The 141686-nt window shown below is 45.8% G+C and overlaps 6 protein-coding genes and 1 pseudogene across 8 annotated transcripts; 5 read left to right on the top strand and 2 right to left on the bottom strand.

The window, feature by feature from the left end:
- The first annotated feature begins 34993 nt into the window (after positions 1-34993).
- Positions 34994-53938, top strand: GHITM (growth hormone inducible transmembrane protein). Its single transcript, XM_030334576.2, has 9 exons — positions 34994-35125; positions 36525-36689; positions 37910-38009; positions 39260-39371; positions 40012-40153; positions 43584-43692; positions 49989-50177; positions 51050-51221; positions 52498-53938. The coding sequence occupies exons 2-9, from the start codon at positions 36561-36563 to the stop codon at positions 52580-52582; spliced, it is 1038 nt and encodes a 345-aa protein (XP_030190436.1). The 5' UTR covers positions 34994-35125; positions 36525-36560; the 3' UTR covers positions 52583-53938.
- A 7480-nt stretch (positions 53939-61418) lies between these two features.
- LOC115527879 lies at positions 61419-61543 on the top strand (annotated as a pseudogene).
- Positions 61544-62006: 463 nt separating this feature from the next.
- On the top strand, positions 62007-71433 carry CD2H10orf99 (chromosome D2 C10orf99 homolog). Its single transcript, XM_030335110.1, has 3 exons — positions 62007-63206; positions 65056-65145; positions 70402-71433. Exons 1-3 carry the CDS (start codon positions 63137-63139, stop codon positions 70485-70487), a joined length of 246 nt encoding a protein of 81 aa, XP_030190970.1. The 5' UTR covers positions 62007-63136; the 3' UTR covers positions 70488-71433.
- An 8000-nt stretch (positions 71434-79433) lies between these two features.
- On the top strand, positions 79434-101914 carry CDHR1 (cadherin related family member 1). Its single transcript, XM_030335109.1, has 17 exons — positions 79434-79510; positions 80112-80207; positions 81165-81310; positions 82298-82348; positions 83536-83625; positions 85052-85138; positions 86369-86485; positions 87566-87709; positions 89539-89617; positions 90950-91050; positions 93633-93836; positions 94334-94486; positions 95999-96163; positions 96657-96724; positions 97193-97421; positions 98555-98812; positions 99496-101914. The coding sequence occupies exons 1-17, from the start codon at positions 79456-79458 to the stop codon at positions 100030-100032; spliced, it is 2580 nt and encodes an 859-aa protein (XP_030190969.1). The 5' UTR covers positions 79434-79455; the 3' UTR covers positions 100033-101914.
- Positions 101915-106543: 4629 nt separating this feature from the next.
- On the bottom strand, positions 106544-110202 carry LRIT2 (leucine rich repeat, Ig-like and transmembrane domains 2). The gene is made up of 3 exons (XM_030334118.1): positions 110093-110202; positions 109035-109816; positions 106544-107304 (listed from the first exon to the last, which is right to left on the bottom strand). Exons 1-3 carry the CDS (start codon positions 110200-110202, stop codon positions 106544-106546), a joined length of 1653 nt encoding a protein of 550 aa, XP_030189978.1.
- A 5898-nt stretch (positions 110203-116100) lies between these two features.
- LRIT1 (leucine rich repeat, Ig-like and transmembrane domains 1) lies at positions 116101-126951 on the bottom strand. Its single transcript, XM_030335630.1, has 4 exons — positions 126830-126951; positions 122896-123362; positions 118281-118586; positions 116101-117065 (listed from the first exon to the last, which is right to left on the bottom strand). Exons 1-4 carry the CDS (start codon positions 126949-126951, stop codon positions 116101-116103), a joined length of 1860 nt encoding a protein of 619 aa, XP_030191490.1.
- Positions 126952-129480: 2529 nt separating this feature from the next.
- Positions 129481-141091, top strand: RGR (retinal G protein coupled receptor). 3 transcript variants are annotated; one of them, XM_030335194.1, is made up of 7 exons: positions 129481-129559; positions 131148-131304; positions 133410-133531; positions 136228-136381; positions 137793-137910; positions 139885-139998; positions 140448-141091. In XM_030335194.1, exons 1-7 carry the CDS (start codon positions 129481-129483, stop codon positions 140577-140579), a joined length of 876 nt encoding a protein of 291 aa, XP_030191054.1. In that variant the 3' UTR covers positions 140580-141091. The 3 variants fall into 3 exon arrangements, with proteins under 3 accessions (XP_030191054.1, XP_032451159.1, XP_032451160.1); XM_032595268.1 differs by having other exon boundaries at positions 133398-133531; XM_032595269.1 differs by lacking the exon at positions 139885-139998.
- The last annotated feature ends 595 nt before the right edge of the window (positions 141092-141686 follow it).

The following is a 141686-nucleotide window of genomic DNA, read 5'->3' as shown; positions in this document are numbered from 1 at the left end:
CAGCCACATAGTGAACACCTACCCGTCCTTCTTTAAGCCTCTGCTCTTCTTCCAACTTTCTAACTCAATCTTCAACCCCTAGTTGGCCATTGGCGGCTAAGCTACCCACAGGAGACGCTAGCCCTCCGTGCACCACGTGCTTCTTTTCTCCACTGGGTACTTTACCCAGCTCAACAGAGCGCCTTAAGTCGGCGTTTACAGAGCGTCCCTCTGTTCACACAACGGTCCGCAAGCACCGGGGGTACGGGCCACCCCTCCCCCCAGAGAGACGCGGCACCTACCTGGGATTCTCCCCATATCCCCATGGCTGCCTCTCTGCCAATGCCGGTTTTTTTAGTCTCCGGGTAGCTCACCAATTGCCAGGTCACAGCTCTGGGAGCTCCCCTAGGGAAACCTGAAACTGGCGCGAGGACACAGAAAGCGAGGAGAGATCCGAAAAAAAAAAAAGCCACTCCAGGTAGGTAAGTAACACGTTTAACAGCAAGGATAACTTACCAACCAGACTTGCAGAAACCTGAAACTGGCCCAGGGACGCGGAGAACGAGGAAAGATCCAAGAAAGAGACCACTCCAGATGAATAAGTGGCAGGTTTAACAGCAAGGTAAACTTACCGACCAAGCTCTTCCCTGCGCCCATGAGCGAAACAAACCTCCATATCTACCGGCCCCAACCTTACGGTCTTTATAGAAGTCTCGCGTGGGTTCAGTCACGTGTCCCATCCAGGTGGTCTCAAGGCTGTGCGCTTGAAACAGGTTGCAGCTGGGGAAGGCGAGCAGAAAGCACGTGCCAAGCACAGGGGAGGGGGTGGGAAGCCCCTGAGGGGGTCTGATTGCCCCAGGCAGCTGGCAGGTAAACCCAGGGTCATGTCCTCTCCGTGACCTCCTCCTGCATTTGCCACAACCACAAACCCTACCGCACACACACACACACACACACACACACACACACACACACCACACCCCCCCCCCCCATGCACGTTTCATAGTAGGGCTTTTTAAGCCCTCTAAAGAACAGAAGGGCACAAGATCTGGCATTTCCCAGCACCAGGGGATGTGCTAAATTGAATACTACTAATTCTGGCTTCTGGAATTTTCCTCCAGTAGAGACAAAAACGGGTAAACAGGATCAAGGCTAACCCACCCAGGCCATGAAATTCAAGGAAGCCCCCGTGAACAGAAAATTTCTCATTTCTTTTTCTATTTGAGCTAAAAGTCTAATTTGTTTAAATAAAAAAAAAATCACTTTTCCTCAAAAGTTCAAGAAGGAACCCTAGCTTCCCGACCCCCTCACTCACCCCTAGAAGCTCCACACCCCGTGTTGGGTTGGGCGATGTATCCATCAACTAAGTCCCGCCCCAGTGGTTGTTGGTTATTGGGGGGACACTAACTCCCTCCCACTTCCAGGCCTGAGCCTGTGTACTGAGCAAGCTCCTTGCACTTTGGAGAAGCACCTAAAACAGAAAGCTGAAAATCTTGGGTGCTGGAGGTGGGAGGTGGTCACCCGAGAGCTCCCAACACACGGCGGCTGAACGCAGAGGTAAGCTGAGGGCATGGCACATGAAACACCGACAGCATCTGCTTCAAGCCTCCTAAATAATCAAGTGTTAACAGGTGTTAACTATTTATGATGTTCCATGAATGCCTCAGGAGACAACCATGATATCTAATCACAGAACAATTTTATAATTTAAAAGGGATTTGAGTCTCTTCTCTGTCTAGACAGAAAATAAGCTGGGAGAATGACTCAGACCCTGTATATTTAAACAGAACACTTCATGTGCACCTTAAGTTAAGATATGTTAGTCTCTAGTGTGGAAAGTCAGATTAATACACATTACTTTGCAGGGAAACTAATTAAATTTTTCTATCTTCCTTCTTGGCCTCTATCAATTAACTGTAATTTAAACTTTACCTGGGTCTTTCCGTGGAGGAAATAAAGCACACAACCAAAGTCCTAGAAAGCAAATACAGTGTTCTTAGGGGGAAACTCATAAAGTGTGAGATAAAAGCTGAGAAACGTGGGTAGTTTGCAGCTCAACCAATTTCAGACTCTATTATTCAAAGAGGATAAGGCCTAAATGGTACAAAGAATTTCACAAATATGCTGGCCCACATCATCCATTGCAAGGAGATATTAATGAAATTTATATTTCCCAAAATAAAGAAAATCCCGCACAGGGCAAAGGAACTATCGCACATAATATTGCTCCCTAGGCTTTTTCTTACAGGAGTTCTGGATGTTTCTGCAGGCAAGGAACCATTGTTTCTTGAAGGAACGATCTGAATGAGAGAAAACAGAAAACTGTTCTTGAGAGTTAGTGCGACTTTAGCCAGCCCTGCACAGCCTGTGGGAGCCAATGGGGTGACATCAGCAGAAATCACTCATTTTTCTGTGGGCCATGCCCCTACAGGGTGCTTTAAGTATTTCTTCGAGTTCCCAGGTATATCTCAGGTGTATTTATGGACATGTCCACCCCGTGTGAGTGCTTCTGCTGTCCCTCTGTCTCCTGCCAGATGTCCCCTTTCCCATTACAGCTGAACTCCTGGAACCCCAGGAATTCAATGCTGCACAGTGGTCCCTCTCCCTTTATTATATGCTCTGTTGCAGGAGTGTCAAAGCTGTGTAGCTCATGCCCTAAATCTTAGAGAAACAAGCCTTGTCACTCCTGAAATCAGCGTTGCACTATATGCTAACTAATTTGGATGTAAATTTTAAAAAATAAAAAATAAAAATTAAAAAAAAGCAAGCCTTGTCAGGTTTTATGTAAGGCACAGCTGTTTTCCAAGGGGCTCCCCTCTTCTGTGAAACCTAAAGGAGTAAGGACAAGGACAAGAACTGAAATAGCAAATGCTTCTAAGTCCACATCCAACCACATCCCCATGGCTCTGGATGGTTCAGGACATCTTCGTGGTCGCTTCTTCCTTTAGGTATCTTTCTTTCCAGGAGGCACCATATTCCCACCAGATATAACCAGGTAGTCCTAAATCTCAGTCTAGGACCCCCTTGATAAAAATACAAAAATGGTGGTTTTTATTTTCTTTACTCAATTTGTAATACATGTTTTCCTTAATAAGCACTTTCTCTACGCAATTGCTCAATGAATTTTCACTTAACATTCTCAGGGGATGGTGTTAAATTGCAGATTCAAGGCACCTCAGGTCATGATCTCACGATTCAGGGTCCAAGCCCCATGTCAGGCTCTGTGCTGAAATCTCAGAGCCTAGAGCCTGCTTCGGGTTGTGTCTCCCTCTCTCTCTGCACCGCCCCCACCACCACTCTCTCTCAAAAAACAAGTAAACATTAAAAAAAATGTTTGTTTGTTTGTTTGCTTTTAAATACAGATTCAGTAGATCTAGGATAGGGCTCAAGAGTCTACCTTGTTAACAAGCTTCCAGGTGATGCTTATGCATCCTTCAGGAGCAAGGCATAAAGTATTTACAGATAAATGTGACACACCCTGGCCTTCAGGAGGTTACGGCTTGGCTAGAAAAATAAATTTATCCCTATACAGTCATCAGTACAAGAAAGCATATGTCTGAGAATGAGTACCTGTTCTTGATGATGCCCAGATAGTGATCCATGACCAAACTCATATAAACAGGTGCCACAGCAGAGGTTCTCAAACTTGAATGGACATCAAAAAACCCTGGAGGGCTTGTTGAACACAGATTACTGGGCCCCACCCCCAGAGCTCTGTTTTAGCAGATCTGGGTTGGAGCTCAAGACTCTGCATCTCTAACAGGTTCCTAGGTGATGGTGATGCTGCTGGCTCAGGTCCCACACCTTGAGAGCATCTACCCTAGAAACCCCAGGACCAAAAAGCCTCCTGCTGAAGGGAAAAGATGCCTTTCAATCATCAGTGTGAGGATAAATTACCCCTGTATCCCTGCCCACCCCCAACCCCGAAAAAACTTTTAAATACAGTCCAGACCTCCCTACACATGCTTCCCTGCAAACATATTCACAAGAGCCTTTCAATATTAATCTCCATCCTTTTATCTTTTTTAAATTTTTTTAAATATTTATTCATTTTTGAGAGACAGACAGAGAGAGACAGAGCACGAACAGGGGAGGGGCAGAGAGAGAGGGAGACACAGAATCTGAAGCAGGCTCCAGGCTCTGAGCTGTCAGCACAAAGCCTGAACTGTGAAATCATGACATGAGCTGAAGTCGACGCTTAACCAACTGAGCCACCAAGTCACTCCTCCAATCTTTTAAGTGGAGCTTTGTGTTTACAGATTTTTGTGTGTGTGGATCACTTATAGACAACATACTGTTAGATCTTTTGTTTTCTAATACACTCCACTCCAACAACCTCTGTCTTTTGATTGGTGTACTGAGACCAACTAAATTTATTTTTTTATTATTATTATGAAATTTATTGTCAAGTTGGTTTCCATACAACACCCAGTGCTCATCCCAAAAGGTGCCCTTCTCAATACCCATCGCCCACCCTACCCTCCCTCCCACCCCCCATCAACCCTCAGCTTGTTCTCAGTTTTTAGAAGTCTCTAACATTTTGGCTCCCTCCCTCTCTAACCATTTTTTTTTCCTTCCCCTCCCCCATGGTCTTCTGTTAAGTTTCTCAGGATCCACATAGGAGTGAAAACATATGGAATCTGTCCTTCTCTGTATGACTTATTTCACTTAGCATAACACTCTCCAGGTCCATCCACATTGCTGCAAATGGCCATATTTCATTCTTTCTCATTGCCAGGTAGTATTCCATTGTGTATATGAACCACAATTTCTTTATCCATTTGTCAGTTGATGGACATTTAGGCTCTTTCCATAATTTGGCTATTGTTGAGAGTGCTGCTATAAACATTGGGGTACAAGTGCCCCTACGCATCAGTACTCCTGTATCCCTTGGGTAAATTCCTAGCAGTGCTATTGCTGGGTTATACAGTAGGTCTATTTTTAATTTTTTGAGGAACCTCCACACTGTTTTCCAGAGTGGCTGCACCAGTTTGCATTCCCAACAGTGCAAGAGGGCTCTTGTTTCTCCACATCCTCTCCAGCATCTATAGTCTCCTGATTTGTTCATTTTAGCCACTCTGACTGGCGTGAGGTGATATCTGAGTGTGGTTTTGATTTGTATTTCCCTGATGAGGAGCGACAGTGAGCATCTTTTCATGTGCCTGTTGGCCATCTGAATGTCTTCTTTAGAGAAGTATCTATTCACGTTTTCTGCCCATTTCTTCACTGGATTATTTGTTTTTCGGTTGTGGAGTTTGGTGAGCTCTTTATAGATTTTGGATACTAGCCCTTTATCTGATATGTCATTTGCAAATATCTTTTCCCATTCCGTTGGTTGCCTTTTAGTTTTGTTGATTGTTTCCTTTGCTGTGCAGAAGCTTTTTATCTTCATGAGGTGAGACCAACTAATTTTCAAGTGACCATTGGTATATTTGGATTAATTTCCACCATGTTTGTAACTGTTATCTATTGTTGCATTTGTTCTTTGTTTCTTTTTTGGTCCCTCTTTTCCTTCCTTCTCTGGTTCTAATTGGTGTTTCAGGTTACTCAATTTTATCTTCTCAGTGTATCAGTTATATGCTTTAAGAAAAGCATTTAGTGATTGCCCAAGAATACACAATACATATATTTAACTAATCTAAATCTATGCTGAAACAACACCATACCTCTTCATGCGTAGCACAGGCACCTGATAACACAGTGTTCCCAGTTTTTCTCTTCTGTCCCTTGAGACATTGCTGTCATTCATTTCAATTATCCATATGCAAATAATCACCTGATCATTATTATTGCCTCAGATATCTTTTAGATCGATCAAGAATAAGAAAATAAAGTATTTTCTTTCATATTTTTTATTCTTTTGCCAATGCTCTTCCTTTCTTTATGTAGCTCCAAGATTTTGAACTATATCATTTTTCTTCTGCCTAATGAACACATTTTAACATTTCTTGAAGGACAGGCATGGTAGTGATGAGTTTCCTCAATTTTTGCTATCCTGAAAAAGGATTTCTTCTTCACTTATGAAGTAACATTTTACTGGATATAGAATTCTTAGTGGGAGGGTGTTTTGATCAACACTTTAAGTATTTCATTCCATCCTTTTCTTACTTGAATAGTTTCTGATTAGGAATGTAGCAAAATTCTTATCCTTATCTCTCTGGAGGTTTATGATTTCCCACAATCACTGCCCACTCACTAGTTTCTTTCAAGATTTTCTTATTGTCTTTTTTTTTTTTTTTTTTGTCTAGAACTTAAGATATGCCTAGATGAAAGTTGTTTTGTTTTTTTTTTTTGTTGTTGTTGTTGTTGTTTGGGGAAGGTTTTTTTTTGTTTGGGGTCCGGAGGAAATTGCTCATTTACCTGCTTGATGTTCTCTGTTCCTGAATCTGTGGTTTGGAGTCTTTTATTTTGGAACATTAAATGGAATCTTATCAGCCATTAGTACCTCAAATATTTATTCTGTTCCATTCTCTTTCTTTCCTTCTGATATTCCAATTTTGCCTGCATTCAACCTTTTGAAATTGTCCCTTAGTTCTTCAGTGTTCCGTTCTGTTTGGATTTTTTGTTTTGTCGTGTTTTGTTTTCATACTTTTTCTCTGCATTTCAGTTGGGGAAGTTGCTATTGACCCATGTTTAAGCCCATTGATTCTTCCTTTGGCTATTTCTAGCCTGCCGATGAGCCTGTCAGAGGCATTCCTCCTCTCTATTACAGTGCTTTTGGTTTTCTAGCATTTCCTTTTAATTCTTTCTTAGAGTTTCCAACCCTCTGCTTACATTACTTCTCTGTTCTTGAATGTTGTCCACTTTTTATATTGGAGCGCTTAGCATAGTAATCATAACTACTTTAAATTCCATGTCTTGGGGCACCTGGGTGGCTCAGTCAGTTAAGCATCCGACTTCGGCGCAGGTCATGATCTCGCGGCCCGTGAGTTCGAGCCCCGCATCGGGCTCTGTGCTGACAGCTCAGAGCCTGGAGCCTGTTTCAGATTCTGTGTCTCCCTCTCTCTGACCCTCCCCCATTCATGCTCTGCTTCTCTCTGTCTCAAAAATAAATAAACGTTAAAAAAATTTTTTTTTAAAAATTCCATGTCTGTAACTCCAAAATTTGTATCATATTTGAGTCTGGTTCTGAGAATGGCATTTTCTCTTCAGTGTATGTGTTTTGACTTTCAGTAAGCCTTGTAATTTTCTGTTGAAAGCTAGACTTGCTGTATCAGATCCTAAGAACAGAGGTAAGTAGGCTGTTAGCGTGAAGATTTATGGTCACTGCGTAGGAGTCAGGTTATGTTTAATGGTTGCTGTAGCTATAGGTGCCAGAGGCCTCAAATTCCTCTCACATCCTTATTGTTGTCTCCCTTCTTGACTTTAGCCCAATGTGGCCAGCACACTGCAATAATAAGTCATCGCCGTGTTCCCTTTAATTTGTAAGGAAGGAATATCTACAATAAATAATAGCCACATCTAAAGAGATTTAGTGTTAGACAAACATTCTTAAATTTAAAAATTGAGGGGCACCTGGGTGGCTCAGTCAGTTAAGCATCTGACTTTGGCTCACATCATGATCTCACAGGTCATGAGTTCGAGCCCTGTGTCGGGCTCTGTGCTGACATCTCAGAGCCTGGAGCCTGCTTCAGATTCTGTGTCTCCTTCTCTGTCTGCCCACCCCACCCCACCCCCGCCCCCAACTCACACTCTGTCTCTCTCTTTCTCAAATAAATAAATAAATAAATAAATAAATAAATAGGTGAACATTAAAAACAATTTTAATTGGGGGCGCCTGGGTGGCTCAGTCAGTTGAGCAGCCGACTTTGGCTCAGGTCATGATCTCGCGGTCCGTGGGGTTGAGCCCCGCGTCGGGCTCTGTGCTGACAGCTCAGAGCCTGGAGCCTGTTTCGGATTCTGTCTCTCCCTCTCTCTCTGACCCTCTCCCGTTCATGCTCTGTCTCTCTCTGTCTCAAAAATAAATAAATGTTAAAAAAATTTTTTTAATTGAATGCCTTCACTTAGTTTTGTGCTGACTCAGTACTAATATGGAATATGCTCACCTCCTTGTCTATGGGCACATTTTTCAAATCTGTAAATGATCCTGTTGTCCACTTCCCTGTTCTTATATTAAGTGTCTTAATCAAATACTAAACATGATTAGAAACTAGAAGCAGAAATTAAATAAAGAGTATGGCATATTTGTGCTCACACTGTGTTCACAAAATTAGAAGCCAGTGGAGTGGAGAGCATGGCAAGGCAGAGCCCAAGCATCTGGTCACCTGACACAGCTGCCACTGTGTCATCTTAGGAAAGTCCCTCATCTTCTCTTCTCAAAGTTTTAGCATCCTTGCCTGAAATTGGGAGCAATAATATAGTACCTGTTAATGCAGATTCACCTGTTGTAATGGAGACTGAATCAAGGAGTCCGTGAAAAATGTAAGAGAGTATCCAACAGACAGTGAAAACTAAATCAGTTTTCATTATTGCCAAGTCCCGTGTCATTGTGCATGTCTGACACACTCCTAATGCGTCAATTCTGCACACGTACAGCCTCTAATACAGGCTCCAAACCTAAGTTCTCAAATTGCCTTGTACTTTATGCCCCTTTTGGCTTTTCCCACCCCACAACTTCTTTAGTCCTTGAACTGTCTACCAGATTTTGACCCTTTTTTTTTAAATTCCTGTTTTGTTTCTCCTACTTAGAATTCCACCTCCTGGGGCACCTGGGTGGCTCAGTTGGTTGGGCCTCTGACTTTGGCGCAGGTCATGATCTCACAGTTCATGAATTCGAGCCCCACATCAGGCTCTGTGCTGACAGTGTGGAGCCTGAAGCCTACTTCCAGTTCTGTGTCTCCCTCTCTGCCCCTCCCCTACTCATGTGCCCTCTCTCTCTCTCTCTCTCTGTCTCTACCAAAAGCAGATATTAGAATTCCACCTCCAGTTGGAACTTGACAAAAGAATGTCAGCTTCCCTAACGTTTATTATCAGCAGATCTCTAGACAGAATGTGTGTTGGCCTTCCACGTCTTTCCCAACGGGAAACCCAGTCCACCTGACCTGGCTCTGGCCTTTGGATCTCCCACCCATGTGGCAAACCTCAGTTGGTGACATGTAATCTGTAAGTTCTTTTAAAAAACAATATGAAAGTACATATGGAGAGCTTAAATATTCATCCCTCAGGCTTAGTAATCTTGGTTTAGAAAATCTATCTCAAGAAAATAATACAAAACATAGGGATAAAACCATGGCACACAACATTTTTCAATACAGCCTTATGTATTAAAGTGATAAATTAGAAACAAAATGTCCTGCAGAAGAGGAATGCTTAATTAACTTATGGCACAAACACTCCATGGAATATTATATGGTCATTAAAAAAGAATAATTAGAAAGAGTAAAAAGCGACTCAGAGTAACGCTATGAGTCAAGTGAAAAAGCCAGGCATAAAACTATATATTCTGTATGATTGCAATTATGTAAAAACTTTGGGTGCGTATAGAAAGAAATGAGGAAATACTCAAAAAGCAGAGTAACTATGTTAATGAGATTAGTAATGGTTCTCTTTTCTGTTTTTTCCCCTTCTGTAATATTATTACATTGTTTTTAGAATGAAAAGAAGTTCCTTATAAAATATAAATAAATAGTTACAAGGCCAAACTCAGCTTCCAGAATATCTTGTACTTTTAGCTCAAATGACTCATATTCCAGGCTTAATTTCTCATGCTCAAAGGATATTCTAGAGGCAAATATTATTCTTTCCAGACAGAGTAAAGGAAGTAATTTGGTTTACTGAGGAAAATTTGACCTCTATGTTGAATTAATGTTATACAAAGATAACGCTGTTGCTCCTCTGTGAGTAGGGCATGTGTTTTCAATTGTTTTTCCCTCATGGGGATAGATTTGAGCTGAACCATTCTGTCTCCTTTCACCTTGCTTTCCATTCAGCTGATGATGAAGCATTTGTAAGGCTGGGGACTGGGGACACTCGGGAACCTGGCCAAGCAAAGCAAATTGACATGTCCACTGAGCACACTGAGACCTTGGCCAGATACTCAATCCAAATGAGCTGAACTGAGATATAATAATGAAATGTTTTTAGATGATTCTGTTCTAGCCAGGTGAAGCACATTCTTTGACAATGGATTGATGCATTGTCTTGGATAACACCAGATAACATTTTCTGTGTGTGTGTGTGTGTGTGTGTGTGTGTGTGTGTGTGTGTTTTAATATAAAGCACTAGAGAAATAAGGGGAATTGCTCATGATAATGTACAAAGAATAAATATTATACTTAAAACCATAGTCTATGATTATGAGAAGGGGAGCATATCTAATAATAATCTAAATTAGTTCTCCCTCTCCTCCTACCATCCTGTCTCTTTCCCAGCTCCTTCAAACCCACGGATAGGATAGTCTATACACACAGTCTCTCCTTCTCCACTTCCCATAGGAATCTGGAGGGCCTGCTCTCATCACTATGGGGAAATTGCTCTGATTAAGGTTACAAATTAACTTGTAGCTGTCATACTGTTTCAGCCTTTTCCTTACTTAACTTTTCTATAACCTGCAAGCCAGTGAACATTCCCTCCTCCATGAGACCTTTACTCACTTTACCTAAGTTTTCCCACTGTGTGGATTTTCCTCCTACTGTTCCAGGTACACATTTTCATTCTCTATGTACGAGTTCCTTTTCCCCTTCCTGCCTTTATGTTGGTGTTCCTTAGCTCACCATGACTTCTGTGTCTTCACTTACTTCTCCTAGGCAGCTTCAGGCTGCAACGTCCAGGAATGCAACTCTGACCTACTTACTGAGGACTTAGAGATCGATGCTTCTATGGCAGACCTCTCTTCTAAGCTCCTGGCTTTTGTATGACTAACTTCTTAGACAATGCTCCATGGATGTTCCCTGAGGATACCTCAACTCTGCATGTCCATCCCTGAATTTGTCTTGGCTCTCTTCTTCCAAAACCATTTATCCCTCCAATATTCCTGATCTCCAGGACAGACGCCTGGTACAATGCTTGATGCCTTCCTTGCTGGTTCACATCTAAGAACTCACCATGCTCTCTCCATTCTGCCTCTTAAATATCCCTCATATCAATTGCTTATCTGCTTTGTCCTTGCCTAAGTTCAGGCCCTGGTCATTGCTCCTAAATTATTTCAACAGTCACCTAGTTTCTAGTCTCCCTTCCTCGAGTCTTGCTTTCCTCCCATCTCTTATCCGTATATTAATACCATGGTAATCCTGTCATTCCTGAAAATAATTCAGTGACTCTTCCTTACAAAAGAACTCAAATTAATAAGAGTAGAAGAAGTGATGGAAATAAAAAAATCACCATTTGAACACCACCGTAGTAATGGATCCAGGCACATCCATGGGTATATGCTAAAATTAGTGGGCAGAAAATTAAGGAGAAGAAGACATTTGTATAGTGTCAAAGAATGTCCCTCCAAAATACTTAATAATCACAAAGGGAAAATAATAACTTCCCAGTGGATAAGCCTGGCATATCCCCTCTTAGCCACATGAAAGAGGTTAACATCACCAATAATAAGCATGTCAGCACCAAGTACCACCTGATATAATACACTGAGAAGGTCAAATCACTTCTGTAGTGTTCTTGCCAAAACACCATAACCTCAATCTGATCGTGAGGAAACTTGAGACAAACCCAAATCGAGAGATATTCTACAAAATAACTGACCTGTACTTTTGAAACATGTGAAGGTCAGGAAAGACAAAGGCTGAAACTATCACAGATTATAAAATATTGGAGACATGACAGCTAGGCGCATGCAGTGTAGATAGAATCTTTGGGATCTTGGAAGAGATTTTTTTTTTCATTTACTGGGAAAACTGGTAAAAATCTGAATGAAGTCTATAATTATTGGGATTGTACCGATGTAAATTTCTTAGTTTTGATAAATATAGAAATTGTTGACATTAGAGGAAGCTTGGTAAATAGCATGTTGGACTTTACACTATTTTTGCAGCTCTTATATAAGTCTTAAATGAATTATAATTAGAAAGTTAGAAGAGTGTTTCCCAAGTACTCTTATAATAAACTTTAATTTCTTTAGCATGACATTTAATGTCCCTCATGGTCTGACCTACTTGTCACCTCTATTTCCCACCACTGTTCATAACACACCCAAGGTTTCAGCTCTACTACACTTCTTACCTTGTACCACTTTTAATAAGCACACACACATACACACATACTCATATATACTCTCTCAGCACACATGAAGCCCACAGGCAATTGTCCAATTTTGTCATTAATGGACATAGGGCTAAAATTCAGGTTCCCTGATTCCTAAACTGCTAGTCTTTATTAAATCAATATAATTCTAGTCCGCTCACTGGGACACCCAAGTTATGACATAGGACATGTCATAGCTCAGTCAAGATAGTCAACTTAAGGGGCGCCTGGGTGGCGCAGTCGGTTAAGCGTCCGACTTCAGCCAGGTCACGATCTCGCCGTCCGTGAGTTCGAGCCCCGCGTCAGGCTCTGGACTGATGGCTCAGAGCCTGGAGCCTGTTTCCGATTCTGTGTCTCCCTCTCTCTCTGCCCCTCCCCCATTCATGCTCTGTCTCTCTCTGTCCCAAAAATAAATAAAAACATTGAAAAAAAAATTAAAAAAAAAAAAAGATAGTCAACTTAATTTTTCTATCAGTTTAATTGAACCCTTTGATGGGGAGTAATTCCATGTATGTCATGCATGGAATTAAGGACTTTGAACTCATTCATCTCAAATGCAAACACTGCAATCAATTCCATGCAGACAAAAATGGGCACAATTACACACATTTACAAAGTGCGTAGTTCTGCTTTTATCAATCCCATCACAGTCCTGTCTAAACCCTAAAGTAAAAATGAACGTCGCAGTGAAAAAATTACCGGTGCATATAAAACAGCCTGATCTAACTTTTTAATATATTCATAAACAGGGATTTCATTCTTTTATTAGTAGTTAGGAAAGGTTGCATTAATATTCAGTAGTTAAAATGTGCCATTCTAAATTTTTCATAATTTCCCATGGGGGAATGAATTTTTTTGAAAATATTCCCCGTAGGTGAATGACTTTAATAACACAGTGTCTATAAAGATGGCAAATAAAATGGCTCGTAGATCTATGCTTAGGCAAACAGTTGAAATAGCTCTTCCTTTATAGACAATTGTTAGCCCTGCTCATCTAAGGTTGATTGAGATTGGTTAGATTGGTACATAAGTGTGCATTAACTTTTTGGGTCCCCAAATCCTTTCCTGAAATCTTTCAAAGCTGATGCTTTAATAGAAAGAGCAGAAAGTACAGGCAGATGGGCTTGAGGAAACTGAAGGATTCTGAAATAAAAAAAATGAAGACGCTAAATAAAACTCTGGGTTGCCAATCTCTCTCTTTTTTTCCTTTCTCTCTTGGTTATGGAGATAAAGACTGACCAACATCTTTTTTTTTTTTTTTTTTAAGAATAGCAACTTGATGTAGCAGAAGGGGAAATTTCTTACTCAAGTGAGGAAAAAAGCTACTAGAAGCCACAGGAATAGACAGGCAATCATAGCAGGACAAAAAAGGACCACAGTCATGTCAAAAGCTTTTCTTCATGGGGTGCTGGAGAGAGGCATGGAGCGCTCTGCAATTCACAGGCAAAACCAGATGCAGCATTGCCTGGCCAGAAAGAATCACAGCAACTACACACAAGGCTTGTGATGGACTCTTTTCTAGAATTTGCTCACAATCAGGTAAACAGCCGTTTCCTTGAGAGTCCCATGTCTGAGGATTCCAGCCTTTTGAAGTAGAGCTACTTTTCTGTCTCCCCAAGGTCTGAAGTCGATGTGTAGATCTGGATGCAAGGGGCTGGCAGTTCCCAGGTAGGCTCACATTCATGGACAAAAACATCAGAGATAGAGGAGTTGGTGTGAGCGGAAGATTTAAGGAAGCCCACCCCCAACAAATCCCCTCTCTGATGGAGAGGACAGCAAGAGTACATGAAAACAGCAACTGTCCTAAAAGTAGTAAAGTGAGATTATGGACACACACGTATTGGGGGAACATGAAGATAAATTAATGAAAGAGATAGATGTGGGCAGCTGGTGGCTCAGTTGATTAAGTGTCCAACTCTTGATTTGGGGCTCAAGTCATGATCTCACAATTTGTGAGATCGAGCCCCTCATCTGGGCTCTGCACTGACAGAGAGGAGCCTGCTTAGGATTCTCTCTTTCTCTCCCTCTCTCTCTGGCCCCTCCCCTGCTCTCTATGTGTGCTCTCTTTCTCTCTCTCTCTTTCTCAAAAATAAATAAATAAAACCTAAGGGGAAAAAAAGGCGACAGACGGAAAGACCAACTAATCTCATTCATAGGAAGGTTCTAGACTTCTATAACTATTGTATTAACAGTGCTCATCTCTGACCACTGGAATTACGGATTGCTTTGTTTTAATTATTTTTTATTCTGTCAAGCATTTTTTACATGTCTCTCAGATAACATTGGCCAGTCATTGGAAACTCTTGGAAGCATCTTTTCTAGGAAAAAGATGATACCACATGATGAAATGTTTCTCCTGCATCTAGGATTTTGTTACAGAGAACTAAAGAGGGAACAAAGAAAATCAAACAGGGATCTGGGTACCTTGCGAAGTACTTTTATTGAAAAGAATAAGCTTTGAGCATGTATTTCTATAGAAATACTAATTTTATTTGACAATTACCTTCCAAATATTTACATATGGACTTCCTTTATTATTTTAATCCCTCTTTTAAATGAGACTATAAAAATTACAAATGAATTGCTTTATTGTAAGAACAGTGTTATACCTTACATTAACGGAACTCTAAATAAGGAATAAGATATTAACCCTAGTTTTATTTTGGAGATATTTGTGAACTTACATCTGAAATAAAGTGAAACCAACTGTTGTTACAAAAAACGTATAATTAAGTACCATGATCTCTTGTAGAAAAGGTAAGATAAAGAATTGCTTTATGGTCAATTTATTCAGAGATCCGATTCCTCACAAACAGTGTGTGTCATTCCTCACAAATAGTACGTGTCACTTGAGATTCTGAACAAAAAGCCCATCTCTACCACCCAGAGGCAAAGGCTCATGAGTACCCATAACCTGGCAATGGGAAATGAAGGCTACATTCCCACGATCTTAAGAATTCAAATTTTGTGGCAAATGTGCTAACGGTTTGGCTCCCATCTGCTAGAAGGAACTTATATATAAGGAACCGATATCTATGATGACTTATTTCCTTGAAATTAGCCTCAAAGGAGGTTACATATTTCAAGTGGATACTAACAAACTGACAGCTTTGAAGAAATCCCTTCCTGTTTCTGGAACGGTCACATAACAGAATATTAAAGGTCTCTTGAGCTCGGGGACCCCAACATTAGAGTCTTTGCCCAGTGTAAACCTGGAAGTGACAAATTCCTATTCACTTCTAAAGCAAAACACAAAAATAAAATAGTAAATAGCGATAAATGTATGAATGAATGACAAACATAAGTGCTTCTATCTAACAAGGGTTTGTATCTAAATATCCTCTGGTTTCTCCTGAGAACAAGGCTCAGGAACCCCAGCATGCTAAATATCCAAGAGTATTCCCAGGAACTGTGCTCCCAAGTCCATGGTGATATGGATTCTGTCTCCATATGTCCCTGTTAAGAATTTATTGTAAAGACTGAAACAGAGAACTTTCTCTTCTTAAATAGATACAATAATGTAAACACAAATAGGTGTACTAGGTAAGCCCCCAAACCCTATAAACTGTACCAGGACAGTTATCTGGAATACACAGCAGGAGGCAAAGCCATGGCATGCTCAGGTTTTTATCCCAGATCTAAGTTTTAAAACTTCCAGTGCAAATTCACTCCAGGGAGAAATTGTATTAAGCACAGACTCTTATTTTCTGCTGATGAGCACAGCCATGTGAACAGCTGATAAAGCCATCTCTCCCTGCAAAAGGGTGCCCGCAATATAGTTATGAGTTTCAGCTCCAAAGTTGAAAACCACCCTGTTTGCTAATCCAATTGTAGGTCTGTTGCCATTGCACTAGGCTAAATATATAAGTGTCTTAGTTCTATCTTTTTTTGTCTTACTTAGCACGAATGGCAAGAAAACGTGCTCCGCCTACCAGAAAAAAAATGTTTCATAGGTCCATTCGGGAACCAAATGCAATGTGAGGTGATATGAGAATTTCTGGAGAAGTATCAAAAATCCTTAACAAACTCAACAAAAATCGTTAACAGTTCTCACCATGAGGATGCTGAGTGTGTGTTTTGAAATCTGGGTGAGTGAACACTGGCAGGCACCTACTGAGGCTCTACACAGAAGGCTCTTCCGTGGCCTGTTGGCAATGACCCTGGGCTGGGACCATTTTCAGGGATTTCTTATTGATTCTCCATTTCATTCAATCTCAAAGCTTTCAAGATAGTCATATAGGGTATGGCATTTATTAGCAAATTTCTGTACGTTAGCCCTGCAATGGGTTTTAAACATATTAAGCCTACAGGCAGGACAGCATACATGATTGGCCAGGTCCAATGCAAAATGAAATTCTAAATAACTTTTGAACATTTTTTATTTTTAAAAGTTTTTTTAAAATGTTTATTTATTTTTGAAAGAGAGAGAGACAGAGAGACAGAAACAGAGCATGAGCAGGGGAGGGGCAGAGAGAGAGGGAGACACAGAATCCTTAGCCAGCTCCAGGCTCTGAGCTGTCAGCACAGAGCCTGAGGCCAGGCTCGAACCCACAAGCTGCAAGATCATGACCTGAGCTGAAGTCGGAGGCTTAACTGACTGAGCCACCCAGGGGCCCCTCTTTTGAACATTTTTTTAACAGCAAAAGCAGAGCATTAAACCAAGCACTGGATTCTTCTAAGCAGAGGGCCCTATGTGACAGCTTACATCACACGCTCATGAAAATATCTCTGCCTTCTCCTGCAATCAGTACCAGTTACTGGCTATACTTCTGTCCAAGAATCCATTGTGATTTCTCTGATTTTACTCCCCTCTCAACTTCTCCTACATACAGACAAATGTGTGTTCACACAACGTGTGTATATGTTTGTGTGTGTGTCAAGAACCCCAGAAAAAGCGTTTTGAAAAAAGAAGCAGAAAACACTGACTCTCACTTACTCAGTCTCGTTGAGCTCACTGCTAGATTTCTTTAGGCCTTGGACTCCTAAGCCAAAGTACAAGATGCTCACCTTTAAGTCCTTGTGGTAAATTATTTTTCAAACGTAAAATATGGCCTTAAGCATAATAATATCAAATATTCACATTGATAATACAAAAACAATATTGAAAGGAGAAATGTCAGCATTTTTACTGAGAGGTATAATAAAAATACAGGGAGGTTAGGCATGAAATATTATAAAATATGAAACACTACAAATACTTTCATTAATATTAATAGTTAGCATTCTGCATTTAACCAGGTGTTATTAGTAATAGCATTTTTTAATTAATGCTTCAGCATAATAGATTCATAATCACTATAAATAATGTAAGTTTTTTTATTATTGATATTTTCTTTAAAACCTAAATTATTCAAAGATGTTGACAATGATCCCATGTTTACTGGACCTGGTTTTAATGAGGAGTATCTCCATAATATTGCTTAGGGAAATTCTCTAAGAGTAAATAAAATACAAAGAAGCAAAATGCCTGAGAGAAAGAATGAAAAGCAAATGGACATTCAATTATGTTTGAGCAAGGTTAATTTGTAGCCCAATTTGTGGCTTTAACACGCACAGCTAGCGCCACCTATAGAAACAACAATGAAAATCCGTGCCAACAGCAACTAGCCTGTTTCTGCAACAATTGAACTGGATCAAACATCAGCAAGGAATGAGTCAGCATTTTAGTGAAAAACTGTGGTCTTTGTTCCGTAAACAAAGAGCACTTCTCTAATGAGCCTCAGCACTGAGCTACTAAAGATTTATTGGAAATGTAAAACGTGGTGTATTACCAAGACTGCCTCTAAGTCTTATCCCAGCCTGTTATAGGAGAAAAACAAAAGTGAAACGAGCATAACAATTCTACTGGAGAGGGAAAGCATATTGAGCCTTTTATTGCAATTAAGATACCACATGGCTTGTCCTTTTCTTTTCGGACTCATTAATGTACACTAAAAAGTACTGGGGGGACGTCTACTTTCTGCCAAGCTCTTGAAAATAAAATACTCTGTCCTCAAGGTGCTTCCAACACCTAAATAGAAAAATATATGCATATGTACATCGATAATGGAATACAGGATAGGAAGTTTTAAGTGTCATAAGATGGCTCATATAAAAGTTGTAGTGCATGGCAGAACTACTTTCAACTGGAAGATCAGAGAAAGCAGCCTGGGAAGTGGTGCCTGAGCTGGACTTTGAAGGAGGAGTTTGATTGGGACAGAAGGGAAAGGTGGGAAGATACAATTTGTGTATGAAAGAAAGCGGGAGAGACACATTTGGAAGGGTACCATAGAGCCAGATCATAAAGAATCTTGAATAGCAAAGTAATAAAATCGTAAGCACTTGCATAGTATCTACAATGTGCTGGGTACCAGTCCAGAAGCTCTCTACAGATTAACTCATGTCATCCTCAGAACAGTCATAAACAGATCAGTACCATATTTCATATCTCAGTTTTACAGATAAGAAACTGAAATACAGCGAGGCTACCTAACTTGACAGAGATCACATAGCTAGCGAGTAAGGTTTGACCCACGTTCGTAACCCACTACTATCTCTTGCTAATAAGGACTTTGGACTCAATTCTGTGCAAGATGAAGAAAAAGGAAACAGTGTTCTTGTTCTTGTTTTTTTTTTAAGTAAATAAATGCTTTCATGAAAAAAGGAAATAAATGTCCACTATAGAGAACTCAAAAGGCAAAGAAAAAAGAAGGGGGGGCGGGGATACAGTTTTACTTCCCAGAGACAAACACTGTTAACATTTTATTCTATTTTATTCCCATGTGTTTTAAAACCTCCTGATAACAAATTTAAAAAATAAGAGAGTTTAGGCTGAAAAGAAACAGACTACCCCACCATCCCTGCTCCCCAGCCCCCACGCCCTTAGACAGCCTTTTTCTAGATATAACAATTGAAAGCAATATCTATGGAATTCAGATATGCTACTCCTCTTCTCCTAATGTTTGAAAATTACAATATTGCTTTTACATCTACTATTAGTTATCTTAATCATTTCATTTTTAATAATATAGTAGTCCTCTGCTTATTCTATCAGCTTGAGTTGGTTCATTCTTTGCAAAATGAGAATATTAATGCCTCGTTCATCCCTTCAACTTGCCTCCCTTGACCTTCGGCAACTGCACTTTCCAGTACAAGGCTGTTAACATTTATATTCTCTGCCGCAACCACAGTCAAGTCTTTTATTCTTTGTATTTAAGTTGGCTTTAAGAGCTAAAAAAAAAAACAAAACAATAAACAGCATTTACATTAATATGACTCTAAATATTTTTTACTGCAAGGCCGAGTGTAACGCTAAGATTGTGTTTTCTTTTTTACAAGCCCAATGTCACAACACCTGGGGCCATGGAGAGGAGAAAGATCCTTGCATCAAGGTGAAATGGGTTCTCTTACACTCTATCAATTGTGTTTAAAATCAATCCTTGCATATTGTATGTAAATTAGGACCACCACAGCTTGTGACCTTATTGTGATTTGGGTTTTTTTGGGGGGAGGCGGGAGGAGGGTCTTAAACTGCCTTTTTTTTGGAGCATTTCATAGCCTGTTTTCAGCTGAAATGTTTATCTCCAGGCCTGAGGCATAGCTCTTATCCTGGATTTGCCTTCACTCCCTTCTTGGATTGGAACCACTGCTCCCTCTTGCCCTCTCGAGGTAGATCCAGCCTTTCTCTTGAGTTCCTCCCTTGTTTTTCTAAACTGTATTATGGTGAAACTTCCTAAGAAATGAGATAGGAAAACTGAAGGATACCATAAAAATATGCTTTTTTGCTTCTTTTACTGATTCTATTTTTGCTAGAACAAGCACCTCCACTTTATATATACAAATAATAATGGGGCGCCTGGGTGGCGCAGTCGGTTGAGCGTCCGACTTCAGCCAGGTCACGATCTCACCGTCCGTGAGTTCGAGCCCCGCGTCGGGCTCTGGGCTGATGGCTCAGAGCCTGGAGCCTGCTTCCGATTCTGTGTCTCCCTCTCTCTCTGCGCCTCCCCCGTTCATGCTCTGTCTCTCTCTGTCCCAAAAATAAATAAACGAAAAAAAATAATAAAAATAAAAAAAATATATATATATATACAAATAATGTATGTCCTCCTTGTAAGGGACAAAGACTTAATGATTTCTTTGGAGTCTTCTAGCACAATAGATAACAACTAAGAAATGCCCAGGCAAAAATGACAGGTGAAGCAATCCCATGAGTATTCCAAACTGCCAACACTAGACATCTCAACACCAAGACCCCCTGGCTTTAAGGAATAAGTGACTTATGGATGACACCTAGACCCTTGCCCTTGTTCTGACCAATTCCTGGATGCCTGAGAGCATACATACACATACATCAGACCATAATTCTCATTAAAAACCCCAAACCCCAAGCAAAGACAAGACTCATTCTACTTTCCTTTCCAAGCCTCCCAGATGACCTATCTGTACCTGCACTCTTTTTATACTTTCAATAAACTCTGCTTTCACTTCCTCCCAGCTCAAGTTTGATTTCTATCCTATGGAAGCCAAGGACCCTCTTGACTAGTCCTTCAGGATCCTCCTCTGGGTCCTGGGACCCGGCCTGCCTACATCAGAAGGAAGGTGATAAGCTTTCTGATTCCATGAACTCCAAAAATGTCTTTATCTTATTATATATATTACTCAGATTCCTAACAGGAAAAATGAAACTACTATAAGCATTTAAACAGAGGGAACTTAATGGAGAAAATTGGTTACATAAATAAGGGAAGAACTGAGAAACCAAACAAGGGAAAAGGCAACCCAGATATTACAGATAGTAGAAATTCACAACCATCCTTAGGCTGGAGGGACAAAGCAAGAAGTGGTGTTAGCAGATCTCAGACCTCAGCCTGGTCACCCAGAAGAAACTGGAGCCACAGAGAAGACACAGCAAAGGTCAGATTTCACTAGAGGCATAAGGGCAGTAGGAATTATACACTGGTTTCTTCATTCCTTCTGTGCTCTCACTACTTGTACCCACCAGCAGCCAACGAAATAGGAGCTTGAGAAATCCAGCCCACAGAGCCAGTGCCTTGCAGTATAGAGCAGAGCAGAGCAAAGGCCAGGAATCCATCCCAAAACAAACTCCCTCACTCACACTTGATTTGTTTTCTTCCTTGGTATAAAATTCTAGGTCCTCAGTCCTATTCCTTCAGAGTTTTGAAAGCATTACTCCACTGCCATCCAGCATCCAGTGTTGTGGATAAGAAGTCTGATTCTTCCATTCTGTGTGGCTTGTCTTCTCTCCTTCCCATCAAGCCACCAGAGAAAGAAGTCTCAAGCTTCCTATTCAAAGTAAGATACTCCCATCAACATTTTTTCCTTCTCATCTCCCCTCAACCTTCCAGCATGCCATACTACTTTGCCTCCAGAACAAAGAAAGAGAGCTTTGGGAACAACTCAAATTCCTGGCATTAGTCCCTGGGATTCCCCAGGAGGATGCATTCACTTGCCCCTACACCACTAAACCACTTGTGACCTTGTCAGAGCTTCCTTATAGGTGTTCAATAAATAAATTAAACTCTCTGGAAATAAGAGACCCTCAGGAATCTCACTTCTCTTCCTTGTTTATCCAAGTACCACCAGAAACTGAAACTCCCCAGGTTCTCCATCAACATATCCCTGTAATCACCTGGGCCCACCCAAAAATGATCCTATTTCCTACCATTCCCAAACCTTCTACTATGACCACTGGAATTCATGACGCATAGCCTGTAAAATTCCTTCCTCCTTCTGAAACCCCAGCAACATTTGAATGTGGGCATCAGGCATTGCCTCCTTAGTTCTCTCATTTACCACCCTACCTCTTACCCACTACCACCACTCTCCTTAATTTGTTAATGACTCTAATATTTAGAGTTTTTTAGTGTTTTAGTGTCTTATTGCTGTTATAACAAATTACCACAAATCCATTGGCTTAAAACATCAGAAATTTCTTATCTTACAGTTCTGGAGTCTAAAATAATTTCAGCAGGACTATGTTCCTTCTAGAGGTACTACCTTCTAGAGGGGAAAATTTGTTTCCATGCCTTTTTCTAGCTTCTAGAAGCTACCCACATCCTTGGCCCATGACCTCACATCACTTGAAACCCTGCCTCCATCATCACATCTCCTGATCCTATTGCCTGACTCTTATAAGGACGCTTGTGATTAAATTGTCCCTCACCCTGTAATCCAAGATCCCCATCTGAAGATCTTTCACTTACTCATATATGCAAAGTCTCTTTTGGCACATATTGTGGCACATGTGCTCACAATTCCAGAGATTAGAGCATGGGTGTTTCAGGGAGCCATTATTGTGTTTACCACACCACCTTCCCTTCCACCCCTAGTCCTATCACCATTCTTGGGGCATCTTCATCCATTGGAAGATCCATCCAACATCTGGACCTTTCAGCTCCTTATCACTTTAATCATCTTTTTTTCTACCACACCTCAGTCACCTGTCCCATGCTCATACTCATGAACTTGCCATTACCAATAACCCACTTTCCTCCAGAATCTGAGTTTCTAATCTTTTTTACTACAATCTCATTTCAGTGAAATTGCCAACTCTAACCATTATTCAAATTCAAAAACTTCCAAGCCATTAACCATACCAGTTTCTTAGTGTCTCTCATTTTTCTCTCATATCTGTTCTGACCCAGCCTAGATCCCGTGGTCCATGATTACAATCTCTCACTTGAAAACTCTTAATTTGTTTGCCATTTTCACCCTAAACTCCCCTGTTTGCCATTTTCACTCCTACACACTCATCTGAAAAACTTCATCCCCTGGTTAAATCGAATCAAATGATTTAAATTCTTCTAGAGGTAGGATAACAGGGGAAAGGGCAGGGACAAGCCTCTGATAGCATCTTACAAGAGTACACAATAAAATAAATATATAAAAGGACCAGCAACTAGTAATGTCTGCCCACAGTAGAATTCAATAAGCCATAGCTGTTATTAAACTATTCTTGGGGCGCCTGGGTGGCTCAGTCAGTTAAGCATCCGACTTCAGCTCAGGTCATGATCTCAGAGTCTGTGAGTTCGAGCCCCACGTTGGGTTCTGTGCTGACAGCTCAGAGGCTGGAGCCTGCTTCAGATTCTGTGTCTCCTTCTCTCTCTGCCCCTCCCCTGCTCATGCTCTGTCTCAAAAATAAATAAAAACATTAAAAAAAATTTTAAACTATTCTTTTGGCCTACTTTCTGTATTATTGTTAAAAGAGTATAATCTTGGGGCACCTGGGTGACTCAGTCAGTTAAGGGTCCAACTCTTGATTTTGGCTCAGGTCATGATCCCACAAATGTGAGATTGAGCCCTGTGTAGGGTGGGATTCTCTCTCTCCCTGTCTCTCTGCCCCTCCCTCACTCCTCCACGCACTTGCTGTCTCTCAAAATAAATACATAAACATTTAAAAAACTTTAATATATATATGTATTATACATATATAATACATATATATTATACATATATACATAGACATGCATATATACATACATATATATATATATATATATGTATATATAATCTTAAGCTAACAAACTATCTCACCATAGTTATCCTTTTGTAAAAGATCTATGTGGGCATCACACATGTGGGTTTCTGATCATATAGCCCAGTACTGAAATATTTGGATTATAGTGCTTTATAACAAGTATTCCACCATTTCAGTAAACCTAAATAAGTCCTAAAATGGGATTTTTTTTTACCTGAAAGTCTTTTCATTGTTTTTTCAAAATTGTCAGTGTGTTTGATGCTTGAAACTGACATATAAAATGAGTGCTTTCTGCCCACAAGCATTTATGCACTAAAAAGACAAGCAAGGCAAAATGTAAAACACAGAAGGTAAAAATTAAAATATTGTTGGGTCTGCTATTTGACAAGAACAGTTTCAGACATGGCAGGTGAGCTTCATCAGGGACTAATACAAAGTAATTCACACAGAAAAAAATATATATATAATCTATATTTATAGAGTAATGAGCTCAGAACCATCTGTTATAAACCAGTAAAAAAGACATTATAAACTACTAAAATGAGACACTAATCCAACATGCTACAGAGGTGGGAGGAAGAGAGCAATACATTTTAAAAAGCAGATTGTAAATAGAATGTAAAAAGGTATCCTAAACCACATAGTATATGTAATGTATGAAGACCTATTTGGTTCACCTCAAGAAAGATAACTTAAGCTCAATAAAAACCATACAGAGTGGTATCTAAAAATCGTAAAGTGAGACTCTCAGTGTTTAACTCTTAATACCGATAATAAAAATAATAAAGAGCCATCATGCATCCATTCAGCTCAGAAACTTCATGTTACATCACTCAGTCCTCACAGGAACCCCATGAGACACATGTTACAATCTGCATCTTGTAGGTGATGTGTTTGGCTGATCGGGCTATGATTACAAACTACCACAGAGTGGAGGACATAAACAACAGACATTGACTTTCTTACAGTTCTGGAGGCTGGAAGTCCAAGATAAGGAGCCAGTAGGGCTGGTGTTAGGTGGGACCTCTCTTCCTGGCTTATAGACAGCTGCCTTCCCACCTTGGCTTCAGATGAGAATGAATAAAAGTGTCTATTCCTCTTCTTTTAAGGACGTTAGTGCTATCAGGTTAAGGCCACACACTTATGACCTCATTTAACTTAACCTCCATAAAGGCTCTATCTCTAAATACAGTCACATTCAGGGGTTAGAGCTTCAACATATGATTTTGGGGAGACACAAGTCAGCCTATAACAAATGAGAAAGTCAAGACCCATTCTCCACACATTTCCACCCCACCATGAGCCCTGGAAGGCTAACATTTGGGACTGCATTGTCCCAGCTCCCTCTGGCTTACAGCTGGGTTCAGCCATTGGGAGGCACCAGCAGGTGATAGAGGGTGGGAGGTTGGAGAATTTATCCCCCTGGCTCCTGCCCCACCACGCTATGGGTTTAATGGTAGTCACACCTCCTGTTTGGTGATCCCTCTCCTATAGCACCAATTCTTGCCCCATCCACTATGGCCATTTCCTCCCCCTTATCCCTCCAGACCCAAGGTGATAACAGCTTCCCATGCTGCTAATTCCAGCGTGCTTTACTATCCCCATGTGTATGTTATCCCAGTACACACATTTGCAAATAGTGACTTCATTAGACTCTCTTCAATTGTCTCTTTAATGTGCCATCTGTTTCCCACTGGATGCTAACACAATAAGTGGTACCCAGGAGACAGACTCTCAAAACATGATTCTGAAATGGCTCACATATTTGATGAAAGCACAGATAACCTCTTTTTCAGTCATAAGGTGACATCACAATTGTTCAAATTATCACTGGTAGTGGCAAGGGATGGAGTGTGAGTCCAGGGACAGGAGTTGAGAGATAGCTATGGCATTTAGTTGTTAAGACAAAAATTTGGCATTTATTTGTTAAGGTAAGTGAGGTCATTATAAATATTGTGGAGGCAGCTGGCTATTTCTGACCATCCTACACAGAAAAGGGGACACTGAAACTTTGAAATCCAAACTCAAGTAATAGATGTAAAATCAAAATACCACTATGAAAGGAATCTCCAATCTCCTATAACCACAGAACAGATGTAGTTGAGGATCAAGCCCAGGGACTGATTGGAAGGATTATGAAGTAGCAGCATGTATTAGTTGAAAAAATCTGCCAAGTAAGGGCATTGGTGCAGAGAGAATGGTGTGGCAACATTGGGCCAGATACTAATGAGACTGAGAATTTTGAACCCCAAGCGCCCCTTAATCTTTTTCACTGGTAGCAGTAGCCACAAACACACACACACACACACAAACACACACAAATACCTTGCCCTCATCTAAAACCAGCCTTTGCACCACTTAAAAAAAAAAAAATGAGATTCAACAACTATACCGAAAGCACTTGACTCACTAGAGATACAGAACCTCATCAACCATGCCATCCTTCGTTGGCTCTGGTCCTAAGAGTTAGAGTTAGTCCAGACAGAGCAGTATAAATCCTGCTCCTAGAGAGACATATTACATACCAAAGGAGTGATGGAATCTCACCAATGGTATCATCAGGAGTCCAGTTAGCATGCATGGAAGTAGTCATCACAGGTATTACACTATCGAAAATAAAATACATGATTTGATTTTCAATATGGATGCACTTACCTGGAATTCGGGGTTTAAATGTGTTAGTGTAAGCTTATGAAAGCGGCTGTATAGGCTTCTAGTTGGTTGACTGAAGCTTAGACTCAACAACAGCCTATAGTCTATAAGTATAAGTTGCCAAAATTTCTCTAGCATACTGTAGAACAGTGATTTTTAAATTTTAACATACATCAATATCCCATGGATATCTGGTTAAACAGTTTCCTGAAACTCAGACCTGGAAATTCTGATACAGTAGGTTGAGAGTGGCCTTGAATTTGCATTTTTAATGAACTCATGGTTGATGCCACGGCTACCAGCCCTGGGACCTGAGACTACACTTTGAGAAACACTACTATAAAGACTACTATAAACACTACTCTGAAGACTCAGGGGAAAAAGAACACTGGAGTATATCCATTTTGTGCAACTGCTGGACCACCCTTTAGCCATACTCACTGAGCGTGTATTGGTAACAGGATAACCAACATCCTTACAGTTTCCATGGTGGCTGACCTCTGTAGGTTGAAGATGACAATTTCGAGATGCCAACATGGAATTGTGCTCCCTGGTCTCAATGGGAATAATGAGATCCCAGTGCACTAGAGGGCAGATTTTGATCCTTAACAATAAATAAATAAAGATGGGAATGATTAATAAATCCCAAAGACAGAGTAGTACTCAGAGTATTTTGCCCCATGGGCAAATATGACTAACTAAATGGACCACCCAGTCCTTGGAAATGAGATAAATAAGTAGCCTAATGAAGTGCTGTTCCATAATATATAAATAGAAAATTTCTTGGTCTGATAAGCACACACTAGACTTGAAACATGGAAGTGTGGTTGGGGAGCCTGGGTGGCTCAGTTGGTTAAGTGTCCAACTCTTGACTTCAGCTCAGGTCATGATCCCAGAGTTCGTGAGTTTGAGCCCCACATTGGGCTCTGTGCTGACAGTGTGGAGCCTGCTTGGGATTCTTTCTCCCTCTCTCTCTGCCCTCCCCTGGTAGATCTCTATCTCTCTCTCTCAAAATAAATTAAAAAATAAAGCTTAAAAAGTAAATAAAATAGAAAGATGGAAATGTGGTAATTTCTTCACATTTCTATTTAACCTGCCAAGATGGCCGGTGTAACAGTATTCTGGGTCTTGGAGATGACTGTTAATTATCATAAATTTAATCAGGTGGTGATGTCAAGTGCAACTGAAGTTCCAAATATAGTATCTTTTCAAAAAATTTTAATCCCTATATAGCCAACATACAATGTTATATTAGTTTCATGAGTACAATATAGTGATTCAACAATTCTATATATCATCCAGGGTTCATCATGACAAGTGCACTCTTTAATCCCCATCACCTGTTTCCCTTAACCCCCCCCCATCCATCTCCCCTCTGGTAACCATTAGTTTGTTTTCTGTAGTTAAGAGTCTGTTTCTTGGTTTGCATCTCCCTTTTTTCCCCTTTGCTTATTTGTTGTTTCTTAAATTCCACACACAAGTGAAATCATATGGTATTTGTCTTTCTCTGATTTATTTCTTTTTATTATACTGTCTAGCTCCACCAAATATGATATCTTTACTAGAGCAAACACCAAACACGCTGGTATCTGGTATGTTACAGTTACTGTAGGAAATGTTTCCTTTTCTATTCCCATCAATAAAGATCATCAAACAAAATTTGCCTTTCATGGTAGAGTGATTAGTCCATCTCTGACTTAACTCAGTACTATGACAACTTGACTGCTTGGGTGTAATATACTCCAGAGCTGCACTGTCCAATATGGTAACTATTAGCCACTTATGGTTGAGCACTTGAAATGTGCTATTCTGAATGGAGATGTGCTATAAGTATAAAATACACACTAGATTTCAAAGACTTAGTACAAAAAAATGTAAAATATCTCATTAATAATTTTGCATTCTGTATGTTGAAATGATATTTTGGATATGTTTGGTTAAATAAGGTTATAAAAATTGATTTTACCTGTCTCTTTTTACTTTTTTAATGTGGCTACTAGAAAAATTACAATAACATGTGGTTCATAGTATATTTCTAGGGGTGCCTGGGTGGCTTAGTTGGTTGAACATCTGACTCTTGATTTGGGCTCAGGTCATGATCCCGGGGTCATGGGATCAAGCCCCATGTCAGGCTCCATGCTGAGTGTGAAGCTTGCTTGGGATTCTCTCTCTCCTCCTGCCCCTTTCCCTGGCTCACTCTCTCTCTCTCTCCCTCTCTGTCTCAAATAAAAAAAGAATTTTAAAAAACACAGTATATTTCTATTGGGCAGCACTAGGTCATTGAACCTGGTGAACAGAGAGGAGCAAGTACCCAAGATGCCTTAGTAAGATATGTGGATGTCAGAGAATAAGAAATAAAACCTGCCAAAGTACAGTGGCTGCCATATTGGTCATTTCTACGAGTCTCAGAGGTTGACTAGGACTTGTCAGATATCCACTCTAGAATGAAAGACAAGTTACTGCACCTTCTACTACTCATCACAAAGAAGCACAACACTTGGTGGGCCTCTGAAATTTGGAGGCAACATATCATATTTGGGTATGTTGCTCATGAAAATGCTTAGGCGTATGTTGTCTGTAGTTTTCCCTTATTATCTCTTTAACATCTTCATAATCCCCATTTTTATTTATGATATGGATAATTTGGGACTACTCTTTTTTCTTGTTTCTTGGACAGTCTGGATAATGCTTTATCAATTTTATTGATCTTTTTTAAAAATCAACTTCTTATTTTATCAATTTTCTCTATTCCTTTCTGGTTTCAATGTCACTGATTTCTGCTCTTTACAGTTGCCTTCTCTCTGTTTTGGGGGGAGTTTAATTAATCATCTCTTACTAATTTCTTAAAGTGGGAGCTTTGATTATGAATTTGAGACATTCTTCTCTTCTAATATAAGTACTCAGTGCTATAAAACTCTCTGAAGTATTGCTTTAGCTGCATCACACAAATTTTCTTTTTTTAAAGATTTTATTTATCTATTTATCTATCTATTTATTTATTTATTTTAAAGTAATCTCCACACCCAACTTGGGGCTCAAACTGAGAACCCCAACATCAAGAGTCGCATGTTCTTCTGACTGAGCCAGCCGGGCACCCCTGCATCACACAAATTTTGTATGTTGTATTTTTATTTTAATTCAGTTAAAAAATATTTTTTATAGTTCTTTGAGAACTATTCTTTGATTCCTGAGTTATTTAGAGATGTATTACTTAATTTTCAAATACTTGAATATTTTCCATATACACTTCTGTTCCTGGTTCCTCACTGAAGTCCATTATGGTCACAGAATATACTTTATATGATTGTAACTCATCTAACTTTGTTAGGGTTTGTTTTATGGCTTAGAACATGGTTCGTATCTTGGTGAATCTTCCTTGTACGCTTGAGAAGAATGTGTATTCTGCTATTCTTGGGTGGAGTGTTCTATCAGTATCAATTAGATTAAATTGATTTTAGAGTTGTGCGGGTCTCCTATAACTTCTCTTGATTCTCTGTCTGTGTCTTCTATCATTTACTGAAGGGGAAGACTTGATGTTTCTACGTATAACAGGATTTGTCTTTTCATATCACTTTTTGCTGCATGTGTTTTTGAATCTCTGTTTTGTAATGGGGCACACACATTGAGAACGCTTATGCCTTTTTGATGAATTTAACCTTTCATCATTATGTAATCTCTTTCTTTATCCCTGGTAATTTTCTTTATTCTGAAGTCTACTTTGTCTAAAATTAAAAGTTACTTCAGCTTTCTTTTGCTTAACGTTTGCAAGGTATTTCTTTTCCCATCATTTTATGTCTAATCTACATTATTTTATTCAAAATAGGTTCCTTCTACATGGCATGTAGTTATTTCTTTAAAATCCAATATAAAAATCTGTATATTCAATTACTGTATTTAGACCATTTATATCCAGGTTAATAATTGATATGGTTGTATTTAGATCTATCATTTTTTTTATTCGCTGTTTGTCCCTCTGTTTTTTTTTTTCCTGTTACCCCTTCCTTGACTTCATTTGAAATATTTGACTCTATTTTGGCATTCCATATTAATTTATTTCTTGTTTCTTCAGTTATATATCCTTGTATGATTTGTTGGTATTGTTTTGGTTTTATTTTTATTTTTGTTTTGGTGTGGTTGCTCTAGGGTTTACAATATATACATACCGAACTTTCACAGTTGACTCAAACTTAATATTTACCACCTCAAGCAAAATTAAGAAGACTTGCCACATTATAGATTTCTTGATACAACCCCTTTACGTTAGGATTGTTGTGAATTGTGATTTATAACAAGAAATATATATTTGGTGGCACACAGTTCCTAAAACCCTTGGAATTTCCTAAGTGATAAAAACAATAAAGGTGAAGGGGTGACTTTTGTTGTTCATAACAAGCCCCTTCCAACTACACCTGAGTTCATGTTAATGAGGTGGTTTTTGGAAAGCCCCTAGAGAACTAAGCATGTGGACTGGTTGCCAGGAGAATCATGTTGGTTTTAAGAAAGGGTTAAAATTTTCAGCCTAACCCTCCCACCCCTGTCCTCCAGGGGAGGGTACAGGGGCTGGAGGTTGAACCCACCAGCTATGGCCAATGATTTAATCAATTGTGCTATGTAATGAAGCTTGCATAAAAACCAAAAGGACAGAGTTTAGGAAGCTTCCCAGCTGGTGAACACGTGGACGTGCTGAAAGGGAAGTACATCCAGAGAAAGCATGGAAGTTCCATGCTCCTACTCTCATTCCTTGCCCTATGCATCTCTTCAGTCTAGCTGTCCCTGATTACATCCTTTTACAATAAGTCAGTAATACAGTAAGTAAACTGTTTTCCTGCGTTCCATAAGCCACTCTAGCAAATTAATCAAACTTGAGGAGGAGGTTATGGGAACCACCAGTTTACATGTTTTGTGACTTTCCAGTGTTTGACTTGAGTCACTGTGACACAGCTATACTTCTACCCTTGGATTCTGTGACATGTCCCCATTGAGTATGCTTGTTACCTTCCTATGTTTTCTTAAGCCACTCTCATTTGAGTCTTAGTGTCTTCTTTGCAATCTGACCAGAAAGTGTGAGATTATTCTCAAGAGTCCTCCAATGTGCCACCCCTTAACAGATACTATCCATTAACAAACTTGCTCTTTTGACATCCACCTACAGCATTTGGTTGCATCTCTGTTAGGGGTATACATTGAAAAATTCCCAGTAAAATAAGTACAAAAATGAACTACACTTTTTCCTTATTCTAGTATCAATGTTGCCTGTGAGCCCCCAGTCAGCCTAAAGTGCATAGCTTTGTTTATCCCATTCTGGCAAGCTCAGGACAGTCTGACAATTCATCAGTCAGATTTAGGACTTCTCACAATCAGTTGCCTTGTAGTTTAAAGCCCTTTCTCCTCTTCCAGGCCCCACCTGGCTTAGAAACATTATGTAAAACAAGAGGAAACAGGTGTGGCCTGCTTTCTATTCTTCCACTCTACTCTGGTCAATGTACCAGCTCCCAGGTAGTGCCTTCAGCAAGACCCAGAGGAGGGAGCAGTTTCTTCTTGGCTATAACTTCATTTTTCTTCAGTTGAGGTTGGCACTGTTTGGTCTCTCACTCAGACAGAGTCAGATGCTGTCTCTGTTGTGTAGCACACACCATGGTCTGTTGGTGCCCATCTGAGTATCTTGCTCACGCATATTTCTGGTGACTCCCTCACTACCTGGCAATGTCTTGAAGGGTGCAAACGAGCTAACTGACACTCACAGCTATATTCTTGGGTTTATCCAGGTCTCAGAGATTCCAGGAATCTCTGACACGGCAAATTTTAAATGCAAGGAAAAACAAGGAGGGGAGGAGCACCTTCCATTTGTTGGGAGAAACAGTGAGGACATAAGACCCCATTGGGGAGGACAGAAGGAAAGCCCTCACAAACTCCCCTTTCAACTCTCTTTCATCAATCCCATATCTCCTGATGGAAAAGCTTAGTGGGGCAAGGTAAGGGAATTTATTTTAACTAAACAGAAATAAAATAATTTTCTTTAGTCCTTGGTGCTGATTTTGCTCATCTATAACCCAGCACTTTCCACTTAGGCAGCAGGTGGAGGATAAGGAACGAGTCAGCAGCCTTTAATAAACATTGTGGTGGACATTCAGCATTAGGAGTCATGATTCATGTCTTTTTCTGTTTTCTGTCCTATGCTCCGAGGCCTTAGAAGCAGAGAACTTACAATTTAACACCTCATACTGATGCCAGCAGGCCATGTGCAGGGACCTAGAGGGAGAGGGGTCCTGCAGAACCAGCCAAGAAGATCCTTGGCTTTTCATAGGATGGAAATCAAATGTGAACCAGCAGGAAGTGAGAGCAGTGTTTATGGAAGATATAGAGAGCAGATATAGACAGAGTGTCTAAGAGACTCCGAAAGGAAAGGAATATGAGTCTCATCTTTGTTCCAGGTCTTGGGGATGATGGTCTGGTATACATGTCCCCTCAGGCATCCAGAAACCGGTTAGAACAAAGAAAAGGGCCCAGGTGTTATTACTTGGAGCCAGGGAGCCTTGGTGTCTGGATGTCTAGTGCCAACGGTCTGAAATATGCATACGATAGCTTTCTCCAGTCTTTCTCACCTGGTCCTTCCTTAGATATTATCTAAAGAAACCATTAACTCCTTGCCCCTTACAAGAAGGACATTATGAGGCATGTGTAAAGTGGGGTGAGGGTGCAGGTCCTAGCAAGAATAAAAGCAGGAAAAGGAGCAAAAACAGATTTTCATGGAGTCTTTCAGTGTCCCTGTCTCAATATTGACTTTTATTTACCTACTTCCTCCACATCTGTATCTCTTTATGTATCCTATCTCTAAATTAATGGTGTAATTATCCACCCAATTTCACTCAATTCAGAACACTGGGATTAACCTGGGTGCCTCCCTCATCCTTATCAGCTATATTCAATCAGTCATTAAATCCTCTAAAGTCCTCCTTAGTCATATATCTCTGTCATAAACCCCTTCTCTGTCCCTCTACTACCTTAATTGCAGCCTTCAACCCCTTTTGCTTAAACAATTGCAATAAATTCCTAATTAGTTTCCAGTCAATGAAATCTCTCCCCACCCTACACTGAGCATATCTTCCCAATGATGTGACAAAGTAACTCTCCTTTTTGAAAACATTTGACATCTGTGGAAACAATCCAAGTCCCATACTGGAGAGAAGAAAATATGCAATCAGAAATTTATTTTCCTTTATGAAGATCATAAGCTTTAATTAATAAGAATCTTATCAATCACTTAAAAAAAGGCATGTTGTTTATTTAGGTACTATGCTGTGAATCCCTTCTCTTTGCTGATAACAGAAGCTGTAGGGAGAAAAAATACATACTAAGGGAGCTAAACAAAGAATCCATTTGCTAGCTAATCGAATTGGGTGAAGATCTAAAGATTAAATTGATCTTGCCTGACCTGTTCACTGTCATAAGTGACACATTTCTCTACAGTTATTTTCCTGCCATTTCCAGAGTAAAGACAAATTGTGTGCTGCCAAACCGTTTTATTACCCACATAAAATGTAAACCTTTATGTTTGTCAAGATTTACATGCTTAGCGGATTATCATAAATCACAATTAACAACAGCATAGGAGATAAGGCTCATGACTTTTACATGTTGTTAATCATTTTATCTAAAACAGCACCCATCCAGGGCTTCAGTCAGCTTTATTTTTCTGCATAGTACTTACCACCAAACATTTTCTCTATTTTTTTGTCTCCACCAGAAAGTAAATGCTGTAAAGGCATTTTGTTTGTTTTGCCCAAACAACGGTATTAGTCGTGTTTCATTCATTTGTAAATATCCCTAGTTTAGTGCTTGGTACAAAGTGAGCCTCAGCAAATATTTGTGTAATGGATAAAAGGAAGTAAACGAAAAACAAAACCAAACCTCTGTCGTGTAGCTGAGAAATGGTTTTGCACTTCACAAATTACGAGTAATGAAAACATCTTCACAGTTCTCAGGACAAGGTAAGAGGTGGAGGCTGTCGTTATTCACCCTACTCTACATGTACATGTATGTATACAGTGAAGCTTGAAAATGTGCCGTGTGGAGGTCACAGAGCAGTGGTGGTACAAAATCTGCTAAAATCTGGCCCGATGACCTTGGGTGATTTAGACCCTTTCCTCGATTTCATTAGCCAATTTTAGGTGTCAGACCCAAGAAACCAATTTGCTCCCCTTCGAAACTACCACGTTTGGCACACTATTTATCTCGAAATACATTCTTGAGAAGGCGAAAAGGCGACATGAGGAAAGAACGGGCAAAGGAATAATTTTTAATTCTCACACTATTTTTCTTTTTTTTCAATATATGAAGTTTATTGCCAAATTGGTTTCCATACAACACCCAGTGCTCATTCCAAAAGGTGCCCTCCTCAATACCCATCACCCACCCTCCCCTCACACTATTCTTTTTCAATTTTTACGTAATTCTTGTGACTGCCGCTAGTGAAAGTGTTGAGACAAAAACGTAGACTAGCTCCGCTACCCACAGCTGACATGACCAAAATGCTTCCGCTGCCCACACCCAAAATGGACGCTGACTATGACGCTCCTGGCAATTCTCTACTGGCCCCGCCCCTCTAGCCCGGAACCCCTCCTCCCTACCGTGCCCGCCCTTCCGTCAGAAATCTGCTCATGATTGGGTGTCCCTAGTGTTTGGCGATTCTCCGGATGTTGCGTCACGCAGGGAGTAGGGGAGACTGCGCGCGCACAGACAGTAAAGAGCGGGCGGAGGGCCAGGGAGGTGTGCGCGTTTGCGTATCGCCGGCCCGGAAGGGTAACTGCGCGGTTGAGGTGACCGGGGACTGAGGTATGGCCACTCCGGGCCGATTGTGGCACCGCAGATCCACTGTCATGATGGCTAGCTTCGCGGGGCCGCTGGGTGCATCCGAGGAGAGCTGAAGGCTGCGTCACAGCCTGGCGGCGCGCTAGAGTCACCGTCCTGTGGGTGACCGGGTGAATGGGGGCGACGGCTGCAGGGCCTGAGATAGGCTGGCAGGGGCTCGCCCCCCTCTGCCCTCTTCTGCAGGGGCAGCGAGGTGCTGAATCACCCTGCGGCCGGGCCGCCGCACAGCCACCGCTCTCTCAGATAAGGGGGTGCTTGATAAGGATTGTGCATTGATTCTGGGAGACTGGAGGCTTGCTGCCGAGTCTAGTCTAGAGAGCTGGTTGAACTTCCTCAGGGGACCAGGCGCTTGATTGCATCAATGCTTACGGGAGCGTTTGGGGTTTGGAGTCGGTGATACCTTACCCATTTTATAGCTAACTCACAGGCGTCTCAGAGGGCAAACAGTGTTTCGAGGCCATTTCTAGCATGTGGCAGAAGCAAGATTTCTACGTTGTTCTGTTACGCGACGTGGTAGCCACTCGGTTGGGCCTCTTTCCCAGTCCATGTGTCGGTGACTGAGGAGATAAACAGCAGCAACGTACTGAGATGATGTAACGACGTGAAAGTATTAGAAGGACTCGGTATTTTCCCAGTGTTGTACACCCTCTTATAGATTCAGTGGTAGAGCTGGAAGTACACTCGGTTAAGTAAGTTTTAGCAAAGATTCTTAACTATTGGTGTGCTAGGTAAAACCTATTCCTGGGTCCCATTCCTAGAGATTGAATTATTAGGACCGGAGTTAAGACCCAGGATCTACGTTTTAAGACACATCCTAGGTGGTTTCAGCACCTTGGGTATTTTTATCACATTTTGAAAGTACTGTTTGGCGTGTTTAGCAAAAAATTCATAATGCGTCATTACTGTTGAGGTCTTGAAGCCTTACAGTGCAGTCTGACCTTGAAGAGTTATGCATCTCTTCCTTGGATGACGTTTTTGTTCTGCTCAAAAGTTGTACAGAGTCTTGTTTTAAATTTTCCCATCGAATTCTGGTGTAAATCTTAAAACCATATCTATAAAAGCCATCACACACCCTGTAATTGTCTTAAGAAATTAGCATTCACTTTGTATTACATACATAACTTCTACAGTTATACACCTTATTGTTCAACCTGGGATTTAATTCTGTTTTGGTGAACCATCCCATACTGGATTCTGGGATAGATTTCTTGAAATAACTGGGAATAAACAGAGAATTCATCTTTATCATTTAAAAAGGTCACTTCCATTTTTCTCCTAAAATAGGATTGGTCCTTTCGTATCTCTGTATCTTCTGTGTTAATTCCCTCAGTTAGTGGGTTATTTTTTGTCTGTGTCTAACTAGCATTTCAGATCTGCCTGGTAAACCTGGTGCACCACCATGCTGGCCGCAAGACTTGTGTGTCTCCGGACACTACCTTCCAGGGTTTTCCAACCAGCTTTCACCAAGGCCTCGCCTGTTGTGAAGAGTTCCATCACGAAGCATCAATGGCTCTTAACACCCAGCAGGGTAAAGATAATCTGAATGTTTTCATGTTGTGTCTCTGTGCACTAGGACCTTTTTTTTTTCTTTTTTTTGGACAGAGTATGAAGTTCCCTATTTTACCATTAGTGATGCGCTGAAACAGCCCTGATAATGCCCCAAATCAGTTCTTTCTCCCCATTAGTTTTGTATCATTTTGTTCCTCCTTACCATGTATGAAAGAGCGCTTATAACTTTCTCTTACAGCTTTTGGAATTTCATTCAGAGAATTTACAGTGATTTGTGAGAGATTGAGAGCTCTTAGGGCTCAGGAGATTGTGGAGCCTGTAGTAAAAAGCTGAAGAACCCAGGAATATTACCAGTTGGCCAGTAGCTAGAAATGTTACTAAAAATGTCATTTCAGCTTTTGATTAGAGAGTGGTAAAATCCATTAGGTTAGGGATGCCTGGGTGGCTCCATGGGTTAAGTGTCTGACTTTGGCTCAGGTCCTGATATCCTGGTTTGTGAGTTTGAGCCCTGCATCCAGCTCTGTGCTGACAGCTCAGAACCTGGAGCCTCTTCAGATTCTGTGTCCCTCTCTCTCTCTCTGCCCCTCCCCTGCTCGTGCTCTGTCTCTGTTTATCAATAATAAATAAACATTTTAAAAAAACCGTTAGGTTAGAGAGAAACCCGTTTTCTTTTATAATAGATTTATCGTTCATCGTTTACATTAGAAGTATAAGTTTTGAAATATGAGGTAGATAAGGAAATATATACAGGCTAAAAGAGACAGCTGTTTTCCTCTTGAGTTAACTGTTCCCTGTTGAAAACAGCTAAAATAGAGGTAGTAGTCATCCCGCCCTTTCTTTGGCTTTGTGTTCAGCAAAGATAACTTTCCTGAGCCCCATTCCCCAGATTTAAAAAAAATGCAGCTAATACATATTGAATGCAGATTTTTTAGCAGTTAGTCCTTGAAATGTAATTCTAGAGATATAAATCTGTGGTTTTTTAAATAAACAATTATTCCGAAACTTTAAGAAATAAAGTTGTGAACTAAGGAGTTAAGTGAATCACTTCAAAGATAGACCATAGGTAGGGTCTACATTGAATTTTTTAGATTGGCTAACATACCTTTGTAGTGAAAGTACATACATAGAAACGACCAAATTAGTATAGAGTTTTCTAATGCAATGAGATTTAATTTTATTTTACTGATAACATTCTGTTTTGGTATGTGTGCTGTGTGTCTTTGTTTTCGTGTATATCAGGAATATGCCACCAAGACGAGAGTTGGGATCCGGCGTGGGAAAACTGTCCAAGAACTTAAGGAGGCAGCAGTGGAACCATCAATGGAAAAAATATTCAAAAGTAGGCAGTAGTCTTTAGTTTTTGAGCTGGAATATGTGAATACATTTTACATGCATGAACAGCTTCCTAAACATACGTACAGACTTACGTATATGAGCATTTCCTTGGAAGAAAGGCAATCCATCATTCTTCAGGATCTTGTGGCCCAGAAAAGATTAATATTTCACGCTGGGTCCATTGGTTTCCATTCATATTTCTTCCAGAGAAAATGTTATTTTTACCATTTTTTAAAAAGGATTAGTAGTATGACATGATATAAAAACATATAATCTGTTAAGGAAGTTCATTTGAAGTTGCATAGAATCTTCAAGCATATCATGTTTGTGTATGTTTCAAGTCAAGAGAAAATCACTAAAACAGATACTAATAAAAACCTAAATGTTCAAGAAGAGTCCTCTTAACTGGTTGTTCATATAAGGCCTCCCTGGAAACGAGACCTAACAAAGTCAGTTTGGATTTCAGCTTTGCAAGTTTAACCAGATTGTTCATCTAGCCACGTATACTCAACACTATTGCTTGTTAACAACTTTATAGAATGTCAATATATTATAATGAGAAAGAGTTGTAATCAGTGTCCTTCAGGGCATTTCTTTCTGATAAGTAAGTTTGCCCTGAAAACCAAATTGTATGAATCCTACAGCTACAGCACAGTAATAATCTTAGCAAATTTATACTAAAGGGGGTAAGACGCTGTTTATGAATACTTCCAGCCAATTAGAGTTGATAAGCTGTTTGTTTCTCTTGCTCTTGTTTTAGAGCATCCTCTCCCTTGATTCCGCTGCATAAATATTGATTACACTTTTGGTTCCTTTTTCTTTCTCTTTGTAAAGCATCATCTTTGTTAATAGCACTTTAGACACAGCGTGATATGATTATTAACATTTCTTTTTCATCTTTTTAAGAATATCTTGAGAACGTACCCCCGATTCTTAGGAATAAAACACTATTACAGAAGTATTCCCATGTCCACAGATATACTGCCTCCTTAAAGTTCATTGGAGTGAAATTAAAGGCCAGTCAAGTCTGATCCTTTCTGTATTATTACACTTAGTTTAACATTGTCCTTTTTTACTGGTGCCCTAATTTTAAGACCCTATATATACCCCTATATATTCTAAGTATGGTTTTACAAAGGAGTATGGTATATAGTTTGATTTTCCTCGTATAAATATTAGAGAGAGCTTACCATCCCTTTTCAATTTAGTGAAGATATGACTGTATTAACGCGCATTTCCTTCTGTGCTCTGCAGTTGATCAGATGGGAAGATGGTTTATTGCTGGAGGGGCTGCTGTTGGTCTTGGAGCATTGTGCTACTATGGCTTGGGAATGTCTAATGAGATTGGAGCTATTGAAAAGGCTGTGTAAGTAAATTGTTCCCAAACATTTCTAATCTTAAAGATTCCAGTTTGGTTTTCATCCTTCCCTTTTGCCACTTTTGGAATATTTTATATCTAGTCTTCCAACTGTATAGAAATATACATGAATAAAAATGAAATCTTTTGGCATCTGTTCAAACTTAAGTAAAAATCTTTTACCAAGGTTATATGTGTTTAGGCAAGGAGAAAATGTGTTTTTTTTGTAGATGTGCCAAGTGCTTATGTTTTATGTTTTTATTTTTTAAACTTTATTTTGAGAGAGGGAGAGAGTACAAGCTGGAAAAGGGCAGAAAGAGAGGGACAGAGAATTCCAGCCAGGCTCTACGCTGTCATCACAGAGCCCAGTACTGGGCTGTATCTCACAAACCGTGAGATCATGACCTGAGCCGAAATCAAAAGTCAGATGCTTTTAACTGACTGAGCCACCCCAGTGTCCCAAAGTTCTTATGTTTTATATCATTTAATTTTTATGATAGCTCCAATGCATGCATCATTATTTCCATGATAAATGAAGTGAATACGATAGCAGTAAATTGATATTTCCTAAAGTTTCCCAGCAAATAAATAATTGAACCAAAATTTATATCCATGCTTTCATAAATGAACCATGTTGTGTTTCTTACAGAATTTGGCCTCAGTATGTGAAGGATAGAATTCATTCTACCTATATGTACTTAGCAGGAAGTATTGGTTTAACAGCTTTGTCCGCCCTGGCAGTGAGCAGAACTCCTGTGCTTATGAACTTCATGATGAGAGGCTCTTGGGTGGTAAGTCAGCTTGTTTTTGTTTTCCTTTTCCACTAAATACCAAAAGATTTGGCAAAAAATATTGGCCGGGAGTGGGGGGGAGTGGATTAAATGGAAAGAATCCCTTACTATATTGACAGGTTGTTCAAATCTGAATTAATAGTGCAGCTGAGACAAAGTAGGAAGTACATTCTGAGATAAATCAGCTATCATTCTTAGTTGAGTGTATATTTAAATACTGGTAAAGGGGTTGAAAACCAAACATACAGGAATATCCTACTTACCTAGAAGCAGCTATCAAATAGCTTGTATTTTATAGCAATTTTATTAAAAAAAAAAAAAAGACAGGGCAAATGCAAAGCCATCTTAGAAATCAGTGGAAAATATGTATTGCTAACATTCTGAACTTTCCTGACCCTGTGTAGGGTTTTACATTCAGTGAGTGTTTCTTGAGCATTTGTTAATTTTTCTGGATAAAAAAAATAGTGATTTCAAAAGTGGTAGCTATTTTTCTACTGTCTGGTTGAAGAGATGAACTTGAGTAAGTGGTAAAGGATGTGCAAGGAGAAGTAGAAAGTGTAAAATCAGTTGAAAGACTGTTTTTATCTTGGACTAGTAGGGAAGTTCCATGAAAGAGACGTTTATTTCACCAGAACTGTTGGAGGCTATCATTTTTTATTTTAGGAGAGAACAAAGGTAGTCTAGGTTTGCAGAACAGCTTGAGCAAAGGAGAAGAGGTAGTCATTAAAACCCGCAGAGTGCTCACTCACTCTCTCTCTCAAATAAACAAACATTGGGGTGGAGGGCAACGCCTGGATGGCTCAGTCGGTTAAGTGTCTGACTCTTGGTATTGGCTGAGCTCGTGATCTCCTGATCTTGGGATTGAGCCCCCATGTCAGAATCCCTTCTTGGAATTCTTTGTCTGCCCCTCACCCTCGTGCACTCGCGCGTGCTCGCTCTCTCTCTCTCTCTCCTCCAAATAACATTAGAAGGAAACATCAGAGTGGAGTTCGAGTATCTGAGGTCTAGAGTGTAAAGAAGACACAATCAGACAGTGTCTGGTTGCCACACTGAGGAGCGGGTCTAATCAGTGAGAAGCGGTTGCAGATACTGGAACAGCAGAAAATACGATTTGTCTTTGAGTTCTAAGAAGTCAAATGGAAGAGACAAGAAGCAACTATACCAGCTGGGGCTTTTCAAGATCTGAAGTGGAGGATTATAAGAATGTGAGCTATGAGTTTGAGACTGGAAGGGAATGGGAGATGGGACCGTTTATATCATACAGATTTCCAAATCTGTACTTTCCAAAGAAGAACCATTTAGGGTAGTGTGGCCATTTGGACACTTCAGTATTCTTAGAATCTTACTTCTCAGATGGGTGTCCTGAATCTCCTAGCCTAGAACTTCATGAAAGCACAGAATAAGCACGGTGCATTCTCACCAGGAATGTACATTTTAATCAGGCAAATAATTTAAAACAATGATTTTTAACAAAGCAACGTGGTTATAAGAGAAAAATTTAAGTATACAAAGAGTTTAGCCCCTAAAATAAGACTTCAAAGAAGTGTTTGTGCTTGGGCCATATTCTCAACTTACTTTCGGCATAAGATTACTCTTACCTGCTGTTAGAACTACTTAAATTAAAAAATTTGGAAAGCCAGGCAGGTGCTACAGAGAGGAAGATGAAGATTTTTGGGGGGGGACAGACATACACACAAATAATGTCAAAGTTGACACCAAGTGATTTTGGAACAGAGGAGAGGCTTCTGACACTGCTCATGGCAGTCAGGGTACCTCCCAGAATAACTTTCCAGGGGACGAGATAATCCTTGAATAACTCAAATGAATTAGGCAAAATAAATGGAATTAAAGAGGCACGAAATGGGGTCATATTCGCATCCCTACTATTTCATTGTAGCTGGAGTGTAGAGTATGGAACGGTGAAAGGCAAAGAATGGAACTGGGTCATGAACATGAAGGACCTTAAAAGAAAAAAATACCGTTGTGATAAATACCCTGAAAGTGCCTTGCATTTGTATGAAGAAATGCATGAAGTGGATTTTAGTAATTATTTCTTCATTGGAAAGTGATCTAGTAGAACTCTGTGCTTTTTTCTGTTAATGAGTAAAGGCTTTCCCATTCTCAGCAAAAATATCTGTTTTGTTTTTATCTGTACTTTGCATCTGAGGTTGAACATTCATGTGCCTGTGTTCAGATGGATAATGCAGAGGAGGGAGGCAGGCCTTAGGTCACACAAGGGATTAGTGACATCTAACCAAAAGCATTCACAATCTGTTGTTTTTTGAATAGTTGGGCTACCAGATATCTGCTGTTTTCTGTCCAAGAGTAGCAAATTTGCAGTTTCTGTTTCAGGTTTCCTAAAGGTTCATTACAGTCTTTCTCTATTATGTACATTTCTTTCTATATGCACAAGAAGTATTTAAGTGTCATAACAATGGAAATGTAAGATAAAAGGGACGGAGGACCAAGTCAGCTAGAAAACTAAGAGGATAGAGAAGTAGAATCTTATTCTCTTTTCCATGTGCTTCTGTTTTTTAGGTTTTTGTTAAGCAAATGATGGAGTTCAAGGCAGTGTGCTATGTATATATTCTAATTGGTGTATCATGATAAGTTTTTTTTAATGTAGTTTGCTATGCAAAAATAAATACAATTAATAATTATTTTGGGATTGTTAAAGAGGTTTTGTTAGGTCTCTGTCTAGGAAGAATACAATTTTTAAAAGGTCATGTTATCAATCAGAGCTCAACATACTCACTTGAAGAGTCTGCAAAACTTTGTGTGACAGTAGGGGACACTCTTGTCCCCTCCTAGATCAGTTTTCATTATCCTTAATTTTTTTTTTTAATTTTTTTTTTTTAATTTTTTTTAATTTTTTTTTCAACGTTTATTTATTTTTGGGACAGAGAGAGACAGAGCATGAACGGGGGAGGGGCAGAGAGAGAGGGAGACACAGAATCAGAAACAGGCTCCAGGCTTTGAGCCATCAGCCCAGAGCCTGACGCGGGGCTCGAACTCACGGACCGCGAGATCGTGACCTGGCTGAAGTCAGACGCTTAACCGACTGCGCCACCCAGGCGCCCCTTTTTTTTAATTTTTTAATGTTCATTTATTTTTGAGAGAGAGTGAGAGAGAGCACAAGTGGGGGAGGGGCAGAGAGCAAGGGAGACACAGAATCTGAAGCAGGCTCTAGGCTCTAAGCTGTCAGCACAGAGCCTGACATGGGGCTCGAACACACGAACTGCAAGATCATGACCTGAGCTGCAAGATCATGACCAAGTTGGATGGTTAGCCGACTGAGCCACTCAGGCGCCCTTATCCTTAATCTTCTTAAACAAAATTTATTGGAGGGACTAGCTTAACTTGGAACTTGAGGGTTTTTCCTTTGTTGTTGTATATAAGGATTGATTTTTCTCAGTAACGTGTGTTTCAGACAATTGGTGCAACCTTTGCAGCCATGATTGGAGCTGGAATGCTGGTACAGTCAATACCATATGACCAGAACCCAGGCCCAAAGCATCTTGCTTGGTTACTACATTCTGGTATGTTCTAACTTTAAATTTTTATTAAATAACCTTCATTACTGTCTTCTTTGGTGGTTCTTTACAATTGTGAATGACTTGTGCATAATTTAATAAAGACTCATGTTTAGAAAACACTTATAGTTTTTTGTACTTAATAGTGGTTGTATTATAGCCAGATCTCTACTCTGAAAAAATAATTATTCAGATACTAAGACCATGGACATCCCAGTATTATACTTGGCCTCCTGTGACAGTCTAATACACGTAGAGATTTCCTTTATGTATTTTGCCTAATACTAGAAGCATTTCAAACCTGATACACATTACTTGAGAATTATTCTTGTGTATCTTTAGAAAAATTTTAAAATGAGGGTGGAGAAGGAAAGGAGGAGGTAAGTCACAAGAAAGAATAGGAGTACAGGATCTTGCAATGGGGCATTGGAAGAAAGAAAACAATAAGAAAGACCTTTGGAAGTGTACTTTGTCTCTGATACAGTTAACTGGGTCATTATTTAGATGGGTCTTAGCGCAAAGTTACCATGGACAGGGCAAAGGCTGTCCACTCCCTGGTATTGCAGGACAGTTTTAATATCCTTTTAGGTATATGTTGTGATATCTCCCTTAATTATGGAGACACAAATATTTTAAAGTTTAGATAAAGTGTTGCCATTATCTGTGGGTTGAATAAAGAACCAACTAGACCTAGAAGCAAAAGTGTGTCTTAGATACATGTTCTCTACCTCAAAACAAGACAGATTTTTTTCTATATATTTTTTTGAGTATAGGTGATAAACAATGTTACAGCGGCAAGTGTACAACATAGTGTTTCCAGTTCTGTATACATTATGCTATACGCCTCACAGTGCAGCTACCATCTGTCACTTTATAGCACTATTACAGTGTCACTGACTATATTCCCTATGCTGTGCCTTTTACTCCTGTGATTTACTCTGTAACAGGAAGCCTGTATCTCCCACTCCTTTCACCCATCTTGCCCATCCTCCCACCTCCCCTCTGGCAACAATCCGTTCTCTGTTTTTATGGATCTGTTTCTTTTTATTTTTTTATTCTCTTAAGACAAGTTTTATGAGCATTTCCTTGAAACTTTCTTGGAAGCAGGCTCTGAAATGTTTCTTACGTGGGTTAGTAAATGGAAATTAGGTTTTTGGCACCCAGTGAGCCAGATTTCCAGTGCGAACTATGTCATTCATATTATTATGTGCTGTTTTTGTTTTGGTAAACATGAGACTTCACATGACTTCACAGTCTCAGTTTTCAACTCTCTACTATTAGGCCTGAGGTTATTCAACCATAGATTTTGTCTATGGAGTTTTACAGGACAAAGTCCTTGTGATGGAGGGAGGTGGTCCAGTATTTTCTAGTACCAATAACCTGCTTTAAAAAAAATTTTATCCAAAATATAATATGTGTACTTCTAAAAATGTAATATCTCTTGAGTGCTATCTGTAAATATTTAAGGATTACTCAGCTTCGGGACAACTGCATATCACAGTAGTATACAGAGCTTTTTGTTTTTAAGTATGAAGTGTATATCCTTTCATTAAAACACCAAAATCCTCACCATCTGAGTTTAGCATTTATGTTACAGTTACAATTCTCTGGATTATAGTATCTTGTCCAGTGAATGGACTTTTGCACCTGTTTCCATTTTAGACACTTGAGTTCCTTGAGAAAACTGGTTTAGTGTTTTTACCTCTGATAAGTAGTAAATATTTAGTGACTTATTGAATTAAAATAGTCATGTTGTTTCAATTTGAGCTTAGAATTAAGGGCTTTCTATCTGGGTTGCTTAGAAAACTCCTTTTAATCTGATACTGTAGTGTATAAATTACTTGAGGTATTTAATGTATTGGAGGGGACCCCCAACACTACCCATTTGTTCAGTATTTTTTTAGAAGGAGTCATAGGACTCAGCATATAGTTGTACTCAGAGCTAAGGACATCAAAAGGACACATGACAGAATCTGGAGAAATCCATCCACAGGCTTTCAGTGCGCTCCCTCCTTCTTTGAGGGGACATAGTAAGGATGTGTAAAGCGCAGTAACATGCAGTGTTACTGCCCAGGGAAGCCCGTTAGAGACTTGGTACCCACAGGCTTTAATAAGGGCTAATCATGTAGGCACCCTCCTAACAACTACCAAAATACAGATTCCAGAAGGAAAACAGACTTTCAGCATAACTCTTAACTGTTTGCACAAGTAGTCTAACCCTGCCAGAGAATGATTTAAGTGCCAAGTTCTTAAATCCCAGCCAAGGACCAGCCCTGCAAGCAAGTCTTTGTAAAGATAACCTTAGGCCTGCTATGCGAAACCTTCCCTGCACAGCATGAATGCCAATTTTTGCTTTATGCTTCATATATACCTACCTATTTTAAGCTATGCAGGCAGGCATTAGTATTCCTGTTTTGTGGATGAGGAAGCTAAGTTATGTGAGGTCAGTATGCCAGGAAGTGCTGTATTCTTTCTTCAAGTCTAGCCCTGTATCCACTTTTTTTTTTTTTTAAGTGTATTTCTTTTGCAAGAGAGAGCATGAGCTGAGGAAGGCTAGAGAGAGGGGGAGAGAGAAAGGATCTGAAGCGGGCTCAGTGCTGATAGCAGAGAGCCCAATGTGGGGCTTGAACTCATGAACCATGAGATGTTGACCTGAGCTGAAGTCAGATGCTTAACCAACTGAGCCACTCAGGCACCCATGTCCACTCTTTCATTCACTGGAATGATTGAGCTGAGAACTGAAGGAAGCTTAGGTGACCCAAGGGCACCCCCTCACAGTATTAAAGGGACATCAGAGTTGGCTTTTGACCAATATTAACATCCCAGTGCATTCCATTTTCATTTTTCATCCAGATGTTTAGCACTATGCAGATACAGCTGTGGTCTTCATCAGGACTAAGTGATACTATGCAGGAATTACTGAAATGATCATTGGAAAACTATTCTAATTCTGTTTTTCCCCCAGCTTTATCAGGATGTAATTACCACGTGATACTGTAAGTTTTCAGATGTACAACTGGTTGATTTATACATTTATATATTGCGTAATGACTACCACCATAGCTTTAGCTAACACCTCCATTCCGTATTTACCATTTCTTTTTTGTGGTGAGAGTACATTTAAGATCTGGTCTCTTAGCAACATTCAAGTAGATGATACAGTGATAGCTGTAATCACCATGTGTGTATTAGGTCCTCAGATTTGTTAATCTTACAACTGGAAGTTTGTACTTTTACCAGTATCACCCCATTTCCCCTACCCCATTACCCCTGGTAACCACCACTCTATGCTGTTTCTCTGAGTTTGACTTTTTTAGATTGCACATAGAAGTGACATCATATGGTATTTGTTTTTCTCTTAGTTCACTTAGTATCATGCCCTCAGGGTCCATTCGTGTTGTCAAAAATGGCAAGATCTCATTTTTTTATGGCTGAATACTACTCCATTGTGTATATACACCATGTCATCTTTATCCATTCACCCATCAAAGGACAATTTGGTTTTTGTATTTTGGAGATTATAAGTAACGCTGCAGTGAACATGGGAGTACAGACATCTGTATAAGATCCTGGTTTCCTATCTTTTGGTTATAAACCCCGAAGTGGGATTGCTAAATCATATGGTAATTATCGTTTTAATTTTTTAAGGAACCTCCATACAACTGGCTGTACTAGTTTGGTGAATGTTAGTTTTTGTTCACAATAATAATGGTGAGCTATCTTTGTTAGTTTTGTAATTAATAATGTCCTTAAGCAGCAGACATCTATTACCATTTAAGATTTTTATGAGAAAGTATCATTGAAAAATCTCTGAATAAACTTAAAAGTTTTGCTAAAGCTACAGGGAGGCTGGGCCACAGCTCCCCACACCATCAGATAACCAGCCCTTAGAGAACAGGCTCACCAAAGAGCCAGACCATGGGGAACAGACCTTTGGAGGGACCTCCCTAAAGCTGACAAAAAGTCCTGGAGGACCAGACCCCCAAAGGCCTCAAACTTAGGGGCTACTATTCTGAAAAGGCCAAGAATCAGGTGCCCACACTCTATGAGGACCCAGATACTGAGGATAAGTCTCCCAGAGGGCTAGAACACAAAGAGCCTGATTGCCAAAGAGCTAGGCCACGAGAGTTGTATCTCTCAGAGGACCGTGGCATCTGGGATGAGACCTTGGCACGGCATGGTGGCCAGGATCTCTGGAAGACCAAGCCGCCAAGGGCCAGACCCCCCAGGGATAAAAGCTCCAGAGATAGAACCTCCAATGAACTTGTGGGAATGCAAACTGGTGCAGCCGCTCTAGAAAACAGTGTGGAGGTTCCTCAAAAAATTAAAAATAGATCTACCCTATGACCCAGCAATAGCACTGCTAGGAATTTACCCAAGGGATACAGGAGTGCTGATGCATAGGGGCACTTGTACCCCAATGTTTATAGCAGCACTTTCAACAATAGCCAAATTATGGAAAGAGCCTAAATGTCCATCAGCTGACAAATGGGTAAAGAAATTGTGGTTTATATACACAATGGAATACTACGTGGCAATGAGAAAGAATGAAATACGGCCCTTGGTAGCAACGTGGATGGAACTGGAGAGTGTGATGCTAAGTGAAATAAGCCATACAGAGAAAGACAGATACCGTATGTTTTCACTCTTAGGTGGATCCTGAGAAACTTAACAGAAGTCTATGGGGGAGGGGAAGAAAAAAAAAGAAAAGAGGTTGGAGAGGGAGAGAGCCAAAGCATAAGAGACTCTTAAAAACTGAGAACAAACTGAGGGTTGATGGGGGGTGGGAGGGAGAGGAGGGTGGGTGATGGGTATTGAGGAGGGCACCTTTTGAGATGAGCACTGGGTGTTGTATGGAAACCAATTTGACAGTAAATTTCATATTAAAAAAAAAAAAAAAAAGAAAAGAACCTCCAATGAACCTAACCATGCAGAATGACAAAACCAAAGAAGTGTATCATTGCCGTTGAGGCCACTCGAGAAACTGTCTTTGACAGGGTCAGCCCACACAGGAGAGGACCATTTGAGGGGCAGGCCATGGAAAACAGGACCACCAGGCTAGACCCTAGGGAGCCAGGGGAGGATTGGGCTCCACAAGGGGGTGCTGTGAAAGCATGATGAGGGAGGCAGGGCCTCATTCTTGCTCCCTGGTACCAGCTCTACCTCCTGCTCCTGGCCCCCTCCTATTCCTGGCCATTGGTGGCTAATGGGGTCAGGAGAACCTGGAGCAGAGAGCTGGCACCAGTATAGGGAGGGGGGTGGGGGGAAGGACACTTTTTCATCCTCTGCCTGTGGCTTAATGCAAATTTTGGGACAGGGAGTTAGTTACCTGGGGCAAGTAAAGTGGGGAGCATGATGGAGAATAAAGGTTTTTTTGTGGATTCTGCACAAAATTTGCTAAAAATTTTGCTGTCAGTTGCAAAACTGATGGGAATCCTAATAGAAATGTCATAGAGGAATTTTTATTCAGTATTTTTCTTACAGCAAAAGCTATTTTTAGTTGTTCATTATCATGCGATAATATCTTATTACTTGATCTAGAAATGTTACTTTCACAAAAGAGACACACTGTTAAAATTATAGGATGAAGATAGCTCCTATTCTGAGTTAAACTCTGCACATTTAATGTGTAAGAAGAGGGCAACTTGTTCTACTGAGCACTGAAATAATGCCTTATCTGAGATTTATTTTTTTTAATTAAGGTGTTCTTTTAACCTTTGCTGATTAAATTATTGGTGCCTTTCACTAATTTTCCTGAACTTGTTGATAAATATCTGACAACTAAAATTACTGTTTACAAACTGAGCTGACATTCCCTTCTACCCAAGGAAACAACGCTGTCTGTCCTTGAAGTTCCTGCATCTTAAGATTAGCATCATATATGCGTTCTCTCATTTTACTTTGTTCCCTTTTGGCAGCAGCAGGTTTGACCTTGAGTTAGTCATTTTAAGCCTTTTTGTCTCAATTCTTACATATATACGAATTTTATGAAGAATACCAGTAGGCTCACACACAGATAATGAACCATGTAGAATTTGATAAAGTTATTAAAACGCCAAATTAATGTTTGTGTTTTTGAGTTGAGACTGTTTAACTAGGTATAGTGTTGTGATTTTGAATTTGGATAGCCACAAGTTTGGGGTGTGGAATTTGGGGGTAGTATCACCTAAATAAGGGAGAGATGTTGTAGTCCTGTTGTTTAACCATAAGGTACGTGATGTTCAGATGGTGTGTTAGTTACAAGTGGTGTTTTCTTTCTGGTTCTTACTTAGTCAATACTTAACTACTTGCTCTTTCTCCAGGTGTAATGGGTGCAGTGGTGGCTCCACTGACAATATTAGGGGGGCCTCTTCTCATCAGAGCTGCATGGTACACGGCAGGCATCGTGGGAGGCCTCTCCAGTGTGGCCATGTGCGCACCTAGTGAGAAGTTTCTGAACATGGGAGCGCCCCTGGGAGTGGGCCTGGGTGTCGTCTTTGTGTCATCACTGGGTGAGCTACTGCGCTTTGACATTCACTTCTTGGTATCCGAAAACCATTGATGTACTCAGCTATACTAATGGAGGGAACTTATTAAGAGTTATTAAAAAAATTTTTTTAACGTTTATTTATTTTTGAGAGAGAGAGAGAGAGCATGAACAGGGGAGGGGCAGAGAGAGAGAGGGAAACACAGTATTTGAAGCAGGCTCCAGGCTCTGAGCTATCATCACAGAACCTGACATGGGGCTCGAACTTGTCAACTGTGAGATCATGACCTGAGCCAAAGTCAGATGCTCAACTGACTGAGCCACACAGGTGCCCCAAGAGTTATTTTAAAAAGTTTAAAAGACGGGGCGCCTGGGTGGCGCAGTCGGTTAAGCGTCCGACTTCAGCCAGGTCACGATCTCGCGGTCCGTGAGTTCGAGCCCCGCGTCGGGCTCTGGGCTGATGGCTCAGAGCCTGGAGCCTGTTTCCGATTCTGTGTCTCCCTCTCTCTCTGCCCCTCCCCCGTTCATGCTCTGTCTCTCTCTGTCCCCAAAAAAATAAACGTTGAAAAAAAAAAAAAAAAAAAAAAGTTTAAAAGACAAACACTAATTAGATTGCATTTTCTTATTTGGCATCATGGTAAACTATTTTGGGTTTCACACAATACATCTAAAATGGGAAAGTTCGTCTGGAGAACATGCAAGAGCCTTTCTGTAATGTGGGCAGGTGACCCATTACAGGCATAAGTATCATGGGTTTGGACTGAATATGCATAAAATTACACGGTGCATATAGTCAGTCTTTTTCCTATCTGTGCAGTACACTAAAAGGTTTTTTTAAAGAAATGTTAATCATAAATCCAGTTAGAGAAGAGTCCTTTTTTCTTTTTTTCCTCCCAGGATCTATGTTTCTTCCACCCACCACTGTGGCTGGTGCCACTCTGTACTCAGTGGCAATTTATGGTGGATTAGTTCTTTTCAGCATGTTTCTTCTGTATGATACACAGAAAGTAATCAAGCGTGCAGAAATAGTGCCACCATATGGAGTCCAAAAATATGATCCCATCAATTCGTAAGTAGTCTTCATGTCTTATTTCTGTTACACAAGACGTTTGTGTTATTATGGTCTGTTTTGTTTTATGGTCGTATTAGTTTCCTAGGGCTACCATAACAAATATTACAAACCGAATGGTTCAAACCATGGAAATTTACACTCTTGCAGTTCTAGAGGCTAGAAATCTGAAATCAAGGTGTCATCAGGGTTGATACCTTCTGAGGGCTCTAAGAGAATCCTCCCCGCCTCTCTTCTAGCTTCTTGTTTTGGCCAGCAGTCCTTGACATTCCTTGTCTTATAGGTACATCACTCCAATCTCTCCCTCTGTCTTCACATGGCATTCTTCCCGTATGTCTCTCTCTGTCACCTCTTATAAGGACACCAGTCATTTTGGGTGGAGGCCCACCCCATTCCAGTATTAACCTCATCTTCCCTCCTATCTTGATTATATTTGCAAAGACCCTCTTCCCAAATAAGGCCACATTTACAGGTACAGGGATTAGGATGTCAACATATCTTGAATTCAACCCACAGTAATGGGTTTGTCAAATTTTACGATCTCTGTTGTTGTTTGATCTATTGTATCTTTTTAGTAAGCTATGTATCCGCAGAACATTTGATTATATTGTAACTAAGTTTAATTTAGATATTCAGTTAAGTCCAAATATTTACCTACTTTTGTTAATTAGTTTTGTGGTACAGTTATGTAACAACACTTTTTTTCTCTTTTCTTGGCCTCTCCACCAAAGTAGGTTATTTTATTTAAACAAATTTGTTGGGTTTCATGTTTTCTATCACATTTTTACAAGTAATTTGTTTTTTGTTTCTTTGAAGCTAAAATTTAATGTTTTTTTTAAAAAATGCTGCTGTAACACAGATATATAACAGGTTTTGGTTGGTGGTGGGGGGTTTCCTTGAGGGGTTATTATATTTAAAAATGCCAGACTTGTGTCTAACACATTTTTATGAAGGTGCTACTTTAGTTTTGTTTTAATTATTTCTTGGCCTATCTTACAGGGTGTTTCTGCAAGATACTACACTCATAAGAGAGGGTCAGAGGGTAGAATAATGATTTTTAAAACTGCCCTTTAACATTTCAAAGATTAATCTGCCAAGGAAAATCTTGACTGTTTTCAGAGCCGTCCTTAGTTGGCATCTTTTCTTTTTCTGATTTCCATTTCATATGCTGTACCTATGACAAATAGTATTGCTTTTCTTTTCTAGATTAAGAAATAGTTCTTTTAGAGTTATTAGAATTACATCATCTATAATAGGCCGTAATTTTCTTTTCCAGGATGCTGGGAATCTACATGGATACGTTAAATATATTTATGCGAGTTGCCAGTATTCTAGCAACTGGAAGCAACAGAAAGAAGTGAAGCAACTCAGCTTCTGACCTCTCCAGTACCTCGGATATCTTGTTTGTTTAATAGGGGCAGGTGTTCACGGAATAGTTTGTATAAGCAGCTTTCACTGATGTGTAGAAGATAAGACTTGTCAGCAGGTTTCAGATGTTTGGTGATTTGATGCTTCAGGTCTGCTTTCTCTTCTAAAGAATAAATTCAGTTGTTCTCTTCCAAATAAGCACACACATTTCCAGTTTCTCAAGTGTGAGTAATTCTAAAACGTTTTAATGAATGTGAAAACTAAGGTTTGTGTTGTGAGGATTTAACTGTTCTGTTTTAAAATTTATTTAAGTGAAAATTAGCAGATTTTGTTTTGCTGCATATTTTTTGAAATGCAGAAATATTAAGTAATGTCATAAGTGACGTAGGAGTTTGGTAAAGGGACCAGAGAGAAGCAAAGGATCACCTTCAGTCTTTCTTTGAATACTTAGCACTTGTGTCGGTGGTGAGCCAGTGAGAGGGGTCTGGCTCTTTGGAGACAAATTAATCATTGCTGTTTTCACATTCATCTTTTGAACTTAATCAAAAGCATTGAGCATAAACAAAGATCTAGGTGATTCATTCTCCCAATGTTCCTTTCTTTCTCAGTGCTATCTTTACAATGTAGAAGTGATCGTGTTTGGCTTTTCATTGTTTGACATTGTTAGGACAGTTGAGAATGTTAATCATCTGGAGAATTCCTGACATGTAGTTAAATATGTTTAAGTTTTAATTTTAAACCTTATGGAGCAAAATATCCTTAAAATTCTTCTCAGGATGAAACATTCAAAGCATGAAATCTGTTGCATTTTCAAATATACAAACACAGTATTCCTAATTGCTGAATTTTTTTTGCATATTTATTGAAATGTTTAAGAGAATATATGCTTGCCTTTCTTCATCTCTTCAGGCTTTGAAGCTTTTATTAGAAAAGCCTGTTTGTGGCTTACACTTAAGATTATGAAAGCAGTTTTTCTCTCAGGACTTGGTTTCTTGCATTCCTCTCAGACTAAGCACTAAAAACACAGGAGAGCATAGCTAGTCTTTCTTCATGAACTATATCAATCAAAACTATAATGGGCAAAGTGTTTTGTTAGAGTTTCCCCCAGCAGACTTTTCCTTCTCTTCTGCATGGGCGATTACTTGACTGTTGTGATATTGGTAAGTTTTTTTGATACAGAAGAGTTATTTTTGGAAGTTCTTAATGAATGAAATAAGTGTGTATGATTATTGAGATGATTGGTGTTTTTGACAAATATTTATTACAGTAATCCAGAAGTAACTATTCTAACCACCTCAAATTACATAGAATGCTTATTTCTGAATTAATAAATGTTCCAGCCAGGTGGTGATTGGTCTGTAATTTTTCCAGCTGAACCATACGCATACTATTTGGATAGAGGATTTGTTTCATGTGCTGTCTTACCCTAGTATGTAGAGTACAGGGTGATTATGACCACAACACTTAACAGCCAGACTGCCTTTAATTGAACCCCACTTCTTCCACTTATTTCTTATGTGACCTTGGGCAAATTACTTAATCTCTCTGTGCCCATTTTTGAAGATGGTAACAGAGCCTCCCTCCTAGGATTGAGGTTCTGAAATGTGTGGGCATTTAGCTCTATAAACGCTTCAGCTGCGGGTTAGGGGGTCAGGGTGGGTGTTGTCTTGAGAAAAATCTTAAGTGCCAAATTCTGTTTTTTCCCTTCTCTACTTTAGTCCCTATACAATGTCAGTGTGGTCTTAAAGGTCTTGTCTTTAGTCACATTTTAGAGTCCAAAGTTTATATCCCTATGTTATGGTGGTATCACATAAAACAAAATGCTATAATTTCAACAATGGGTATCAGGCAGAAGTTTATTTAGAAAAATAAGGTATGTCTTTTTTTTGTTTTTAGTTTATTTTTCAGTTTAGTTTATCACAGCACTTTTTCTGACTTTGCTAAGACAAGGAAGACTGCAGTATAAAAAGTGAGTTATATAAAATGTGAATACTTACAAAATAAAATAATAGATCTAAAGTGATTTAAAAAAAAAAATCACTAGTTCCTAGACTCCATTAACATGCCATCAAGGTCTTTACTTCACATTCCTAACAGGGAAGAGTGAAGACCTGCACATGGATAGGCTTTAGGCAAAAAAGAAAGGCACTTGGGTGACTCAAGTATGTTAGGCATCTGACTTCAGCTCTGGTCGTGATCTCACAGTTTGTGAATTCGAGTCCCGCATCAGGTGGACTTGAGCCCTGCTTCGGATGAGCCCCGCTTCTGTGTCTCTCTGTCTCTCTCTGTCCGTTGTCACTTGCGCCCTCTCTCAAAAATCAAAAAATAAAGGCCCTTTTGGTTTTTAAAATTTTTTTTTTCAACGTTTTTTATTTATTTTTGGGACAGAGAGAGACAGAGCATGAACGGGGGAGGGGCAGAGAGAGAGGGAGACACAGAATCGGAAACAGGCTCCAGGCTCGGAGCCATCAGCCCAGAGCCTGACGCGGGGCTCGAACTCACGGACCGCGAGATCGTGACCTGGCTGAAGTCGGACGCTTAACCGACTGCGCCACCCAGGCGCCCCTCTTTTGGTTTTTTAGAATGGTATCCTAAACATTCAGTCAGAAAACAGGAGTGTGGTGGGGTACCTGGTTAGCTCAGTTGGTTGAGCATCCGACTCTTGATTTCAGCTCAGGTCACGATCTCACGGTTCATGGGCTTTCTACTGACAGCATGGAGCCTGCTTGGAATTCTCTGTCTGCCTCTCTCCCACTTGCGCGTACACTCACTCTCTTTCAAAATAAATTTTAAATAAAAACTTAAAAAAGAAAAATCGTGTGTCAGGTACCATGGTGCCTGAACCCAGGGGAAACATGGTCCATTAGTGAACAAAGCTTTTTGTTTCTAAGGTGTGCCAGGAGGAAGTCTTCCAAGAGAAAACAATTGTTTCAGCACATAGTAAAGGGAGGGTGTTTGACACAGCCTGAGTATGTTGGAGGAAGAGTAGGAAAGCAGGGAAGGATGGCAAGAAATGGCAGTTCCCTGGAAGCCTGATTTCCTGCTCACAACAGGTGTGTGTGTTCTGTGCCAGGACCTCGAACCCTTGAATGTTTTCTACGTACTTGAAAATATTAGAACGTGGGAAGAAAGGCAGGCATGTTTCCTTTAAAATTGTTCATCTGGACAGAGGGTGTGTGTCCATGTTAAAGTTCTTGAAACTGAGTGATACCCAAGATTTGTATCATTCCAGTATGGCAGGAGGGTACAGATAACGCTGTTAATTGCCAATGATTCAATTGTATTATTTACTTATTGTATGCTAAGTCCTTTGCATAAATCATAAGATTACTTTGGGTTAGGTACTTGATATCCCCATTTTCCAAGGAGTAAGCTGAAGCCCACAAAAGTTTGATATTTGCACAAGGTCATATGGCTGGCAAGAAGGGGTAGAGTCGAACATCTTAGTCAATCAAGCTGGAAAGTTCGATGGATGCCACAGGGCTGAAATCCTGTTTGAGAATCAAAAGCACTGTACAAATTAAATAGGTTGAGATTTTGCTAAAAATGCTTAGAGTGTTAGAATGTTAGTGTTTATAAAAAAAAAGGGGGGGGGCACCTGGGTGGCTCAGTCGGTTAAGCGTCCGACTTCGGCTCAGGTCATGATCTCACAGTTCGTGGGCTCTGTGCTGACAGCTTAGAGCCTGGAGCCTGTTTCAGATTCTGTGTCTCCCTCTCTTTCCGACCCTCCCCCGTTCATGCTCTATCTCTGTCTCAAAAATAAACATTTTAAAAAAATGAAAAAAAAGTTAGTGTTTATCAAAAGGGATTGGTTCCAGTATCTGAAGAATAAATGGTAATCATGTTTTACTTCCCCAGATCCTATTTGTTATATCTAGTACCATAAACTCCTTTACTCAATTGCTTGGTCAAACGATTTTTTTAAGGTCAATGTAATCAGTAAGATGGAGTTCTCCCTAAATACACTCAATTTAGCTAGCAGTCAGAATGGAAGCCATTTTTCAGAAAAAGATGAAAGCTATCACCTTGAAGACTTGGCCTTTTGTAAAGGAGTTCAGGAAACTGGAGAAAGTTCCCCCAGTATAACACTTGAAAATTGCAGAAGGAGCATATTGTGCCATAAGCAAAGATGAAATCAATTAGGGAAGAGGGATTATATGGGCGATTCTAGCCAGTTAGCCTGAGGGCAGGTGTGCAGTCTGTCCCCCTCTGCCTCAGCATTTCATTCTGCCTCACTCATGGCTTGTATTTGTATTGCTTCCTCACTGGTGGGGTGTTCTCCTAAGGGGCCACCGAGTCTCATAGGTGGTGGGGGTACTGCAGCCTCACTGGATCTAGAAATAGAGAATTGATATTTTCTAGCAGGACCAAATTGCCATTCATGCTCACACATGAGCATACAAGTTTAGGAACAATTTTTGAAAATTTAAGACAAATGCTTTCCACTAAGTACTTTGTAAAAGTTGCCTAATCACCTGGATATGTCAGCTAGCCACCATCATACCTCTTTCCTTGTGTGTGAACCACCTGGGCTGCTCACCTGTATGCCCCAGAGTGGTTTTTACATAGCATCACCGAGCTTCGGGAAACAAGATTTACGTGATGATTTCATAGGAAGGGTGTTTGTTCTAGGTCTTAATTTTTATTTACTCATTAGTCATGTTGCCTCAATACCAAGAGCTTTGTTTTTTATACTTCATTTCTGAATTAATACGGATTTTTTGCAAAACTAAACGATCTTAAAATCAGTGGCATTTTAGAATTAAAAAACATTCCAGTAGTTGATCTTCCCATTTCTAATAATTCATTGTCCTATAAGAACGGGGAACTGAAGGATTATCTTTCCATAATTGTAGCGACTTTTACTGATGATTTAGAGGAAATCTTCCACCAGAGGATACAAATTAGCCCCACACCCAGTTACGTAAGTCATGCAGGTTGAATGGACTGATTTCCCAGCAATGCAAAAATGCTTCCAAAGCAGGACTAGTGGGAGTTGAGAAAGCGTTAGTGGTTTGATGTGATCTAACTTCATAAAGGAGAGTGAGGGATTTGATAGGTTCAGTTTGCTATTCTGAAGGAATTAACTCTACCAACTGTGGGGGGGGGGGCGGGGAACAAAAATGAATGAGAAACTTTCTGCCCTGGCGTCCTAGCTGGGCTTGAAAAATCTGTAAAACAGCATCTGATGGGCAGAAGCAGTGGGTAGTAGCCAGGAGAAATCTGCGAGTGAAAGAAGGCCGCTGGTCCTACTGACCTTTGAGCAGTGAATGTTGGAGACAGAAGGTCTCCAGTGGAAAATTTAGGGCCCAAACACAAGTCACTCTTCTAGGAGCTTAAGTCAACAGAGCCCTCTATTAGGTACCATGTAGGTCAAAAGTGAGAAATAGCGACAAATAACCCAAGGTAATTGTAAAGTCATCTAGAAACTACAAAAACATTATCCAGACTAATTGCTACAGGAGTTCGGAGAAAGGGGGCAGTTGGGTGCGTGCCCACAGGAATGTAGGTGTCCACACACACCAGCACAGAGCTTGGTGCCTGGAGGAGGCTCCTTGCTTGAGGGAAGGGGGATGTTTGGGCAGCCCCGACATGCAGCATCATGGGAGGTATCCTGCCCTACTTGCTGGGAGCCCAGCCTTCTCTGCTTGCAAACCAAACGTGCTTGTGACTCTGCTGGTGTGCTCACAAATTGTCACCCTTACCATACTGGGTGCCTCAGGAAAGATGGGAGTATTGTCACCTACTTCATTGAAGTAGAAGAGTCATGTACAAAGAAGATGGGGAAATCATGACAAGATTTTCACAGGTGTTAATTCTGAGTAGAAAAAAAATGGCATTTGGTAGGAAAATGGGGTGTTGTGTATCTTTGCCAATATATTATAGCTGTCCCTAAGCAATTTTTTTTCAAAAGGAAAGTACTTCTGGAAAGAAAGTACATTGGAAAACCCTAAAAGAAGCTTCTCAGGTTTTAGGAACTTAGTGGAAAGACCCAGAAAGCAGAACATGTCTCCACACTGCGGCCTTTGGCACGTCTCCTTTCAGAAGAGCTGGACCCAGAGCCTTCGAGGTCCCTGTAGCCCTGACACGCTGCGTCCACAACAACAGGCTTGAAGCTGACGCCAGGATGACAGCTCCGGCTGCACCTCGAACACCCGCCCTGTCCCGGTGATGCTAGATGGGGGGGTGAGAATACAGAAAGGTGACACCTCTCTTCTGGGAAGCCTGCTGCCAAACCTGCAAGGCGTAGAACAGACGCTGACAAACAGGATTCATCCCAACTCTGCGGTTCTCTCGGCTTTAAGCACTGGCAAAAGTGGACAACCTTGGCATTGCCCTTCCTCCCGCCACCCAATTCTCTCACATTGTTTTCCCGGTCCTCACCCTCTTGGTCAAACTTCACATTTGTAATGGGCCTGCTCTCAGTCATTTAGACCTGAATTTCAGTGTCTTTTTCTTTTTTTTTTTTTAAATTTTACCTGAATCGAGGCAAGAAAAGACAACCATTGTTCCGCGTTAGAAAAGCGTCATACATCCTTGAACACAAGTGGGAGGCTGGTATTGTTTTGGAGACCGGATGCTGTTGACAAAGGGAAGGAAAGCTATGTACCTGTCTTCTGGTAATGGTCCACCTAATCTAACAATTATTTTCATGTAGCACGACACTTAACATTACCCTCTCATCCAAAGAATCTGTTTCTCTCCAGCTTCAGCTACTCTTTTACTGAGAAACAGAGAAGTTGAGCAATTTGTCCAGGTTTGCACAGGCTAAGACATGGCAGAGCTCTGGTTAGAGCTTGGACCCCAAGGCTCTAGAGTATAGGGGAGGTAGGAAGACAGAAATTGTGGACAGGGGTTCTGAGTCCCCAGCTCCAGGCTGAAACCACGGGGCGGGTGTGAGGTAATGGGGGCAAAGGGCCCAGAACTCCAGACACACAGAGACAGAGACAGGAAAGCAGCCAAGGGATTATTCCTATCAGGTAGTGGCCTCACAGTTATTCCTGTACCCACATGAGTGGCCACAGGATAAAAAAAGACCTTGCCTTCTATCTCCCCAAGGTGACTTTGTGGTGTGGAAAAGGTGACATTCCAGCATGACTCCCACGGAAGAGCCCGAGGCCTGCTGACAGCCACTGTGGTGAGGTAGGGTAGCCCACAGTCCTGGCTACAGGGAGATAGCCCACCCCCAGAGAAAGGACGGTGGGAGGATGCACAGCATTGGTGAGAACCCAGGGGACCAGTGAGGGCAGAGGTAGAAGGAACACTGCCTGCATTTACCAGTCTTATTCCAGTAGCAAGAGGCAGTGAGCTGGAGGCTTATGAGGAAGTTCGGGTTAATTGTAAAAAATAGAGGGAGCTATTGGTTTCTTGTACAATTTGGGGGCGGCAGGTAAGCTAAATAGTAACGTGGGTTATTTTCGACTACTTGTGAGCTCTCACGGAACCAACATTAGGAAAAAAACCTCAGCTTTGGAGTCAGGCCGAGCTGGTTCCAGGTGAGAAGTTGCCATGAGTGTTTTTGTGAGGGGAAAGAAAACCTCACTTTCCCTTGTTGCAAGATGAAAATTCAGTGCCTGCCTCCCTGGGGTTGGTGGGTGGGAGGATTAAATAAGACAGCTGAGGATCACAACGGTGTCTGGCTCCTTCCTCTATTGTAAACTGATCTGCAATTTGCTAAGCAAATAAAGGAGGGAGAGTCATTTCTGATCAATTACAGGATTCATAAAACACGTTTGGAAAAAAAGTGTGGCAACCAAGAATAAAGTGTGGGACACAGGCCAAAAATGTTCTACCTGTAAAGGGTGGGGACGCTTCAGGCATTTTCCTAATTGACCTTAGAAATCACAAATTTGACTTGAAAATTTTTTCTTCCTTGTAAATTTCCCTGAGTGTCGGATGTGTCTCCGGAGACTTTTCAGGAAGGCTTCCAAGTGTTTCAAAATCATCTTTAGATAATTTATTCAAAGCCTCAAATATTATTTTTTGTACCCAAACTGCATATGCTTAAAACTAACAGGTGTTCCTGTTAAAATGCTTCTCATTTTCACTTCTCACAACCCAACATGAGATTTCAAATATTCTAAAGAACCAGAGGTGTTTCTTCCTTTTTTAAAGTAAGAAGTTGACAACTATCCTTGAAATGTTAAAAAAAAAAAAAAAAAAAAAAAAAAAAAAAAGCAGCTGAAAATTTGCGTACAGTGATGGTCTCTGGGGAGTGGGGTTTTGGGGGAAACTGATACTTTATACCCAGTGTTATCTAAATTAGTGTGGGCATAGATAGATTGCTTTGGCAATTTTTCATAAGCATTCAAAAATCAGGGTGGAATTCTGACATCTGAATCTATTCTTCCCGTTTAAACATATGTTCCCAGGAATAGCTGCAAATCTCTGAATCCTATGTGTGAGTGGCTAAGGAACAGAGCCCTGGAGACAGCCAGTTTTGCTGGCCCTTAGCTGTGTGGTAGGTACCCTTACAGCTCTGATCTGTGGTGAGAAAAAAGCTGTGTTGAGAACCTAACGTCTTTCTCTGACTCCGCGGCCGAGTGGCAGAGGGTCCTGAGAAATCCAAACAAACCTCCCTCTTCACTAGCCTGAGAGTCTAATTTCTGCACCACTGCTAAGCAGTTAGAGTTCAGATTTGGCCTAATCCCTGTCCCCTTTGGCAGATAGGTTGCTCTTTTCTCCTCTGATGACACTTTGCCAAAAGCAAACAGGAACCATGCCAATGCAAAGACTACCTATTACAACAGGTAACAGGTCAGTGGTAGCCAAATGTAAGCTGTTGACCAACTTGGTGGTGACCCCTCAAATGACCTCACATAAAAATAAAGCTTTGCGCAGTGGCAGTATCGTAGCCAATGAGGTTTATCCGAGGCGCGATTATTGCTAATTGAAAAAATAAAACAGTGGCATTAGTCCTTGATGTAGACCATGGATACAATCCTAATTACAGGAAGCATCGTTGGGAAACCGCTGACTTTATGGACCTGTACCATGCCCTTTGAGAACAGTGTGCTGGCTGTCAAATGCAGGCTGAGGACAAGTCCCACCCTCTTCCTGGCCCTTTCCAAAAGTGGCTGCTCCAAAGGCTCTCTCCTAAGGCACCTGGAGTTGTCTCTGGTAGGCTCCCCGGGGTCTCCCTGACCATACCCTCTGCTATGGCCACTGCATGCTCAGCACAGCCTTCAGGATTCAGAGCACAGCTTGGAAAGGGAATCAGGCAGGGGCTGGGCAGGTGCCTAACATGATACGACATGTGGTTCTTAAGCCCAGCAGCCCAACCAGTTTCTTTGTGTGGATGTGAATGCATGAAAGCTGACTTTAAAAAGATATCCCCAACTACTGATTTGCTCACCAAACTGTCCCAACACATGGTCTAAATTGTATCTCTAATCTCTAGCAAGAGAGGAGGGCCAGTGGAGCGCAACTGTTAGCCAGTCTCGGGCAGCAGGGAATGTCTCGATTGGCTGCCAGGAACCAGCAAGATCCTGGGGGAGCTGAACCAGACACTGGCATCTTCCCATGTGCCCTTCAAAGCTGGAAACCAGATAGCCAGTTGGCTAGAAGGGCACACTCATTAAGGCAAAGGACAGATGGCCATGATACCACAAGGGCAAACACAAATTCTGAGTATCTGCATGGCCTGCCTCCACCAACAGAAGCTCCCTGAGGTCAGGCCCAGCGTCTTCCATGTCTCCCGGGCCAAGTGCATGGCCTAGCCCACAGAATACGTTCGGTGAATAGGTGACAAGCAGCCTTCTGCACCCACTGGCAGACTCTTCCCTATGGCCACCCTTGTAAGATGTTTGCTTCTCCACACATTTGCTCAGGCTGATCTTCTACCTGAAGTGCCCTTTCACTTCATCATAAACATCCATCAAGGTCCAGCTGCAGCCCCACCCCCTTAACAGCTATATCGATATCCACCACGTCGCACATGGCCTCTCACACATGCCCTCGCTCATGCTTGTGCCCATTTCACAGATGGGAAGCAGACTCAGAAGCATTCAGTGGCAAGTTCCAGGGTCACACTGCTGATAAATCCTGTGCAAAGCAAGAGCTCAAACCCACGTCATCTGATTCCAGGCTCTCTGCTCCCTACATTTCACCAATTGCTTAGAAGTCCTCCCTGAGGTTTGCAAAGAGTTTTATGGTCCTCCTGCCCCATCTTAGGAATGAACAGGAAGATCTGTGTGTGATGGAATTATTACTGACACTAAAAGTTAACGTTCAACACTGGGAAGTGGCCCTTCTCTGGCAGGGGTTTGCCACTCTGACCACTGAAGCCAGCTCTGGGAGCTCCCGTGGCCGGGCATTTATAGCTCTGTGTGTTACAGTTCACTAAATACTCTCAACTTCTCGAAAAGCTGGTTTTTTCCTCTTGGGAGTGGCTGACTCTACCCTTTATGAGAATTGCAAGCCTGCTGGTGCCCTGCCCATTGGGAAACACCTCACTCTGTCACTCTATAAATGTCTGAGGTGGCCCCAAGGGAGGACTTGTGCGGCACCGCTGTCTCCCCAGGACGTGAAGTTCCCACCACCCCACCATGAGGTTTCTAGCCCTCTCCAGATTGCTCTGCATCTTGCTCCTCTGCTTCTCCATCTTCTCCGTGGAAGGTAGGGCTGTCCCCCCAAAGTGCTGGTTCCCAAGCAGGGAATGCAGGGCCTGGGAAGGTTGGAATCAGAAAATGTTGGAGGGCAGGCCCCCAGCAGGCAGTCCTGGGCCTGGGAAGACAGGCTCTCACTCCTGAATCTGTAGCACCTCTGTATACAGTGGCAGCACCAAGGGGTGGCCTGGGAACTTTAGACCCCATGATCTCCATCTGTAGCTCCAGTTCCCCCAAACCCACACACCAGCTATGTGAAGGTGATGATTACCATGCAAACATGCAACCTCCTGGCAAGATTCTTGCACCTAAATCCTACCTAGCTAGAAATTCTAGAGCCACTCTCTTGTACTCGTATCATGCCTGTAGTACGGTGAATTTTGTGGAGACTGTGTGAGTCTGAGCATCCCAGCAAACAGCTGCAACAGATGAGATGAGTACGGTGTGGTGGTGGTTGGGGGGAGGGGGGTGGGGGAGGCATGTTTGTATGTGTTTAGAAGTGGGAGAGATGTTCCCTGTACCTCGGTGGATATGAATATTTAGCACTCCTGCCTTTGTTTCATTCAGGTTAGCTATTTTGAGCTTTTTCTCTTGCCTAACTCTCTAGACACTGCCTACTTTTATTATTTTTTTAAGGCAATTATGGTTAAGAGACTCTTAAATACTGAGAACAAACTGAGGGTTGATGGGCGGGTGGGGAAGAGGGGAAAGTGGGAGATGGGAATTGAGGAGGGCACCCCTTGGGATGAGCACGGGGTGTTGTATGGAAACCAATTTGACAATAAATTATATGATAAAAAAAATAAAAAAATAAAAAAGTACCATCCCTATAAAAAAAAGCAATTATGGTTATTTTAACATTTATTGGATTTGGGAGCATAGACAAATAAATAGATAGGGTTGAAAAACACCCATATCTTCATGACTCAGGAATATAGCCATGTTTAACATTTTATTTCTTTTCAATATTGCAGACAAGCATTTTTGGTAATTGATATATCTCTATATGTTAAACATTGTATCTTTTTAAAATCACTATATTATTATATAATCACCAAAAATACTTACTATTAAAATTATTCTGGAAGCATTTACACCAAAATGTCAACAGTCGTCATCTCTGAGCAGTAGGATGATAGGAAGTATTTGTTTTCTGAACTTTCTGCAGTGAACATTGCTGCATATGTAATACAGAAAACAGTGATTAGAATTCCTCATAAACACAGTCCAAAGCAATGCAGTTTATCAGACCTTTATTTGGGGGCATGCTAGACGTTGCCACTGTTACCTTAATGACAATTCAATGAATATGAATACCTTTCCCCATAAAGTTTCTAAAACATTTAGGAGTATTTCTGGCATATTCTCCAAATAGTATTATTTAAGTAATATTTTTAGGTATAACTTGCCATCAAGTGTGCTATGATGAATTTCATCCTTCGACATGTAGATGGTTCATAATTTTGCACTATTTTAAGTATGTGGTAAGAGCATATGTGTATGTAAAACATTCCTTGTATTTAAGATTATTTTCTTAGGCTAGATTGCCAAAGGGAGAATATCAGGTCAAAGGGCATAGATACTCTCAGTGAGGATGCTGTGTTTTGGACAAGGACATGAGGAAGAGAGTATCTGCCCACAATGACTTTGTTATTTCTGAAAAATAAATCACCTCCAGGCCCCCCCCTTTCCCCAGGCCCTCCCACAGCCTGGCTCTTCCTGAGTTTCTTTCAATAAATATCCCTGACCTTTGTACCTTGGGAGTGGAGGCTGACTCAAGTCATTTGTACACAGATCCAACCTCATGGTGTCCCCAACACACTAAGGAAGGGCCTCTGCCCCTCTGTGTCTACCCTCAGGGAGAAGGCATTCTAGGCATCTTGCCAAGCCCCGGAAAGGCAAGCTTTGCTGTTCCCGAGTTCCTAGTCCTGTCCCGACGGCCCAGAAAGGTAAGCACCCTGTCCAGATGGTAAGAGGCTCTGGGGAGGCCATGGGACAGGCCATATGTGTGGATCAGCCCTCACCTGTGCCTGGCACAGAGGGGCCACAGCAGATGTGATCTTGGCCTCATGGAGCTTCCGCTCTAGTGTGGAAAAATGCAAAATTAATCATTTTGAACTGAATACATTCTGTCAAGAGGAGAACAACATGCAATTAGAAAACGGTACTGGGAACACCCCCGGCCTGGGTGGGAGGCATCAGAGGAGGCCGCATTTGAGACCTGAAGAACGGCAGGGAGACAGAGGGGAGGGTTCAGGCAGGGGAAGCAGCAGGCATGGAGGCCTGAGATGGGCAGGAGGGAGCCACGGAAGACAGAGAGGCTGGTGAGTTGCAAGGTGTTCATGGAAGCTACTATCCAAGGTAGGGCTGGCCTCGTGAGCTGCCACATGAGGAAAGGTGACCAGTGGGTGAATGGGACTCCCAGGCTCAGAACGTCCCAGAGATGAGGGCAGGCAGCATGCATCCCAGGAACCAGGCTGGAGGTGCAGAGCCAGGGTGAGGCCTGGAGGAGCAAGACTGCCCTCTCCCACGAGGCTCCCGGGGGCCCCGGCTGGTGAGGGAGACAGCCCCGAAGGAGGCTGCAGGTACCCAGCTCCCAGCACCGGCCCAGGCTGAGGGCCAGCTGGTGCATGGGAGTTGCCTGGGTGTGAAGTTAGCACTAGGAGACTTCTGCTGGCCTTGGGTAGGAGGGCCCCACAGCCTGGTGCATGCAGCCCCCCAGGGAAAGCTGCAGAGCCTAGAGCCAGCCAGGCCTGACACTAACCCAAGGCTCCTGCCCCCGATTCTCCGCAGCTATGGTCTGAGAAGGCCCCAGTCCTGCTGGCACCTCTGAGACCATGGCCCAGGGAGCCCATGACCAGAGCCAGGTCCTCCCACCCATCCCCCAATCCCACCAACTACCAAGAGTCCTGTGCACAAAGCGGGAGCTTGGGTATGAAGGACAGGGAGAGAGAGAAAGACAGCACTCCTTAGCCTCTGGCCACCTCTCCAGAGAGGCTGACAGTCCCTCCCTCCAGACTGGCATCACATCCAGCTGCGGTAAAAATAACCCGTTCTCACACCCTGCACCCAAGTGTGAAGCACCCGCCCAGGAAAGGTGAGAGGAAGTGCACTGACAGGCTGACTGCAGCTCTGCTCTCCTCTGAGGCCCCAGCCTGGTGAAGGAGGAGGTTTCCATGAAAGAAATAAGGCAAAGCCAAGGGAAGGGAGAGGTAAGAGTCCCTCCCTACTGAGTGAGTCCATCCCCAAACCCTTCCCCAGGATGGATGCACTCACAGGAAGTAAAACGACGTTAGGGATGTGCATGCACATACACACACATGCACACACGCACACACAGATCCTAGAAAACACAGCCAGTTAACTCCTTGTGCCCAGTACAGGGCAGCTGTTTTGTTACTCACTCAACACTTTAGAATAATCGAGGTGCACGGATTCCATGTTGACTCTGGATTTCTTTCAGTGTACGTACATATTTTTAATTCCACTGCAGAAAATTGCAAACAACTTAGAACAAAAAGAGAAAAACAAACCTTTTTATCGGGTCCTTATTGTACAATCTCATTTAAATCTTTGGAACCACATCAGGGAAGCATTGTCACCATTTTACAGTTTGGGAAACCGAGGCTCAGAAAGAATCTGAGGCAGAGCCAGGAGCCCGGATGTGTCTACCTCTTTCCACTACAACAAACTGGCTCCTCCATAGAGAGCAGGTCCCGCAGCATGCTTGTGAAGACACGCGCATCCCCAAGACCTCAGACTTCCCCAAAGCAAAGCGCCATCTGGGTTGGAATCCCAGCTCCACCACCTGCTAGCTGTGTGCCCTTGAGCAGGTCGCCCAGCTCTGCTAAGCCTCAATCTCCTCACCTGTGAAAGGGTACGATCCCAGACTCTACCTTGCCAGGCTATGGTAAGAAGACAGTGAAGTCATGACTATAGCCAGGCATTACCCCCATAAACATGCCTGCTGGGGAAGTCAGAGCCCTGCCAGGGCGCCTGAAGCAGGAGGCCAGAAATTTCAACACTGAAAACCAAGGCCCGTGCCTTCTTGCCCGGGCTTTGTGGTTCCACCCACCATTTTCTGGGCCTGATCCTGGGGCCGGGTCATCAACAACAGAGCTGCTGAGCGTGCCAAACTCTGGGAATGTGGCCTCTGTCCTCTGGCCCCCCGGTGTATAAGAGTGTCTGCCTACCTGTCCAAAGAGAAAATAACCAAGGGTGTCTGGAGGATGTCCCTGGGCTGACAATACCAGTTAGACATACACATGCCAGCGTGGGACTCCTCAATGTAAAGTGTCTTTCCTGAGCCTTGGTTCACACATAAGTGCAGTGCCAGGCCCATGGGGATGACAGGACATGGCAGGCACAGGATCTTGGGTCGGTTCGACAAAACCATCTCCAAAAGTCAGTGGGCTGAATTTACCACGTTTACCGATTTGCTAAACAAAGCTTTCTGCAAAGTATTTGAAAAGTTTGTGTCAATCTGTGTAGCAGCGTGTCATAGCAACATTTTTTTCGTGGAGTGTTCAGTTCGTTAACTCTTAGTGCTGGACAGGCATCAAGCTTAGGCGGGGGGCAGAATGACAGACCCCACCTAGGACCTCTGTCAGGCCATCCTCCTTCCAGGTGTCCTGAGGTTGTCGGTGAGGAAGCTCCTGGGCAAGACTGGGGAGGTCTTGTTTGAAGACCCCTGGAGCCTGAGAGTGTGCCTGCCCCTCCCACAGACTGCCTGGGACCTGAGAGCTCTGTTCCACCCTCCCTGTTTTGAAGACAAGCAAAATTACTTGACCCACAGTGGGAGATGGGGGAGAAGGGGCCCAGAGAGATACCTCCCCCACCATGGGGTATCCTTGTCTTCAGAAAGGGGCCCAGACTACAGAGACAAAGACTACCCATTGAGGACCACCAGCATGATTACTTGAGGGTTTTGGCAACTTTGCATGACAGCTGGGTTGACACAAGAGCCAGTACAATGGACCCTGGAAGGGAAGAGGTGAAGAGGGTGCCCCACCCATCCTATCCAGTGGACCAATCAGAGGGTCTCATATCTGTAGCCTTTCTCCTCCGGGGGTTATATCCATTAGCCGTAGCTGCGTAACTAAACACTCCCAACTTCAGTGGCCCAAACTACAAGTATTCTCATTTTCCATGAATCTGCAGGTCAGCTGATCAGGCTCATTTATTCTTCCAAGGGTTGGGTACACCATTCTGCTGACCTTGGCTGGGCTCTCTCACATGTTTGGGGGCCAGTGGTCTGTAAGTCTTGGAGGGTCTCAGCTAGGCAACCGGACCTTCTTCCACATGGTCTCTCATCCTCCAACAGGCCAGCCAAAACTTCTTCACAGAAGCTGCAGGGTTCCACCTATGTGAGTGAAAGCACCTAAGCACCTTAGAGCTGGCCCACCTTTACCTCCGCTGCATTCAGCTGGCCAAAGGAACTCACCAGGGCAGCTCAGATTGAAGGAAAGGAGAAGCAGACCCCATATTTTGGTGGGAGGAGCTACAAAGTCACATTGCAAAAACAGGGTGGAGAATTGTGACTATGTGTGCAATAAGTCAACCACAATATTTATTGTAGGAGCCAGAGAAGAGAGTCCTGGGGATCTGAGGAGGGTGGACAGAAGTTGCAAGCAGTGTTCAGGAAACCATGGTCCCCCATCAGAAATTCTAGTGGAAAATTCTCATGACATTATATTAATAGAAAAAAGTACTTTACACTGTACCATGATAGTACCATGACTATCACTGTTGGAAGATGAAAGCACTTTCAAATAGGAAGACAAAATACAAAGACAACAATACCAATGTTAGCACTTATTTATGATTGAGACATGAGGCTATGGATAAATTATAATTAAATTTATTTTTATAGCTGGTGGTTATATAGCAATTATTGTCTAACACTTATATCTGCTAACTCATTTAATCCTCACAATCTTAAGAGTTAGATAACATTACTACCCCCATTTTTACAGATGAGGAGCCAAAGCACAGAGAGGTTAAGTAACTTGTTGAAGGGCACACAGCCAGTAAGTAAGTGGTACAGCTGGGGCTTTGAATCCGAACACTCTGGCTCCAGATTCTATGTTCTTTTTTAATTTAATTTTATTTTTTTAATGCTTATTTATTTCTCAGAGAGAAAGACAGAGTACGAGGGGGAGAGGGGCAGAGAGAGAGAGAGAGAGAGAGAGGGATACACAGAATCGGAAGCAGGATCCAGGGATCCAGTGCTGACAGCACAGAGCGGGACTCGAACCCACGAACCGTGAGATCGTGACCTGAGCCAGTTGGACACTTATCCAACTGAGCCAGCCAGGCGCCCCCAGATTCTATGTTCTTAACTATCATACCACCTTGCATATTGTAATAATCTGCCAACAGAAGGGGGGGAAAAAAGAATACTCTCATCACAACAATTTAGTAATCTTCACATTCATTTGTGTTTCTTTTATTTTTTTTTCAAGCAACCATGTTTATCCAGTTTTATTTTTATTGTACCTCATTTTCTTACTTTTAAAATTAATGTTACATTGTGAGTATTTTTTTTCCTCTTGCTACAGTCTTCATAATCACAGAATTTTCTCACGTTAAACATTTCCATCATGATGAGATACCATAAGATACCATACCTAACTTACCATTTCTCTACCATAGAATATTCAGATTGTTTCCAGAAATTGTTCTTCTGGTATTCAAAACAAAACTATGAAGAACAGTTTAACGCATGCCGGTTCTTTTTTCTTGTGGACTATTCCTCCCATAAGTGGGACTGGTTTGTCAAGATGCAAACAGCTTTGAGACACATATTGCCTGCAACTCGCAGTCCAGAAGGAAATAGCCCGAGGAGTCTGAGGGCCTGCAAGTGACGTGGGCAGACCCTCCTACTGTGGCCATCAGAAACCAGACCCTTCAACTTTAGTGGACTCTTGTTGACAAAGCCAGTTTGACTCATAAGCCTCCTTCTCTCCATCTGATGCCAGTAAATCAGATTTCTCCCTGACAGGACTGAAATAACCTGAGCTGGTCATGTTTGCCATGAAAGCCCTTCCTTCTGGGTCTCCAGGAAGGAGATAAGATCTCATTCTTGCCTTGATTTTTAAAAACACTTTGAGCCTGGAAATGAACGTTAATTGTGTTCTCCCCTTTCTTCTCCCCCACTCTGCCTGGCTCTTGTCTTGTCTTACCTGCCCATTGCTCCTTCCCAGGGCGCCACGTGAGGATCTGCAGACAGTGCAAAGTCAAGCCAGGGTCCCGCACTTGGGTAGTACCTGGGGCTCTCCCGCAAGTGTAGTGCTGCCCAAACAAGTCTGCACACAGGTTGAGACCCTCATGCCCAGTGCCTGAGGCACCCAGAAGTCTCAGGTTCTCTCAGGATGCTCCTCTTGAAGCTGGGGCTGAGGGCAGAGATGCCAAGAGCCTTGGCCCATGGAAGCTTCTGCCCATGAACCATAAGCCTCTTCTCTTAAAGACACAACATTTCTTCCCTGCTATGTTGGAATGTGCTCACGCTGCCTTTTAGAAAAGCCTGAACCAGAATTTTCTGAAAACCACAACCTGGATACAAAGGTCAAAACGCTGGAATGCCTGTCTTGCTGTGTGGCCTTGGACAAGTAACTTAGCCTCTCTGGGTGCATGTTGGCTTCAGAGATGTAAAGTTCAGAGACCGAAAAACCCTCTAAGGAAGACCATCAGTCACTGGCACCAATGGGTTTCACTATGCTTTTCAACCTTCCCGGCAGTGAGCTGGGATGTTGTGGGGCTTCACCTTGGTCAGCAAGGGCCCTGAGAAAGTTCCGGAATTCTAGATGCTAGTCCCACTCATGCCCCCCACTTTCCGAGTTATTCAGGCTCAGCCCACCTGGTCTCAGTCCCTTCCTGGCCTCTACAGTGTTGACAGTCAAGATTCCACTGTGACTTTTGACAGCTACAAACTCAGACAATTCTGATCCTTCTAGGGAGCAGGTAACAGGTCCCCAAGAGCAGTGACCAAGACTGCATCCTGAGGTACACACAGCCCTTAACCGTCCCACATCCGATGGCCTCTGAAGGAACCCCTTCCTAACTTCCTGATGTGAATCTGCTGGAAAGAACACTGAAACAAAACAAACAAAAAACCCCAAATAATAAATAAATAAATAAATAAATAAATAAATAAATAAATACACAAAATGCACATGCAACATCCATGTTTAAGAAAGTCAGTGATTAGGAGGCACCTGGGTGGCTCAATCAGTTAAGCGTCCCACTTGGGCTCAGGTCAGGATCTCAATGCTTGTGAGTTGGAGCCCCGCATTGAGCTCTCTGCTATCAGCACCGGGGCCTGCTTCGGATCTTCTGTCTCCCTCTCTTCTGCCCCTCTCCCTCTCTCTCTTTCTCTCTCTCAAAAGTAAATAAGCATTTAAAGCAACAACAATGACAAAAAGGAAAGTCAGTGATTGGTGTCCCCGGGTGGCTCAGTTGGTTGAGCATCCAACTCTTGGTTTCAGCTCGTATCATGATCTCACGGTTCATGAGATTGAGCCCAGAATCGGGCTCTGCTCTGTCAGTGTGCAGCCTGCTTGGGATTCTCTCTCTCTCTGCCCCTCCCCTGCTCACATGCACTCTCTTTCTCAAAATAAATAAATAAAAGTTAAAAAAAAAAAAAGTCAGTAATTGGGCCTGAGCCACAGCTTTCTGCTAGAGGAAACCCGTGCCCCAAAGCTTCTCCTGAAGGCCACTCCTTCATCATGAGAAAGTCTAACTAGGAGAAGGGGGGTGAGGACTACTGACAATAACAACGCTCTTGGTCTGAAACACCAGGACTCAAATCCCAGGCCTACCCAGAATTGTCTGTGTGACCTGGGCAAGTTGGTTCCCTTTTCTGTAAAATGGAGACCCCAGCACCCATCCAGAGGACTGAAAGGGCATGGTGGGTGATGGAAAGTACCCACAGAGGGCATGGCACACAGAGGAAAATGGTTCAGGGAAGTCCCTGCCTTCCCTGCCCTCGCTGGGGACTATGCTTCTACCCACAATGAGCCGGGGTTGTGACTCAGAAGGAACAGATGGCCAGGTCTAAGAGGCTCATCTCTCCGGTAAAGCTCCCTTCTAATCTGATTCTCCCAGGAAGGTGAGAAGCCCTCCCCATGCCACCCCACAGTCTGTGTCTGAAAGTGCCAGGCCCACAGCTTTGAGGATCGATGGGTAGAAGTTCTCTGGCACAGGGCTCTGGGGACAGTGGTCCCAGGGCAAGCCAGAGTCCTTACCTTGTCCTAGGCCAGACCTTTCAATTCCATACAGAGGCTGCATTCATGGGCTGGTCTCTTCACTCACTCACCTGTTCCCAGGGTAGGCAGTTGTCCCATCATGCCAGCTTCTGAGGCTCAGACATGAACAAATGCAGTCCTCGAGGGCTGAGAAGCACCAGGGTGTGAGCCCCGGGGCATAAACAGAGGTCCGGGCACAGGAGGAAAAAGATGAGCTGATGCTTGGGCTGAATTATGGGAGCATTCCAGCTGGAGAAGGGATATGTGTGTGAGCGTGCAAGCATATGTGTGCGTGCGTGCGTGCGTGTGTGTCTGGGATGAAGAAGAGGAGCAGCAAAGGCCAGGCAGAAGACTTGAGGGTTTGAGGAGAATTCACAGCAACTGCAGGGAATGCAGGGAAGAAGGGCTATTAGGAGGAGGTGGAATGAGCCGGAACTAAGGCAGGGCCGAGGAAGGCACAGAAGAGGAATTTGAGGGGTTTCTGAGCAGCAGTGGTGTGGCCTCATAGACTCAGTAGCTGGGGCTATGGAGACAAGTCCACGGTGAACATTCCTGTGCTGTGTCAGACCCTCACCGGGAACGCCCTTGGCGAGGTGAACCACTCAGCTACTAGCACTGTGACAGCTGACCGTTCAACATCCTTGTTCCCAATCCTACCCCTCTCCATCACCACCAAACTCCTGCCCCCTAACACACACACACACACACACACACACACACACACACACACACACACACAAAAGGTAAAGAAAACTGACATATAACTAAACACATGTACTTGAAAGTCAACAGGAAAAACAATTCAGAGGCCATGTGTCCAGCCACTGAACCAAGTCTAGCCTTCTGCTCAGGAAAGCACAAACCCCAGGAGCCTCAGCTTCTTTCTCAGGTAGGAAAGACCAGTCACTTAATGTACACAATTAAAAGGACACAGTAGACTGTTGGGGGAAAGAGGAGGCTGTCTCTGTGGGGCAGGAATGCAGTGCCCATGGCTCTGAGCCACTGGCGTGCAGGAGACCAGCCTTGGGTAGGAAGGGCAGTGACGCCATGGGACCTTCCAGGGATGCCAGCCCCTCAGAGCAGCTCAGACCAAAGGTGGGAGGCACAAAAGGGAGCTGAGGGCTCTGTTCCCACCCTCCCTGACTCTGGAAAGTAAGGGGAAGTAAGGGAAAGCCTGAGACTGGTTCCCAGAGATTCCTGTGCAGAGCTAGAGGCTGGCCAAAGGCCAAACTCTTTCCTTCCCACTCACCTGTGGGATGTCACCTCCAGAAGTTGCAACATGAGATTTTAAATTTGGTGGAAGAACTTCACTCTCAAAGGGTAGACTGAGCCTTCAGGGAAAGTCTGACAAATAAGGTGATTCAAGGCTACTGGGGATCCCATGAGGATTCCAAACATCCACAAGGGACTTCAATTTATAAAACTTTAATTCTTATTTTGCCCTTACTTGACTCCTTAAGAACCTAGACTGATTGACAGTTTACACTAGTGTCATTAGAGAAAGTGTGCGGTCCCCATGGCAACTAAAGGGGCTCACACTCTGACTAGGTGGGACGTGTGGTATCGTTGACAGTGCACAAGCTTCACAGATTTGGGTTCAAATGAGGGTTCTGTCATATGCCTGTTGTGTGACATTAGGGAGGTCAGGTGACCTCTCAGAGCCCCAGATTCCCCACCCGTAAAATGAGGCTGTCACAGAGGGCTGTTAGGGAGACTAAATGAGACAATGAGAAGCGCCTGGCTCTGAAATAGAAGCCAAATGGTGGTCACAGGTCTGTTTCCAGCACATTAGGTCCCCAACCCCACTCAAGATTAGGTCCCCCTGGACCCATTTCATCTCCAGCTATCATCGAACCTCCAGTTGGGCACCACAAGCACTTTACAGCCTCGTGGACTCACCCATTCTGCTGATTCGTCTCTGAGCTTATTTTTGGGTAAACTGTCCAGAGTAGACCACTTTCTGGAGCCTTACAGGGCCATGCCCTAACTGGTTAGTTCACACAGGATCCCACACATGACTGCCCTGACTGGCTCCGCAGCCATTTTCCCTGCCTTGGACGCATCGTAAAACTTCTAGGGTGTGAATGTGTCCAGGGCTCTGACCTGGTCTCCCAAGCAGTGGCTGCACCTTGCCTGTTTACTAGCAGCATTGTAACAGGCGGACAGGTCCAGAGGCAACCGGCAGATTTGTTATCAACAGCCCCATCTCTGGAAATAGTCTTTGACTCATCTGCTGTTTAATCTGTCAAACTGCACTGCCCCTCAGGATTTGCAAAGTGTGAACCAAAAGGTGGGAAGTGTCAAGTTACAAGATATCGAAACAGAAAAAAAAGTTCTCTTCCACATCAAAATGCAGCCATTTTGTTTGCTCAAATCAAGGTTTAAATATATTGTGGATGTGAACACGTCTACATGTGCAGCGGTCTCCACCGCTGCCTGTTGTCTTTCACTCAGCCACTTCACACATTTCAGCCTGCTGCCTGGCTCAGCGGGCATTTCAGCTTATACCCCCGGGCTACTCCAGTCTATCAACTTAAGGATGGATGGAGTGGGGAAGCACATGTCAAGGCATGAAGAGGATTAGTTGTTGACCATGACCAGGAACCAAGACTTATGTCATCGTCAGGTACCTCTTCATTCATTCATTCATTCATTCATCCATTCAGCTGGTCAACAACTACCCATTGAAGATCTTCTATGTGACTGGTCCTGTGTAAATACTGAAAAAACCTATGCATAAAATGGTCTCTTCCTGGGGCGCCTGGGTGGCGCAGTCGGTTAAGCGTCCGACTTCAGCCAGGTCACGATCTCGCGGTCCGGGAGTTCGAGCCCCGCGTCAGGCTCTGGGCTGATGGCTCAGAGCCTGGAGGCTGTTTCCGATTCTGTGTCTCCCTCTCTCTCTGCCCCTCCCCCGTTCATGCTCTGTCTCTCTCTGTCCCAAAAATAAAAATAAACGTTGAAAAAAAAAATTAAAAAAAAAAAAAAATGGTCTCTTCCTTAAGTGGTTCACAGCACTCTGGGGAGACACCAAAGCAGACAGATTATAGTACTAAAGTCTTTTAAGGATCCTGTCAAGGTCTCAAGTAGGGACCAATTCTGCCTGGGGGCAGAAGATGCCAGAAAAAAAAAAAGAAAACATTCCGGAGGAGAAGATATTATTGCTGTGTCACCTACCTAGACTCAACCATGAGGCAGGCTGGATAGCAAAGGAGAGCACTGCAGGGTGAAAAACAGGCAACATCAGGGTTAGAGCTTCTGCCCACCTGTGTGGGTGCCACAGTGACCAAGAGCCAGCATTGCAACCCAGGAGGTTGATTCAGTGGGTACTAGTACCAACTAGATGGGTACTGGGGAACAGGTGACAGCCCCAGACTCCTGCATAGTAATAACCTCAGTTAGGGGGACAGGCAGGGCCTTAGACAGACAGGGGAGGAATCCTAGCTCCATGTCAGAGGAGACAGAGACAGCCACCTTACACATGGCCTGGACACAGCAAGGGGACAAGTGAAGGGGACACATTTCAGAGTAGGTGGTGTCCCGGGCTCCTCAAGCCTGCTAACCCCAGAGCCCACTGCTGTGGGAATGGACTCCCGACTTCCAGCCAGGTGGGTACACCCTGGCCCACAACCACAGAGGACAGTCATCAGGACCTCCCCCGGGCTAGGATAAATAGGGCCTCACAGTCATGTCCAGAGAGAGTACATCCAGGCCTACTAGGATCCCTGGGCCCTCTGCCTTCATGCTCAGTACCAAATTCCGCCCTGGACAAGGGCTTCCCTGTCATGAACAGTCATTGTTCTGGAATTCAGCAATAGGACCGAACAGCTCAGGATGCCCAGTAGGTGGGCAGAGGTCAGTCTGCAAGATGGTCTTATCACAGACAGCTAGGGCGGAAGCAGGGTGCTAGGACCAGTCCTTTGCCCCTCCTACTTCAGGGTCCTTAGGAAGGTGAGCCCGAATAGCAGACAACTGCTCTTCACCACACCCTCAGCCCTGGGAGGAGCCTGGAGAGCTGCTTGCCCAACCTCTCTCGGTGTAGGTGTGCATGTGCTGGGCATGTGTGTTTATACAAGGAAATGGGAAAGGATTCACACATACAGGGTATACATGCATGTATATGCAAATGGGAACAGAACTTGGTGGGTGGGGCATCCGTGTAAACATGTGTGCATGGAAACAAGGCACCATGGGTTAGCCCATTCAGGTAGATCAGTTGGGGGCAAAGAGGTTACAAAAGCCTGGGTTGGTGTGCTGGCAGAGAGCTAGAACATACTTGCATACCCAGGCAGGCAGCTAACACCTGAATCCGCATTTACTGACAGCTGGACCAGCTGCTGTACATCTACCTGAGGAAATGCTGTCAGGACTTGACCTTGAGATGAAATGGATTTGGTATTTCACAGCAGGTTCCATAGTGAGGAGGCTCTAGAAGAGAGAGAGCTCGTCACCCTGCAGGGGTGATAGACATGTGGAAGACAAGGTGACGTGTGTCCGGGGCTGCCCAGGGTCTGCAGGTGAGGGTCAACCCCTCTGTCTCACAGCAGGTGAGCCCTTCCCAGCTCTGATAAACTGAGCCTTTCACATAGCCTCCCATTCCTCCGTACTAAAGGTCAAGATGAGGGTCCATGGTGAGAACCTCCATGAGGAACTGTTCTTTTCCCAAGTTCTCAAATGCTTTGAGGACAAGGGCAGATCTAATGTGACCAGCTTGTCCCAGTTCATCCCAGACCTTCTTAGTTTTACCACTGAATGTCCCACACCCCTGGAAACCCCCTCAGTCCCAGGCAAACCAGGACAGCTAGTCAAGGAAAACAATATATATGTAAACTACAAACACAAAATTAAGGCTATGGAAGGGACATGTGAGCAAGGGGCCCGGAGCTGAAGCATCAGTAGCTTCAAGGTCATCTTCCTCTGTTACAGAATGTTTCAACTTTTTTTGGAGCAGCTGAAACTGGATGTGACCCTAGGCCCTGTCTTTTCCTGGCTGTGTGAGGTTGGGCAAGTGACTTGCCCTCTCTTCTTCCTTTCTAAAGCAGGGACAGTCACACCAGAAGTTGTGTTGGTTACACAAGATAATATGGGTGACCACACACACACACACACACACACACACAGCGTAGGAGGGGATTCCTTCACTATCCCTCTCCGGTGCAAGTCTGTTGACTGAGTGAACTGAGGAGAAAGAAATCAAGGCACCAGAACCACGTGATGAGGAGATAGGCAGACAGGACACGGAAAGCTGGTTTTTCTCAGCACACTGGCAAGATGTTTGCCCCAGGAAACCCTGGCTCTGCCTCCAGCACACTAGGTGATCTACAAAAAGCCCCAGTCCCCTCATCTGTATGTAGGACTTGTGGAATGGCCCACCTTGGCCTTGTCCCAGCATTTTGAGACAGAAAGATGCAGAAATACCTGTGCAATTTAAAGTGCATTTTCCAGCCAAAGGCCAAGCCTGAGGGGATTCAACAAGAGGAGTTCTGGTTAACTGGGCCTGAAAATAGCCCAATACTCTGGGACTACTGATTTATCTTCTTGTCCTGAATCCCTAACTCTTGCTACCTGTGGATCAAGGAGGTCTGGCCTTGGGGGTGGGGGATGTTCTGCTCCTGTGAAGGCCCCTGGGGAGAAATATTGAGACCCCAGCCATGGAGGCCTCTCCAGGAAGCACACAAAGGGGTCTCCTATTTCTGTAGATATACCCCTCCAAGGCCATCCTGGGGAGTGACGAAGCTTGGGCCAAACGTGACCTCCCTGTACCCCCCATGAATAGAAGGGGGACAGGCGGCTTCTCTAACTGAAGTCCAATGTCAGAGCAAGAGAATGAGGGTCCAGCCTAGGGAAATCTCCCAACAACAAGAAGGCTCCTGAGTTTCCCTGCTTTTCCTACTTATCAGCATCCAGGGCCCTCATAGCAGTGCCCTGCTTTGCCTAAATGTCCTTCAGGGATACAGGGCTCGCTACTCCTGGGGCTGTCCATACCTGTGCTGGCCAGCTGTGTTAGCAAGTCTGTCCAGGATGGGGCTTGATTCTGTCTTCAAGCTGTTCACCCTTCCTTACAAGGCTTGAATGGGTCTGCTGTTTCTCCATGGTCACCCATGGGGACAGGGAGTGAGGCCAGCCTGCTATCTGGTAACTTCTGCCTCCCACCTTAGTGGAGACTTGTATGCCCTCCGTGCTGCTTACCACATATATGGACCCCCACTAGTGTTCACACTAGTGACCCCACCCGCTGGGACAGCTGGCCTGGCCTGGCCTGGGGGAGAGGGCAGGAAAGATTTGAGATCCCAGAGAGGTGGGGCTGATAACCCTCCTCTTTGTTTTTCATCTCACCCCCACCCCAAGTCTTCAGGGGCACCATCCTAGGAATCCGTTTGCCCCTGGAGGGCAAACCCGCCCCCTAGTCGATACACCACCTTTTCTTCCCTGCTCCTTCCTCCTCTTGGGAGGGAACCCTCTTGTCTCAGGCTGGGCTGTTCCTTGCCCGCCGCTGTTCTACAGCCTGGAACGCTCAGGTTCAGAGAGTGGCAAACCCCCTCAAAGTCACAGTGCAAGTTCAGGAAAAGGGATAACTCCAACAGAGCCCAGGCCCTCCAGAACTTGGGGACCGCCAGAAGCCCCAGCTTCCAGTGCCGTGCTCAGGGCAAAGACCTGGCCCCTTCCCCAGCTACAGAGCTGGGAACCCCTTGGCGCCTGCGCTCCAGACCTGGGCGAGGGGGGCGTGGTGGGAAGAGGAGTTGGCAGTGACCCCTCCCGGCCCGCCGGCGGCTGGAAACCGGTACCCTGAGCTTAGCGCACTAATTGGTCTCCTCTGGCGGCGGCGGGAGCGCTCCAGCTGCGCGGGGCCGAGCGGTGTCATCCGCTTAGCGCCCTCGCGCCACCCACCGCGCCCGCCCCGCGCCCCTCCCGCCGCCGCCCCCACCGTCGTCTCTGCACTCCGCGCGGCCCGGGGAATGCTCCGCGCTCCCGCGCCCGGCCCGGCTGCGGCTCGCGACACTCTCTGCCCGCGGAGACATGAGGCGCAGCCCGCGGGCCGCCCTGGCGCTGGGGCTGCTGCGCCTCTGGCTGGGTGAGTGGGCGCGGGGCCCCGCGCCCGGGGTGGAGGGCGAAGCGTGGGTACTGGCACTGCCCGGGTGGGCGCCGAGACCGAGCTCCGGGCAGCTCACTTCCACAGTGGGACTCGGGCTGGGGGATCCGGCGGGGTGGGGTGATCCTTCCAGCTGCCCGGGCTCGGCAGGTCCTCTGGAGAACGCAGACTTGGGGCCAGGACCCTCGCTGCCCTCGGCTTTTTCAGAGCAGGGTGGGAGGTTTGGCGGCTTCTCTGAAGGCTGCTGGGGCAGGGGAAGGTGTCCCAGCTCCCAGTGTGACCTTGGCCAGGGCACCGTTCCTCTCTGGGCGCGGGTTCCCCGTCTGTCCCTTGATGGGTTGAGATTGGCCGCTGCCTGGGTTCTAAGTGCCCGCGATGGTGCGCGTCCCTGACAAGCCAGAGCAAACCCTGGGCGTGAGGGAGGTGGCGGTGGCGCTCTCCGGAGCTCCCCAGCCCCAGTCTGTAGGCGTGCTGCCATTGGGGAAGAGACTACCAGCCTGCCCAGACTGGGACCAGACGTGTGACCACACTGGTGCGAAACGGCCCTTCCGTGTGTCTGTTCTCCTGTCTGTTGCCTTCCTAGCCCAGGCCAATTTTGCCCCGCACTTCTTCGACAACGGGGTGGGCAGCACCAACGGAAACATGGCCCTGTTCAGCCTCCCGGAGGACACCCCTGTAGGTGAGGAGCCCTGGCACCAGCCCCCTGTTGGTCCCCCGGAGGGTGGCCCGCGTTCCCCTGGACACAAGGACTGAACCCGTGATTCCTCTGTGCCTATGGAGACACCCAGTGCCAGGCTGTGGGCCCTCCTGGGGCACCCTGTTTGTGCTCCGAACTCCCCAGGGCAGTTGCAGGAAAGGAGGTCACGGCTGTCATGGAGACCTAAGCCAGTCCAGTCCTAGAGGCCCGGCTGCAGGTCCAGAGACAGGGCTGCCCCAGACAGCAGGCAGTAGTTGGTAGCGTGATGATAACCCCTGGGGTTGGCCACAGCACTGCCCCTGACTCACTGTGTGACCTTGAGCAAATATACTTACCTCCCCGAGCCTCAGATCTTTAGGCTTTAAAGAGGCCTAAGAACATCCAACTTGCTGGGATACTCATGGGAAAGGGGGAAAAGCGGAAAGAGGAGATTCTCCCTTCTCTCTCTCTCTCTGTCAGGGCCGAGAACTCTGAGCAGAAGGATAGCAGTGTGAATGAGGCACCTATTCAGAAATCCCCGAGGAGCTAATCCAGGCGTGGGGGCACAGTGCTGCACAGTCCTGCCTTAATGGCTTCTCCCTTTTCTCCCATTCGCCATACCCAGGGAACCCCAATCTTGGCTGCTGGCCCAGTCATCACTACCAGGCAGAGGCCCTGGAGTTAGGCACAGCAGACCTGAAGCTCCTGTGTCATCTGTATTGTAGATTACAACCTGCACAGTGGCTGATACTCACCGACAGTTATGAAGAATTGTCATAAAGAGTGGGAAGCAGCTAGCAGGGGTGAGGCCTGCAGCAAATGCTCACTTCAGGGCAGTACCTTTGGCACTGAATTGAATACCCACTTTATAAACAGTTGAATCCTTGGTCCTGAATAGATGCCGCTTTTAGGAAGAGTTGGGTCCCAGATTCTAGTCTCCTCTTCTGTGTCTCTTTCCAGGTTCTCATGTATACACCCTAAACGGGACAGACCCTGAGGGAGACCCCATCTCCTACCACATCAGCTTTGACCCCAGCGCTAGAAGCGTCTTTTCTGTTGACCCCAATTTTGGAAATATCACCTTGGTTGAAGAGCTGGACAGAGAGGTATGGGGAGGCATGAGAAGTGATGCCTGCCAGGTGTGCAGACAAACCTCGGTGGGCTAGAAGGTTCCCTTGAGCTCATTCCTGGAGTGGTCTTGTAAGCCGCAGAAAACTGACAGCAGATCAGGACTGGAAAGAGTGTTTTGGTTTGGTGTGGTGTGGTTTTTAGTGTAAACTTTATGCCCAACATGGGCATGACCCTGAAATCAAGAGTCGCGTGCACTACTGACTGAGCCAGCCTGGAAAGAGTGGTTTAGAGAGTGGGTCTGAGTTGGGTAAAACTCTAGCCCTCCACCCCTCTGCATCGTTCTGAACCTACAGGTGCCAGGGCATGGGTTCCCTTTCTCTTTTGAGACCCCTCACCTGGCTGGTGGGCCTAGCTGACAACATAACTGGACCTCCGCCGTGGGGTTACTGCCAGCTGCGGTCCAATGGCAGACTCCACCAGCCACAGGCCAGGGTAGAGAACAGAAAGGTTGGTCTCAGAGACTTCTGCAGGGACACAGAGGTGGAGGTATGACAGTGCACCCCTCCCTTGCATCCCTGGGGACCTAGTGACCTCAACATTCTTCCTCACTCAGGTCCCACCATGGACTCAGGAGTGCTTGAGACACTGCAGACCTGGGCTGTAGAATATGGAGAGGTGTGGGAAGATAAGGGGAAGAAAGAAAAGAAAAGGGAAACATCAGCTCCCTGGAACTTCCACCACACTAGGTTAGCATCTGTCCTCAGTCTAGCAGGGGAGCATTCTCTCTTGGTGCCTCAATAATACTGAGGGTTTAGGAGAACCCCTGATGTGCCAAGACCTGAAACAAGGTCTCAAGCATGGCCAGAGGCAGCTTTTGGCCACCCTGCCTTGCACCAGAACTCCCTTGAAATGCCCAGGTCTGCTCTGGTTGGCTCAGTGGGGGCAGGGAGAGCTCCCCCCAGCCTCAGGGTCCCCAGATACATCAGATTCCCATACACTCACTTAATCTTTATGCTTTACAGAGAGAGGATGAGATTGAAGCCATCATCAGCATTTCTGACGGCCTGAATCTGGTAGGTGCCCCCGAGCTGCCCCCCCCACCCCCATCAGCACTAGCACCCTGGGCTTGACCACAGTTCCCCCTCCAGTCTCCTAGGGGCTCTCTGGCAATCCCAAGCCCACAAGACAGGGCTTCACCGAGTGAGGCCAGTGGGGAGGCTTTCCCATCTGCCTCTTCCAACCAGCTCCTGCCCATTCACCCAGGATTAACACCTGGGTACCCAGACTCTAGCTTCTCACTCACCTCCTTCCCCTCAGTCGTCACTTTCACCCAGCCCTCACCAGTGCCTGCCAAGATGATCACAGGGGTTTCTCAGCTTCCAGGCTACCTGACCCCAGTCCATGTCTGAATTTCAGCCAGAGCTATCACTGTGAAATGTTAGACCTGGCCACAGCCCCACTCGGGAAGCACTAACAGTAGGCCACTACCCTCAGGATGAAATCCAAGCCCCAGTCTCGCATGCAGGGTCTCTCCATCAGGCACTGTCTGCCTCGCCCACCTTCTCTACCACATTCACCCTCCCAACCATCTAGCCATAAATCTGCTTATATTCTCTGAACTCTTTGCCTTTGCATGTGTTGTTCCTTCTTCCTGACATACTTTTCCACCTCTTTCCCTCTCACCTGACAAACTGTTGCAGAGTTTAAATCTCACTCCTGCTGAAGTGAAGTGAAGCCTCCCTGCTGTCCCCTACCACAGGCTGAGCTAGATGCCCTCTTTTCAGGGCCTCTGGGGACACCCTCCTATACCATGCACCCACAACCCCACAAAAAGGGGGGGGACATTTTCCTAGGCCGTGGTGTACATGTTGCCTCCAGAGTCACGTAACGCATGGGCCCTGCCTACAGTACCTGGCATGCCACTGTTATCACCCTGAACAAGATCACCACCTTTCTTTTAAATATGAATTTTGCCCTGCCATCACATCCTGCAAAACACACACCATCAGACTGTGTCTTCTACCTCTGGGATGGAACACAGTGCTTGGGACCATGTGGTTGCTTAATAATATTTGTTACAAGAATGAATAAAAGCAGGAAGGAAGGAGGGGAGGAAGAAGGGGAGGAAGGGAGAGAGGGGGAGGTGAAGAAGGAGAAACAATGGGCAGAGACATACACCTGGGGCATTAGAGACCACTGTCCCTTTATTGCCCAGAAAGTCTCAACTGCCCCAGTTCCTGTCCCTTTTGTCTCTTCTCAGGTGGCAGAAAAAGTCACCATCCTGGTGACTGATGCCAATGATGAGGTCCCCAGTTTCATTCAGGAGCCCTACGTTGTCCAGGTTCCTGAGGTAAGCAAGGGGCCCCGAGGCAAGGCCAATGCACTCCCACCCCAGATCCGTGGCCTGCCCTTTGGGCTGCCCTGTGACCTGACCAGGGGGACCCGGCCCCCGAGTGAAGAGCACCCATTGCTCCCTACCTTCTGGAGAACCCTTCCTCTACATGTCCCCCCACCTCTGTTGCCATCCCTCCCACATTTATTTTTATCCCAAGGAATGTCCATTAACCATTTTCCATTATAATCATAACGTACATTTATTGTCGGAATGTGAAATATGTAGAAAAGTAGAAAACAAAGTCTCAGAAATCACCCTCAATCCCTCTAGCTTGAGACAACATTGTTAAATTTTGGTGTAGTTCTTCCTAGTCATTTTGTGCTTATTGGATTTATTTTGTTTGCTTTATTTACATCGCTGTGACTCTATTAAACATACGCTTTCTGTATACTGTTTCTCACTTAATTTACAACATAAGCCTTTCCTCAGTAATTGTAAAGTGTAGGTAACTATCATTTTAATAGTTTCCATTTAGTGCACATTCCATCGTGTACCAAAGTATTCCTTTATGTTTGGATATTTAAGATGCTTTAAAGTTTTGTTGTCATAAGAAACATCAAATTCTGAACATAAAACGTCCATATGGATAATTAGAATGATTTCCTTAAGACATGGCCCAAGATTTGAAATGCCTAGGTTGAAAGCAGGAGAACCTGGGAAGTTCTTTCCAGAATGGCATGTATTTGCTCTCTCTCCCCTAGGCTGTGGGAGAGGGTTTGTCTCCCCATCCCTCACCAACACTGGGGATTCTCCAATTTTTTTTTTTTTTTAATTTTTTTTTTTCAACGTTTATTTATTTTTGGGACAGAGAGAGACAGAGCATGAACGGGGGAGGGGCAGAGAGAGAGGGAGACACAGAATCGGAAACAGGCTCCAGGCTCCGAGCTATCAGCCCAGAGCCAGATGCGGGGCTCGAACCCACAGACCGCGAGATCGTGACCTGGCTGAAGTCGGACGCTTAACCGACTGCGCCACCCAGGCGCCCCACTCCAATTTTTTTAATGTTTGCTAATTCAGTAGGAGGAAGATATTTCATTTTGGCTCTAAATGATATATATGTGATCCCTGGTAATGCTGAATGTCTCTATTTATTAACCATTTCCCCATTTCGTATTTAAGCCCTTTGTCTGTTTGGAGTCTTAGTTTTGGACGATGTTTGTTTGCTTCTCTTCTCCCCTTCCTTCTTTCCTGTGCTCACTTGGACTTTGGCCTGTCTTCTCCATGGGTACTCCCTGGTTAATCATCACCTTTTCACCTCTTTTTAGCCCTTCGTGCCCTAATTGCACCTTTCCATGGCTCCTTTACCCTCAGTCCCCTGAGCATTCTGTCACTGCCTCGGAACTGATCCTCCCCCCCCCTCCCCGTCACTGTGACCCCTCAGGACATACCTACTGGGAGCAGTATCATTAAGGTCCATGCAGTAGACAAGGACACGGGTTCTGGAGGGAGTGTCACCTACTTCTTGCAGGTAAGGAGAGGCATACTGGTCATAACCAGAGGCCTGGACTAGAGGGGGACACCTGGATGGCCACCGCCTCCCTCACCAAAGCACTTAGGTCCGGGTCTCCACTATTCCCCAAAGATTGTCAGAGAAGTCACATCAGACTCACAGGGACATGAGAGGGGCCTGAGTGGGAGCCATCTTCCCCTGAACGGCCCACGCTGGCTCCCTCTGAGTTCCCCTGCCACCCTGTCCTTGGACCTCCGGGACCCTCAGCTCTCCACCCTCAACCTCTTCCCCAGGAGAGGCACTGGGCACACTGCACCCACACGGGGTGGAAGAAACCTGCCTGGGCCTAGAACTGTGGAGATCTGTCTAAGGAGGAGCAGAGCTGTGACCCCCCCCATCCCACCTCTATCCATCACCCCTCCACCCCACCAAAGGCAGAGACCCCTTCCTGAACCTCCTCCTTCTCCCTGGGTTCCACAGGAACCAGCTGCCCTCCACACAGCCGCTGCTTCTGTAACTGTTCCTCTTCTTTCCACATTTAGTCACTTGCTGTCACAATTGTCAAGGCAGTACACCTTGGTGGCTAACAACACGGGTACTTGAGAAATCCCCTGGGCTCCACATGTACTGGAGAGATCCCACTGCCTCCTCATGGGCCCTTCAGCCTGTTATCTAACCTTCCGAGCTCACTTTCCTCACGTGTAGAATTCGAAAGATGAAAGCACATTTTCATGGATTCTTGTGAGGACTAAATACGTGCACAGCTCTGATAAATAGCCTGTGACACACAGTAACCCTTTTCTAGATTGAGGATCATCTCCTGTCCCCATCCACCTTCAACCCCCACCCCCACCCCCACCCCAAGCTTCCTGGAACTGGCCCATTGTCACTTATTTGCTGGGGTTGAAAGATCCTGAAGGCCCTCTCCATCACAGTGGCTTCTGAGCCCCACTTCCTCTAGGTTACAGCGCTCTGCTGGCCATTTCTACCTGCTGGAACCTCCAGGCCAGAGCCTAGCTGGAAGCTGAGCAGCAAGAAGTGCTAAGGCGCTGCTGGAAGCATGCTGAGGGGCAGGAGGGGGACCCTAGGGGCCAGAAAGGCTGAGTGCCCTGGAGGTTAACCTCAGCCCCAAGGCCAGAGTTCCTGTGATGAAGGCCAGTGAAGACACCCTTTCGGTAAAGCAAAACAGGCACTTCTGGGGCGGCCTGGGTCCCTCTCCGAGGACCAGCCTTCCCTTCACTCTTACAGAATATGCATACCACCAAATTTGCCATGGACCGCCACAGCGGTGTGCTGCGCCTCCGGGCTGGGGCCACCCTGGACTACGAGAAGGCCCAGGCCCATTTTGTCACCGTGGTTGCCAAGGTAACAGGGCGGACTAGGGAGCATCTGGTTTTTCTTCAACCTTTGTCAGAGGAAGCTACCCTTGGATTGGAAGAGTTGGGTCCTATGAGGGAGTGGGGGAGGTTTGGAGGGCTGAAGGTAGGATGGGGATGGGGTAGGGGTACGGCTGCTCAAAGCCTCTGTTGAGTGGACTCTGCCCAGACAGGGACATAGTCTCCAGGGAGGCTAGAGTCTTTGGGTTGCAGAGGGCATATTCCCTCCTGGAAGAGGGTGTATGCCCCATCAGGACTGACGAGCCAGGGTCCCCTCTGGAGGACTAGGTGGCCATGGCCTGGACACCCATGCTCCCTCACATCTCCCATGACCTGGCCTCTAGGCACCTCCCTCTCTCTGCCTGGGCTTGCTCACCTCACCTGTTCCTCTTTGTGTGATCGGTGACCCTTCATGAGCCTCGGTTTCCTCATCTGCCCACCCATGAGGCTTAACTGAGTTTCTCATACTTCTAAAGTGCATGGTGTGGGACCTGCAAGTCGGCAGGTGCTCAGCCAAAGTGGCTGCTCTGTCCCCTGAGGGCAGGAAACCCTAGCTGTCCCTCTAGACCCAGCATTTTCTTTTCCAGGAAAGGAAAGGCCCCTGCTGGTCACATATTGGCCACAGGCCATCCCACTGCAGCCTGCACCACCTGCCCAATACTCCACCGAGGGCTGGGCTCGCTGGGCACACACCTTCATCATGTAGACTCAGGCAGGGGCCCAAATCATGTCTTAGTAGGTCCTTAGGTGTTGGAGGTTAGTTCCTGGTGGGAGGGGGAATTTGGCTCTGACCCCCTCCTCTTCTGCCATTTGTCGGACATGATCTCCCTGGAGAAAGAACTCTCCAAAGGAACACTTTTGAGTGCCTAGTGCATACCAGGCACTGACTAAAGACCTCCATGCATCATCTGATTTAAATGACCCTTATGAGGGGGAATTATCTCCAGGTGATACAGGAGCAAACAGAAATCAGAGAGGGCAGCTGGCCCGGAGGCCAGTAAGAGACAGAAACCAGATTGTACCAGGAGTCCAGAGCCCAACCTCTCTTCACTCTCTGCTTCTTCCCCAGGATGGTGGAGGGAGGCTTCGAGGGGCTGATGTGGTGTTCTCAGCCACCACCACGGTCACAGTCAATGTGGAGGACGTGCAGGACATGGCCCCTGTCTTCGTGGGCACACCCTACTACGGCTATGTGTATGAGGACACCCTTCCGGTGGGTGGCTGTCCCCTCATCCCAGTGTCCCCTCCAGATGCCACTACCCCTGGTTCCCCTGTGGCTTGGCCCTGGGTCACCCTCTTCACATGGATGGCTCTGGACTGACTCAAGCTCAGCCCATGAACATGTCCTTTTGCCTGTGGGAGTGTAGGGGGGAAGAAGCAGGGGCAGTGTGTAGAGCACCTGCCAGGAGCCAAGACTGTGCCACGCCATTTCTTCACTCATTCAAACTTACTCAAACCCGGCTGCAAAGGTTCAGCCCCTCAAAAAGGCTGAGAAGAGAGGCTGACAGGTGGCCCATGGCTGTGGTTTGGGTGGAGCCTTTTCTACACCTTGTGGGGGCAGTGGGGGGGGGGGTGAGATTCCTTTGTGCCTCCCCAACTCAAAGCCCATAGCTTCGGGTTCCTCAGACCAGTAGTTCTCCCACAGTTTGATGCCGAGCTCCCACAACCCTTGTCAAATGTCATCCACAGGTGTGGCTTGTCCCGCAAGCCAGGCTCCAAGGCCAGCGTCAGCTTCCTCCCCCTCAGTGCAGTCTTTGTCCCTGGTGTTTGGGCTACTATGCTTGTCTTTGGGTCTCTTAGGAATGGCACTCCCCCTGGGCCTGGCACCTGCTGCCTGGCATCCCCTCCACCCCTGAGCCCTCACCAGCCCCCTAGCACCCAGCCCATCTCCCCACTGTGCCCTTAGCCCTCTGCCTGAAATGTGCCTGCAGACCTAATACACCCCGCCTTTCTCAGGTCAGCCCAGGCGCTGCTTTCCCTGACATCTTTGGTCGAGATGGGAGCTCCCCTTCTCTGGGGGATGCACACCCCTCCTTGGGGTACCTGCATGTATTTACATGCCCCCTCAGCTCAGCCAGACCATGAGCTACCTGTAGGCGGAGACCAGGTTGGGGCCAAACCCCATACAACCGCAGCTCAAGGACCCTGGAACTGAATTGCAGTCTGAATTTTTCCTCCCCAGGCTCTGAGTATTCTAGGATCTATGAGACAATGCAGATGCTCACTGAGGACCCCTCACGTGCTGGGCCCAAGCTAAGATACCGCTGCTCCCGAAGCTGGCAGCCGAGTAGTAGAGATGAGCACAGAGTGGTGGGAGAAATGCCGGGCTCCTCTAGGGGGGCGCTGAAGACAGGCTAGGGGGAGGCCAGCTGTCCTGCTGGAATCTAAGGCCGGACAGTTTTGCTCAGGGAGAGCAGGCGGCATGTGGCAGTCAGGAAGCAGCCATGAGTGTGGACAGGCCGAGGAGAAGTGCCTGAGGAGGAGGCTTAGAAGGGGGCGGCTGGCTGAGATGGAACAGGCTTGCTGGGTGTGGCATCGCTGCCCAAATCTGTCAAATGGCACCCCAGCCAGGGCCACAGGAGAGCATCCTGGTTTCTGGGCTTTGCATTGGACCCCTCTGTGCCCGGCTCCTCTCTCACCTGTCTCTGACCTCTCCCCACCATGTACCTCTGCAGGCAAAAGGTGAAGGAGGCAGGGAGGGTGAGGCTCGAGGGTAGGACAGTAGAAGCCAGACTTGAGTGTGGCATGTAGGAAAGAAAGGGTAAGAGGAGGAGGCCCACTCAGGAGGCCTGAATGTCCCTGGGCAGCCGTGTGCTAACCTATGTGGAGGGGAGAAACAGGGCTTGGGCTGTCTCTCCCTCCAGCCTGGGGAGGTCAGTGGGTGCTATGATCTCTCTGCAGAGCAGGTGTGTGGCCACACAGAGGCCTGGCCCTTTTCTTGGGTGGCAGTGGGGCCTCCTCTCTTATGGGGGCAAGTATCTGGGGAGGGGGGAGCCCTATCATCACCCAGCGACCTCAGGCAGCTGCTTCTGTTCCCTCAAGGGCTCGGAGGTACTGATGGTGGTTGCCATGGATGGAGATCGGGGCAAACCCAACCAAATTCTTTACAGCCTCTTGAATGGTGAGTCTGGGGAAGCTTTGGGGACAGGCCCATCACTGGGCTGTGGCTTCTACTCCCTGGGCGACCAGAGTGAGCTTTCCAGACCTCTCTGGTCCCTGTTTCCTCATCTATAGAACCAGAAGTACAAGATGCATGAGACGGGCTGGGTCCATCTAGGAGGTGATGAGTCTCCTTGGGCATGTGCTCCAGACCCTGCCTTATCACTCTGTCCAGCAACAAGGAGAAACATGGGGTTGGATTGGGGGACTGAGAGCAACACGTGAGGCACCAACTCATGTCCCTTCACCCTAAGCACATGCTGATTAACAAGAGGGAGTGGCAACATTTCTTACACTTTTAAGTTACTGTGTTTTTTATTGTCATACTTTAAAACTTCTGGCCTAGAGCATATAGTTGAATTAAAAGAATTAAATGCAACGATGATATGGTATCTCCTACTACTAGCTCTGTATATGGATGAGCAGACTGAGGCTCAGAGAAGCTAAAGGGCCATGCCACATTCCCACTGGACTTGAACCTAAGTCTTCTGGCTCCAAGTCTGTGCTCTTTGCACAACTGAGCAGCAACGGAGCAGGTCAAGCCGGCCCAGGTGGGCTCTATAGCCCCTGGTAGCTGGTCCCTGCAGCACCAGGCCCCTTGGTGGGATCATCATGCCTGGTGCCTGATTGCAGACATGCATATGTCTCTCTGTTCTCACTCAGACACCATTGCCTTCCCAACCCTTTCCCTTAGGATATGCCTGGTGCACACACTCCCTCCAGCATGCCTGAACATGCCACCATCACACACAGGCTCCTTTCCCCAGGCACGTGGACCCTTGACTGCCTCCTGTCCCCTCCCCTCCACTTCTGCAGCCTTTACACAATTACCAAGCACCCCACCCCCACCCCCATCTCTTCTCTTCTCTCCCTCTTCTGCTCTTCTTCCTGTAGCCTCTGGCCTCTTTCTTCCATCCCTCCCTTTCTCTCCTCTGTCTCCTCTTCCTTATTTCCCTTACTCTGTATCCGTTTCTCCCTTTCTCTTTCTATCACATACACACACATGCGCATACACACAGCACAGAAGAGAAGGAAAGTTCTATGGAACCTGAAACCAGACTCAGAAGTGAGTTTAAGTCCCAGCTCTACACTCGATGTGTAATTTTAGACAAGTTACTTAGCCCTTCTGAGATTCAGTTTCCTCATTGGCAAAATACAGATGATAGAATTACGTCCTATAGAGACTTCAGTGAGGTAGTACCTGAGGAGCACAGGGCCGGCTGCCTGGCATGGCTCCCCTGCGCCTTCCCTGGCCATGTGTGGAACTGCAGGACACATCTTTCCTCCTTGACAGGGAGTGACGGAGCCTTTGAAATTAATGAGACGTCTGGAGTCATCTCCGTCACGCAGAGTCCTGCCCAGCTCAGGAGGGAGGTGTATGAGCTGCATGTACAGGTACCCTCCCTCTAGCTTGGCCTTTCCTCCTGCCCTCCAGCCGTGGTGATGCGAACCAGTATCCCCACCACCAGCCCACCCTCCACCCAGGGAGGGAGCTAGATGTTGCTCCAAAGAGCACCCATGTCACATAGCCTGCGTGAAGGCTGCAGCAGACACACACAAAGTCTCTGGAAAGGGGAGACATGAATTCACAAGGAAGTAGGACTGAAGCAGCAATGCCTTGAGTATGGGTAAGACCCAGCAGGTGGACTCTGGTGGAGGGCATCGCTGGTGGGAATGGGGGCGGAGTGCAGGCACTGTGGACTAGGAAGCCCCATGAGATGAGGCTGGAGGTGATGTGCACATGATGTACTGGGGAAGCAGCAAGGAGTCATGGGACGGCAGCAAAGTGTTTAGACCACATGTAGACAGAGAAAAAGGTTGGATCCCAGGCTGGAACTGGAGGAGCAAAGGCCCCAGATACAAAATATAGGTTTTTCCCCAGAACAGAGCCAGCTTTGTGGGCATGTGGCCTGTGCAGTTACACAGGGACCACTGTTAGAAGAGTCCCATGCTGGGTGTAAGGCTCTGCTCTTGCTGTCTTGAAATTCTTAATAATTTTTTAACAAGGGGCCCCATATTTTCATTTTTCACTGCACATTATGTAGCTGGTCCTGCCCAAGAGCAGTAAAGAGCCATTGAAGGGTTTTGAGCAGGATCAGGGAAAAGCTCACTCTGGCTTCTTTAGACCAGGATGATTCTCAGATTTAGAGAGTCTGGCAAACAAAGATTTCCAGGACCTAGTCCTGGCAACGGGAAATTGGTGTGTCCTTGAGAAATGCAAGACTCTGCATGTTGTGAGCCCCCAGGTGATTCTGGTCCAGTCCCAGGAGAGGGTTTGAGAACATTGGTCCCAACTTGAGTTTGGAGGGAACTGGGTGAGAGGCAGGGAGGCAGAGCCATTCGTCAAGGTGATAAATGGGGGAGGGGGGACCTGTGCAGATGAGGGGAGGTGGAGTGGCATAAGGAGACAAACTGCAACATATGGAGGAGGCAGACTCCACAGAATGTGACTGTAAGGAAAAGGAGCGACTGTAGTGACTGTCGGGAAAGGAGAAGGATGAGGGATCTGGGTGGTACCGTGCTATCAGGGGTGCAGGAAAGGAGGCAAGTTGGGTAGGACAGACATGGGGCATTCTGCTGTCTCTGGGATGCTCAGATTGAAACACAAAAACTTGTGTATACAGGTGTGGAACCTGGGGAGACAGTGTCTGCATACAGGTGGCTGTGGAAGAATGGGTTTGGGGAATGGAATCACCTAGAGGATGGCTGTGGGGACAGAGGAATCACTGGCCAAGAACATAGCTCTGGGAGCATCAGAGGCTGAGTGAGGCAGGAGCAGGTGAAAGAAACCTAGGAGAGATCAGAGAGGTGGAGGGGAGCCTGCAGAAAGCAGAGTCCCATTAGCAGAGGGCTAGAACCCTCAGGAAGGCAAAAGAAAGTGGCAGTGCTACACGCAGCATGGAAATTAGTGTGAAGTGTCTCAGTTGGGGATGGGCTGAGAGCTGAGTGGGAATTAGGAAATGGAGACAGCAGGTGTAGGCTTCTGAGAAGGGAGTCATGGTAGCAGCTGGGGTGTGATGAGTGGTGTCCGGGGAGCATAGTGAGACCAGAGCATGCTTCTAGAACAAGGGAAGGGAGGTTCTTGATTGTCTCTGTCACATGGAGTGGTTCACACAGAGCCTGTGGATTCTCAGCCCTGGCTTTGCAGCCTGTATTAGTTATCTGCTACATCTCCAAACCTCCCCTCTCTGCAGCCTCCACCCCTGGCCAAATGGACACCAGGACAGAATGTGGCAGAACTGGGGTTTGAACCCAGATCTGTCTGGCTATAAAGAAAGGCCACTATGGTGAGATGGAGAGACTGCTGATTAAGAAATCAGACACACCTGAGTTCTTCCTAGTCCAGTTCTGCCACTCACTAGTGTGTGGCCCCAGGTGACTGCTTCACCCCTCTGTGCCTCATCTGCGAAATAGGATTAGTAACAGCACTGTATTGTTGCCTATGGCTGTTGTAACATTACCACAAGCTTAGTGTCTTAAAACAACACACATTCATATCTCACAATTGCTGTGGGTCAGGATTCCAGGCTCGGTGTAGTTGGGTCCTCAGATTCAAGGTCTCTTATTGTAGCTGCCATCAAACTGTCAGCTGGGACTGGATTCTCATCTGAAGGCTTGACTGGGGTAGGATTGTCTTCCAGGCTTACATGGTTATTGGCAGGATGGAGTTCCTAGTGGGCTGTTGGCTAGAGGTGACGATTAGCTCCTTGAAACATGAGCCTCTACAACATAGCTGCTTGTTTAATCAGAGCCAGCAAGGGAGAGAGTCTGCTAGAAAACAGAAGTTACAGTCTTTGTGGTCTAATCACCAACTATATCTCATCACCTTTGCCATGTGATATCAGAAGCAAGTTGCTAGGGCAGGCCATACTTAATGAGAGGGAATTACACAAAGGCATGAATACCTCAAGCTGCGAATCCATGGGGCCATTTGGAGTTGCCTGCCACACAGCAATAGCCACCTGTCCCTATCCCAGGTGACTGAGGTCAGCTCTGCAGGGATCCCAGCTGCCCAGGCCATGGTCCCAGTCACCATCAGGATCGTGGACCTCAACAACCATCCGCCTACGTTCTATGGAGAGAGTGGACCCCAGAACAGATTTGAGCTGTCTATGTATGAACACCCACCTCAGGGAGAGATCCTGCGGGGCCTTAAGATCACTGTCAACGACTCAGACCAGGTGTGTGGTCCTGCCCTCCACCCTGTCTTCCAAGAAGCCAAAGCTGAGAGAGTGCACCAGTCTTCACCGCTTATGTCCCAGGGGCCTTGCAGGTGTTAAAATGAATGAAATGATGGTGTAACCAAGAGAGAGACGTGGGAGAGTAGCTAACCAAAGACCTTTAGGTTAGCCTAAAGACATTTACAATCAATTAAAAAGTAAAACCAGTCAAATAAAAGCCCCTCTATATCTGATCTTGTAGAAAGGCATTTGTGAATGCATCCTGTCACCTCCTATGCCCAGCAGAGGGCCAGGCTGTCAGTGTTTGGGACCTTGCTTAGTTATCATAGTCTGCTAAATCCTTCTGATCCTTAATGGCCTGACCTATAGAAAGAAATAATAATACTCACCTCCCAGGGCTAAGGGCATATGAAGGTTTCTTGCTTAGCATGACTATCTAATGAGTTTCTATTCTTATTCATCTTCCCTGTTTCCTCTCTCCAAACACTATTGCCCAGGGAGCCAATGCCAAATTCAACCTGCGGCTGGTGGGACCTGGGGGCATCTTCCGAGTGGTCCCACTGACAGTCCTGAATGAAGCCCAAGTCACTATCATTGTGGAGAACTCAGCTGCCATTGACTATGAAAAGTTCAAAGTGCTAACCTTCAAGGTAGGTGATACTTTGTACTGTCTTGAATGGGGGGTAGGGGGTGGTCCTAGGAGCTCATAGCAGCTCCTGGATTCATTCCTGAGGGGTCCTTGTCACCCTCTGCCCTTCCTGGCCCTCCAGTTTCCCTCAGCCCCTCTGCCCTTCTTGCTGACTGGGGGAGCAGGAGTGTGGGGGAAGAAGAAGGTGCAAGAGACCTCTCCACTGCTCACACAGACTCACCGCGTTCCTGGTTCTAAATTACGACTGTCCCCAGGAATGCAAAGGTGTTCAATGTGTCCTGTTCATAGATTGAGAGAGAAAAACTAGTTGATTATCAAGATAAACATGTTCCTCATATGCATTTAACATCTGTCACCAACTCTGATAAAAATTTTAGCAGAAGATGAAAAAAAGACTCCTTTGTATCTGTGATTATTTAAAATTATACACATATATAACTAATGAATATTATATATAACTATATAAATAATATATATTAATAAAAATGAAAAACAGATACCTCTTTGATATCTAAACTGTTATAATTATTTATAACACATAACTCTATAGCCAACATCATGCTTTGTGTTCTAAAACCAGTGTGTGAAGTCAGAAACAAAACATGGATGCCTGCTACCACCACCATTATTTAGTACTATTCCTGGAGTAACATTATTCCTGAATAAAGAAAGGAAATAAAAGGTATGAGTATTAGAAAGGAAGGGACAAAATTATCATTATTTGTAGGTAGTGTTATTGTTTGCTTAAACAAATCTAAGAAATGTTTGAAAAACAGAAACACATCAAAGCTGCTAATGTGATTGATTACAAACTTAATACACAAAATTGAAGAGTGTTCCTACATATGAATAATAGCAAAGAGAATAATGGAATAAAAGTTTCTCCTTTATAATAACAACTAAAAGATAAAATTCCTAGGAATTAGGCAAACAGGAAATACACAGCACCTAAATGATAATGAACACAAGAATTAAACAAAGGGATATAAAGAAGGCAAGATATGTAAAGGTGCACCCTGTTTAAAAAATGCAAATTCTCATCAAGTGAATAAAGAATCCAATGTCGTTCCAACTAAGTCTTACCTGGAATTTCCTTTCAGGTGGCGATAAGGTTTGATATAATTACATGGGTTTTTATCTGGAGGAATAAATTTCTAAGAATAGTCAGGAAAACAGAAGGAAAGAATATGAGGCAGGAACTTCCCTAACAAATACTAAATTATATTATAAAACAAAGTAATTTTTGAACTTGAAACTAAAAAGGAATATGCAAATCAATGGGACAAAAGAAATTGGCCCAAATACAACTATAAGAACTTCAAGAAAGCAGGCTTTCAAGACAGTGGTCCTTAGAGGCGCCCCTACAGGTGATGTCAGGCATCGCAGGCTGGCGGCTGAGAGTAAGGCAGGGCCAGGCAGGTGGGTGCAGGACCAGTGCTGAGATAGGAAGGGGGAAGGCTTTCTGCCCACTGACTGCCACCCAGACAGGTCCTTGTTTTCCTTCCTTTCCCAGCTCCTGGCCATTGAAGTGAACACTCCGGAGAAATTCAGCTCTACAGCAGATGTTGTGATCCAGCTCCTGGACACCAACGACAATGTCCCCAAGTTTACCTCCCACTACTACATTGCCAGGATCCCTGAGAATGCCCCAGGGGGCTCCAACGTGGTGGCTGTCACAGTGGGTTGGGGACTGGCCCAGGGATTGGGTCTGGGGTGGGGAGTCCCTACTGAAGGGGGCCTGATGAAATCAGACAAACCGGGGTTCCAGTTTGAATTGCAAAGCCCAAACTCATTAACTGTGTCCTTGGACAAGCTCTCTGAACTCTCTGAGGCTCAGTTTCCACTCCTGTACAATGGGGACTACAATACCCAGGATTATAAGGAGGACATAGGCATAAACCCTCAGCTCAGGGCACAGGATTCATCTCCTTCTCTATCCTCATTTACAAAGAAGGGATACATGTCTTCCAGATCTAAACCTTTTGTTTCCTTCAATAGTTGGTTTCATGGGCAGATAACTAGGGCTCCAGAGAAGACCTCCAGATCAGTTTCTCTCCAGTTGGATAAACCCCAGTTCCCTTGTGTTGCCATTGAAAGGAACCCTCAGGTATATGAGCTGCCAATATGCCCTGACAAAGAGCAGGTGCCACTTGGAGCTCTCTCTCTTCCAGGCTGTAGATCCAGACACAGGTCCGTGGGGTGAAGTCAAATACTCCATCTATGGGTCCGGGGCAGACCCGTAAGTACATCCAGAATGCTGAACAGGGCCTCGGGCAAGGGATTTGGGAGGCAGGGGGGCAGAGGGGATCTGTGAGGAAGGCAGGAAAGGACAGGACCTGGGTTGGAGAAATGAGCAGGAGGGCCATGGGTGAAGGGAAGCAGTAGAGAGCCTGGGGCAGAAGTTCTGGGATCTGAGAGAAAAAGGGTCATCATGATGGCCTGGAGCTAGGGAGGGCAGGCCCTGGGAGGAGAGGGAAGGGCTGTGAGTCGGGTTAAGTTCAGGGTTAATAGGTGGATGAGTAGATGGGTGGGTCAGCACCCTCAGTCAGACGGCAAGGTGGAGGAGAGAAGCAGGTGGGCCACCTTGCAGAAGCTGCATAGTGCATCGAAGGCAGCTCATTCCTGCAGTCCACTCTGTGTGTGTGTGTGTGTGTGTGTGTGTGTGTGCGCTTATGCACACTCACGCCGAACTCCCCATGCCCTGCAGCTTCCTGATCCACCCATCCACCGGGATCATCTACACCCAGCCCTGGGCCAGCCTGGATGCTGAGGCCACTGCCAGGTACAACTTTTATGTGAAGGCAGAGGACATGGAGGGCAAATACAGTCTGGCCGAGGTGTTCGTCACTCTGCTGGATGTCAATGACCACTACCCTCAGTTTGGAAAGAGTTTCCAGGAGAAGACCATGGTGCTGGGGACCCCAGTGAAAATTGAGGTGAGCTTTGAAGGCAACTAAGCTTCCCTAAAAGCCTTGTTTTAGCTGTTGCAAGAGACACTGTGGTGTAAGAATTTATTTTAATTTATTTAATTTAAATAAACTTCAGGGACACCTGGGTAGCTCAGTTGGTTAAGTGTCCAACTTTGGCTCATGTCATGATCTCATGGTTCATGAGTTCAAGCTCTGCATTGGGCTCTGCACTGACAGCTGAGAGTCTGGAACCTGCTTCGGATTCTGTGTCTCCCTCTGTCTCTGCCCCTCCCTTGCTCTCTCTCTCTCTCTCTCTCTCTCTCACTGTCTCAAGAGTAAAGTTTAAAAAGTAAAATAAACTTTATTGGCTTCCCCCTGTGAGCAGGGGATATTAAGGTACCTTATATATCCCCATCCCCACCTCAATCCAGAAATAACCTCTAAGAAAAAAGATATTATTGCCACTTTACAAAAGAAATAATTGAGGCTCAGGCAGGTTTTTTTTTTAAGTTTATTTATTTATTTTGAAAGAGAGAGAGCATGTGAGCATAATCAGGGGAGAGGCAGAGAGAGAGAGAGAGAGAGAGAGAGAGAGAGAGAATCCCAAGCAGGCTCCATACTGTCAGCTCAGAGCCAGACACGGGGCTTGCACTCATATACAGTGAGATCATGACCTGAGCCAAAATCCAGAGTCAGGCACTTAACTAACTGAGCCACCCAGGTGCCCCAAGGCTCAGGCAGCTTAACTGTTTGGCTTGCCTTTGTTCACACAGCTGGTCAGCCTGCTTTCAAAGCAGTGCTATGCTGTACTGTCTTCCCAGTATGGAAAAAACTTGAACTCTGAAACCCAACATACTTGACTTTGAGCTTCCCCTCCTTTGATGTATCCATCCTTAGACAGGTCACCTATCATTCAAGCTTTTGTTTTTTAACAATACCTACTGCCCAGGCTTGATCTGAGAGTGGAATGTACTAATGCATGTAGAGGGCCCGGCACAGACCCTGGGTCATTCAGTACTTCCCCCAACTCCAGTCCACTCACAGTAGGGTTAGGACCATTTCCCATCAACCCAGCAAGCCAAATAAGACACACTGGGTTAACCATGGCGCACAAGTATCATTCTCGAGTCCCAACTCTGTCTGTCCTTCCTCACATGCAGGCCACGGACCAGGATGCAGATGAGCCCAACAACCTGGTGGACTATTCCATCACCCACGCGGAGCCAACCAACGTGTTCGACATTGACACGCACACAGGGGAGATCCGTCTCAAGAACTCCATCCGCTCCCTTGATGCCCTGCACAACATTACACCTGGTGGGGACTTCACGTGGTCCCTAGAGGTGCAGGCCAAGGACCGTGGCTCCCCATCCTTCAGCACCACGGCCTTACTCAAGATTGACATCACAGACACAGAGGTGAGTACCAAGTCTGGGTCAGAAGAGGGTCAGAAGACCAGCTCAGGCCTTGCTGAAACATGGTTAGAGGAAGAAGGGACCATCTGCAGCCTTCCTCCAAAAGGCACTCAACGCTAGCAAAGGCTGCCTGTGCCATCAGACACATAAGCTTTGGAATCAAGTTGAAAGCCTAGTTTCAACACTTATTAACAGTGTGACTTTGGGCTTTGCCAAGCCTCCACTTCCTTTCCTACAAAATGGGAAGAGTGATGGTTCCTTCACATAGGGGTTAAAAGGCATAAGTAAAATCATTATGTGTAGTTCTCAGCTCAGTATCTGGCAGAAAGTCATCATTAAGGGGTTCCTGATATATTTGGGCAGATGAAGCCCTCCATAACCAAAGGTAAGCCATACCCTAATCTCTCAAGTAGAGTCCAGCTAATGTAGGAGTTTTAAATCTGAAAGAGGTTGTTTGCGTCATGCTCTCTCTCTGTGCATTTTTCTGGAGAGCTGTATGCATCGCATTTTCTCTGGGTGCATTTTTTCTGGAATGAAACCCCTGGTGTTCATCAGATTCTCAAGGGATGCTTGACCCCAGAAAGTTTACAAACCATCAGGCTTAAGGGAGCTCATGACCCTTGCTCTGTCCTTCAGGGACCAGGAAGGAACAGCAGAATGCAGTTAGGGGGGCTTCTCTCTTCCAGATGCTGTCCCGGAGCCCCATGGCCGCCTTCCTGATGCAGACCAAAGACAACCCCATGAAGGCTGTGGGTGTCCTGGCTGGCATCATGGCCATCATTGTGGCCATAACCGTTCTCATCTCCACTGCCACCTTCTGGCGCAATAAGAAGTCTAACAAGGTCCTGCCAGTGCGGCGCGTGCTCCGTAAGCGGCCCAGCCCAGCACCCCGTGCCGTCCGCATCGAATGGCTCAAGTTCAGAAGGACCAAGGCTGCTGCCAAGTTTGTGCTCAAAGAGGATCCTCCTAATGAGAACTGCAACAACAACAGCCTAGGAAACACACTGCCCCCCAAAGCCCCAGCTCCCCCTCCACCACCCACAATGGCGCCCAACATGGGCACAGCCCACTGGACTGTGCCTACAGTCTCCGGCTCACTCACCCCTCAGCAACCCCAACGGTCACCAAAACCCAAGGTGGGAAGCCCCATCCAATCAGCTCTGGTCTCTGAGCTCAGGCAAAAGTTTGAGAAGAAGAGTGTGGGTAATAAGGCTTACTTCTAGCATGTGTCTTGTGGGCCCTAATTTCCCAACCCCAACTATCCCACTACTTGGGCCATGCTCCCCACTATCTTTTCCCTAGGGTCACCTGTGTTTTGTACAATGATGTAAGCCCCATATCCACGGCTCTGGACATGCTTTGGACAAGGGATTTCTCTGTTTATGGGATGCAACTGGCAAATACTTCCTCATCACCCAGATTGTTGGCACAGCTGTGATGCTCCCCGTTCCACAGAGACTGGGAATAGACAAAGAGCCAACTCTAAGGTGTCTATTACTCACCAACCTCAGACCTCACAGTCCCTCAGGTCCTCCTGGGGCATTAGCATCCTCAGTTGAGGAAGAGGGCCGTGGCCACATGTGACAAGGCCAACCAGAATCTGGATCCTGAAGCCTCCAGCTAAGAACAGGAGCAGGAAAAGGAGGTTCAGTTCTGGCTAAGGTTGTGATCAGTTGACCCTTGCAGGCTGTAGGAGAGCAAATGCATTCAGGGCAGGGTGGTGATGCACTGAAAACTGATGCTGACTGTGGGGCTATTCCTCAAAGTCATTGGAAAGATGTAGGATGGTGTCTGAGTAAAGACCGTGGGCCCCTGCTGTACATGTGTGGGACCAGAGACACAAAGGTATGGGATGGCCCCAGCCAGAGCTGTCCCAGGCAGGCCCAGAAATGTCCAAGCTAGCACCACGGTGGTAGTCCTAGAGGCATCTGGAAGAGCCTCAAGACCCTTCCCCAGGGTGCTGCCCCTGCCCCCCACCACCCAGGAGCCCTTGAAGAGACAGTGCAGAGCTGAGATCTGGAGAGACTTTTGTTTTTATCCAGCTCTTTTGCTCATGTGGTATAACCTTGGGAAAAGCTGTTTAAATTCCCTGATCACTTCCTTCCTTATTTGTAAAATGAAGAAATTAAGTCCTGGCTGACTCACTCACAGGTCCAAGGTGAGGACTGAAATAAATATGTGGTGACAAGGGCTTTAACCAAGTGCAAAGCAGCACAAATGCAGAGTATTTTTCTGCAGTCCAGTTCTCTGGGCTGCAGCTCCTCCAGAAAGTATTAGGAGCCCTTCACGCCATTCTGCCAAGCACCCCCAGGAGGTCCTGTGCAGGGTTTGAGTACAGCCCCTGACCTGTGGCAGCCAGACCTGGATGATGTCATTGCCCTTGACTCAGGCTCCTCCCGTCCAGTTATGCCCCACCACACCCCATGCAGCCCTGGCCAGCCAGTCAGAAAGGACCAAAGCCGGGCAGTACATCCATTTTGCCAAAATGACAAAAACGAGCTTCCACGACAGGAGCAGTGCTGGAGGCCACACAGCTGGTTGGTAGCAGACACCTGGTCTGAGGGCTTCTGACTCCTTGACATTTTCCTTTGGCCGGGCACACCTTGTCAACTTGTGACAACCTCCCCCAGGAGAGAAGACATGCAAGCCTCTATGTTTAATGCAGAGAAGTTCCGCCCAACTTTAAGGAAAGCTGCTCTATGAGGAATCTAGACGTGTGCAGGGAGAGGGAAGTAGAGCGATTCTTTGCATCTTGCTCCCCTCACTAACAACCGCTCTAGAGTATCGTCAGTGATTTTATTTAAACAGACTATATGCACATGTGGTTTTCCTGATTTCTGAGTCTGTGTTTTGAGGTGTTACTCAGTTACACTGGTGTGTAAGCTCCTTGCTGGGCTTTCTGCAGTCCCCAACCCAGAGTGTATTAAGAGGTGATTTCTAACAAGCTGGGAGCCCAGACTGAACCAATAGGCATTTTGCAGCCTGTGTTTCAGGAGAGGGCTGTGCTGGCTTATGTTTTCTCTCCACAGGGAATACACCATCTTTACATTTTGCATGCAATCAACCTCTTTTGTAAATGGTGAATAAAGTCTGTTAAGCAAGGGCCCAGCTGACCTCCTGTTCCCTGCTTACATAGACATTAGCTGACTCATAGAGACCAGTCTCCCTGGCAGCCAAGCTCAGCCTGCTTCCTGGTTCCTTCAGTGGGTGAATCCATCCAGCCTCTAACCCTCAGATCTGACTCTCTGGGGGGCTGCAAAAGTTTGTCCAAATGGCCATGCATATACCTCTAGTGGTAATACATTTACAGGGTTTGTCTATCTAATCATGCCCCATCGTGGGCCTGGAATGGGCTTTTGTCCTCAGCAGCAAAAGCTCCAGCAGGGCTGCTTGGAAAGGAATGGGCTCTGGAGCTAGAACTAATTTATCCCTCATTCCAGCCCAGAGAAGGCAGGGATTGGGCCTGGTGTGGACGTGAAGGCCTGGGAAGAAGTGTAGTCTCTGGGACAGCAGTCAGGAAAGCCTCTGGGCTAGAAGGTCAGGCCAGCATTCAGGCTCTGGGAGGCCATGGGCTCCTGGACAAATCCAAAGTTTGAACCAAGGTAGAGAGAGTCTTGGAAACTGCACCTGTGGGCAACCTCCTGCACTGGGAAGTATGGGGAAAGTACCTAGTTGCTGGCAAGAGCCATACTGAGAATGAATAGGAAGGTGTGGCTAAACCTAAGGTTCCAGCAAATGTGGAGATACTGGAAGTGACCCCCAGCCAGTGGGAGTGAGCTGGGCCAAGTTCTACTGCATTAGGGAGTGATGGGGGCCGAGGGATTGCCTGCCCAGCCACAGGGGACAGACCTGGACTACAAGCCGGCACAATTTTAAGCCTCCAGCTAACGAACTGGGAGGCAAGGGGTGACAGATTAGGCAGGCCTTCCCACTTCTGGGTCCTAAAAAACTGAGTGGACATTCAGCAGATGTGTCTCCAAGGAATCTTCAGAACAGCGTGTGTTTTTCCTATGGTTGAGGTCAGCCTTTTTAATTGTATGAAATAACATGGCGCTTTACAATCTGACAGCCCTGAGTCTGAATCCTGGCTCTGCCGCTTAAGTGTGACTTTGGGCAAGAGACCAAGCCTCCCTGGGCCTCACTTCCCTCATCAATACATGGTGTGAAAAGTGATTGCTATGAAGTTGACAAGGGCTGATCTATGTAAAGCACCTCACACCAGCTTTGTATGCGCTGATACGAGCTCAGAAGATAGACTCTGTCCTAGAGGTACTAGAGGACGTTGGAGGATGTCCACATGCTAGAACACCATATCCTGGAGGCGAGGACTCCTGCGCATGCTTACCCCCAGGTTGCTTCTGCCCACTGCTAGGTGTGGGAGCCTCTCCTCCACACTAGGAGAGGAGAGGAGAGTGGACTGGGAGAGAAGTGGAGGATGGCAGGGCAGACGCAATAGCTCTGTGACCTGTGCAGCTGATCATCTGCGTTCTGAAGGAGTTAGGAACTGATAAGACTGTCCCTAAGAGAACCCGGGGGACTCTGTACTGAACAGCTGTCCCTCAGAACCCAGCTGGTAAAATGTGGCAAGAGCTGGGGCACAGCCAGAGTCTCCTGCTTCTATAAGGATTTCTGCAATTCTGCTACTCTGAAGCCTGGAAGCTTTGAAAGAAGCCGGGGTCAGCCCACCTAGCACGGATGTTGGCATCTGTTGGCAATGGTAATGCTTTTCTGATAGTCTTCAAGGGCCCTGGCCATGGGAGGATGGATGGGGAGCATGGGGAAGATGCCATCGAGGAGTAAAGCTGCCAGGCTGCCATGTGGACACAGGGAGGGTCCCTTAGGAGATTCACAGAAATAACTGGGTGGGGTGGGGAGTGGTGCTGTGAAGGGCCTAGTTTCCAGAATAAAGCGGTTATGACTTCACCAACCATAAATTGATTAATAAAGTAAGCGACTTTATTTTGTAGCGACAGGCTGGTGATGTTGGGGCCATCTGTGTGACATTATGAAATTGTGCTAATGCATGTTTTTAGCTGAACGAGGTCCAGCCATTTATTTATTTACCAATAATTTACTCAATCATTCTTTTAATAACACATGTTCTGAGCATACTGTCGGTGCCAGGCCGGGTATTAGGTGTACAGGCTCCAACATACCAGAAGAAAGGAAGAAAAAAGAAAAAGGACAAAATCCCTTCCTCAGGTTGACAATAGCAGATGCCTGGGGCCAGCAAAGGCTTCATTCTAAAAGTAAGTCACCCTGGTTACAAATGACTTCTGATCCAAAGGCACTCACCTTAAAATTACTTGGCCTAAGCTCGAAATAGATAATATTCCCAAGAGCATAACAAATGAATCTGAAACGATAGCATCTTTTAAACATTAAACAGAAAAGAACACTAGTTAACATTAATTGAACAGAATGTGAAGGGTATTAGCATATATATCGTATTATTACATATATATTTATACATATACACACACACATAATCCTAGTAAGATCTGATGTTCCAAATGGCCCCGTCTGTATATTGAGTCACGTTGAAAGAGAACACAGACGGACACGGATGCTTTCAATGGTGTTAATGTTTATTGTGATGACATTTATTGTGTGCCAGACATTGTTCTGAGAGCTTTCCATGTGAAAAGTCATTAATCATTGGGAAATACTACCCCTATGAGGTAGGTAGTATTATTATTCCCATTTTACAAATGAGGACAGTAACGCACAGAAAGAGAGTAACTTGCGTAACATCACAAAGCCGGTAAGAATTTAAGCCCAGGAAACTGAGTTCCATGGTCTGTGCCTTAACGTGTCCCCCTTCCGCTGTCACATCGCCTGATCGATCTGAATAATATGCATCTTTACCCTAGGAATTTTTAAAAGGTCTCGCTAAGGGTGTTAAACTAATCAGATTCCCAGAAATCCTCTCTAGACCTTGTTCCCTCTGCCTAAATTTCCATGTTCATAGGAGTGGCTGAATGAACACTGGCCCTGCTCACTGAGGTACTCCTGATTCTCACTGCTGTATTATACTTGTCCTCCATGGCCCCTTCCCCCTTCCTGTCCCTTCTGTCCCGTGCCTGCCATGAAGCTTTCTTTGCTAGGAGTGGAGGCCAGAACACCTACTGCTGCCTTCATGGTAGCCCCAGGCTCCTTCATAATTGTTGTACCCTCCAAGACCTGTGGACAGCCTCTGATGCTATTGGAAGAAAACACACAGAGGCCAACAGAAGTACAAGCTCTTGCCTTTTGCTCTGACCACTTTTCTTCAAAATTTATCACAGGAAATTTCTCATGAACAAATTCTCTTCTGCATTACATGTATGAATGTGTTGTTTATACACATATGTATATATAACTATATATGCACATATATAATTTTAAAATATATGTTCTTAGGTGTGATAATGTCTTTGTAATTATGTTTTTTGAAGGCTTGGAGGAAGTGATACTTGAAATGGACCTGGAAGAAAGAGTAAGAATTGGTGGGGAAGGTGGGAAGGAGGGAGGAAATATTTCTAGGGATGTCACAGGGAGGCCAGTTTATACTCAACAGGCTCCAGGGGATTTTCCTGTGGCTAGTGGAAAAGCTGCAAAAGACAGATGTGGGTTCAAACCCTGGGAAAGATTAGCAACAGCAGGGCTGCCCGGAGGGACAATGAGCTATCTCTGGGGTTCACGGGGAACCCTCTACCCCACGTACACCCAGATAACAGATAAGAGGAGACAATCAGCTCTCAGGGCTTTAACAGGAGAGCTTGAAACAATAGGGGAAGGGAGTGGGGGTTATGTCATCACTCATGTAGCAAACATTTGTTGTGCTCAGCGCTGAAATGCTAGGGACACGGAGCTAAAAAAACAAGCCTGAAACTCAGGATGTCACAGACTAGGTACAAATCGGGATTCTGTAGCCTCCCTTTGTAAATGATGACAATAATAATAATTATATAGTCATATGATTTTTACATAGGTTCTATTCCTTCTGGGAATACAACTCTACTTTCTAACAATCACTGGAGCATGAGCCCTGGGCTACAGCCAGTTTCCTGTTCCTCAGTGCTGATGGCCCCAGGCTCTCACGAACACCAAAGGACTGGTCACAGGAGCACAGGCACCCGCAAATAGAGAGTCACATCACCCACCGGGCTCTCACTGCCCCAAAGGGCAGATCTTTGGAATATCAAACCTATGTGATCTCATTGGGAGTTTTCCAGTAAGAGGAAGAATAATACTTTCTGAACAATGGAAGACACAAGAATATTGCAAAACAGACATTTAGAGGAAACAATGGCATTCGAGCTCCCGTCAGGGGGTGCCTCCACCAGCAGCTAGATGGGTGATGGTACACAAGTAACTTTCTGGGCTTCAGCTTCTTCACCTGTAAAAAAAAAGGGGGGTAGAATTCTACCTTTCTCCAGTAGGATAACACATGTGAAATGTTATGTGTAAATGTTACAGAGCTATATATATGGAAAGAGTAACATTTATTGATTTCCAGTTACCATGTATAATAAGATAACTATTTGGACAGGACAAAGCTCCATTGCCATCCCTTCTGTGAAGAATTGTGTCTACCTGATCATTGTGTCAAGTTCGGTGCCTGGAACAGAGTAGGTGCTCAATAAATACTATTGAATGAATGGGTCAAGCCAAGTAGACTTGCCACAGAGGGTGGGTTTAGGGATTAAAGGACCATGCTTCCCCCCACCCCCTGCCCCTAGCCTGAGCTGTTCAGCCCCTGTCTTCCTCTCCATCTTTCTCTTCATCCCCTTCATCGTCTCTGTGCCCCAGGCGGTCCTCACAGACAGCTATGTGCTCTCTATAGGAGCAGTCCCTGTGCTGTGGCACAGCACGGGGGCACCTGGGAGCCTTCCTGCGTTGAGGACAGCAGTGCAGCCCCCACTCCCTGCAGCTGCAGGGGGCCTGGGCTGCCCAGACGTAGGCGCCCACAGGCACCGCCAGCAGCACAGCGCACAGGACCACTGTGATGTGCAGGAGGCGCTCCCGTCCCTCCAGCTCGCCATGGTCTCTGCCCGTCACAAAGACCACACACCGGCCCCTGCGTGGGGGCTGGCCCCCCAGGCTGAGGCATGCCTCATACTTTGTGCTGGGAAGGAGGTCATCCACGGCGTACGTGTTGATCCCGGGGCCAATGTGGACCACCTCCTTCTTGAGTGTTTCATCTGATGCAATGTAGAGGGTAAACCATTTCTCCTCAGGGGTGTCAGCCACCGCAAACCACTCCAGCAGAATCCCATGCACTGTCTGCTTGACGACCCTCAGGTCAACATAGGCATTGCCATCCGAGGGGAAAAAGGCAGAATGGGGCACAGACAGGGTCTGGGCAGGCTGGACTTGGAGGGAGATGACAAGGGTGCTCCTGCCAATGGAGTTGGAGGCCACACAGGTGTAATTACCCCTGTCCACCAGGTGGGCAGCAGGTATGACCAGCTCCGACAGAGCAGTATCTTCTGCAGTAGATGAGGTCAACACTGGGTGGGGAGAGAGCAAAACAGTTCCAATAGGTATTTCTCTGACAGAAAGCTGGACAGCGTTCAGCAATGCTAATTATTATTATTTTTCTGAGCTGAAGGAGACGATATATTAAGCATATGTTTGGTGCCAGGTGTTTGCCTCTCAGCACCCCTGTAAGGTAAGTACCCCATTTTTACACATAACAAGTTGAGGATTGGAGTGATTAAGCAACTTGCCCCTTGTGAGAAATGATCAGAGGCAGTGACTGATCTGGAACCTTGCTCTTCTGCCTATGGAGACCACATTGTCAACTTCACTAGCTGCTCCCACCAAACTACCAGAAGCCTCACTGAGCCAACAGCATGGTTTCTGGGAGATCTCTTGCCACCGTGTGATACTGTGAGCTTCAAGAAGGGTCTTTTTTGCCTGCCAGGTATAGAGAGGCTCAGAGTCTGGAGCCAAATGCCTGGGTTCTATCCCTTAATAAGTATATGGTCTTGGACAAGTTGCTAAGATTCTCTTGGCCTCAATTTTCTCATCAGTAAAATGGGATGATAATAGTATCCTTTATGTAGGTTTGATACTAAGTGCTTAGTGCTAGCTGTTGTTATTACTGAGAGGATACATATAATATGGTACCAAAGAAACTGACTTCAAAGCATTAAAAAAGACATGCATGCATCTCACGGCTCTTAAAAAAGCTACAACAATAAATCCTACATTTCTCCTTCATTGGTATTTAACCTCAAGCCAATAAGATGTGATCAAAATGATGGGAAAAAATCAACAGTTCAGTTAGTTAGGTATTTTTTAATCTTCCAGTGGTTTTTCACTATGCACAACAAATATCTGGATAACTGACTATATTTCTCAAGTTTTACTCAGATATTTCTAGTTGTCTTCTAGACTTCAGGATATCCCTAGGGAAGCCACCTCTGGCCTGTGATATGTCCCAGTGCTGCAGGGTAGCATTAAAGGTGATTCCATCTAATGTATGAAAGCAGACCATAGAATTTCAGAAAATGAGAGGCAGGTTTGAATCCCAGTTGTGAGGCCCATGGAGGTCACTTCCTCATCCAGGGTCCCAGTAGTACAACTGTAAGCCGATAAGGTCTGAACAACACAGTGGTGGCAAGTGTAAAATTCAGTCTATATGTAGGAATTTCCAACCTTGCCCAATGGTAAGAATTAGTTGGGGAAAGAAAGAGGGGAGAAGAGGGAACTCTTGTTAATTTACATTATTCTTAGGTCCTCCCCTGGACACAGTAAATCTGAATCTCCAGGGCAGGAGCCTGGAAATCTTATTTCAAACAAATACCCCAGATAAGTCTGCTCCAGCAAATTTAAGAAATAAGTAATAGTCTCTAGAATGAGTCCTAGTCAGAAATTCTATGATTTAAAAATACATAGTATCGTATTTTGCATCTAGAAGACTCTCAGAGAATATATTTGTTCATGTATAATTTTATAATATTTATAGAATATGTTAAGCCAGCTCCAATACATGTATTTACATATATACATGTATATCCTATAGGGATCTGTATGCAATCACTTAAAATCATGCCAATAGTGGAACTATATCTTGGAAACTTTCCTGTTGTGGTGAGTATAATTTAAGGCTATCCCAATCTTCCCCACACCTTTATTTCATGATTGACCCAGTTTAGAACCTCTCTACTGAGGATAGGGTTGCTGTAGACCTCAGTCTTTCCCAAGACACATTGAGAGGGTCCATGTGGCTTACCATCAAATTCTCTCCACATGCTCAGAGGATAAGTCCATACAATGGTTGGTGAGGGACTGGCCTGTGCCAGGCATCTCAGGGTCACATTCTGTCCCATCTGGATGGTGACACTGGCATTGGAGGTTGAGATCTGTGGCTTCATGCAAACACTGAGCTCAGTTTCATGAAAAAGCTGCCCTGCTTTGGAGAGAGGGTGTTGGCACACCAGGTAGGAATTCACCAAGATGACCGGAATGCTGTTGGACTTTACAAATTGGACAAGTCCCCTCAGGCGACAGTCACATAGCCAGGGGTTGTCGTGCAGTGCCAGCACCAAACTGGAGTGAATCCTGGCTCTGCAGCCAGGCTGATGGGGTTTCTGGTAGGCCAGCCAGTTCGAGAAGACGCCCTTGGATACAACTGTAAGCCTATTGGAGGATAGGTCAAGGTAGGTCAGATTGACCAAGAACTGAAGAGCCAGCTCAGGGAGCACGTCAATCCTGTTGTGTTTGAGATCCAAGACCCTCAGAAGAGGGGTGGCTTGGAATGCTGTCCATGGCACTGAACGAAGTTTGTTCCCCTCCAGTCTCAGCTCTTTCAGTTCTGACAGGTGCTCCAGGGCTCCTAGGTGTATCACAGTGATGTTGTTAAAATTAAGCCAAAGGTATTCCAACGTGCTCATGTTGATGAAGGACTCTTGGGGCAGTTCGAATAAGGGTGAATTTTCAATTCTCAACCGCTTTAACTCTTCAGGAAGTTTCCTTGGGATCATTCCCAAAGAGGTAGACATGCACTGCAGAGCCCTGTACAAGAAACCACAAAATCTTTAAGATGAACATCAGGGAAGTGAGATCAGGTTTATTCTGGCATTAGATGTATGAATTAGAAGAAAAAATATATATGCTATTCACTTGAAATAAAAGACACCCATTTTGGTAAAAGTGCACAATTCTCCAAAGTTCAGCACCAACTAGAGATTTTCTGACTTCCTGCCAAATCTAGGCCTGTTCCCACTCCACAACTTCCCCAAATAAAACCCATCCCCTACAACCTTCTGGCATCTTGTTAGCACAGCGCACCTGCCGAAACTGTCCTCTGAGCAGGTACATCCTGGTAGACAGGATGGCTGAGCTGCGTGTGAATCCAGAAAGACCAGAACTAGCAGGCAATAGTGAGAAACTGAAGCCATATTCCTCTGTAAGAAACTACCTTGCAAGTTTTGAGTAAGTATAGTCCAAGCTTCCGAGTGGCAAATCCTATTATTGGTAATCCATGGTGATGTAGGTCAGCATAGCAGTGGCAAAGTCCCTGGATGCTCTGAGGTCTGTTATGGCCCAGATCGCAAGCTCAATAAGAACTCATGAAGAGAGAGCTATGTGTCTTAACTAAGGGCACAAAATTTATCCTTTTTCTAGTTCTCAAGTCTAGAAAGCAAACTCTAAGCCAGTTGTCCTATTCAGGAATGATACTGTCTTCCCTCAGTTTCTTACAAAAAAATCCAAGAAACCAGCAAGTAATACTATCCTGAGCACTATGGTTCAAGTTATTTGGCCAGAATCCATCCAATACTTCATCACAATTGGCTCCTGAAAGCTAGAATTTTCAACAACTCTCTAGAAGTGAATGCATGGTGGGTAACAAAGATGTGACCACTCCCATCTCTGGCTTTCTCTCCACACCTGGCGTGATGGATTCATTCCTCTACTGTATTAAGGCAGCTGTTCTTGCCACTTGGACGACCAGAGTCAGAGAAGCATCATGATGCAGAGGTTAAACCACAAGATTGTGTTTTCTGATTAAACCAAAGTGTGTTTCTTATCCTGGATCCTGAATGCTGTGTATGCCACATGATAAAGGCTTACATTTTAAGGTGAGATATATGTGGTTTGGGGTACTTTGTCACTCTGTAATCATTCAACAAATATTGGCCATGTGCTCTAAACCACACAATTTCTAGGTGTCAGGAATTCACTGGTGGACAAAACTTCATAGACCCTGTGGGGTCTTCTCTCTAGCTTATGCTTCCTTGTCTTGAGATTTTTGGAAAGTCACTAAGCTCCATGAATCTCGGTTTCTCCTCTGAAAAATAGGGAAATTAATAAACACGTCATAACATTTCTAGGAAAATTTGAGGTTATATAGAATAAAGTACCTAACATACAGTAGATATATTGATTCCCTTCCCACACCAACAGACTCTTGAAAAGCAGAAAAGTCTACTTCCCTATTACTTGGGGTATTTCCTGGTGAATATTGAAATTCCATGAGTTCCCTTAAGACTCATGATATACATCATACCCTACAAAAGGCCTCAAGGAAGAAAATCCGCTTAGCAGTTAACCAGTGAGGGGGGAAATGGGTCACCAACTAAGCTGATTACACTCCAGGCTTTCTATCCAAGCCAGATATATTTGCTTGAGTTTTTTGTCTAGCTCTACAATCTGGATAGATCTCTGAAGTTCCTGTCAAGGTAGAAATCAAAACAAAGAGAGTGAAATGGGTGCAAAACTTGTGCTAGACATGGAGATGTGCTGCCTAGAGCCCCTTCAAGGAATAAGTCGATGCTCAGCTGCAAGGATTGCTTGCATGAGGTCATGCCCTTCCCAAAGCAAACCACATATAGCAACTGAGGGTGGGGTGCCCAAGGGCCCGGCCAGTTTGGCCTGATGGCAGACAATTCTGATTCTCACTCCAGAGAACTTGTACCAGGTTGGCCAAGATTTTTTCAAGCTTGCTTTTTGAAAAAAAAAAAAAAATGTGATTCAATTCACTGCATCACAACCCACTAGTGAATTCTTTTCTCACCTCAAAATGTAAGGGCCTAAAGAAATCTTCATCCCCCACAATTTCTTCCCTGTTCATCCCATGCTATCCTCTTCAAATGAATCCAGCTGAACCTAACTTTCCAGTGGTTTGATGAAAGTTTGAGAAGAGTATCCCCTGGCATGTCATTTCTGGACTCATGCAGGCCACTTCTGCACTGCTCCTTCTCCTCTCCTGACCCCTTCATCTCCTGGTTTCCTTATTTGGCATATGGGCACAGGGAACACCTATGTTTTCAGTTAAGGCAAGAGACTGGGGCAATTAAAGCTGGGTTATGTCATCTACCTTAAATAACTAGTGGTTAAGTGGTGTTCCTAAAACTCAAGAGAATTAACCACAAGGGGAAGGAGTTTGAGAATATGACACCCTCATCTCCCTTCCAGTAGGATGTGTTCAGGAACTTGGCTGTTAGAATTATTAGTAGAGATAGTCATGAGAGAAGAGACATTCTGTTTATGAAATAATTAGATATAAATAGCCTCTGTGTGGTAGCTCCCTGGTTAGTCTTAATAGAACCTTAATAAGAGAGTTTTCTATCTATTCATTTGGAAAATGGCACCCTGATGTTAGTAGAACTTTGGGATGGCTCAGACAGAGAACTAGGTGACATATCCAGAAGCAGACATGCTGTTTTCCCTCTTTTCAAGCTAGTGCTCTCTCTCAGTCTTCCATCTGCTGCCAACCCCATCTGAGATGTCTTCCTGGCTACCCATGCTAATGGCATGTCTGTGATGGACATACAAATGACTACATTCCCAAGCTCCCTTGAATAGGTGGGCTTTCCAACTAAAATTCTGGTTAATGGCATTTTAGAGGAAATAATGTTTTAAAAGCCCCTACATGATTCTCCAGGTTCTCTTCTCCCTTGTTACAGCAAGTGTTAACATTCCAGGTGGTGGAGTCTTCATTAGCCTGGGCCCCTGAGTGAATAAATGGAGCAGAGCCTACCCTCTATCCACATTTACCACAGACTGAAGAGACTCTGTAAAGGCAGGGATAAACCTTTCTATATTAAGCCACTGAAATTTGGGAATTGTTAGCATAGCATAAGCCTAACCTATCCTGACTACAATACCTTTGCAATCAAATAACATGTTCAAGTACTCTTAAGTTTGTTTTTGTCTCCACTGGACTATATGATAGTTAAAGCAAACATTTCCAGCTCTGGGATCTTTAAAGGCACTGGTCACTGAGTAATTTCAATACCCTACATCAACTTTCTAGGATACAATTTCTGTTACTTGCCTTCTATACCTTGCAACTTACACATGCTGCTTGAGATAAGTAGCATTGGACATACGCCCTGCTTAGGTTAAAAGAAATATAATTATGTTGTAGTTAGAAAAAGACATGATGGAGATGCCACAATCTCATTCAACCTCCAAACAAGGCTTCCAAGGACACCATGCTGTGGGACCACCCTGGTGTAGGTTGGTCTTCATCACTGGGAGACAAGAAATTATTTTCCCTGCCCTCTAAAAGGTTTTCAGGGACCAACTTATACTAATCAGACTCATATACCAAAAGATCAATATGTAAACCAGACATCATTTTATTTTTTAGAGCGGGAATTAATTTTTTTCCAGTTACGTGAATATTTATGAGCATAATCCAGGATGGTTCCCCTCTACAAGAACAAACCAGGGAAGACAGAACACACAAAGGAAGACTGACAAGATGGAAATTGGGAGGCTGACTATCTTTGGAGTTATTCCATCCAGACCCACTAAAGCAGGTCTTAATGAATTATTGGAAAGTTTGAATTCTCTCTCTCTCTCTCTCTCTCTCTCTCACACACACACACACACACACACACACGCACACACACACACACATTCACATGATGTTGAATAAATACTAACAAATTCTTGCTTTCAAGTTCCTGAATTTTCTTCAAACAAGGTTTAATAAAACTGACTGGATGTTTATTGTCTTTGGGCCATAATTTTTCAATCTTAATTGGCTCAGCCAATCATTTAGAGAAAACATCTTAATCATTTCAATAGATGGCTGCTTTCATCCACTTAATTTGTTCTGATTTGGGAAGTGCCTATCAATCTCATATATCAAACAATCAGAATTGAGTCTTGGGTCTCAATAGCAGAAATGTCTTAATGAATCTACGTTGGGGTTTGGAAAGCTACCGCCTGAGAGCCAAATCCAGACTGCCACTTGTTTTTGTAAATAACATTTTATTGGAACACATCCATGCCCATAACTTACATATTGCCTGTGGCTGCTTTCACACTCCATCAGAAGAGCTGAGTAGTAGTGACAGAGCCTAAAATATTTACTATCTGGCTTTCTTTACAGAATATGTTTGTTGACCCATGCTGTAGACAATGGTTTTGTCATCTTCCAACCAAATAATTTCTCTTACCAATGGCTATGGCCCATAAGTTATAGTCAGATGTACCCTCCGAGTGATGGGCAGAAAATATCCACATATGGAAATTCCATACTCATGTGTACTGGTGGTCTTATGGTTCCTACAGTTTTCAGTGACTTGAAAAAATCCATTCCCATAATGAACTTGCTGTAGATCATGTTGTAGAAATCAACACTGAATAGTGACTTTCAGCTTGGCCAGAAAGTTATCAAAGACTTAGATCCTCCAAGAAAATTGATCACTACCCCCTACAAATCAGTCAACTCTTTGGGCTTCAGTTTTTTCATCTGTAAAATCAAGCAGCTCATCCTCCATAATGGGTTGTTGTAAAAATCAAATAAGAGAAGGCAAGGAAATATGTTGTAAGGTCAGATGTTGTAAGGTCTTTTGTAAATGTGAGAGGGAGTACAGTAACTTTAGGCGATACCAGCAGGATAGTTCCCTGGGATTGCTTGCTGTGCCCAAATTTTCTCCGTTGTTGTCTGAAGGCCTTGGCACCAAACACCCTGAATGCTCCCCTTATGAAAGCCTGGACTTGTAGACAAGACACAACATTGACCCTTCTGCTGGAAACATTCATCTCCACCTGTTCACAGAGGTGTCTCAGAGGCTTCCCAACTTGAAGCAAACTGAACAGGAATCCCACCTTGAAGTGGCCTACTGAGTAACTGGGAAAGCCCTGAGACACCCTCAGGAATGCAGGTAATGTCAGTAATCCTAACAAAGACTGCTACACGGGAACAGAGGTGAGCTGTGTGCCAGACAGCATTGGGTGTACTGTGTCGGCCACCACGGAGGGTCTCTCAGATTCCTCCAGCCTGACATCTGAGAGTAAATGAGCAGTGGTCTCTTGGGCATCATCCAAATCAAATTTATTGCAATTCACTGAATTTATTGAAATCGAATGATTATCTCTAGGCAGAACGGCACCCAGAAAAAAAATGTTAGAATCCCTAAGTGTACACAGTGAGGGCACAGCGTGGGTCTGTGTGTGTATGTGTGTGTGTGACTATACAAATTTGGCTAATGCATCAAGGGACTGCGTGTGTGAGTGCCTATGAGTTAGCATAAATGTAATCAAGATGCAGAAGAGGGGCATGGTAAGGACTGTCAACCCTGGAACCAACTGCCTGATCCTGACTCCAGAACTGCCACCTTCTAGTTGTGTGTACATTGTGGGCAATATAGTGGATTAGATCACTGCTCGGCAAACTATTTCCTGCCCCCCATCACCTCCCTGGCAGAGCTGTCCTTTGATGCCACATGAAAGTTGGGTTTGGCCATGGGACTTGGCTTTGGCAGAGAGAATATGGGCAGAAATGGCAATGTGCCAGCTCTACAGCCAAGCACTTAAGAGACATTGCCTATTTTTGTTCATTCCTCTGATATCATCTGACCTCTCTGAGAAAGACTGCCCCAAGTAGCCATTGACCCTTCATCCTGGGCCCCAAATAGAACTCATGAAGCAGAGACACCCTGGTCAACCCACAGACCTGTAGGTTGGGTGAAAATAGTGCCTGTTGCTGCATACCCCTGAGATTTTGCTTTTATTTGTTATATGGGAAAAACTGACTGATAGAAGCAAGTCGGTTAATCCCCGTTTCTTCTCCAGGAAAATGGGAGGGCCTTCTGCAAAGGGTTGTTATAAGAATTAAACAAGTCAGTGTATGTAAAGCACTTAGAACACTTCCTGGCACATAATAAGTGCTTAATAAGTGTTAGCTGCTGTCACTGTGTGCACACGTATGAGTAAGCAGGAACCCAAGTGGGCAAGAGTGGGTGAGTGTGGGCTCAGGTGTCAGAGTGAGCAGGTGAGAGTGGAAGACAGAAAGTGGACGTGGCAGGTGTGTGGGCACCTGGAGGGGAGCACCCCCCTCAGCAGAAGTACTCATTGATCCGTCTGCCCCCCCTGCCCACCAAGACCTGAGAGTCCAGGCTGGAACGGGCCGAGAGGAGCCTGTCGGCCTCACTGAGGCTGTGCTGGGACAGCTCCTCAGAGCCATCCTCGCTGTGACCCAGCCTCTCCAGGTTGACGTAGGCCTCGGTGGAGCCCCCAGAACGGCACTTCCGGCAGCGCCTTCGCAGAGCACCGCAGCAGACAAGCAGGGTGAGGGGCAGGGCGATGACAACAGCCACGCTGATCACCACCACATTGATGAGCCGCTGGGTGGCCTCGGCGTCTACCACCTCGTCCGTGGAGAAGATGACACACTGCTCCTTCTGGGGCACCAGGTCCCGCACACAGACACACGCCACGTACTTGGTCTTGGGCACCAGCCCACGGATGGTGATGCTGGTCTTTCCAGGCGGCACAACCACCCTCCGCATGCTGCGCTGCCCAAAGACAGCATAGAGGACACTGAAGGTAGTTATGCTCCCAGCCTGGGGGGCCTTCCACACCAAGGTCACACTCTGGTAAGTGTCTCCCACCACCTTGAGAGACCTCACCATCTGGGTCTCCTGGCGTCCCGCCTGCCCGTACGAGCGTTCTCCTGGGATCCCCATCTGGAAGTGCTGGAGGGTCAGCTCCTCCTTCATGTTGGACACAGGGGGCCCAGTGGCCAGGACAGCAGGTCCAGGAATGTCAGGGACATGCCTGGCCACCATCTTGTTGTACGCGGCAGCTTCTGCCCCCTCACCTGTCCTTGCCCACAGTGCCCCTGGGCTCCCACCGTGTTCTGTGGAAGCCTGGGGCTCAGTGACGGCCAGGGAGATGACAGTCTCAGAGACTCCCAGGAAGTTCTTGGCCTGGCAGATGTAGTCTCCTGAGTCAAGGTGGGACACAGCAGGCAGGCCCAGCAATGTCCAACTCGTGCCATCGCTGGCAACTTCCTGGTGCACTGAGGGGAAAGAGGCATAAAGCAGGAAAATGAGTGGGCCCATCTGCCCCAAGCTTCCTCCTAGGGTCAAGTTCACGGCCCCTGGACTGTGCATGCTCTTGTATACATAGGAGACCTTGTCATCCTGAGAAACCACTGGGAGTTACTCAACTTTTCTTAGACTAGCCAAGGGGATCAAGATCACCTGGGCTCAAATTTGGGGAGACCTAGGCTCAGGCTGAGTCTCAGGATGATCTGCCTTCTAAATCTGTATTCTTCAGGGCCCTGGAATCCTATAGAACGGACTCCTTAGGGAAGCAGGCTGTGCTCTGTGGGGAAAGGTGGGTCAGGGTGAACACGAGACAGAGCCCTAGCCAGAAGCACATTGCCACCCTGCCCAGACACACTGCCACCTCCATCAGTGTCTTCGACTTTGTGTTTTACATAATGAAGCTCCTTATACAATGTTTGTTTGTCAATTGATTTCAAACCCACAATCCCAGAGCAACACTCGCCAGCCTAGTTGAAGGAGACCCTGAAGGGAGCTGCGAGGACATGCGGTTTTCTGGTCATGCACTAAGAAACGATCCCTCCTCAACCCCTTGCCTGCACGCAGGTAGGCTGTGACTCTGGTAAACCCCACCATCCTGTACCAGAGATGAACCATCTCTGTCTACACAGCAAAAATAACATGGGAGGCTGTGTGCTGTAGGCCAAGCTTTTAGCGTCTCAGAGTCTGTTGACTTACACAACAAAAAGGATAACCAGGTTGTTCTTTAAAGTTCAGTGACATTATGCACATAATGTACTCAACACCTAAGGAGCTCAATAGATGGTAACTCATATTATTAATCACTCCTAGTGAAACTGGCTTAACATTCACAACTTGGAAACTTACTATAAATATCAAATACACTAAGAGTATCTTCCACCAAAATGGCAGCATTTTGTTCCTCCCAGGGTGGGCCCTCATCAGAGTGTCTTCTGGAATATGTAGGGCAGGTTGACAGCTATTGTCATCATGGAAGCCACTGTCCCATGTTCTGTCTGGGCAGAGCCTGTCTACCTCCACTCAGCCACAACAGGAGTAAACAGCCTCGCTCAGCTGACCTCCCTCTCCTTGGCAGACCTGACCTCCCACCAAAGATGCTGACATCCCCACCCTCCCCTGCACCCCCCCCCCGCCCCCACACTCAGTCTGCAATCTCAGCACCACAGTCCCTGTAGCTCACAAACCTGTGCCGTTGAGCGGATACCCGTTGGCTCTCCTCCAGCTCATCTCCGGCCCAGGGACCCCGGTGGCCCCACAACGTAGCAATACTGCACTGCCCAGAGGGGACCTGAGGCTGGCTACCCCTGGACGGATCTCCGGACTCTGGCACTTCCTCAGTTCCAGCTGGCTGAGGGCGACTCCGGCCAGGCTGCGCGGGCTAGCACACTTCAGCCTGGCCTCTATGAAAGCCAGGTTTGGGGCCCAGCCTTCCAGGAAATGGGCTAGGTCATAGAGGCGGCAGTCACATACCCAGGGGTTGTCCTGCAGCCCTGCAGGGATGAGAGGGCAAGTAAGAGGTGAGCCCTCGATATTCATATCCCCATGCCCAGCCCCCCTGCCCCGTCAGGGAGGACAAGGCATATCCTGAGCTCAGAGTCAGCAGACCTGGCCTCCAGGTCCAGCTCCTTGCCTCTCTAGCTGTGCAACCTTAAGGCTGGTTCTTCAACTTGAATGATAGCAGTACTTCCCTTTCAGGGTTGCTATAGGCATAAATAAAAACAAATCCTGTTAAGCATTTGGGTAAGCCATACAGCATACTGACAAAATTGGCAATTACTGCTGCCATTCCTGGACTGACCCTTTCAGGCTACTGGTCAGGCAGCGAGGATTTCAGCAATACCTGCAATATGCCAAAATAAATTTCTCAAAATTCTTTGTGACCCCTGACCCTTGATCCCTGTCCTCTCAGTTCAGTGTGGAACTCTCAGCATCACCCCAGTAAGGAGGGTGGCTCTGACATTGGTCCCTTTGATACAAGCTCAAAAGGGGAGGAGTGAGGAGGCCAGGAAATCAAATCCTATGTCATATCCCCAGCCCTCTTTACTTTAAAATTGGACTTATTTATAAAGATGACAGTAAGTCACTGCACCCACCCTTCTACATCCAAGAGCCTTCTACAGATACAGGCGTATCATGTGTCCTCATACCTAAAACACAATTCCTTTTTACATGTTTGCATTTCTGAAATATGGAATGAATTAATTTCATGTGGTGTCTTTTTACCCCCAAAGATTGTAATTAAATTTGATACTATGTCTAATAATCAATGGCATATTATTTATTTGCATGCATATATTTGATATATTTGGAAGGGGAAATGTAAGGTTTGAGGAGGTTGCATATACATCTGCTTGTACACGCATGACTCTTAGGTCCTTCTGAACACCAGTTGGGAGGATACCAGTTCCTTCTTCCATCCATCCTCACTCCATCCCTCTCGTAACCGCTACCTGTGTCACTGGTTAAATGCATTTAATGATACATCTGCACCCCAAGAATCATGAGTACCCAGCTCTGGTGGTGAACTACCTGGCTTTCACCTCTTACAATTGAGCCCCCAAAGAATGAATGCAAATAGCAAAGTTAAATGACAGGGAAACTTTTACCCCTAAGACTGGCAGAAGTTAAATCTTCCAACCATTTAAATTATTAGCCTCATGAGGGAATAGATTTTCATCTATCTTCTTCCCTGCTATGTCCCCAGCACCTAGAACCAAGCTCCCACACCGATAGGCACTCAAGTAAACTTGCAGAGTGAACACCTGCATTTGTGGTCTCGCACAGCACAGGTGTGGGGTGAGAATTGGCCCAGCCACTTGGAGACTATTAGACTGATATTAAACTGTCTAATGTGCACCCTCCATGACCTATTCCATTTTTCAGTTCCTATCCTAGAGAAACATTTGTCTACGTGCACAAGGATGCATTGTCAAGAATGTTCTCTGTATCATCATAGCTGTTAATAAAATAATGGAAACGATCTAAGGGGCCAATAAAGGGAGAATGGCTAAATTAACTGTAGTATAACTATACTATTAAAAATTATGCAGTAGTTTATAAATAATGAAGCTGATCCATTTGTAACAACTTACAAAGATTTCCAAGACCTATTGTTGAGTGAAGAAGTTAGTGCTGGTTGATATAAACAATATGACATATACAATCTGAAACTTTATGTAAAACACAGATAAAATTTCTATGTGTATGTACGTTTATATATGTATGTGTATGTAAATGCATTATTTTTTTATTTTATTTTTAATTTTTTTATTAAAAAATTTTTTTAATGTTTATTCATTTTTGAAAGACTGAGAGAGACAGAGCACAAGCAGGGGTGGGGTGGTGAGAAAGGGGGACACAGAATCCAAAGCAGGCTCCAGGCTCTGAGCTGTCAGCACCAGGGCCCGACGTGGGGCTTGAACTCACGAACCGCGAGATCATGACCTGAGCCGAAGTCGGATGCTCAACAGACTGAGCCACCCAGGAGCCCCATAAATGTATTATTTTTAAGGAGGCTTCACACCCAGTGCAGAGCCCGGCACAGGGCTTGAACTCACAACCCTGAGATCAAGACCTGAGTTGAGATCAAGAGTTGGACGCTTAACTGACTGAGCCACACAGGCACCCCTGCAAATGCATTCAAAAAGAGAACATGCAAATGAACGTAACAGTGGCTACCTGTTAGAAGGGGGAGAAGGATTCGGGATCAGAAGAGGGAACAAAAGGGTCTTTAGCTTTTTCTATAATATTTTAATTTTTTGTAATGTTTTTATTTATTTTTGAGACAGAAAGAGACAGAGCATGAGCAGAGGAGGGGCAGAGAGAGAGGGAGACACAGAATCCGAAGCAGGCTCCAAGCTCTGAGGCTCCAGGACTGTGAGATCATGACCTGAGCTGAAGTTTGACGCTTAACCGACTGAGCCACCCAGGCACCCCAGCTTTTTCTGTAATATTTTAAATGTTTACATATAATCATGTGTGAGTTATGTAATTAAAATTAATATTAATTTTCTGTAATGAATTATGCCACCTGTCACCCTCATGGCTAGGTATGAGCTTTAAGCAGGAAAAGAGATGGTTCACCTGTTAAGACATTGGTTCATTACAAACAAGAAGGAATCAAAGAGAGGGGGTCAGCTAGTATAACCATTCAACTCTGCTTTGGGAAACTGAGTCGCAGGGGGCCTTTTCCTGGCTGCACGACCTGGAAGATCGCTTGTACTTCATTTTCCTTATTTGTAATACTGGGTGAATACCCCTTGCCCTGGCTGCTTGACATGGTCATTGCAGTAAAGTTATCAGATATTTCATATATATATATATATATATATATATATATATATATGAAATTTATATAGCATACATATATTGAAAATGGCATTCAGTTAAGTGTTATTTTCAAATAAACAATTTTTTCCCTGTGAGTACTATCCTATATATTATCCTTTATCAGATGAGAAAGTCTGCAGAGAGCTGGAATGGGGCTTGCTGTTCCCTGCCCTGTTTGCAGGCAGTGAGGCTTCTAAATATTCCCTCGTTGAGAGACTCTCCTGGGCCTTGGGGCAGGAGCTGCCCCAAACCATTCTGAGACTGCTCCAGCCCCTGGTGCTGGACCCTATATGAGCCAAGGTATGTTCCAGGCACATGCTGCTAGGAGGGCTCTCTTCTGATACTATCCACCCACTCCCCACCACCCACCCTCTGCCACAACTCCCCATCCCCTCACAGGACAGAGGAAAGAGAATCAGTCTATCTGACATGAGCCTTGGGCCCAAACCTCTACTTACTAAACCTCAGGTTGTGTTTGTTCATGTGTAAAACAAAGGACATTATACTTGCACTATCTACCCCCTGGGATATGGTGAGGGTCAAGTTCTGTGAGGGAGCAAGAAATTTAGGGAAGCTTCAGTGCCACACTAACGCAGATGGCCAGTAAGGACTGACCAGTTAGCAAAGAGTTAGGACCACCTTCCATCCATGTATGTGTACCTAGTGCTTAGAGGAGACTGTCAAGGGGGTGGGGGTGTTCACATGTTTTGAAGATTGTTGGAAGTTGGGTTTCCTGGAAGCAGACTCTGAGATGAACATGTGCAGCATGTTCATTAAGGAGGAAAGGAAGGAAGGAAGGAAGGAAGGAAGGAAGGAAGGAAGGAAGGAAGGGGGAGACACGGAGCTGAGAAGTGGGCCTGGTGAATCCCTGGGGGACTCGGGAGCTGAAATAACCCATCAGAGTCATGCCAAGCGGCTGGGTCCTTAGACTCCCACCTGACAGGTCTTTGGATAGGGGCTGTGTCCGGAAAGGATGGGTGGCTTTGGGCAAGGCTGCTCTGCAGCTAAGGCTGTCCCTGACAGGGCTGGCAGCTGAAGGCCACTGCTGACAGTGCCCTCAAAACCTGGGCAGCCAGCTCTACCTTGACAGGGACCCAGGTGGCACACCACTGTGCCTGCCACATGTACCTACTGTGTGCTAAGAACACTCTTTTCCTTGCAACTCCAACCTTTTGAGATAGATGTTATTCCATTCTCTCTTTACAGAAGGGGAACCAAGGCACAGAGAAGCTAAGCAATTTACCCCGGGGACACACAGCTAGTAAGAAGCAGCGCTGGGATTTGAACTGGCAGCAGCTTGAGCTCCAAACCAGCCAGTGTGTGCCTCTCACTCAGTCTTCACTCAGATCCAGAAGGCAGGCGTGATTTCTATTTTTCGGGTAAAGAATCAAGACTCACAGAGGCGTAATAACTTGCTTAAGACCCCCAGGCTCCCCAAGCTGGCTCCAAGTGAAGGATACCGCCCCTTACCTAGCACCAGCCTGGTGTGGTGGCCGGGAAGGAAGGGCCCGGTCTGCAGGTGAGCCCAGGTGGCCAGCAGCTCCTGCGGGAGCCTCAGCAGCTGGTTGCTGGAGAGGTCGAGGAAGGTGAGGTTCCCCAGGAAGCGCGCGGCCTCGGGCGGCACGGCCGAAAGGCGGTTGGCCTGCAGGTCCAGCAGCCGCAGCTGGGGGGCGTCCCTGAGAGCCGCCCAGGGGAAGGCGGCCAAGCGGTTCCCGGGCAGGCGCAGCTCGCGCAGGCGGCGCAGGCCCCTCAGCATGAGGCCGCTGAGCTCGCTGAGGGCGTTGTAGGGCAGCCACAGCTGCTCCAGGCGGCCCAGCGGCCTGAAGGCCTCTCCGGGCACCTTGCGAATGGCCGTCCGCTCCAGGCGCAGTCTGGAGGTGTCCGGAGGGACGGACGCGGGGGGCAGGGTCATGTCGGGGTCGCTGCACACCACCGTCCTGGTCACAGAAATGGGGGACGTTTGAGCGAGGGTCCTGTCGGGTCCGCGATCCTACCCCGCTCCCTCCCGGACCTTCCTTCAGGAGGCCTCCCGGTCTGCACGGGAACCGGGACCGCCAAACCCAGGCTCCAGGCTGAGGTGGGCCCTGGAGTGGCGCCGCGGACGAGCAGACTCCAGATTTCCCTTTGAGGGGTTCTTGTTTTGAGAGCCTTTCGCAGGGGTCCCAGAGGGCCATTTGGTCCTGTCCCTGGCTGAAGGACCTCTGTGTCCCCTTACAACTCACACCACCTACAGTGCATTAAGAATGAATGGTATTCATAAATCTTGAGATCATTTTGAGCAATGCAGCACTGCATATATGTGTTAAAAGTGTTCCTTTGTTAAATTATACCTCAGTTTTTGTGATATTATTTATATGACATATAATATATGTAATATCATATCATACAATTATATATATAACTTGGGCATCAGAAACGAAGCCATACACTCACTGGGTGCCTCAAGCCTCCCCTGACCCGGAGGGACCACGAGGTGATTAAGGTGTTTAAGAGCTAGGACTTGGCCCCTGCAGTTGGATTCATATCTGGGCTCTCTGCTTGCTGGCTGTGTGTCCTTGAGTATATTATATAACTTCTATTTTCCTCAGTTTCCCACAACAGACTCTACCTCCCCGGGGTGGTTTCAGGGTTTAAGTGAGGTCCTGCTGTGTACCAGTTCTGCAGACCTGTCATCTGGAGGAGTGCAATGCTATTTATTGACCACTATCAAAAATTCCTGCATCCCAGCACTGCAAAGCTCCTTGCAGTGATCCCTCTTCCCAGACAGTGACCTCCTAAACTTTGTTCTATTAAGTTTGGCACTAAAACAGAGGATAGAGAGATAAAAAGAAGCAGGCCTTGCTGTCCAAGAACCTACAGTTCAAGGCTGTGTTACGTGCCATCTCGGAGAGAGCAGCACACTCACATAAGGTAAAAAGGAAAAGATTCTCAAGGAGATAAAACTTGGAGGCTAGACCAGAGGGACCCAGCCCTTGTGCAGCCTATTTCATCTAGAGGGCTTCTCCGCTCACATTGGAGCAGGTGGGGGCAGTGGTCACGTTTTGCTTTGCTAGGGGACCTTGTTCTTTTTGTACTGCTCACATCAGGCCTTCCTGATGTAACACACACTCTGCCAGCATCCATCAGTTCAGCCTGAATACTCTATTCGGAGTTGACTGGCTGAACTTGACTTGCTTTTCCTTGTCAGTGGCACAGGGGCTCCCACCCACTCACATTCTTCAGGTATACATGGACGCCCCTACTGAGGGATGGGTGCTGTGGAGATTCAGAAGAATATCAGACTCATAGCCCCTGTCCCTATACAATAGCTTACAATCCAGCTAAGGAAGATATCACTGGCGGCAGTGATATTTTCAATGATAATGGAAGTTTGACTGTTGCAAAGAGGAAGGTCTGGATGTAGGAGGGAGGAAGGCAGTTGACCGGAAACATGCCCTGAAATTTATCAAGGGAGGGATCAAAGAAACCACTAAGAAGCCAGCAGGAGCCAACAGCACATCTGGTGGGGCAAACTGGGCATAAAGAACATGGGAACACTTCTGTCCAGGTGCCCAGACTGGGCCCCCCAAGGAAACCCCAGTATCCACAAGTACCCACAAGTTCATGATCGTGGGAGCGTGGAGCATAGGCAGGTCACCCAGGCTATCCTGATGTAAGGATGGAACCCTCTGACAGTCCCTGGTTGGAGGTGGGCTGAGGAAGGCATCTGGGGCGAGGAGGAAGCCTCCGTCTGACTTTGCTATCTGTGCTTGTGGCCATTGGGGACCTCAGGGCCTCCTATAGCCTTTCCTGGCATCGTTGCCCTCATAGGACGTTCCATGCAGATGGGCTGGTGCCTATCAGTCATGGGACTGTCAGGCAGGTGGAACTGATGGTAAGAGCTCTGGCTTCAGAGGAAAGATGGCTACTGGCTGACATTAGAGCCCTGGAAACTGACCTTGGAATTTTATTTTCTATCTTAAGGCTAACCTGGTATCACAAGCCCTCCCCTGGTCCCTGCCCATGACAGAATTACCAGTTGAGAAGAGATCTGGAAATGGAACCAAAGCCGTGGGTTCTGGGACCAGGTCTGTCACTGATGCTGTGTGATTCTCAGCTCTGTGCTTTCTGTAAGTAGCAGGAGAGGCTCTTCATCACCCTAGTCACACTGTCCTTGGCCAGAGGCTATTTCCTGGCTGGCTCAGGGCTTAGCCCTGGCTTTTTTTGAGGAGAGAATCCTTACCTCTGATGATCCATATGAATTGGACCATCAGAGACTTGGGTCAAAAACGGAGTTCTTGTTTTTCAGACCACACAGGGTATCCTTTCATGGGGGGGGGTGACTCTCCATTCTTTCCATCCCCTCACACCCGATCAACCCAACACCCATTGCCAGGATCATTGTAAGTGTCACACTGATAACACTGCTGCCCTGATCAGAAATCATCAGTGGCTCCCAGCACCCATCTAAGACAAGGGAGAAAGGGAGAATGGAATTCTAAAATGTTAAAAAGATGGTAGGAAAGGCCCTGAGCCAAGGACTGAAATTCCTAAGCAAGTTGGGAAATGCGATGGTCACTAGTGGATAAGTTGAAGATGTCAGAGAAAAGATAGTCTAAAGACTGCCAAAGAGAAAAGGAGAGGGGGCCATGGTGGGAGAGCAAGGGTCCACAAATCACAGTGGCTTTGGAACATCCCATGGAAGGGAGGAGGAGAGGATGGAGGTGCTCTCAGAGCTCAGGTAGGGCTTGGGGAAAGTCAAAGAAAAGGCTGAGGATATAGGGGTGCTTGCTTGCAATGGAATGGGCACTCCTGGGCTTTTGGAAAGCCCATAGAAATATGTTGAGGCCGAGGCTCCTGGGGGATGGGCCAGAGGTGCCCCAAAGTGGGAAAAACATGAGGAGGCAGGTGGTCACATTCTGGGTGGGGTGGTAAGAAATACCTGGGCTGTACTGGGTAACCCCAGAAGCTAAGGCAAGAGAATGGAAGAGGCCTGGGAGAAAAGGGGCTAGGGAGATATAGAGAGAATGGCGGAATAGAATGGAAGGAAGGAAGGAAGGAAGGAAGGAAGGAAGGAAGGAAGGAAGGAAAAAGAAAGAGGTAACAGAGAGACTTCTCATGCCCTTTGGAGGGTTTCCCTCCACCAGGATCCTGGAGGAGGACTCAGGATGGATCTCCTGGAGTGGGCACACTGTCCCACCCCTGCCCCCACGTGTAAAGAAAGGGACTTGGTACTTCCCATGCCCTGCTGGCTGGAAGACAATGCAAAGCAGACCAGCCCCCTAGGACACTTGGGCCTCAAGGGCCTGGAAGATAGAGGTATCACCCAGCCATGTTCTGAGGGCCCTACATACAGCCCTCCCAACCCAGCCAAGCTGCTAGAGGGAAGCGGCGGGCTACCCATCCCACACACCTGGTGACATACCTGGCCTTGCTGCCATCACCCAGGATGTGGAGGCTGCAGCTGCATTGAGAGGGGCAGGAGCCGTGGGCTGGGGGGTGCCCCCAGAGGGCCAGGAGCCAGAGCATGCCCACTGCCACCCTCATGGCTCCTGGCTCCTCTGTAGCCCAGGCAGGGGCCTGTCCCTGGACTGCTCTGTCGTCCCAGCCCAGGAAGCCCAGCAGCTGCCCACTGGCTCATCAGCTACCCACCCCCCCCCCCGCCCCCACCTGAGGCCATGGGATAAACACAGACAGACTGGGGATTAGGGAGGGGAGCCCTGGCCACAGCACTCAGCCGCTTATTACTCCTGGAATCACCAGTCCTAAGGGAGAAGGTGGAGGATCCTCTTCCGTGGCAACAGCCCCAGACCCAGAGAGGCCAGGGTGTGGCAAGGTGAGGCAAGTGGGCAGCCACCCAAGGGCAAGTGGCTCCTGTACTGGCCAGCTTGGCTGTCCACCTGCGAAGTCGCCTCATGCCAGCTAGGCTGTGGGCTACATGGACCCTGCCGGGGTGCCTGGGCTCAGAGAGGATGAAGACAGACCTGGCCTCTGATGAAGGCCATTGGAAATTGTCTCCTGTGACACTGTTTTATAGGGGAAAAGCAATGAGATGAAGGTGATAAAGACACTAGAAAGAGACCAAGCTCAAGGACCAGACCAGCCTGGGTTCAAATCCCAGCTCTTCCATTTATAGGCCGTGACCCTGGATAAGTTACACGGTCTCTCTTGGACTGTGTATCCTCCTCATTTGAAAAAGGGAAGTAATGTTACTCTAATCAGGGTGTTTATGAAAATTAAACCACCCAAGTTTCCCAGATTTTGATGGCCTGTGGTAATAGAAGCTCCCTCCTAAGTAGTAAGCCCACAATTTCACTGGCACTTAAAGTCACATGCTCTTAAAGGAATTGGAAAGATTCGGATACTTGATACGTTTGACCTCCAGGCTCTGCTCTCTGGTCCAGCATGCCCTACCTAGCTCCTTCAGCTTTTCCAGAAGGTTCCCTATTGCCTGGTGCCTATAGATGTAGGCAGACCTAGACCAGTGAGGTGTGACCAAGGCAGATACCTAGGACCCCAGCGCACACATGAAATGCCTAGCTCTGTGCCAGGCCAGTTTTGACAATCTTGGCTTCCAGGAAATGTTGGTTCCCATCTCTTCCTCTCTTCCAATCCATTGGTTTTCTCAATGCTTGCCACCTGTCCCTCCTCCTCCCCAAGCCAAAAAGGGGGACCATTCCCACATCTCTGCCTTTTCCTCCTTCTGTTGGAGATGCCTTCTCATCTCTGTTTGGCCTAACCGAGCTCTGGTCTTGATTCCTGGCCCTATCCTGCTTTCCCGTCTCCCTTGAAGTCTTCTGCAGTCTTGCAGGCATGAAAAAAAAACTTGACACATGTATGAACCAGTAATGCAAGGTAGAAATTAGGAAAAGGGGTAACCGTTTATCAAGAAAGTTTTCCAAGAGGATGTGGGCAAGCACTGTGAGGTGGTTAGACTTGATTAGATGGGGGTGGGGTCCAACGGAGGAAAGGCATGGGAATAGAATGAGCTGCTTGACCCGGATCCCAGGGGACAGGAGACTAGGCTTCTGTTTCAGCTGAACTCACAAATTACTACATGACCTCAGGTCAATTCTAAACTGCTTTGAGCCTGTTCCCTCACATGAAATGCAAAGGATGATGGTATCTAGTTCATGGAATTGCTGTAGGAGTCATCATAAGGTCAGTTAGCATAGTGCCTGGCTCTTAGTGGGGTCTCAACATTAACTATATTGCTGATAGAGCTCTGGGCCTTGGTTTCTTTATCAGAAAAGGAGTTAAATCACTCTAGACTAGTGTTTCCAAATGTTACACCATTGGCCAGTGTAACTTGATAACAGGACCTCATTGTAGAAGCCAAATCTCTTAGCAGGGTCCTGGGCCACTAAGAGAGCAGTCCCTCTGTCCCAAGCTAATGCCTTTGGGAGATTTGTATGCTCCTATAGGTTAAATGCCCTGTGGGAGTTGGGCAGTGCAGCCTGGAGGCCATATCCATGATGTATTTTTCTGAGACTTAGAAAGGATATTTCCATTGCAAAGAAGGAAACTGAGAAGACCCCAATGGTCCCACCCCAGTCCTGATAGCTGGTTAATGTCAGGTTCTGAAACACGACCTCAGTCTCTAGTCCCAGTTGGGATTCTTTCTGTGACAACGGCTGACCTGCCAAGCATCATCCTTTTCCCAGTCGCTTGTGAGCACACGCATGGAAGGACCTGGCTCCTGACCCAGTCTCAAGCACAGCTGCCACTCAAATCCCTTTTTCTGCTCCCCACCCTTCCCTTGGTTATGCAACTCTTTTCTAATTTGGCTCTCAGCCACACACCATTTGGATTCCGGGACTTTAATCCTGCCTGATTGGGCTGAAATGAATGAGACAGGCTTCCATTCCCACTTCACAAAGGCTGCACTGTCCAACTGGTGAATGGGTTCCTTCTTTTGGGGCCAAAAGCACAGTTTAGAGCAGGGGGCAGCAAGAAGGAGCCCGAGGTCTAGCATAATCACCTGCTTGTGCCAGCACGTGAAATGGCCCTTTAAAAGGTGGAGCTTGGTTTTGGTGCGCCAGAGAAGAGCCAGGCTGGCAGGGAGAAGGGCCGAGCATGGCAGAATCTGGGTCCTTGCCCACCGGCTTCGGGGAGCTGGAGGTGCTGGCTGTGGGGATGGTGCTGCTGGTAGAAGGTGAGCCAGGACGGACCTGGGGTGGAGCGGGCACCCAGTGGGCTCCCAGAACTCAGGTCACAGCCATGGAGCTGACAAGAGAGGTCCCCAAACCCTGCTCCTCTGTGCCTCCATCCATGGGGTTTCTGATGGGTGCACCTGTAGGATGCAGGCCGCGGTCTGGGAGACCAGCGAGAGCAAGGCCCAGGGAGTGAGGGACATCTGCCCAGAACATGACCAAGAACCAGAATTCAGGCCCTTTCATGTCCCACCGGCCGGGAAAAAATTTAATCCACTCCCCAGAAATCCTGCTAAGAATCTCATATAAGCTCAGGCCTCTGGTAGGCTCTGGAGGCAGACAGCTCTGTCACCTCCTCTTTGTGTGACTATAACCCAGTTCAGCTGGGTTCTCTGACCCCAAGTGGGTGGTGGTGAAGGTTAGATGGGGTCATGGGTGTGAAGCGCTGGCCTAGATAGACACTCAGGATTTAAGTTCATTTGCCCCCATCCTCTCCAGCTCCACATTACTCCCGCCATCTCTGTTCCCAGCCCTACGCATTTCCATTCCAGGGGCCACAAGGTGCCTGCCTCAGCCCAGAATCCCTGAGATGCTCCCTGAGGCCAGAGTTAGGACTGGAGATCATGGTGCTGGGTCAGTCCACGACTAAGTTATTAGGGAATGCGGCCCTTTTCACAGCAGATCCAGAGAAATAATCAGCCCATTTCCTCTGAGAGCTGATGATGGAGAGGGAGGGGCAGCCACCAGGCTGGTCCTGGAAGTTTGGGACACCATTGGCTGGGGACCCTGCCCTTTTTCCTCTCTTCTGGGAACCCTACAATCTAGCATCCCTCTCAGTCCTTAAATGGACCTGGAAATTTTACCACATTAAATCTTTGCACATGCTGTTCCCTTTTTCTAGAATGTTCTTCCACACCCTGCTCTCCTAGTAAACACTCGCAATTTTGAAGACAGGATTCTCCCAACTCCTCCCTTTCAGTGGGGAGGCAGGGTTCAGAGAGCAGCAAGTGGGTGACCAGGCTAAAACTAGAGATCTGGTCTGCCTGAGGTCACCCTCTCAGACTTACCTCATTGCCTGCTCCTCCAGGAAGCTCCCAGATCTCCCCTCAACCCACCTCTCCCAGGCTCTCCCTGACATTGCTGTTTGAACAGCCTCAGAGTGGCATTTTGGAATTAAACAGACCTGAGTCTGAGTCCGGCTCTGCCACTCACCAGCTGTGTGCTTAGGGCAGGTTAGTTAGTGTCCCCAAGCCTGCTTCCCAGCTGTACACGGGGAGGACAGCATCCAGGTGAAGACTGAATGGGAGGATCCACAGAAAGTGCTCGGCCTCATGCCCAGCCTACAAGTGTCAGCAGCTGTTGGTAACTGTGACTGTTCCAGCATGAATCATGCTGTACCTTATTGGTTTCTTCCTTATCTTTGAGTTGGGGTGGGGCAGGATGTACATCTTATGGCCTTTAGGGTCCGAGAGCCAGCGATGTCTGACGAGCTGCACCAGTAAGGTTGCTGAGGCTCCATCCACCCCAGGCCCCCTGTTCTGACCCCAGGCAGCCTCTCCAGCCCTGATGTCAGCCATCCCTTCTTTTCAGCTCTCACCGGCCTCTGCCTCAATAGCCTCACCATCCTCTCTTTCTGCAAGACCCCGGAGCTGCGGACCCCCACCCACCTGCTGGTGCTGAGCCTGGCTCTGGCGGACAGTGGGATCAGCCTGAATGCTCTCGTGGCAGCCACATCCAGCCTCCTCCGGTACCAGCCCCCCCTGCCCCAGTCCCTGAGTTCGGGGGCCCAGCCTGAGCTGGGTGTCGGACAGCCAGGACAGAGGCATTCTTTTTTCTTTTTTTTTTTTTTATATATATGAAATTTATTGACAAATTGGTTTCCATACAACACCCAGTGCCCATCCCAAAAGGTGCCCTCCTCAATACCCATCACCCACCCTCCCCTCCCTCCCACCCCCCATCAACCCTCAGTTTGTTCTCAGTTTTTAACAGTCTCTTATGCTTTGGCTCTCTCCCACTCTAACCTCTTTTTTTTTTTTTTTCCTTCCCCTCCCCCATGGGTTCCTGTTAAGTTTCTCAGGATCCACATAAGAGTGAAACCATATGGTATCTGTCTTTCTCTGTATGGCTTATTTCACTTAGCATTACACTCTCCAGTTCCATCCACGTTGCTACAAAAGGCCATATTTCATTTTTTCTCATTGCCACGTAGTATTCCATTGTGTATATATACCACAATTTCTTTATCCATTCATCCGTTGATGGACATTTAGGCTCTTTCCATAATTTGGCTATTGTTGAGAGTGCTGCTATGAACATTGGGGTACAAGTGCCCCTATGCATCAGTACTCCTGTATCCCTTGGATAAATTCCTAGCAGTGCTATTGCTGGGTCATAGGGTAGGTCTATTTTTAATTTTCTGAGGAACCTCCACACTGCTTTCCAGAGCGGCTGCACCAATTTGCATTCCCACCAACAGTGGAAGAGGGTTCCCGTTTCTCCACATCCTCTCCAGCATCTATAGTCTCCTGATTTGTTCATTTTGGCCACTCTGACTGGCGTGAGGTGATACCTGAGTGTGGTTTTGATTTGTATTTCCCTGATAAGGAGTGACACTGAACATCTTTTCATGTGCCTGTTGGCCATCTGGATGTCTTCTTTAGAGAAGTGTCTATTCATGTTTTCTGCCCATTTCTTCACTGGGTTATTTGTTTTTCAGGTGTGGAGTTTGGTGAGCTCTTTATAGATTTTAGATACTAGCCCTTTGTCCGATATGTCATTTGCAAATATCTTTTAGAGGCATTCTTCCCACCTATAGAACACTGCAGGGGAAAGGGTGGGCAGGCAGCATAAGGCTAAATCCGAGTTCTAGACTATCCCTGAAGAACCAGGGCTGATTTCTAGAGTTGCTCAAACCCCACCAACAGAGCTGGATGACTGTAGGGATTAAGAGCATGGACCCTATAACCAGGCTGCCCAGATTTGAGTCCTGGCTTCAGTATTTCTATCTCTTGGCTTCTTCTAGAAGTTGAATATTATTGCCTAACTCGTACAGCAGCTGGAAGTATTAACTTGTTATTATGTGGAAGTAACTTAAATGATGCATGGCACCTAGGAAGCCCTACCTAAGTGTTCGTAAAAGCAAACAGGATTTTGACAAGTGTCTAAAACCTTATGTTCAAACCATGATCTTTCAGTATGGTGTCAGGTGTTTCCAAGATTGTTTTCTTAAGCGAACTGAACATTCCTGCTCTGGTTTCAGGCATTCAAATAGAGGCTGGAGCACACCTGAGTGTGACGCTCAGGGCTGACCAGTCTGTGGGGTCTGAATTAGTGACAATTCCTTATCCTGATCTCTGCCTGCTCCTTCCCAGGCTTAGGGAGGAGAGCAACAGAAGCTGTTTTGGTTGGTTGGCCCATGGAGCTAAGAGCTGGAGCCCTCAGCTCTACCCTCTGGCTTAGTCTTCATCTGCTGTCTGACCTTGGTTCAGTACCTTTTCCTCTCTGAGCCTCAGTTTTCCTATCTATAGAATAAAGGCATGGGCTTTCCTCCTGACTACGATGTTCCATTTCCCATGCTGGAGGCTTCTGGCCACACAGAGAGACCCTTGGGTCCTACTGAGGTGCAGCAAAAGACACTGAGCCCAGGGTATTTGCACTGGGCTCCACCCATTCACCTTGGGGACTTGACCTCTGAGGCTGCTGTTTCCTCTAGGAAAAACAGATCATGAAGCCCTCTTCTGGGGAGCTGAGCCAACATTCAGGAAGGTGCCCTCCAAGCTTCTGAGGGGTGGGTGTGGGAGAAGGGCAGGGACAGAGGGAAGGGGTCACTGGTCCCAGTGTCTCCCACAGGCGCTGGCCCTATGGCTCCAACGGCTGCCAGGCTCATGGCTTCCAGGGCTTTGTGACGGCGTTGGCCAGCATCTGCAGCAGCGCAGCCATCGCCTGGGGGCGCTATCACCACTACTGCTCACGTACGTCTTTGGGTTCCTGGACTGAAGCGACATCTACACAGTGAGGGTGGTCAGGACAAAGGTCTACACTGTGTTACCCAGTCCAGGGGAGTGTGGGTGGGTGTCTGTCTGTGAGTGTGTGGTGTGGGCATTCAGGAAAGGAGGGAGGCTGGGAGAGTGGACTTGAAAGGAGCTGAGGCACCTGCCGGAAAAGCTGCCTGTGCCCTCAATGCAGCCTCAGGCAAGTCAGGAGTCCTCTCTGAACCTTAGTCTCCTCTAAGAGCAGATTTTTGTAACCAACCTCCCAGTTTTTGGACATCAGATGAGATCATGGATACAGAAAATACTCTTGCAGACAGGCCCTGTTGGGGAGCAGAGAGGCAGTGTGTGTGTGTGTGTGTGTGTGTGTGTGTGTGTGTAGCTGGGCATGTGTCCCTGCACCTCACACTTCCCTAGGGCCTCTGCCATGCCAGGGTGTCATGAAGCCTAGTCTGGCTCTGGATTTCCCAAGCTGTATTGTCAAATATCACCTTCATAATTGGCCACATCCATGTACCACCTGCTCTGTTATTTGCTCAATTTTTTTTTTCTTAAAAGTGATTCACTTTGAAAAATTTAAACACCTGCTTTAGTTTCATCCTCAACAATATCTGTGAAATGACAACTTTGATGTTCTTATAATTTTAGCACACAAAAAACATGTTCACCCACAGTCCATCTAGAATCCCACTCACCTCCAGGGATATGTGAACATACTTTGGGGAGCTGTGACTCAGCTAACCCTCATTGTAAACCCCCAACTTGCAGACTGGGAAGCGGAGGCTCAGGGAAGTTAAGTAGCTTTCCCAAAGTCACACAGCTAGTAGAGGCCGAGCTGGGATTGGGTATGGCCTGGATGCCTCCCGGGGGGGGGGGGGTCACTCCCTTTGTCTCCTGGGCCCCAAGTTCTGAGCTGTAGCTCTGCCTGGCATGGGGGCTACTGTGGTGTCTATGGCCAGCATGGCCTGAAGCATGGGGCATGGCCCCTTTGGAATCTGCAGATCTGCTCTCGCCACACACACATAGCCCCCTGCCCTTGGCAAAGTCACACACCTCTCTCCAGGCCAAAAAACTGCCTTTGTTCTTATCATTTCTAGTGGCAGGTTAGCCCCACCTGCCCCAGATGACCATGGAGCTCCTCCCGGGCCACTCCTATCCCAGCCCAGCCCCCAAAGCTCCCTCGGGCCATCGTGTGTGCACATGCATACACATACATGCACTCACACATGTGCACATACACAATGCGTACCTTCTCAGACAGCAACAGGCTTCTCCACCTCAACATAGAGCAGTTAGTCCCTATCCAGGGGTCCCTAGAGCAAAGCCTTTCCTGTGCTGGAAGGTACCCTGGAGCACTATGGAAACAGGGAAGGCGAAAGGAGGGTGTTGGAACTTACCTACTCCATACTGGGTGACCTTGGGCATGTCACCTTGGTCATCTGTTTCCAAAGCCAAAAAAGCGACACATGGGACATGGTAGATATTAATTATTATGTCCACAGTTAGGGGGAGGGGCGTCTTAGCTCAGGCTGCCATGACAAAATACCATATACTGGATGCTTAAACAACAGAAGTATATTTCTCCCATTTCTGGATGCTGGGAGTCAGAGATCAGGGCACCAGCACAGTTGGGTTCCAGTGAGAGCCATCTTCCTGGCTTGCAGACAGTTGCCTTCTTGCTGAGTCATCACATGGAGAAGAGAGATCATCTCCCTTTGTCTTCTCTCTTAAGGGAAATAATCCTATCATGGGGGCTCCACCCTTATGACCTAATTACCTTCCAAAGGCTCCACCTCCAAATACCATCTCTCGGGGATGAGGGCTTCCCCATATGAATTTGGTGGGAACATTCAGTCCACAGCAGGGGATGACACTCAAGCAAATTGCATCTGGGGCTGTATCAATGGAAGTGAAGTGTCAAGATGAGGGTGGTTGTAGATCTGTTCTTTGCTGATCAAACCCCACCTGGAGTCCTGCCTTCTGCCCTGGGGTCTTGTCTACAAAAGAACATGACAAATAAGCCGTATAAGGAGGCACCTGGGGAAGGCATTCTGAAGCTAGGTCCAGGAGGAAGCACTGGACGGGAAGGGCTGGATCAGGCTGCCACAGAGAAGGGACATGGAGGAGGTCAGGTCAGTGGGACTGGTCATGGCAAAATATGCTGCCAGGACCAAGTGCAGTTATTGGCACTGAGATAGGACCCTAAGCCCCAGGTCAAGAGCCCTCTTAGGGTATCTTGGAAGCAGAGACAGTGGCCTGCTTCTGAGTAACAGCTAAGCATGGTGATACATCCAGCCTTCTGCCTCCCTCCCTCATAACCCTCATCTGAACCACTACCTATGCTTCTTTACTAAGTTGGTTTTGGAAAACACACCTATTTCTTTGCTACTCCCTCCTTTTCTGTCCCCAAAAAAGATGGAAAAGAGAGTCTGCCAGGAGATCTTCACCACCCATTATCTCTTTTATTCTCCATAACAATCCTCTGAGGTAGGGATTATCATTCCCATTTTGTGGAGGAGCAAATGGAGGCTCAGAGAAACTTTTAACTTGCCCGAGGCACTAAGCTATCGACCTTCAGAGCCAGGATTTAGGAATATTCTGTGTGATCATGCAGTCCATTGTTTTTCATTTTGCCTAGCTATTACCTCCTCTCAACCCTCCTCCTCTCTCCCATTCAGGCAGCCAACTGGCCTGGAATACGGCCATCTCCTTGGTGATCTGTGTGTGGCTGTCTTCTGCCTTCTGGGCAGCACTGCCCCTCCTGGGCTGGGGCCACTATGACTATGAGCCGCTGGGGACGTGCTGCACCCTGGACTACTCCAGGGGGGACAGGTGAGGTGGGAGGAGCAGCTACAAATCTCCCTTCCTTGGGAACCTTTCTGTGAGTCCTTTCAACAACAGTGTCACAGCTGAAAATCCAAGTGGGGAAATGTCAACATTTGCCAGTCAATCTCAACTCCTTAGTTATGACATCCACTTGCAAGTGGACAATGGGACTGGGGAATGTGCATTCTGAAGACTGACCAAGTGATGGGCATGTTATACAAGCTGGGGTGTAGAGTTGTCCCAAGAAGGGGCATTACCCAGTGAGCTGTTGACCTGTGTCAGTTACAACAGCAACTGAGCCCGTGACCCCTTTGCCATCTTCTTCATGGTTAGTTGTCCCAGCTCTGACCTGATCAGTTTCTAGGGTGAGCCATGTCCTTTGTTCAATAGATTCAAAAATGTCTTTGCATTGGGAGGGACCTCCTTGGCATAGAGTTCAGTTCTCGGAATTTCCTGAGCATCTACTGTGAACCAACCCTTGGACCTAGTCCTAGGCGACAAAATTGATGCACGATGGCCTCCACCATCATGGAGCATATGTCTAGTACTGCCCCATCCACAAGGCTCTGGGGACACCAGGGCTTACACCCTTTAGGGGACACCTTGGGGAAGGGTCCAATGGGCTCCAGCCCCCCTCTTGCTTCTACTAGGGTCATGTCGCATTCATCTGCTTTCCATGTTTACTATGTTTACTCATGAAGCATCTGCCCCTGATGACAGTCTTTCCAGGTGAAATGTACTTGAGGACCCTAGGTCTGGCCCAAGTGTCTCTCCAGGGTGCTCCCTACAGATATCTCCCCAGCCAGGGTCCAGTCCTCTGGCAGCCTTTCCTCCTACCCCTCCTTAGTGGGCAGCACCCAGAATGGGTAACATTTCTCCCCTTCACAGAATGGGAATCTACCTCCTTGTGACTCCCACCTGTTCCTGGTCAGCCCTCCCACCTCCCCATGACCCTACATAGGACACCAGGCTCTCCTGGCAATCCTTCAATGTTTTCTTCAATGACACAGCATCCAGTCTCTTTCTTATTTGTAGACCCCTTTCAAATCCCTCTGCCAGGAACACTCTTTGAATGATCCTTCCTCTTGGTCCATTGACGTATCTTCCATTTGGTAAACACATTTTCCATTTTCCATGCTTGGGGCACATAATGTGAACAAGACTGAGCACTTGAACTGCCCAACAGCAAGTTGAAGGAGGACTCTCCCTCATTTCAGCTCTCTGGCTCCTAGAGGCAAGTTCAAGGAGGGCCCAGTGGCTCCCTGTCTCTAAGGGGAGTCAACCTGGGACCCGGGAACAACCATACTCTGAGCACTTGTCTGATGAGAACAGTTCCCTACCTGTGACTGTCTAGCACAACCACTGATGAGCCTTCCCTGAGAGATGGTCCTGACTCCTCTACCTACTCTGCCTGCAGAAACTTCACCAGCTTCCTCTTTACCATGGCCTTTTTCAACTTCTTCATGCCTCTCTTCATCACATTCATATCCTATCGGCTCATGGAACAGAAACTCAGGAAGACTGGCCACCCCCAGGTAAGGACCAATTCCCAGAGCAAAAGAAATCTCTTTGTCTCTCTCAGGGAACATGAGTGATGTGAGAGACAGTAGTGAGGGGTTTTCTGTGTTTTCAGTGATCAGGAGAAAATCCAGCTTTCTCAGAGCTTTGCGGGGGTTAGAGCAGGCATGCATCCTCCCCATTGCTGGGCATCGTCAAAACCTGGGAGGAAGGGTCAGAACTGCTTGGACTCACCAGACCCCATAACCTTGAACCGGGTCACCCTGTTGGACACCATCCATGCTGTCACCTTTCGTTCTTTCCAAGGATTTGAGGGTTGGCACAAAGTTACATGTTTTTCAAAAGCTTCTTTTAAATTGCTCCCAAGATGTCTAATTTACCCACAACATAAAATCACACCCGCAAGCACATTTTTCCAAGAAAAATAATTCTTCAAAATAAGCTCTCCTGGCCATTTCTGAATCTCTGCATTAATATTCCCTTTCCACAATTTTCTTTTGTCACCTGGACAACCTCTAGAGATGAGCCTTAACAAGCACTGAAATTTCAGAAAAAAAATCTGATTCCTCTCAAAGGAAGGTTTTGTTATCACTATGTCACAGGGTGGAAAATTGAGGCTGTGAGAGTCTGTTAAGTAAGTAGCCACAAGCTCCGTAACTAGTAATAACAGAGTTGGATCAAACCCGGGTCTGGGACTCCATGCCCCAAGTGGTCATAGAGTGCACAAGAAACACTCAATCTTTGTTGAGACACTCAATCTGCCCTGATTTTTTTTTTCCCCTGTGAATTGGAAAAGGACTGTACAAATCGATTTTAGCCAGAGATCTAAGTTGCCCCCAGTCAGCAGGAGGAGGAGGAGGACTGAGGGGGGACCAGGATTCTGGCTCTGGGCTGTTGCTCCCCTGCCCTCACCTCCTCCAGGCTGTCCTTCACACTGCCCGCCCAAGCCCTGCCTGGGTGCTCAAAGTTGCCACGTTTATCCGAGGTTCAATGGGCCAAGAGACAGGGCTGCCACACCGATTTTCTTTTTTCTGGCTTGACTTGAAACCATCAGTTCAGGAAGCATCAGCAGAGGTCTCTGTGCATGGGCCCAGGGACTTCAGCCAAGAGCAGAGCGGTTTCCAAGTGACACTGTCTCCGCCTCGGCCCCGCCCCAGGAGGACTGTTTCTCTTTTCTTTTTTCCTTTCCTTTCCTTTCGTTCCTTTCCTTTCCTTTCGTTCCTTTCCTTTCCTTTCGTTTCCTTTCGTTTCCTTTCCTTCCCTTCCCCCCCCTTTTTTAATGGGGGGCAATTCAAGAGAAAAAATGTCTCCCAGCTAACATATTTTTATTCCATGAAAAAAAGTGTCCTCTTTCAACTGAAGTCACCTCCATTCTTAAAGGGAGACGCGGTCAAAAAGAAAATAGGCACTGATTTTGAGCTTCAGCTTTTTAACATCTGAGTGTGTGTGGGAAGCAGGCAACTTTCCTCCTGAAGTTCGATCGCAAGTCGTGCGCCTCCCTGTGGCCAGAGGTGGCAACACAGACCCTGCTCCCTGGTTGTGTCTCACACCTTGGAAAGCCGCTTTGAACCCAGGACAGGTTGGCACACCAGGTGGCTGCAGCTGCTGATGGCTGATGGGAGCTGGTTCTGGGACTGAGGTATGAGGGCAGCTCATATGGGGAGCCTCCTTCACACATCCACACTCCCAGAGCCCGGGGTTCCTCAGAAGCAGTGCAGACCAGAAAGGAAACTCATTATCTGTCCCCTAGTCCCCTGCCTCCAGGTAAGTCAAGCATGATCAAGCCATTTTACAGACAAGGCAAATGAGGTCAAGTAAGCTTAGATGACAGGCTTAGGGTCCCACAGCTTGCACGCCAGAGAGGTCCGTGTGGCCCTACAGCCTGATCACACGGCCCCGCCCTGCTGAGTGCCCGCCTGGTCCCTAGGCATGTGGGGCTGCAGTCGCCTGAAGCAAGTCAATGCCTCCCTCCCATGACACTCTCTCCCCAGGTGAACACCACTCTGCCCGCCAGGACACTGCTGTTCGGTTGGGGCCCCTATGCCCTCCTGTACCTATATGCCACCATCGCGGATGTGAGCTCCGTCTCCCCCAAGCTGCAAATGGTACAGACACCTCCCGCACCCCAAGTTAGAACTCTCTCCATGTCTGTGTCTCTGTCATGCCCGATCTCTCCCTCCTGCTTTATGGCCTTCCGCTAGTCTGTTTCTCTCTTCCTTTGAACACTCATAATGCATCGGGAATTTGCTTGTCTCCTGGGTCACACGGGGCTGCTGCTTGACATTGCTTAGGCCTCATGTGAGATGACGGGGGCAGCCAGACTCTGGGACCAAGGCTGAGACCGGTGCTCGGGAAGGAGGGCGTTTGCATGCACCACCCGCCCTCTGGTCAAGGAAGCCTTAGGAGTTGCAGAATCAAGCCATGGACACAGGACTGGTGGCTGCAGTGGAGTGGGGGTGGGGAGAAGGGCGGGGCAGGGCCAGGGTCGCCACGTGGGACCAGGGAGAGGAGCCGAGGCTGTGAAGCTTCTTCCCTGAACTTTTCTGTCACGCAGGTGCCGGCCCTTGTTGCCAAAACGGTGCCCACGATCAATGCTATCAACTATGCCCTGGGCGGCGAGATGGTCCACAGGGGGATTTGGCAGTGCCTCTCACCTCGGGGAAGCGGGCTGGACCGAGCCCGGTGAGGTTCTCCGTGGAGCCGCTCAGACCCAGGCCCACCCCTGACACCCCGGACTGAGCCTGGTGTGACGAGGCTGCCCTGGGATCCTGCCCGGCAGCCTCAGAAGCTAAGCTCCACACACTTGCCCGCTGACTGCCCCCACGGCTCTGTTGGGCCTGGCCCTAGGTCGGACACGAGGGATTCAGAGAGCAACCAGGCCGCGTGGGAGGAGCTGGGACTTCGGAGCCAGCCAGACCCGAGTTTCCGTCACAGCCCTTGAGACAGAGGCCGAGAGACCTTGGGAAAGTCACTCCCTCTGAACCGAGCTTCCTGACCTAGAACATAAGGCCTCCATGGGGCTGCTGTGAGGCTTAAGCAAGATAATGTATACGCACCATGCACACAGAAGCTCATTGAAACAGCTGTCGGGGCTCAGAGTGTTACATAGAAAGGGGTGAGAGTGCCAAGTCGCTTGTGGGAGGGCAACCCAGGCTGTCCGCGTTCAAATGCCGCTTATTAAATTGAGATCTGGTGCCAGTGACTGAGTCTGTCTGTGCATCTGCTTCCCAACTTGTAAGATGTGGTGACAGAAATGGTGACTTCACCATGCAGAAAGCACCGGAACGTTACCTGGCACATTCAGGGCTCGCTGAGAGTTAGCCACCAGCACCTGCCAGTCAGAGACAGCTAGCTGCAGGTTACTTAGTTGCCAACATTACAATTCAAGACAATCCATTTAAAAGTCCAGATGTCCAAAGATGAGGCCCCACCAACCTGGAGGAGGCTCCATGGTGACAGTTTGTAGAGCTCAGGGCAGCTCTGTCCCGGTGCCCAGGGTTCGTTCCCTTCCACCAACTGTAGCTTTATATTCCCTGCAGAGCCTGCAGGCATCTGGGCCTGTGACAGTGATGCCGGGGCCCCCTCCGTGGATGTACATCTGCACCTCTAGCAGAGTCAGCATTTCAGGGACAAGGTGTGGCAGGTGCGCAGACCTGGGTGGAACCCGTTGTCTTAGAGGGAAGTAGAGAAGGTTGGCAGGGAGACGGTGGGCTCTACAGAAGGTCTGATGATGGAGAGCCAGCTGCCCCAGGCGCCTCGGATGCAGGAAGGACGAAAGCTCCACCTCCGGATG

The sequence above is a fragment of the Lynx canadensis genome, chromosome D2, assembly GCF_007474595.2.
Source record: "Lynx canadensis isolate LIC74 chromosome D2, mLynCan4.pri.v2, whole genome shotgun sequence".
Classification (NCBI taxonomy): domain Eukaryota; kingdom Metazoa; phylum Chordata; class Mammalia; order Carnivora; family Felidae; genus Lynx; species Lynx canadensis.
Note: the sequence above shows the minus strand (reverse complement) of the source record. Positions and strands in the feature narration are given on the sequence as shown.

What these genes read in the sequence shown, in the direction of transcription:
- CDHR1 (XM_030335109.1), top strand. Translation starts at nt 79,456, where the DNA reads ATGAGGCGCAGCCCGCGGGCCGCCCTGGCGCTGGGGCTGCTGCGCCTC. An exon ending in TCAAAGTGCTAACCTTCAAG is followed by an intron (nt 94,487 to 95,998) that starts GTAGGTGATACT and finishes TTCCTTTCCCAG; the next exon opens with CTCCTGGCCATTGAAGTGAA. An exon ending in GGACCCCAGTGAAAATTGAG is followed by an intron (nt 97,422 to 98,554) that starts GTGAGCTTTGAA and finishes CCTCACATGCAG; the next exon opens with GCCACGGACCAGGATGCAGA.
- GHITM (XM_030334576.2), top strand. Translation starts at nt 36,561, where the DNA reads ATGCTGGCCGCAAGACTTGTGTGTCTCCGGACACTACCTTCCAGGGTT. An exon ending in GGAGCTATTGAAAAGGCTGT is followed by an intron (nt 39,372 to 40,011) that starts GTAAGTAAATTG and finishes TGTTTCTTACAG; the next exon opens with AATTTGGCCTCAGTATGTGA. An exon ending in CGTCTTTGTGTCATCACTGG is followed by an intron (nt 50,178 to 51,049) that starts GTGAGCTACTGC and finishes TTTTCCTCCCAG; the next exon opens with GATCTATGTTTCTTCCACCC.
- LRIT1 (XM_030335630.1), bottom strand. Translation starts at nt 126,951, where the DNA reads ATGAGGGTGGCAGTGGGCATGCTCTGGCTCCTGGCCCTCTGGGGGCAC. An exon ending in GGTGATGGCAGCAAGGCCAG is followed by an intron (nt 123,363 to 126,829) that starts GTATGTCACCAG and finishes TTCTGTGACCAG; the next exon opens with GACGGTGGTGTGCAGCGACC. An exon ending in CCACACCAGGCTGGTGCTAG is followed by an intron (nt 118,587 to 122,895) that starts GTAAGGGGCGGT and finishes TCATCCCTGCAG; the next exon opens with GGCTGCAGGACAACCCCTGG.
- RGR (XM_032595268.1), top strand. Translation starts at nt 129,481, where the DNA reads ATGGCAGAATCTGGGTCCTTGCCCACCGGCTTCGGGGAGCTGGAGGTG. An exon ending in GCCACATCCAGCCTCCTCCG is followed by an intron (nt 131,305 to 133,397) that starts GTACCAGCCCCC and finishes CACTGGTCCCAG; the next exon opens with TGTCTCCCACAGGCGCTGGC. An exon ending in CTATCACCACTACTGCTCAC is followed by an intron (nt 133,532 to 136,227) that starts GTACGTCTTTGG and finishes TCTCCCATTCAG; the next exon opens with GCAGCCAACTGGCCTGGAAT.
- LRIT2 (XM_030334118.1), bottom strand. Translation starts at nt 110,202, where the DNA reads ATGGCTTCAGTTTCTCACTATTGCCTGCTAGTTCTGGTCTTTCTGGAT. An exon ending in TCAGAGGACAGTTTCGGCAG is followed by an intron (nt 109,817 to 110,092) that starts GTGCGCTGTGCT and finishes TTTCTTGTACAG; the next exon opens with GGCTCTGCAGTGCATGTCTA. An exon ending in CATGTGGAGAGAATTTGATG is followed by an intron (nt 107,305 to 109,034) that starts GTAAGCCACATG and finishes CTCCCCACCCAG; the next exon opens with TGTTGACCTCATCTACTGCA.
- CD2H10orf99 (XM_030335110.1), top strand. Translation starts at nt 63,137, where the DNA reads ATGAGGTTTCTAGCCCTCTCCAGATTGCTCTGCATCTTGCTCCTCTGC. An exon ending in CTCCATCTTCTCCGTGGAAG is followed by an intron (nt 63,207 to 65,055) that starts GTAGGGCTGTCC and finishes GTCTACCCTCAG; the next exon opens with GGAGAAGGCATTCTAGGCAT. An exon ending in TGTCCCGACGGCCCAGAAAG is followed by an intron (nt 65,146 to 70,401) that starts GTAAGCACCCTG and finishes GCTCCTTCCCAG; the next exon opens with GGCGCCACGTGAGGATCTGC.